Source organism: Manacus candei, unplaced genomic scaffold (assembly GCF_025592945.1).
Source record: "Manacus candei isolate 608988 ecotype Guabito, Panama unplaced genomic scaffold, ASM2559294v1 h1tg000087l, whole genome shotgun sequence".
NCBI lineage: Eukaryota > Metazoa > Chordata > Aves > Passeriformes > Pipridae > Manacus > Manacus candei.
The window spans coordinates 34,884-179,062 of NW_026138135.1; the positions used below are offsets into that span (position 1 = coordinate 34,884).

General features: G+C 37.3%; 1 protein-coding gene across 1 annotated transcript; it reads right to left on the bottom strand.

Annotated features, from left to right (window-relative positions):
* Positions 1-17,875: 17,875 nt before the first annotated feature.
* Positions 17,876-101,596, bottom strand: LOC127482391 (uncharacterized). The gene is made up of 2 exons (XM_051812614.1): positions 99,913-101,596; positions 17,876-18,064 (listed from the first exon to the last, which is right to left on the bottom strand). The coding sequence occupies exons 1-2, from the start codon at positions 101,594-101,596 to the stop codon at positions 17,994-17,996; spliced, it is 1,755 nt and encodes a 584-aa protein (XP_051668574.1). The 3' UTR covers positions 17,876-17,993.
* Positions 101,597-144,179: the final 42,583 nt, after the last annotated feature.

Genomic DNA, 144,179 nt, shown 5'->3' on the forward strand with positions numbered 1-144,179 from the left:
CCCTGCCCTTCTTGGCCCATAGGCTTTGGTCCCACGTGCCAGCTGACACCTTGCACATCCTGGCACCATAGGTTGCAGGCCAGCTTGGGAGCTCCACCTGAGATTGAGGTGAAGCCATAAAAATACTAATTTCTCCTTCTCTGTCCTTATTACTGCAGCTCTCAGGTCATTACGCAATGTAACTTCATCTCTGCCAGAAGGCTCATCTCCTTATGACTATAGACCATTTAAAAAAAAATGCTTCAAATTGTGTAATTGAGTGAAGCATCAGGCCAAGAGGAAAATTGTTTCGGAAAAAGAAAATCTTTGGTAATTTCTAAATCTAAGTCCCTTCAGTCCTCTTGTGGAGACTTTTCCCATTAACATCAGGATAAATCATCACAGCAATCAGTTCTGAATCCTGAAATCTTTTGAGAGATGGTTTCTGCACTCTTTGTGCTGATGAACAAGTGTTTGTTTCGTCATTTTCACAGGTCTTCAGAATGACTTCAGTGAATTAAACCACTGGAGATTTTTTTATGTGTCAAGAATTGTAGCATATTGATAAGCAACTGTGTTGTAAAAGTGAATGTCAGCTTGCAGTGCCTTTTTTACAGCTTCAATGGAAAGTCTTTCCAGGTGCAGCTTTGTATTACTCAAATATGTGTATTTCATGTGCCCAGCACAAAACTCTTTTCTGACTCTCATTCACCTTAATTAGTAGAATAGGATTAATTGTTTTTTCCTATTCTTTATTCATAGAATACTCTTGTTCATTGCTGATTTATGTTTTTTCTTTCTCAGCCCTCATTTTCGCCAATAGTCTGAAGATTTTGTATATTCTACTGTAGACACCTGCTTTTTAAAATCTGCACTTTTCAACTAACAATGCTTATCTAAAAATCAAGTACTTATGAATGGAGATCTATATCTTGAATTTTCTTAATTTTTTTGCAAAACTTTTTTTTGTTTTCAACAGAAATATTATTAAAAATCTGTATTTAGATTTTCTAGCTCAGTTTCTTTATTCCTTCCATTACTAGGACAAAAGAAGTGCTTATAACAGTGTGAAATCTTAACTTACTCACTTTTGAATAAAAGATTTTGAAAATAATTTAATTTTTAATCATTTAACAGTGTAAAATTATAATTTATTTCTAGTGAACAAGGCAGGCTTAAAAAGAAACTTAAAGTAAAACCTGAAAAAATGTGTATCTGAACCATCTATACCTTAGACTTTTCACGTATAAAGCTATTTAAAGGCCAAGAATACAAGACAATTCCATATTGGTGGAAAATTAAAATACTGTATTACCAAATCTCTGGTATTCTCCACGCTACAATAGGCTGTGCAAAGTTAAATTGACTGAAACACATTCAAAAAAAATTCAACAGGAGACAGCTTTGGAAAAGAAGTGTTTCTGTTCAGTCAGACACTTGGAAAAATTAAAGTTTTTTTCACAGAGTATAAAATCCGGTAGATTTTTTTTTTTTTAATCCGTTTGTACTCCTCTTCTTCTTTTCCTATCATTTACTACAGCTGTGGCTGGGGAAACAGGAAAAATTATTTAGCTCCTCTAGCTCAGGCAATTTTACTTCTGATCTACATTGTTTTACAGTTTTTTTGGATATTTTTGCATCAAAGAACAAGAAATAATTGAATAAAAATAAAAGTCTTATTTGTTTAATTTGACCTATTCTATTTTGCTATTAAAAGAGCAGCATATTTTAAGAACACTATGAAATTCTACAGGCCAAAAAAACTATGCAGGATGGCAAATATATCATAACAATACTTAAGCATTTGAGTGGATTAGAGCCAATTGTATCTAACATGCTAAAGAATAATTATATTTTTTTTCTGAAATTAAAAGTAGAGTTTCATAAAGTTTGGCTAAATTCAATCATAGCCTTTGTGAAGCCTATATTTTGGCAGTCTAAATTTTTGTTAAATCTTATTTACCTTATCAAATCAGTCAGGTATTAAACCCATGTAACAAAACATTGTTCTTTGGAATACTGATTTCCAATTAGGAGAATCCCTCACCCTTAACAAATTAATTTCTTATCTGTATTACTTTCACATTATCACAGCTAAGTGAAGAAACTGGACAATATTTAATGAAATGTCACATGAGACCAAGAAATAAAATAATAAATAGAGAATGTAGGAAGCAGAGCCAGTTTTTCACCTATTGTGTACAGAAGTGTAGTTCTCCTGAAACTCCGCTGAGCTGAAGTTTTTCCAAACTGGAATATTGTAATGAGAATTTACATCAATAAAACTTACAGGTGTGTTTTCTGATCATTTGTTTGGTTTTGTTTTGGAGTTTGGTTAGTTGGTTTTCTGTTGGTTTTTTTTCCTCATTTTGTAGTCTTTCATTCTGATTACAAAAATCTTTTCTGATCACAAAGGTCTTTTCTGATCCGTTCTAGACTATTTAAAATGTTGTTTATGGTATTCAAGCTGAGTTTTTTTATTAAAAGAAAGACCCACCCTGATTTGCTTTCTAAATTCCTCCTCTACTTGTTGATTGATATTTCTACAGTAATTTGAAAAAACTAAGAGTTTTATAAGCACCATTAGAACCTCTCTAGAGGATAAAACTTAGTACTGACCTACACAGAGCATTCTTTGATTTGTATCTTAGTTCTGTATAGTAATAGAACTTGGACAATTTCGTTTCTAAGTTTATAATGAGCTTTAAAAGGAAAGTAAAAATATACCATAGGAAAAACTGAGTTAACATTCTCAAAAAACATTGTGTAATGTCTTTGTACAGAAATTTAAAATATAGTCAGGAAGCGGTTCGGTTGCAGGATTATAGTAAATTAAATCCTTTTTTAACTGATGATATTTACATTAGGAACTTAAGGTCTGAAAAAACTGCAACTTCCTACGTTTTGCTGATAGAATTTCTTATCATTCCAGATACTAAAGCATTTCAGGGAACCAGACAGAGTAGTATTAACATAGAACATTGATTGTCTTGAAGAGAAAGGTCTTTGAGAGTTTCTTGTATATATGCCTGTATTCTGCACGTGTGATCATATTTTGTGTGTATGAAGGTAAAGGAGGTTTTTTCTCTTCTTCTAACTGGACAAATGGATGTGACCATCCAAACTTTACTAAAATATGAGGGCACTTCCCTCTCCTTTCATGAAACCGAGAAAGATACCTTGAAAGCAATGAAACCTTGAAAGCAATGGCAGTAATAGTTAATATACCTTAATATCTCTTGAAAGATGTGATATCAAGAACTTGGAAGTTAAAGATACAAAAACGTTTATTGGAAATAAAATACAATTTTATTAACAAGACAAGACTATTTAAATAGGAACTTTCTAAGGATTAAATGAGATTGCACAATCTTTAGAAAAGGGATAGATATTTTCCTCACTGAAAAAATCTGCACAACTCAAATTATTTGCCGGATTAAATGGCTTAACTCTTTGAACCATGGAAATGTTGAGGTTAGAAGGGGCATCTGCAGATATTTAGTTCGACTGTTAAAACAGAGTCAGCAACAACACATTGTCCATGACCCTGTTCAGTCAGGGTTTGACTCTCCAAGAATGGAGAGTCTCCAAACTCTATTAATGAAAACATTTAAATATGAGATAAACCAAGCTACCAAAAACCTCCACTTGGAGCTGCTGAAATTTTAGGCTACTGTTTCTTGGGAATTTTGAAAATAATTTGATTCCAAGTGAAATCAAGCAAGTAAATAACAAAATCCTCTTGGAAATTGAATTCTAGGTCTCTAACTAGGACTTTTTAACAGTGTCAAAAAAATGCAGTACCTGTAATTTGGTAAATCTAATATGAACATGGGGAACACCTAGAATTTTGGTCAATATGACTTGCAACTACATCTTGCTTTTCTGTCTAAAGTATACTTTCGTCAGTACATAGAAGCTTAATAATATTCTATATTTTGCATTTATTTAGTGTTAGAGTTCAGAGTATTCAGAGATAACAGGGAAATTTAGGAAGGTGTTCATCCATATGGATAACAAAAGAGGCAAATTGTCTTACTGAATTTTGATGGTATCATACAGAAAGGGTTGGTTTATTTTCTTTCCACTGAAAATAAACATATTGGTTTAGAAGGAGAATAGATTCAAAGCCAGACTAACCTGGAACAAATTCTGCAGCCTCTGCAAATGGGTGACAGATCAAAATAATTTGATTTCTCTTGTGTGCTGTCCTGATGGTCGAATGAGAGTTTCTAAAGCTCTTGGGTTTGGATCAATGAATTTGAAAACATTTTAAAATTATTTCTAGATGGTCAGTAAAAATAAACAAACCCCCAGCTTTCTTCTCCTACAAAGTTTCTTACAGTAACACCCATATTTATAAAGTCTATTGAGTAAAACCATATCTGTAATACTTATATCTCTCAATGTGTATCTTTTTTCATTTTTTCCAGTACAAGTTATATTGCTTCTTTGACACAAGTTAGACATAAGTTAGATATGCAGAGCGAAGTGTTTTCAAATATTCTGAAAAACAGAAGCAAACATTTGAATGACACAGCATAACATTATTTAAATTAAAGCATTTTATGATTATCTAAATGCATTTGAAACTATCGAAGTTCATGTCATTATTTATTCTTTCAAGACTACCCTTCTCAGATGCCCTAGAACTCTTAGTGGTAAACATTTATTTAAATTTTCGTTGAAACATCCGTCCATTTTCAAGTGTTTGGCTTAATAACTACATTTAAATTGACATGCCAGGAAACAAGAAGGGATCAATTTTCACTAGTTTATATTTAAAGTTGTTTAGAAGCCCAAAAAGATCAATTGTTCTGTATATGCACTTTAAACATCAACAAATGGGAAGTGAAACAAAATGAATTTTTGATGACATCAGGAAGGTCATTTTCTGTACATCTGTTATACTAGAAATTCATCCAATAGACCCATTATGCTTTATATTCTATTATCATTTCTGTTAGTAACAGTGATATTTCATATACTAAAAAAGATCTTTTTGATTCTTGTTATTTTTTTCTTAAACAAATTTTGAAATGCATTCTCAAATTGCAGGGATGCAAAAAGCTAAGCGCATAGGATTTTTCCATATTCTTCTAGCACATGCCGAATTGTTTTATTTTTCACAATGAGAATGTGTTGGCATATGCATAGTGTACTGATATTTAAAATTTAAAGAAAAATTTGCAAAATGGGACATTCTGAATGGCAATACGGAATGACATGTAGACATCCTGCAGCGAGGGCCTGCATTTCCAAACACAAACATCCACATCTTTGATCATTTTTGCAAGAAACTTTAAAGGTTATTTTTTGGGCCAATGAGGGTTGTCATCAGATTACCATGGGCTCATAAATCAGTGTTCCATGACCTGATTTAAGGTGCAGACTGAGAGACTTAAGACAAGTACCAGATACTCAAAACCAGGAAAAAAAATATTAGTGAAAATATGAATTAAATACCAGCAGAAAAAGTAAAAGGATGTTTTTATATTTCTTGCCATGATCTGAATCCTTTCAGGGCCACTGCTTTGTATGATATTGTTTCCCTTTATAAGAGCATGGACACATTCCTTTTATTTACAGGTCTTAAGTCACATGGATTCTAAAGTAATAATCTGAAATACCTTTCTCTATTGATTCTGCTTTTATTTGTCCAGACCGCCAGATTAGGTTTTAGCTGAGACACAGAGTTGTGGTGCAAATGGCCAGATGGAAGAATCGTGTGAACGAAAATGCCTATTTTGCTGTGAGGACAAAGCCTGAAGCAAAGCTGTGCTACTGCAGATGGTAATAAACGGGAAATAATTAGGCCTGGTTATATGGGAGATCTGGGGATTATTATCAAGTTATATTAAAGTCTACTTTAGTAATCACAGTTTGTCATGATATGGGTCTTTTATGGTTTTTTATCACCTGGAAGTGTATATGTAAAAGTTAGCTTTTTTTTTAAATGCAGAAAAACTTAATTCAGAGTCTGAGTTTAGTGTTCTGTGTTCCAGTGGCAATATACTGATGGAAAACTGAACATCTGTTGTAATTACCTACTGTTGAGAGACAAAATCCTGACTTTATATATCAGCAATGAAACAGGGAGGTGGCAAGAAATGGAACCATGGAGAAATAAAGGTATCGCAATTCAGTTTTAAAGTTCCAACTCTTCAAAAGCATCTGTAAGAAAAGCCTTCCTTATTCTAAGGTGAGAAATCAGTGTCCACACTGACACACCGTACAGACCTAACTCATTGCATACCATGGAAAAAAGTGTAGTCAGAGCTTCATTTTTTATGGTAAAACATAGTATTTTTGTTTTACTATTCTGAAAGATTACACAGTTAGTTTCTTTTTTACAAGGTGAGGGGAAAAGTCACCTCAAGAATATCACAACTTGTGATATTGAGTGAATCCATGGATAATCGGGTCCTCAGTAGAATAAGGGTTCAGAAGTTTTTCCTCCACAATATACAGGGGTGGGCATTTAAGGGCTTCAAAGTGGATATCATAAAAAACCAGACTGCAACACAGAACTGCCCTAGACAGCAAAAAATATAAAAATTGCAGAGGAGAGCAAATGTATCAGTTAAAACTCCTGTTGTCTCCAAGGTTTGAGTTATTTTTCTTATGTGAGATGGGCAAGCTTGAAGCTTTTCTTAAATACTCTTTTATATTAGAACAGAGAGGAAGATCCTTCCCTTCCCCTAAGGTTAGGAAAACAATCAATATCATCCTACACAGCAGCTGAGGGGTGAGAGAGCAGCCCACCATCACCTGGGTCAGACATATCCTGTCTCCTTTTCCATGTGAAATTTTCAAAACCCCACATCTCCTGCCTCCTTGGACCATACCCATTATATCAGATACTAATCCGTGTTAGAGTGATGGGAAGTATTAAAATAAAGCATGTGATTGTGTGTCCCTGAAATTCAAATTGCCAAGGGAAGTGTGGTGGAAGGCAGTCTGAACAGCCTCTTCTTGGCCTCATAAAGCTATTAAATACAAATGTTCAGGGGGTGTGACAAGAAAGTCGGAGAAGCCTGTGTCAAACTGACTGCTTTCTGAATTCAAATACCTCAATAATTGCTTATAGTGCAGTCTTTCTGAATTAATTTTTTTTGCTAAATCTCTTCTTTAATGATTAGTATACTTTCAGAAAGTTGGGTTTTTTTCACTCCATAATTCCTAATAACTGAAACCCATCTGAAGAGTTTGCAATCTCTTTCTGTAATTTAGAAGTTCTCTCCAGGAAGGGGAACGTTTCTGCAACTTACTTGATAACTTGAGATGAGCGAGGGTTGTACAGGTTCCTGCAGAGAACAAGGTCTGAACCCTTTATTTCATCTGATACTAATTAGGGTTCAATCAATAGACAATCATATTGATTGCAAAATCACATGGCTACCAATGTGTAACACAGAAAGTCTTTTTTTTCTATTTTCTGGAATTATTTTTCGGTAGGATACAGCTGCCAAAGTCACTCCCTTTTCAATGTCATTGAAATCATGCAAAATATTTAGCTTTTTTCAGCTTTAAAATGGTAATAGTTGTATTAAAAATAATATTTTTTAAGTGGAAATATTTTTATTTGAAAAAAAAAGGAAAAAAATACTATATTTACTTACTACTTATTTTGAAAAGAGAGTAATTTAAAAATTTTACCAAAACAGGAAAGGTATGACATATGGGGAGAAAAAGTACGAATTCCCAGTGAATATTCTAAAAATCTGTATAAGATGACTTACAGTAATTATAAGCATTTGTTGAAAACACCCCAATATCCTCGTCTGTTAGTTTCTGACTGGGATAACCATTTAAGAGTAACTCTGATGCTTATAAGGATTTCACTGGCTTCAGTGAATACTGTAGTAGCTTTTTATGTCCCATTGTACAGTGGAATGTCTGCCTAAATCAAAGCTCTTTGGTATTTTTATTATAGTCAATGAATAATCTCATGTGACATTGAAAATTGACATAAACCTTTGCTTCTTTTTGAATCAGAGTAAAAAAAAATACTGTAGGTTAGCTTGTAAATTGATATTTGTTTTAATTGTTGATTACAAAGGTCTGCTTGGCTTTACGGTGACTTATAAGATTAGCTCAAGTCATGGTATGTATTCAACCTGGTTATATATTCTGTCAAAATCTAGAAAATTGCTAGAGTAGTAAACCAGAAACCTTGCTGCTGAGGATGTTACCATTTTTTAATGTCTCAGTCTGTTGAGGAAATAAATATGCCGTAATCATAGCACAGTTTGAGTTTTAAACTGTTCAAAAAAACCTTGTGTATCTCCAAAATTAGAGAGGTACAATATGGATTGGTAAAAGGACGAGTCCCCTCTCAGATTTAAATCCAGTGGGTGAAATATTTAACATATGGTGCAAACTGTGTCAGTCTCCTCCTGGGGACAGACTACAGGCAGGTTTTAGTAATTAGCATTTTTAGTAATAATTGGAGGAACCTTTCTTGAAAACATTAATTTCAATGGTACAATTTTGGAAAGGATAAATTCCTTTTTTTTCCTTAAGTGAAAAATTTCCTCCTTGTGACATCTTTTAGACAGAGTTGAAATATTTGTTTTACAGAGAGAATATTCACCTGAATGTGTCATGTTCAATTCACATAACTGAAGGTTTATGACTTTGAGAGATTCTTGAGTTTTTGAGGGTCATAATATTATCCTGAAAATTTAATATTAGAAAGTAGTCACACTTTGGCCATTTGAGAGTCCAAAGGACTATGAAGATGCTTCAGAACATTCCCCTACCAGATATATGCAGCCAAACACACGGAGATGCACAACTGCAACCACAAAACCTGAATTTTCCTGTGTAGATTATTAACCCAAACATATGTTCCATGTTCTTTTCTTGTTGACCCACTAGTGTTGATGAAGTAGGAAAGACATGTTGTGTGTCTTTATCATTTTGCACTAGAAATTAGTAAAATTGCATTTTTAAAGCAAAACAGGGAAGTGTAACGTGAAAATAATTACCAACTTCCTTTCTACTTTTTAGTAGAACCTACAGAAAATCACTAGCTGCTGATATAAATTTTGGTATTGCCTGCTTTATTATACAATGTTAGTTTATTAGGTCCTGCCACATACCTTATTTAATTGAGATTTGTATATAATAGTTGCCCCTCACTTTCTTAGACATAGTTAAAAATGTAACAAGTTTCATTTTAATAATTAAATTGTAAAAAACCCCACATTATGACATACACCGGTGTTGCATCATATATCTTGCAGAATATGTGAATTTAATGGGACTACACTTTGATTTATGCAGTAGAACTATGATGGGTTTTTTTACATATAAGACAGTGCAATCTTTAGCAGTCTCACTTTGTATTAACTTAGAAGGGAAACTACCCTGTTTTACCATGTTTATTTTTTGAACTTTTTACTATTCTTTCTTTATTTAAGTCCTCTTCTCAGTTATGACATAGAATTGAGCACAGATTAATTGTAGGGATTTTTTTATAGTTACATTCCCTTGTATTTGGTCTTATTTTTACCTCTGCATTTCATACGACACAAACCATTTCTCCTGGTTTGAAAACGGGTGTCAAACTGAATTTGTATATCTTTTATTGGTCAATACTGATTTGTTTTATGTCCTGCTGTTTACATATCTTGTCTTTTTCTACTTTTTTACCCTTCTTACAATTTTTGCTACTTTTTTTCCCTAACCCTACAAGATCTGCAGCAGGAGGCAGAGGTTCAGTTTCTAACTCAGTTCTCAATGAAACGAAAGGTTTTGGAGGCTTAGAAATAATTTGAGATTGTTTTGTCTGTTTCCAGGACCTTATTAGGCTTCTAAAGTTGATCCCTTCTACCTGCAGTCTACAAGATCAGAGAATTTTGATCACCGTTGGTATGGCTGCCCTCACATTATTATCAGTATTTAATACAGTGACAAAAAAATTCTGATTTTTCTGCAAATGCTAATATTTCTCTACATTACTGTTGGTTTTGTTTAGGTTTTTTTTTGGTTTCTACAGAATGACCTGGACATATGTTGCAACTGAATTGCTGCAAGGTATTAGTGTGTTTGTTTTTTAAAGCTTCATTTAGACTGGAGCTTATTGATACGTATCACTAATTCACATCACCCATTCCAGGACGCATTTTTATGCAACTGCTGAGAAAAAATTCTGCAGTTAGTCTATCCAATACCATTGTAGATTAAAGCCCTTTTCTTATGGTCACTCAACACTAAACTAAACTATTGTCCTCTCATCTGTAAAATGTGAATTTCTTATTTACTCATTATCATCTTGCATTTATTGTTAACATTTCTTTTTACTTTTAGGAGCCGTGGAGCCCATTTAACTTGAATTACAAGTGAATATCATAAGCAATATCATCACAAGAATGAAGACTTTAATGTATTATGTCTCCCTTGGACTTATCAAAGGTTTCTTTCTGTCCTTAAAAATCAAATAGGCATGCAGAAATAGCCAATTGTAAGTCTATTTGCCGCATGGAATATTTCTACTTATTTTTGCTCTTCCCCATATAACAGCAGTGTGTCCTGACCTCTAGCTTAAATAGGGAAAGTTGCAAACATTAATTTTTTGTTGCTTGCCAATGGAATTTCTCCAGAAATTGGCTCATTTAGTTTCTATTATTTAACTTCCTTTAGAGTGTTAAGTCAGAAAATAAAATATTATAGTTAAAATAATCAAAAATATCAATCACTTATCAATCAATGAATAAATTAATAATAAACTAATCAATAATATAATTAGAATATGAAGTAAAGTGAGAGGGAAAATGTTAGCTAGTGCACCTGATTTTTTTGTTTGTTTTACCTTTTTTTTTGTTTCAATTTGTTGGGGTTTTTTTGGGGAAAAAAAATTGGAAAAGTTCTGTTAAAATTTGTGGTATATTTTAAATTCTTGAGTTTCTTCACAGAATCCTGGAGAAATGGTTCTCTTATTTAAGGCATAGATTCTAGAGAAATGGTCCATAAACTAAACTCTGTCCTCAGTTATAGCATAGACAAATAAAGTGCAATGGTTTATTTATTCATCTAAAACTAGAGAATTTATAAATCCAAACAATTCCAGTACAGAGTAACTAAGAAACAAAAAATTAAAAAGAAAAGAAACAAGACCACCCTGGGTTGCCTTATCAATTCCGAGAATACATGACCAACTTGTTTAATTTTCAAGAGTTCGAGAATTTCTAAAACCCTTCAAAAACAAAACACATGTTTTTAAAACACTTTAATTTAAATTTTAAAAATAAAGATTTGGAGTTAAATACTAAAGTATCCCTTTGTGCTTTTATAGACTGAAATTCCTTCTGTCAGTTCGACACGCTTGCAACACGAGATTTGTGTGAACGTATTCTTGAGAAGAAGAGACTGGAGAATATATACATTTTTTGGCTGATGGAAATGATGCAGCATTTAAAATTCTATGAGAAACACCCAGTCCTGTCAGTTGCAGATGCCTAAATTAAATCAGCAATGAAAAAAAAAAAACAAAGAAAAAAACCCTAAACAAACAGTAAAGAAATTTACTCAACATCAGTGTCATGGTTTGGATTTTGTTTTTCCCCCAGAGGCTAAGAAAAGTGGTAGACCCCAAGGGGTGGAAACCCCTGGAAGTTTTGAAATTCTGCCCAATGGGCGCTCCTGCAAAAATGTCAACATCCCACAAGCTCACCGGAAGAGATGAGTTGTAGTTTTTTGGTTGCAGGAGAGGTGGCCATGTTGTGAGCCATGAGGAAGGGGCTCTGAGCCCCTTGGGCCCTCTGGGCCCTCCCAGCCCCTGGCTGGGGGGCTGCAGGGACCTGGAACAGCATAAAGCTGGGCTAGGTGTCTGTAGTTATGCCAGGAGATGTTTTCTCCATGGGCGCAGAGCAGCAGCCGGCACTGACCAGAGAAACGGTGGCAGAGAGCCAGAGATAAGAACCTGAAGCAGGGGAGCAGCAGAAACAACATGCAGCACCGCAGAGAAGACTCCTGGAAAGAGAACCGAGGAGAAAGAGAACCAGCAGCCTGAGAGACAGAGTTCTGGGGGTAAGACTGTACCAGATCCCCTAAAACTCCCTTGAGACCCCTCTTGCAGAAGAGGGACATGGACTCCTATTTTGGAGAGCAGTTTTGGACATGCAGCACTGGAGAGAGAGAGGAGCTAAGAAGCTCAAAAGACGTCCCGGAGCTGGACCGGGACGGCCAGAGGAATGCAGAGGAGGTGACCTTGGCTCCCCCCCTTGCACTGCTGCCACGGTGGCAGCCTGAGAGACAGGGCACAGAGACCCTGCAAGGAGCTGAGTCTCCTGGAGATACCAGACTGTCACGAAGACCCCCCTGTGTCTTCGTGATATGACGTGGTGATACGACCTTGTCTGGGGTTACGAAGCCCACGGAAGACCCCTCGGTTGGAGGCGATGGGGCCGAGAGAGGTTGGATACCTCCCTCGTGAGTGCTGACAGAAAGCCAGCCACAGCTGCTGCATGCATGAGATGAGGAGAAACCTGCTGCATTAGAAGATCCTGCTGCTTAAGGACTGGAAGGGATCTGTCCTTCTTTCCCTCCTGGACTTTTATTTGGAGGGGAGAAGAGATCTGGTCCATTGTAAATACATATGTCATGGTAGAGATAGTTGTGATCATGTGTATAATGTGATATGGTATTTATTTGTACAGTCATTGTAATATATTCCCTTTCCCCCACTTTGAGTCTGGTGTGTCTTGTCTGGAAAAACCCATCTCACATTAGGTTGAGATGTGAGAGGGGGAATGGAGCTAGGGAATTGGATTTTGGGGCTATCTCAAACCATGACAATCAGTTAAAATGAAGCATGAATAATGATCACAGGAGATCTCAGGGAAAAAAAAAAGAACTTGATCAAAGCTCCATGTTTTTCCAGGTGACAAATACTTCAAGAACTGAAAAGATAATTAGATCTCAAAAGGAAATTAATCTGTTTTTGTGCTGTTATGGAATGGATTTTCTGTTTGCCAGTTTTAATATGGTTTCTGTGATGGGTGGACCCTGGATGGACACCAGGTGCCCATCAAAGATGCTCTATCCCATCTAAGGAGGTGAAAAATATAAAGAAAGACTCAAGAGTTGAGTAAGGGGCAGGGAGAGATCACTCATCAGTTGTTGTCTGACCAAACAGACTCTACTCAGGGAAAATAGTTTCATTTATTACTTTTGAGTTGATTAAAATCAAATGGTACATTTCTCTCACATAATTAAAACATTCTTTGGGTTAGTATCATTTTTTTTGACAATTATCATAACTTATAGTCCTTTAAAACAAGGATTAAAATGCCAGTAGTTCCCTCTAAAATGTAGCATTGCAATTATTCTCCATTACAGTTCTAAATAACTGTCAAAATTATAAATTTACATATATACTAAGACAGATGGAGGAAACAAGACTAAGGTGGGTGGGTACAGAATCAAATGCAGCCATAGCAAGCCAAAGATATCTGCTGTACTGATTCCAACAAGAACTATATGTCAGTAGGTCTTTCTCTGCTCAGCTTGCTCAAATTTTTGGTAGGTCTGAGTATCAGTATCCAAATCAGGACAAGGATGCACAGAAAATACAGTGAATATATAAAACTAGTATCTATAGAATTTTCCTGTCAGAAATAGAGTGTCGGGTCTATGAAGGAGAGACTATAAATCCAGACATGTTTCACATTTTAGACTGTTGTTTAGACTGTGAATGTCTTGTGACTTCTATATTTGTATAATGATTAGGAGAATGAGGACCAAACTCACCTGAGTGGGGCTACACAAAAACTTTCAGGCTTAGGAGCATCTAACTTTGGGTGTACTTCAAGTCCAGCACTTTCCACACTGAAATCAGCTCTAAACAAGCACTGGCACATCACACCTTTGTGAATATGAAAAAAACCCAACAACACAAACCCCAAAAATGTGTATGCTGTTGGGCAGGCCATGGAGAGCCATGACAAACTCTGGCACCAATGCTGGTGGAAATATCTTGGGAATCAAGAGTGTGAAATTAAGAGTTACCCTACAAAGTGCTCCCACACGTTTGCACAGAAGTAGGATTTAGGAATTCAGTTTATTAATCACAGTAATGAACACAGTACAGCCAATAGAATAACAAATGTATCTCCTTGATCAAGCAGTAGGAAAAAACAACACAGAGCAAATGCAAAGCGTTTATATATTCATATAATAGTTACACATACCAGTTAGCAATAAAATATATCGATTTCAATACATGTGTGTAGATGTCTGTTTCTGTAGATAGATAGATTGATAGATACGTGGATAGATAGATACACAGAGGCATACATAGAGCCCAGGTGGTGTTTATTGCTATAGTTTGAGCCCCTCATAAATATTAATGAATTTATCTTCAAAATACCCTTAGGAAGCAGAGAATTATTATTATAATATAAAAAGAAGAAATGTAATACATTGAAGCATGACATAAAGAGTAGAAAAGAATAAATAGTACAAAAAAATCAGAAGAGGTAACCAGGAAAAAAAGAATTTCCAGAGAGATTAAGATTAAAACCAGAAATTTTTAAAGTGAGGTAAATGCACTTTACAAAGCACTAGACCTCTGAAGAAAATGGGAAAGACATTTGTTGATTGTGAGGAGTCTTTGCGATGTTTAATATCCTATGCACAGCTCTTAGCATTTCAGCATTGTCCAGTGTATGCAGCTTCAGTATATTTTCTTGCAAGCATGTCATAAACTTTAAGTGCTGGTAAGAAACACGTGAGTAAATATTTGCTATAGTATCAAGCTTATATGTTCACTCTTTCACAGCACAAAGATGCTGTAAATCTGGGAACTGAGAGTCACCTATCCAGAAGTTCTCATCTTGCTTGAAACTTCATACCCCCCTACACCATTCCAAAACCTGCATGTTTTAATCAAAAGTCTAAGTAATTAGAAACTGAAGTTAGCTTAAGAAATAAATTAAAATCCCTGAATAATATTTATGATCTAGAGAAATTTTAGAGGTACCTCAAAATATCTGAATTGTTTCAGAAAAATTTTCTTGATATGAATATTACTTTGATTAGTTTGTATACAGGATTCTGTTGAATTTATTTCTGGTGTGAGGATTTTCTAGTCCCTGAACCCCTTTACTCTGATAACAAGATTCAAGACACTTCTAATTATATACTTTTCAGCATGGTTCTCTGTCTGAAAGAACTTGTACAAAAAAACCCAAACCCAAGCACTTTTCCATACTTGTAACAGTCCAGGTTAGTTCTTCAATTTTCACTTCCCATCTAGGTCATTTACATAAACCTGTAATTTTAAACCTATATCCAGACATTTTAAGAATTTATGGAGATACACTTGCAGAGATATTTTACTCATATTATTTATCACACATACTTCTAAAAACAGAGTAACTTCACTGAGACATTTTTTGGGGGACCTTATAGTTGTTTTACTTCTGTTCCCTCCCCAGTATAGAAGGTGGATTTTCAGATTCTTTGTTGTGATGTTGCCAAAATCAACAGTAAAAGGAGCTCTGAATTTATTTTCACAGAAGTTAATTATTTAAGTGTGAATTGGGTAATAGATATTTTCCTGTGTAGTTTTAGATGTGGTTTATATTAATTTGTAATACACTTTATGTTGTCCTACTTAAGTCTAAATCGGCTATTGCCATATATCTGGAACAAACTCTTTCTGAACTGAATTTCTGGTAGACTGGCATTCACCTTGTCACTCATATATAAAGAGAAATAGAAAGAAAACTTTACACCTTGTTAAAAAGAGATTAGAGCGAAAAACAGTACAGAGGTTCTCCAGGCAAGACAGAGGTGGTTGTTATTCCAGAGAGCTGAGTATCAAGACTATACTTCCTGTCATATAATTTAGTATAATTTGCAAGCCTTTTGTGTTTCTAACCCAGTCTTATTTACAGGTATGCTGAGCAGTAATTTAATTTCTTTCCACTTTTTTTTTTTAGCTTTTTCTTTTGTAGCAGTGAAATATGAATTCCTAAATCCGGTTCTAACAGTTTTGGGGTGAGGGAGCAGGTGAGGACTATTTAGCAAGGAAGGCAGCAAGGAAAGTTAAAGTTTGTATAAATTAGATTAATACATACTACAAATATACAAATAATGGAAAAATAATACAAAAAAAATAATGCAAAGTAATATAAAGAATATTAAAAAAACATAGCAATATAAATACTCACTCATGGTTAGGCTTTGTGAACAAAGATTTGAGAAGGACTCTACTCATGCTTGTTGCAAATGAACTGATGGCTAAAAAGGCCAATGCGACACAGGCATGTCCGGTTGCAAAAGGCACAGAGAAAATCTCCTTAGGTGGTATTGGCAAGACACAGTTCTTTCTGCGTTCTCTTTTCTCCTCAAGAATGATTTTGAGTGTGTTCGCAAAAGAAGCAGCGGCGTTATGAATAGTTTGTCTCCATGTCTCCCGACTGGAGGCCAGAGTAGACCAGTTATGTTGATCAACATGGCCAAGGCTGAGATGTTGCCTCAGGGAGTCCTTGTATCTCTTCTTCGTGTCTCCTCTCTTGTGGGAGCCAGTGGCAAGTTCACCATAGAGCAAGATCTTAGGGAGGCAGTGGTCCTTCATCCTGGAGACGTGCCCTGCCCAACACAGCTGTGTTCTCAGTAACATAGCCTCAATACTCGTAACTGCTGCCTGTTCAAGAACAGAGGTATTAGTCATGTAGTCAGTCCAGTGGATGTTTAGGATTGTACGGAGACAGTGTTGATGGAAGCGTTCTAAGAGTCACAGGTGTTGGTGGTAAATGACCCATGATTCAGACCCATATAAAAGAGTAGACAGTACAATGGCTCTGTAAACATTGATCTTTGTACTTTTCTTCAGGTGTTTATTACACCAAACTCTTTTATGGAGTTTTCCGAAAGCTCTCTATGCCTTTGCTAACCTGTTGTCTATCTCTTCGTCAGTCTTACCATCCGAGGAGATGATGCTTCCCAGATAATTAAACTGCTGGACTGATTTGAGCTCTAATTCGCCAATGGTGATATGGGGATGATGGAAGACTTCCTGAGGTGCAGGTTGGTAGAAAACTTCTGTCTTCTTTAAGCTGACTTCCAGACCAAAAAGCTCAGCAGCCTTTGCAAAGCAGGATGTTAAACACTGCAGAGCTGCTTCTGTGTGGGCAATGAGGGCAGCATCATCAGAAAAAGCAGCTCACAGGCAAGATGATTTAAGGTCTTAGTGTGGGCCTTCAGTCGCCTTAGGGTGAATAGGCTTCAATCAGTACGATATCAGATGTAGATACAGTGTCCTAGTTAGGACAGCTGAGACCAGTTCATCATGGTATGGGTGTAACCCAAAACTGTGTATTCTATAGCCTTCCATGCCATTTCCCAGAAATTGTTAGCAGTAGAGGCCTGTAGATGTTCCTGTCCTCATACCCTTTTATGGAATTCCCCGCTCTGAGGGAAGGACTGAGCATTCCTGCCTGAACTGGAGAATATATAAACTTGGAGTTTTGGAACCTTTTTACCACTCATGTGATCCAGAGGAAGACTGCAGCTCATCGCTCTCAACCAGACTGCAGCTCATCACCCTCAACTGGACTGCAGTCACCACTTTTGACCAGACTGCAACAGCTCTCGCACCAGCAGGTTTTTCTCCCCTCTCCCTTTACTTTGGACTGGGGGCAGGGGGGGGCAAGAAACACCCCTTTGTTCATGCCCCAGGGTGCTGGGTTATACATTTGGGTTTTGTGGGTTAAAACCAAATTGCTTGTCTGTATAATCGTACTTATTGTATTATTTTATTAAATTGTTATTCTGATTTACAATCTCTCTTTTGAGTTGAGTTCATTTCCCCGGCTGGTTAACTTTTAAACCAGCACGTACCGTTTTCTTCATCAAGGTCTGCCTTGGCCCTTTGGAGCATCATGATGAAGAAGATTGTGAATAGAGTTGATGCAAGAACGCAACCTTGTTTCACACCACTGGTTATTAGAAAAGGCTCAGAAAGTGCATTGCCATATCTGAGTTGGCCGTGCTGATTCTCATGAAGCAAAATGATCATTTTGAGGAACTTGGGGGGGACATCCTAAACGTTCCAAAATCTGCCACAGACCTTTTCTGCTCACAATATCAAAAGCTTTGGTGAAATCAACAAAAGTTACATAGAGTCCTTTGTTCTGTTCCCTACACTTCTGCTGCAGTTGTCTGAGAACAAATACCATGTCTGTGGTACTCCTATTGGCTCTGAAACCACATTGGCTTTCAGGTAGAAGTTCTTCCACAATAGCAGGTGTTAATCTGTTCAAAAGTATTCTTGCCAGGATTTTACCAGCAATGGAAAGCAGAGTAATACCACGGTAATTTGAACAGTCTGATTTATCTCCTTTCTTCTTATACAAAGTGATGATGACTGCATCTCGAAGGTCTGATGGTAGTTCACCTAGTTCCCAACAATGCACCACAAACTCATGAAATTTAGAATGGAGTACTTGGCTTCCATGCTTCTAGATTTCAAGTGGAATTCCATCAACCTCAGTTGCCTTGCCAGTTTTCACCTGCTGTATGGCCTTAAGAATTTCTCCCATAGTAGGGGCAATGTCCAATTCATTCTTCACCAGTTGTTTTGTAATGTACTGAATTGCTGAGCCTTGAACTACACAGTTAGTACTGAAGAGTCTGGAAATGTTCAGACCATTGATTCAGAATGGACATTTTATCTGTGAGAAGTATTTGACCATCTGCACTGAGTAAAGAGCTTTGAACCTGATGCGTAGGTCCATACACTGCTTTCAAAGCATCATAGAATCCTCTGTAATCACCCATATCTGTGCATAATTGAATCTTTTCTGCTAGATTGATTCAGCACTTGTTCTGGATGTCTCGAAGTTTCTGTTGGAGCTTACTGCATGCAAGACGAAAGGCTGGTTTTCTTACGTAACAAGATGGCTGAGCAAAGTGTGCTTGGTGAGCAGTTCTCTTCTTCCTCAACAGTTCCTGGATTTCTTGATTGTTTTCATCAAACCAGTCCTTGTTTTTCTTGAAGGAGAACCCTAAGGATTTTTTAGAGGACTGCAGGATGCTATTTTTACTATGTTGCCAAAGTGTTTCGGGAGAGGGATTTGTGGAATGATCTTCGAGTCTAGTTTGAAGGTTTGCCTGAAAGCTCTCTCACTGTAGCTGTTTGAAGATTGTTAACTTGGAGTCTCCTCTTTGGAATACCGCCCCTTTTAGGTTTGAACTTAAAGTGAAACTTAAGTTTACAACATACAAGGTGATGATCTGTTTGACATTCTGCACTAGGCATCACTCGAGTATGATGAACATCATGAACTTTTCTCTGTTGCACTGAAACATAGTCAATGAAGTGCCAACGCTTGGATCGAGGATGCATCCAGGTTGTCTTCAAACTATCTTTCTGTTAAAAGATAGTGTTGGTGATGGTGAGCTGCTTCTCCATACAAAACTCTAGCAAAAGATGTCCATTATCATTGCAGTTTCCAGTGCTTGCCTAATATTCCTTTCCAGGCTTCAGAGTTCTTTCCTACTCTGGTGTTGAAATCACCAAGGATTATGATCTTATCATCTGCAGAAACCTTTTGGGTAAGGCGGCGCAGATCAGTGTAGAATTTATCTTTTTGGCAGTGTCAACTTGGAGAGTTGGGGCATATATACTAAAGAGAACAACATGTTGCTTGTTGTGTAGTGGGAGGTGTAAGGAGATAATACGATCAGAATGACCTGTTGGCAAATTTTCAAGTTTAGAGACAATAAAGTTTTTAAACGTAAAGCCAGCTCCTGAAAGATGACTTTCAGTTCTAGGTTTACTTGACCAATAGAGTGTATAACCAGCACCATGTTCTCTAAGGCTCCTTCCTCATGGAGACAAACTTCACTGAGAGCAGCAATGTCAAGGTTAAGTCATGACAGTTTGTGAACAATTAGAGCAGAATGACACTCAGGACATCCACTATCCACAGTATCAAGCATGGTTCTGATGTTCCAGCATGTGAGTGTCAATTTGAGTACATCTTTGAAGACAGGTGTATGTCTTTGTCTCTTTATCTTTATTCGACTGCATCAGAAGAAGCCCGTTGGTCGCGGTTAACCAACTGGGTGAAGGGTGGAGATGAACTTCAGTTAGGCCACCTTTTCTAGACCCCTCTCCAAGTGGAGCAAGCAGTGCTCTCCTTGAAAAAGGCTGCTTGGTCATTCAAGATGCTGTCGAAACAGACTGTCATCTCCGGTGTCAGTCTCAAGTGACCAATGTCCTGAATCACCTGCACGCAGGGTTGGGTCTACGGCTTCCAGTGCACCTTTCACCTGCCATTTTGTCCCTCACCTGTTGCTACAGGGCTTTACAAATGTGGATTTATCCCTCGAACCTGCACAGTGGATTTTTTTAGGTGAGGCACAACATGTGCAGAACTGGTCCCACCCTTTACTCCTAAGGTTCATCTGCCAGGGCCTAGCAAGCTTGGATGGTGACAGTGAAGTCCTCAGGATGTAGGTTTAATTAGAATATCCTTCTCTTAGATGGATGGCCTTACAGGGCTAAGTAAGCTCCATCTGCCTGGGTTTGGAATTAGTGTTGTCCTTCTCCTAGGATGACTGCCAGAAGACTAGCGAGCTCATCCTGTCCATGGACATATTTTATCTGACCCTTCAGTTTTGACCTGTCTGGCATGGGAGACGCTACTGGAGACATATACCACTGCCAGCACAGCTCGCAACCTCATAAGGGCACACAAGCTTCTCCCCCACTAAAATGATGAGTGTAGAACATAAATAAATATGGTAGTCAAAGATTGTTTGTTGAAGAGGTAGAGTGACCACTCAAAGGAAAAAGCCTCCTCCTCATTGTTTCTCATCCAGCAAAATTCTGTACCAAAAAGGCAAAACAAAATTCTATATTACTGAAAGTTTTCCTTTGAAGTGATGTTGGTCTTACCCTCCTTCTCCAAGCAGCTTGCCCCCACTGCTCCCTGGCATTTTGCAGTTCCATCTTCCTCATATTTGGTAAAATCCATCTCCTAAATGGATTATACTCCGTTTGGTGGAAAAGAACTGTGACACACTTAAGCATTTTTAATTTACAGAAAGGAGAGGCTGGAACAGCTTAGGCCGTCTGGGCATTATTTGAAATGGCACTTTATTGTGTGAAATATCCTCACCTTTAATGAAATTTTCTCTGTAAAGGGCCTGCTTCTGAGGGAATTTAAAATTAGCAAATAATACCAGCTCTTGAGCTATAAAAGCAACAAAAGATTAGATTTAGATTAGATATTAGGAAAAAGTGAGAGTGGTGAGGCCCTGGCACAGGTTGCCCAGAGAAGCGGTGGCTGCCCCATCTCCAGAAGTGTCCAAGGCCAGGTTGGACAGGGCTTGGAGCAACCTGGGATAGTGGAAGGTGTCCCTGTCCACATCAGTGCCCATTCTATGATTCCACAATTTTATGATTATTTAATAAATATATCTACATAAACCTGAGCTCTTTTTGCCCAGTAACCAACCACAAATGAACTGGCTCAAGTTTTTCCAAATAAATTATATTTTGTTATGAAAATAATGTATTTTTGTAAGTCCCTTCTATATGAACTGATAAAGTACTTAATTGTAATAATAATTCTAATAGCTACTAATATTTAGGCTACTTTTTTTCACACCCAATGCTTACCACAATTAAAAACCTGTAAGTCACAGATATTTAAAGCTTGTGCTTACAATCCTGTGTTCCTTCCTTGTGAGAGATTTATGAGATTCATGAGAAACAAAAAGGAAAATATCTGTACATTTCATGTTCTGGGGGACTTATTTTGCATGATAACACAGTCCTGTTGCTTTAGACCAATGTAGACAGGAAATATAATTTCTTCCTTTTTATTATATCAGCATCCTAAATACCATATTTTCTCAAAACCCCAGTGAGGACATTTAACCTCATAAAAACTGCTTTCCTGTGATGTCCTAATGGTCCTGAACCAGCACTGTATTATCCCTGTCCAGGGCAAATTTTACTTGCTGTCTCTAACCTTTCCTTACCAAATGCCAGAAATGGCTCCATTAGATCAAATTCTGAACTAGGGGTGTGAACTGGGCACAGATAACTTCAAGTTATCTCTATTATCTTCAAGTTGTGATGAACTACACAACTTCAATAGATTGTTGTGGTGGGGGGAAAAAGTTTTCCCCCTGAAGTTATAAAATGGTAAAACCCCAGGGGGTGGTGACCCTCGAAGTTTTGAGGTTTTACCCAATGAGCGTTTCTGCAAAATATAAACATATTACAAGCAGAACAGAAGAGAAAGTTAGTTGTAGTTGTTGTTGAAGAAGTAGCCATGTTGTGAAAGCCACGAGGAAGGGGCTCGGAGGCCCTTGGGACCTCTGGGCCCCCCCCTAGCCTCAGCTGGGAGCTACAGAGACTTGAAACAGCGGAAGGCTAGGCTAAGTACCTGCGGCTGAAAGCTAAAGAAGTTTTCTCCACCGTGAGTGAGCAGAGACAGAGCAGCAGCAGAAGCAGCATCCAGAGATTGTGGCTGAGAGCCAAGAGATAACTGAAGAAGTAGCAACAAACATGCAGCCAAGGAAGACACAGAGTTGTCTGAGAGAGCCAAGAGAGAACCAGCAACAGAGAGAGCACAACTAAGCTCTACAGAGACAGAGCTGGGGTAAGAAAATGAACCAAAAACCCCAAACTCCTTTTGTGACCTTTCCGAAGTGGAAAGGATGGACTCCTACTGAACTGAAGTCCTAAAACTGCAGCATCACTGCAGAAAGGAGCTGAAAAGCTCAGGTGTCCTGGAAAGCAGGACCGGGACGATTAAAGAAATGCAGAGGGGGTGACCTTGGCCCCCCTCGCCGCTGCTACCAAGCTGGCAGCCTGAGATCAGAGCACAGGAGCTCTGGTAGAACTCTTGAGGCAAAGGCCTTCAACTGAAAGCTGCCTGAGATGTTCTGACTCAGGGGTGAATCCCCTGAGGAAGGGACCTTCATGGGGGTCTTACACCCCATGATATGACCGTGGTGAAGCGAGTTTTGTCCCTGCTACGCAGTCCACAGAAGAGAAGACCCTCGCTTGAAGACGACGGGTCGAGGGGCTTGGATACCCCTCGTGTGTACTGGCAGAGATTCAGCTACAGATGCTACATGAGAGGAAGAGAGCCTGCTGCCTTAGAGACTGCTGCTCTGAGAGTGGAAAAGATCATTTCCTTCTTCCCTCCTGGATTTTATTTGGAGGGGAGAAGAGATTTGATCCATTGTAAATACTTTTATGTCATGGTAGAGATAGCTAAGATTGTATATAATGTATTGTAGTATTTATTTGTGCAGTCACTGTAATATATTCCCTTTCCTCCATTCTGAGTCTCGTGTGGTGTCTGGTAAACCCATCTCACATTTGGGTTGAGATGTGGGAGGGGGTTTGGACTAGGGAATTGGATTTTTTTGAGGCTCTCAAACCATGACAATTGTGAATATTGTGTAAAGCATTAGGGGAGTAAATAATACACCAATAAGTTATAAATGCAAATTGCATTATCAAAGAGAAAAAAAAAAGAAGAAAAAAAAAGAGGAAATATTTTTGCAATTAGTTACAGACATTATTATGTCACTTTTGAAAACAACATGACTTAATCATTGTCATATTCTCATTAGCCCTAAAGACAGCCAAGGAAGAAGGTGGGGATTCATGCTCTGTGTCAAGGAGAACTTTGAATGTATAGAAGTCAACTGGGAAAGCCCCATCAAATGACTCTGGGCAAACATCAGAGGATTCATTTACTATAGAGATCTTACAGTAGGCTCTTGGCTCTGACCTCCAAACCAAGACAACAAAGCCAAGAATCATTTGCACCATTTAAGTAACAAGTTGGGTCACCAGAATGTGGTTCTTGCGGATGACTTCAGCTAGAGACATTTGTTGGAAGAACGGTTCAGCAGCTCACATGAATTTAAATGCAAGTATCTCTATTTATTAACAAAGTCTCAGAGTTTCCTTTTAAAGAGTGGTTATTTTTTGAACTTACAGCTCAAACAATTTAAAAGGAAACAATAAAGTGGAAAATAAATGGGATATAATAAAATTTGAAAGTATGAAGATTCTTTACTGTAGAATATATATTCCCTATACTTCCAAATTGAAAATAAAATTAAAAAAACCCCTGAAATAAATGAATATTTGAAATCTGTGTTTGTATGTTGTTTCCATGTCATAATATTAACAGAGGAGCCAGACATAATTACTGAATTCCTGACAGTCATTTCCATTTAGTAGGTACATCACATCAACTTCTCGGAAGAGGTAACATAAATAAATAAACCCTGAAATATGCAAACAATTCTACTTCATAAATTTAGGGACTCTGATTGACCTATTCAATAGCTGAATTATCTATTATAGTTTCAGTAGATATGCACAGGGTGGGGTCTTCCCTGTGATCAGTATGGAAAAGGTCTGCCCTGCTCAGGGCTCTTTCTATGTAATTTTGGTAACTGATGCATTTGTTGACATTGGAAGCAAACTCTCCATAAACCAGCATATCTACGTAGATAGATATCTTAAGATATTAGTATGAATTAGCCATAATAACATTCATAACCTTAAAATAAATTTTTGATGATGCCATTAAATATGAAGAGTAATGAATAAACTATTTTGGATTTAGTCTGCATCTGTAGCACTATGAAGTAGACATTCTATCTGGGTCTTATACATTGTCCTATAAGTTGTTGTTAAATTCCTCACTTCGAGTATATGCTACCTGGAATTGTTAACTAAAAATATTCCACCTTGTGTGACAGTGTTTGCACCCCAGGACTAGATAATTACAACATTTTAACCTAGAGGTGAATGACAAATAATGAATATTGTACTTTTAGTTCAAGCTGTTGGACAGATAATAATTTCTGACATGATTTGTAAGGCCTGAAGGATTTGTGACTATTTCCATAAACAGCCCAAGGCAAACTAAAATGTACACCTATAAAGCAAGCTGTGCTTCTCATATTTCCAGAGTATTAAAGATTATTTTGACAACTCTATCTCTCTTGTCATCCCTTAATGACAGTCCATTCTGTCTGGGAAGGGCATGTTCACTCCTCCCTACCTTGAGGTCCCTTTGGCATCTTGTTAGACAGGACAAAGCTACTGGAAAGGATTTTGAGGGGGATAAGGACACGAATTCAGCATATTGCTAAAAATCTATAGCCTGGAGTGGTCCCTTCTGATTCCATTCCAGTGGGAGCTGCAGGGAATGGAAAAGATCTGTGCATCCATGTGTGTAGTGCATCAGGTATGTTGATCTCTGCCATAACTCAGTATTATGTGGTGACTTTCCTACCTGTTCTCACTCTTTGGAGGGAGTTACAGTCTCAGCTCACAGAGGCTCAATCCTGAATAAAGGGCTATTTTTGTTATCTTACGTATAAAATAAAGTGGGTTTTTTGCATTCTATCACAATGAATGGGAAAAAAGTGTCTTATGTCTAGAAATATATAGATTTGTTGATTTTAATGCACATCACTAAAATAATTGATATTACATCCTCTTTATATAGGAGTAAAAGTAGTAAAATGTCTGCATTTTTAAAGATTTGACTGATGATATAATACATTTATTAGATATGCCACCTTTAGCACTAAGAAGAATTAAATAAAGAAGAATAAATTTAGTTATTATTAAAATAATAATACTTTATTATTTTAGTTTTCTGCCTGGGACCTTATAAGAGATGAAGATATTTAATTCCCACTGTCACATGTGAAGGCCTTAATTTATCCATAAAACTTTAAATTACTGAATTCTTTTAGATAATTTTTTCCAACTATTTACTGACATTATATTTTGATACAAGGAGAAGATATTATCATTCTCCATGAGGTCAACTAGCTTTACGTAAGAATGTTGCAAAAATAGGTGCATATGAGCAAATTTAGTTACTTAGTTTTGCAATGAGGAGGATAGAATTGTAACTGAATAGCCATTATTATAGTCAGTAGTAATCTCAAAAAAAGATATTCTGTCATTCAAACACAAGCTGTGGGGTTATTCTGGGATCATATGTTTGAGATACTTGGGTCAGAGTGGTAAATTAATACAGGGAATATTCTATGATTATATATTTGAAATATGTGGGTCAGAAGGGTAAATTGATACAGGGAAAGCACAGTTACTTTATAAAATGAAGAGAATGACATTAATATTTTTGAAATATGATTATCAGAGTGTCCAATATCCTCTAAAATCTTGTAAGAATTTGTATTCTGTTTGTGATTTAGAAAACCAGATATATCAAAGGGTGACATTCCAAGTTCTCCTTTTCTCCATTGGTTTAGAGATACACAGATGTGTAGAGAAAGATTATTAATATATTTTTAAATATTGTATTTTTTGGATATTATACTTTGCAACATTTTTGAACCAGCTGAGGCTTACAGCTGATGAGACATAATGATGCTGGTCAAGTTGGCAAATATCAGATAATATAAAAAGCTTTTTATTTTCAGTTTGATTCCTCTTAGTCACACATTCGTTACTGACAGATTTATGATGAACTGGACACACTGTTCAGATATCCTTGATGTTTAGCTTGTTAGCAAGTCTAATGGCAGTTTTCTGAGCAATGATGGAGAAACTATTTGACTTCTGTGGCTGGAGTGGACGAGACAAGGACAGGACGTTATTGGTCAGCAGTGCACATTTCAATTAAAACAGGGCCTGTCTGTATTTAACGAAGCTGCTGTGAACAACCCCACTCCAGATCCCTGAAATCCAGTCTTAGCAGCAGAGGGTGAAAAATGTGGGAATTCGGGAACCATTAAATCAGTGCTGCTGCAAAATAATTGGCCTTAAGTGGTGTTATACTGACACTTTGTTATATCAGTCAAGTGTAACAAATCTGTAATAAGAGAGTCAATGGGGACAGAGCTCCACCAAATATAGACATTTTCTTAGTTTATAACTGCTAAAGATCATCTTGCAAAGATATTTTAATCATAATTTTCTTTCTTTCTGCCTGGTTTTGAATGAGCTAGCTGCTGCTATATAATTTGTGAAGGATCACAGATATGCCAGAGAATGAAGGCGCTGTGTGGATTGTCTTCATATCAGCTATTCAACCTCCAGATTAACAATGCTCATTAGGTAAATAAATGTAATGAAGCAAGGGTAGTACAGATGGTTTGAGAGGATCCTCAGCTGGGATTCAGCAGAGATGCCTTATATTTTGAAGAGGGGCAAACTGAAGATTGAGCCTTGCTTTCATGATAGTTAATAACCTGCATTTCAATATCTAGTCCTTCTTGGTTAAAAAATAAGAACAAATCATTCAGTGTTGTAAATCCTACCATCACTGATTTCAGCAAGGGTATCCCAACACACAACCAAGACAACCTTTGCATCATGAAGGGAAGAAGTAAAGGGCTCTTTGGTGTTTCCTGAGCAAGCACATGCAAGGTATGAACCTTCCCATACATCTGATTAATGCCATTAACTCCGGATATCAGTTATGTCAGCTGATCTATTGAACACAGTCATCTTTTTGGTGACCAACCATATAGAGAAACAGAAGAATTACAGTAGCTCAGAGCATAGTATTTGGTGCCTTAAGGTAAGGAATGATAAGTCATAAAGATCTGTACACTCCAGTGTATATTTCATGGTGTTGGTAATAAATTATGCTGACTCTTGAATGACACAAGGCTTATGAGTGAGCCTGGTTGGTTAGAAATGCCAGAAAAACACCATTTCCTTTATTTTTCCCACTCTACATTTGTCATCTGCTGCCACAATCAAGCCTTACTGACTTGGCATATTTTTCATCTGACCATAAAATAATATTTTATGGTTAACTGTTTTTCTTTTTTTTTTAGTGCACCATGAGAGTGGGAGCAGGCCGCATATTCAAGCGGCCGCAATGTTTCAAGCATTGTTGTTTTCAACAAGACCCACCAATCTGATCTGATTGTTTTATTTATTTAACTTTGTTCCACAGTAAAGTGTGGCAACATGTGGGTGTATATCTAGGGTTTTTTCGACTCTCAATCATTTAATTTGCAATGAGGATTTCATCCCTAAGAAAATCTGATTGCTCGTGGGATGAACGTTTCTCAGAAATGAGGTTCACTAAGAAGAAAAAGCAGCAACTTGCAGGGACACAAGTCTCACTACAGACAAAGGAATAATTATTGGAGCTGGCTCTTGCAAATTAGTCAATTTATAAGATACATGATTTTCTTCATCACTCTTACCACAGAATGCGAAAACTAAACCTACACTTCTTCCTTTCTCAACACTGAGCCTTGTGTGTCCCACAGGGGAGCATTATAACTTATTTGTTTTATAATCCACAAAATTAGGGTAAGGAAGCTGAAGACCCTGGGACTGTGGAGGAATCGATTGCTTCTGTTGGTAAATTAATTTTGTGATAGCTTGTTGCTCTGGACAGATCTCTTTTTCATCCTCACTGAAGATTAGGCTCCAGAACTTTGTCACTGTCTCGTGAGATGTCACTGAACAGATGGTGCTTTCCACTGTTTTCTTGATCAGAACACAATCTGTCAAAGTGCTTACACACATGCTTAACTTAAGCACAGCAGAACTCTCATTTGTATCAGTTTCATCATCAATGCTTTAGAGATTTTTAAATAGTCCTACCAGCCATGGAAAGAGTTTCCTTAACATGTAGTATTCAGTTACCTCTAAGTTAACTAGAAAACTGATTTAAACCTTTGACAGCAAAGTAGCTGCCGTCAAAATCCCTCATTTGTGAATATACTTCAATATGGGTGACTGCAGACACTGGTAACAGGTGAACAGAATAAAGTAAGAACTGCATGAAATCATGTAGATCAAGGATAATAGCAGTCTCTCCATAAATAATGAAGTTTTTAATAAGTATGTACAAGATTTATGGTGGTTTTATGATCTTTTGCGTATGCAAAGATTGTAGAAGTGTTTGTAGTCTTTTTTAAAACTTGGGTTTCTGGCTAGAGCAAGTACCCCTTTCTTATTTCTAATTTTTTAAATTTTTTTTCTTCCCTCATACATTCAAAACTACACCCTTAAGACATCAGTTGAAACAAGCACTTTAGGGAGTGAAGCCACAGGTCTTATTACGGACCAGTAACTTCATGATACTACATACAAAGAAAATTCTCTGCTGAAACATGAAATCAGCTCCTAAAATAAAGAAGGACACATTTTATGTCATATATTTTCATAACAATCATGAAAATTAACTAACTTCATCTCAATCTAACTTTACTTTAAAGCTTTAAAATATCAACCTTTTCTTTGCCATAATCAGTTTCAGGTATATCATATTACCTTAGAATTTAAATTATCTTCTACAACACTATTTTCCTCTTCTTCAGAATATTCCTTTTGATTACACATCTTGGAAAGCAAACTTGTGTATGATGAAAAACATACATTTAGAGCAGTAAGAAACAGTCATAGATAATGAAAAAAGAGAAGTAATTCTGCCCCAAAATTATTTTACTTTAAGGTAGAACATTTATCAGAGCATTTCTCTGCATTGGATGCCAGTTTATCCATTATTATGTATGTATTATTTTCTGGATTGTATCATTACACAGTGAGATTAGTTGTCTACTGTCCAGTGTTAGTCAGAACACCATGAAACACTGAATGTATGTACGGACAAAATATCCTGTAATACTGATGTGTTGAAATGACACCTGTGATTTTATCAAAATAAACACAATTCATGTGTTCTGTTCCAGGTCCTTCCACAATAGTTATTTCATTGTAATCTCTTAATTGTCATTTTTATCCTTCATGTTATACTCCCCATTGTGTCTTCAATCCAGTCTGTTGCCACACAAGCTTGTTGAGGTAAGGAATATGCCATTTATGTGCTTTTTCTTTACAAGCATAAAGTGTCCAGTACGTTGTAGCTCAGTAAAGGATCTCTGCAAAAAGGTGCAAATAAAATATTGCAACTGTCAGATGAAATATCTGAAGGGATTACACGCAGAAAATATGCAAAAATGCTGTTTCAGTTGCACTCACAGCCACAAACTGAAAAAGCCTGAACTACTGTAGTTCAGTCCTCATTCTTGAATATGGCATGATGTAAAATTGCCTTTAATGCGCACCTAAAGAGGACTCAGGACAGGCTCTTAGAATGATGGCATAGGATTTCAAGAAAAAGCCAATATTTTGACAATTTCTACCAATCAAATCTGACAAACACTAGATACTGTTTTTCCTAGGAGAAATTTTATACATGCTCAAATTCCTTAACACAAACGAAATTTTATCTGCATTCTCATGCTTAATGATTTTTAACAGCCAAGTGCTCCAGAAGTTTCCTTCTGTTCTCATTTTCTCAAGGTTTTCTGTACTCTCACATTAAATCCTTAAAGAACCCCTGTTGTAGATTTTCTATTTGTTTACAATTTTTAGTGGGATTTGGTTTGCTTTGGTTTGCTTGGTTTGGTTTAGTTAGGATTTTTTTTAACTCAACTCTATCAGGTGACTGCTATGTTCATACAGGAACTACATGTGTGTGCAATACCCTAACTTATTTCCGCAACTCCATGAAAAGAAGAAAATATGTTAAAATGTTCATCTTAGACTGACTGACTCTAAATTGAGATTACATGAGAATTGTCTATCAAAGGAGTATGTCTTTACTAAATATTTACCATCTCTAATTATTGAAAGAATTATTTTTGTCCAAGTAGGAACAAGTTTTAGTGGTCAATTGCCAAGATCTACTTCAAATTTCTCTGTCTAGTTTCAGTGCACATGCTCCAGGCATGGAAATGTTGAAATTTTTCACTAAAATTATTGAAGTAAGTTTACAAATGGACAGAAAGGATTATTTTTCTCTTAAATTTATTATCAGCCAACAAAAAAGCAATTACAAGGAGCAACCCTTTAGAGGATTAGGCCTTAGATTCATCATTAGTCACCCGTCTGTTGTTTTTAAGTAGGATGAAACCCTCAGCTTTTGGCCTGAATAATCATCTCATCACTCATCAGAAGGGGCTTTTACCAAGTGCCTAAAATAACATAATATTGGTAATCTGTTTTTTTTCAATTTATTTTTGCCACATAAGAGAACCACTAATAAGTATTATATCTCATTTTTGTACCAATAATTTTCAGCAAATTCAGCAAACGAGTCTTAAATTGAACCTGATGTGAGGGTAGAATCTGCTGACATGAATCCCCACAGATGAAACTTAATCTTCAAAGAGATTAAGATATATAAAAACAAAGTTATGATTGTATGTGTTGAATTTGAAAGGTCTATAAACTAGTCTTTGAGCTGGTAAAATATGATTCCAATGGAAGTCACATAAGAGGAACTGTTGTATCCATCAGGTCAGCTGCCTGTAGAGAAAAAGCTGGGACAGACCACAGGTGTTAGAAGGAAAGACAAAGTGAGAAAGATTTACAAATTATGATTCATTCAGTAGAATCTGACCAGTTAATACCAGCAGAAAGAAAAGCACTTCTAACGGAAGCTGAACTGAAAGTTGTACTTTATCTCCAGAGGCAGAACAGACCTCTCTCAAGTATTACTTTCCACCTGTGTTTAATGATATGCTGATCTATTCATGCACATGCCTGAAGATTTGACAAGTGATGCACAGCCATGGCATCAAGATATGCATTAAGCCAAACAGAGAACCTAATGTTGCTTTTCTACTATAAAATCACAAGCTAGAGCACATATTTTCTGTTTAAACCTTCCAGGTGTTGTAAAACTAAAAAATCAATTTTGGGTCTGCACTCAGAGCAGCCAGTGAATCATAGAATCAACCAGGTTGGAAAAGACCTCCAAGATCATCAAGTCCAACACTTGATCCAACACTGCCGTGGTTACTAGACCATGGCACTAAGTGCCACATCCAGTCTCATCTTAAAAACCTCCAGGGACGGAAAACCCACCACCTCTCTGGGCAGCCCATTCCAATATCTGATTACCCTCTCTGTAAAGAAATTCTTCCTAATATCCAACCTAAACCTCCCCTGGCAGAGCTTAAGACCATGCCCTCTTGCCTTACTGATAGCTGCCTGGGAGAAGAGACCAACCCCCACCTGGCTACAACCTCCTTTCAGGGAGTTGTAGAGAGTGAGGAGGTCTCCCCTGAGCCTCCTCTTCTCCAGGCTGAACAGCCCCAGTTCCCTCAGCCTCTCCTCACAGGACTTGGGCTCAAGAGAAACTTTGAGTGCACTGAATAGTTGTTAATACAGGAGATTCTGGCGATTTTTAGAATCTACTTACAGCATCAAGAGCTGGTTGAGGGAGGGTATTGTCCCACTCTGCTCTGCACGGGTGAGGCCTCACCTGGTATATTCTGTGAAGTTTTGAGCATCACATAAAAAAGACATTAAGCCATTAGAGAGTGTCCAAAGTAGACCACAAGGATGAGGAGGGTCTGAAGGGGCCTTACGAGGAGCAGTTGAGGGCACTTGGTCTGTGAAGCGGAGACAGAGGAGAAACTTCTTTGCAATTATTACTTACTCATGAGGGGAAGAGGAGGGGCACGCACTGATTTCTGCTCTGGGACCGGGGACAGGACTCAAGGGAACGGCCTGAAGTTGTGTCAGGGCAGGTTTAGGCTGGATCTCAGGAAAGGTTCTTTCCCTAGAGGGTAGATGAGCACTGAACAGGTCCCCCAGGGCAATAGTCACAGCACCAACACCGGCAGAGCTCAAGAAGTGTTTGGATAATACTCTCAGGCACATGGTGTGACCCTGTGCAAGGAACTCAGGGTGTTCTGTAATTATATGACTTTAAGGTAACACATCAGTTACCATTCCACCTCAACAGCCAAAACAATATTTCTTCCCACTAAGACTCTCTGGGGAAAGGACAGAATTACCTAATAGAGTCTTACAACTTAACGATGGATTTATCTCCTTTTAAGGAACACTGTGTTGTCAGGTTCCTTCCCTGAAGAGGTTTGTGTATGCCAAGCACAAAGGAATCACCTCTGAGGAGCGGGATCCTGTAGCTGCCACCACCTGAAGGCTAACACTTTCTTCTTGCTAAGAGTTGACAGAACTACTACATCAGAAAATTGCCACAAGGACATTGTACCATCAATGAATAAAATCCCTATACCAAGCCACATTTTAAGCAGAGTAGCTTAACCCTCCCCACTCCCAGTTATTATTTTACTGTTATCCCTCAGTTTTGCCTCAAATATATGTTCTGTAGTCAATTATAAATAAAAAGTGCCTTATAAATAATGTTTTACAGCTTAGTGCAACCAATAAACTACCATACAGAATGTTTTGATGTCTTCCAAAAATGAGCTATGACACATTGAAATGAAATCTATTTTTTCATTTCCCATCCTAAAAGTTCTCTTCTCTCACCCTTCAGTTAAACCTAAAGCATCATTTCTGTTTCTGCTGGTGATTTAGCCAGGCATATAGCCCTGGTAACACAGCTTTCTAAGTGACAATAAAACACAAATCTGAGCAATACTGACATTTCCTTACACATTATCTCTGTTATTTTGATATTGAATGTACAAACATAACACTGTTCATAAAAATGCATCTTTGCTATTTAACAGTAGGCTATATTTCTACTTTTATATCATATAATTGATCTACTCATGACCCAAACATGCAGAAAAAATAATGGGCTCTAGAGTTACTTGTGTGTGTTACTAGAGAAAGTTAAATATGCAGGATGGTAACAGTTATGCTGCTAAGATTCTCAGTGATTCTAACTGGCTGCATTTTGCATTAATCCACAGATATGTTGTGATAATAGAAACATCATAGTGTATATAGTCACACACCTGCCAGAACAACTTTTTCCCTGAATATTTGCAAGAAAATACTCCAATACTCCTGAGTGTGCTTTCTTTTTTTTTTTTTTTAACAGAATGATTTTACTATCATCTTTTGAAAATAATACTTTTTTAGCAGAATATTCTAAGTGAAAGGATTAGAAAACTCACAGGAAACAAATTCTGAATTTAGAATGTCAAGAAAACAACTCAAAAGTCAGCATAGAACAGACTTTAATCCTCTTATGATTGAAGGAAAAAATACCCTTTTTTTCCATGATAACAACTAGTAGCATACAAATTATCTGCAAATGCAGAGTAATTTTCAGAGGAGATTCTGATAAAAATTTTAAATTACTAATGAAGTTAAAAATTGTCTTGGAAATTAAATTGCCTTTATGATATAAAATTTTCTTCCCTCCTGTAAAACTCTAATGCCTTCCCCCCTTCTTCAGTTTAGAAAAATAGAATTATATGATTTCGTTATCTGACTTTTTAAAAAATATTTTTTAAAATAAAATGAGTCATACAGACATATCAAGGTCACTTTAGGTCTGAAAGGTTTTTGCAATTTTGGGAGATTCACAGCTATAATTCTATGCTCATTCAGTGTCTCCTTTTCCCGTAGACATGAGAATTTGTTTTTCTCCACTTCTCTTCCAGACATGGACATTGTATTATGATATTGTGCTCCTGATAAAATACTTCAAAGCATTTAGATCTTGCGTGGCTTTGGTTAGTTCTTTGTTTGATATGAAAAGCCTCAGAACATGTTCAAAAGCTGGATGAACAGAAAAAAACAAAACCCAGAGATAGATCTGATTCAAAGGTCATTTTTCATTGTATATTGAACTCTGGAATTATTCATGTTCTATTTCTTATTTTTAAATAGTTATGTTTGGCTCAGCATAACTCTCACATTGCCAGTTCAGAGGTTTTCTTTTGACCTCTTTTTTTTTTGTTAATTATTATTCATGGACAGAAACATTTTCATGTATTTTGCATTTTAGGACCCTTTTTTTTCCCCTAAGTTGTAAATTATAGCCAAGTAGAAGACAAATGCCCTGTGGTCTCTTTCTGTGATCATCCTAGTGTTTTATTCCTTCGTGGGGTCAATTTGAAGGGTGGCTACAGCCTAATTTACATTCACAAATACATATATTGATCCCTTTAAACTATTATACTTTGTAAGCTACCAGCACTTTCTCTTGTTTCACTTTCTACCACCTCTCTCTGCTGTAACAGGCCTACTTATCTTCTTAATATCCAGGATGAAGTTAAAAAGCCGCTCTTGCCTTGGTTAGTCAGCAGAAACAAATTACAGGACCCTACAGGGTTCCCAGATATGCCAAGAGAAGTCCAGTCCAGACAGCCTGAAAATTCTGTTTATTAAACCCCACCATCCTCTGTTCTCCATTACTTTTCTCTTCTTGGAGACACCAACAGTGCCCAGGCAGGACTGAGCTTCTCTGTGCAGGATGCTCTGCAACCTCAGGGTGAAATAGAGCCTTTGCCCTCAGAATGCAAATGCAGGAATGATCACTATTAATTTTTGGAAATAATAGAGAACCAAAATGAGATGATGCAAGGCAAAATCCCAGGGCTATTCACTGGTTTTTGTTCTCCAACTAATTATCAGCTGTATGTTTAAAGTGGACCCAGTTTTCCACTGTACCCAATGAACAATCTATTTAACTTTGGAAGATCAAGCCAAAAGGTGACTGACAAATATTCTTTGCAGAGGAAAGGGTTGTTGTTGAGGAGCCAAAACCTCAGCTCCTACCTTGCCCATAAGCCCTCTAGCCTATGTTTTGGCTCTGACTATCCTGGCGCAATCTCCAGCTCCAGGGAAGTGTCAGTTTTTTATAGTACTGCACACAAAAAGTTAAAAACTCCTGCTGTTATTGGTGCTGGACCCGGGACACCCAAATGTCTCTCTCACATCCATGGTGTGTTTGTGTAGAGAAGATAAAGTTGTCTATAGAGAAGACAAAGTTTTCCATGTGTTTTAGTATGTTACCAGAGGTTAAAGTGTGGGTGAAAAAACTTGAAACCAACCTTTTTTATTATTGTTTTATGTAGTAAAAGATTTTTTTAATCTCTAACATGAGAAAAATTGCTCTGTTGGTTTTATTCAAATGTTTATAATATAGCTTATTTCTCAATAATTTAACTTGTGCTGAAAAATGCTACAGTTTAATGGCAAAGTAAGTGTATTTTCTAGACAAGTTTCTTCCTATTAGAGAGTTTGTATTTCTGGACTTTAAATTTCAATTGAAACAGTTGTTGCTTGCTTGGTATGAAAGGAAAGGCCTAGCCGACCTTTTGAATGCCGCCTGTTATTGATCAACCACAAAGGGTTTGTATCAGATTCAGAATCTCAAAAAAAAGATTTAAAAAATACCTAGTTTGAATTGTAAATACAAGCCAAGAGTGAAAAGGTCTTTTTTTACCTAATGACATTCCAACCTTTGTAGGGATATAATTTTTACAGAAATATTTGACCAGATAGATTCTAAGAGACAACATGTAAACTTTCCTGTGATAGTTTAGAAAAGAAATCCTAGCGGACCATGAAGCTGAGGAAAGCAGATGACAACTTTCTACAACTATAGATTACAGGCATTTGTTTATTTCTATTTAGCATTTCCACTGCCGGCTGCATGCTGATGATGTGAATTGGGTGGATAGATGTTGACTAACCTGTAAACACTCTAACTGGCTTCTGAAATGTAACAAAATTGTGTACCAGGGTTTTATCCACAAATAAGTCAAGTTTTATGAACTTAATTCCTCACTATCATCTGCTGCCAAAATAAAATTATCAAAGTCTTTGTTCGTTGACACATTGTGAACAATTACAAAGTTGTTTATGAGCTCCAGTCTGGAATTTTGGGGTGAAATAGCCTCTGCTTCAAGGGTTGGCTTGTAGCATCACATTGCAGTTTGACAGTATTTTCCTTGGGAAAGTGTCTTAGGTCTGAGTACTGCAAGTTTATAGGTTTTACCTAATTTCTGTCATTTTGAGAAGCAAGTGAAAAAATCCAAAGGCTGAGGAAATTAAATATTGAGGAAACTTTCCTCACACTTTCTACTATGCAGAGTCACAGTAGAGATTCAGACAATGTGTGTCTCATATTGCCTTGTATGCACCCGGCAGTGGCTTGTATTACGTCTGCTGAGGGATCAACAGCAATCAACATTTTTGTACACACCTTGAGCTTTTTAAGGAGTCTGGTTTTGTTAGTTACGTCCCAGTGAGTTAAGAAAAATTTACCCAGTGTCCAATGAGATTAGCTCTTAAAATTAAATGCAGAGAGGCAGACTGATGGTCAGGGTGATCACATGTTCATAGGTGCAGTTAATTAGGCATCATATTTAGTTAAAAATAGCAGGTATGCATTAATATGGCAACTTAAGACAACGACAGTGGAATAAGGAGGGGAAAAATTAGCATTACAAGATTAGGCAAATTTTTCTTTCAACGTCCATCCGTCCCTCCTCCAGACTGTCTTTTCTATTTTGCCATATGCTACCTTCTATTTTCTCTTTGCTTACAGCGATGGCAAGTTTACAGGAGAGGATGACAAGTTTACAGGAGAGAAAATCATCTACAAAGTTTGTTCTGAAGAAAATGATAAATAATCAAAGGAATTCTATGCTGATTTTGATTTCATTATGAGAAAGTTAAATTGAACATACATTTAGTTTTATAATAGTTTTTGTGTTATAAGCAGCACTTTTTCTCAAAGATATGAAGAAAGACAATATTACTAAAATTACCACAAAAAGTTTGCTATTGGTGCTCAATACCTAACTAAGGGGTCTGAGGAAATACACTGAGTCTGCTTCATATACATGTCTTACATATGGTAATTTAAATTCCCAATCTGTTAAGCACATTTTAATTCCGTGTTTTACAAGCTTACTTCAGAATGCTAATTTTTTTTTTTTTTTGGCAGGAAAAATATTAGAAATATTATTTAAGCGCATAAAAGCATATTAATATCATAGACATCCTTCTTTACATTGGCTGAAATGAAAAATTTCCTATGTTAATATGAGTTAAATGAAAAGGAGAAAGTGTATATTCAATATTCACTTTATCTGACTTATTTCTGTTTATCTATTAGGTACACAGGAAATTCTTTCTACCCAGTGTGGTACTTCTGCATCCTGATGAAATTCACTCACAGTGATTTAAATTTGTTGCATTCGAAAAGGTTAAATTCTATAAAAGATATTTTTCAAGCCTCTAATAATGATAATTTGGTGGGGTTTCCATATTTATGTATATTTTTCCATCCACTGGTTTTTTGTTTTGTTTTGTTTTGTTTTTGTTTGTTTGTTGGTTTTGATGTTTGTTTGTTTTGTTGGTTTTGTTTTGTCAGGATTTTTTATTTTGTTATTTGTTTTTTTCTCTTCAGCTCTGTTTTCACTTTATTCTATTCTCTGTCAGGACATTCAAGTAAGTTCCTATTAAACCTTGACTAACCCAGTTCCCTGTTAAGAGATAGTTGAGCGAAGAAACATTTTTAAGTACTAAGTGGCAGAAAGTTTCTAATCTTTTAGGTAAAATGCCCCACTACTTTTGAACTGACCAAAATTCTTACAGAAAAAATGTCTCTTACAGTTCCTCTAACTGATTGTAGAGTGTATTACAGCAGACAGAGCTGGCTCTGTGTCTATCATGGAGCTTTTCTTTGGAAAAGGAAAGAGATTAATATTTTTTTAATCCTTCTGATGTACCTTTTTGTACAGATTCAGTTATTTCTCTCTGTTGGGATATAGAGGATGATAGATATAAGGCTCCAAACCAAGAAGAAACTATCTTGAACTTCGAATTGCACAATGAATTGCTGCACTTTTCACATATCACCATCATTAATAAAATAACACCATCCCTAAAATTTGAGCATTAATGCATTTCAGGTTAGTGTAATGGCCGCTCTGTGAACAATTCCAGGCTTTCAGTCCTAAACATAGCAGAAGTGGCCACTGATTTTTCAATTTTATATTTTTTTTCCTAATGGCTAAAACATGATTCTTGCTAAAGCACATTCTAAACCCTTACAAAACTGCACTTCATTGAAATCTCCACTGTTATTAAGCTCTGTCACCCAGTTCACTGGCTGAAACTAGTATAGATTTATTTGTGAGGCTAATTATCCTTGTAAGGGGTTTATTTCAGTTGTGACACCTCTTCATCCCTAATCAACCTGGAAGAGAGTGTAAGACACTGGAGAGGGGTAGTGCTCAAATTCTGAGTTATATATATAGATGCTGCTCCCTCCCACAAAGTCTCTGGTTTTTGTTGATTTATGAAGGACCATTAAAAACTTGTATTTTTAAGCTCTGTCTGTATCCCACCAGATATCCAGTGCATGGGCATTGGTGGAAGTGCAGTGCCCCAAAGTCTCGACATTTTTTCCAACTCCTGCAGCAGCACTTCATATAACCTTGGACAGAATACAAGGACATGGAAGCACTCAAGGCAATATTTTTTTATGGTTAGTATTGCTCTAAGGAGTTAATAAAGATTAATTAAGATTTGCGATACAGTCTGTAGGGTTGCTGTTTTAATTTTATATTTTCTAGCAATCAACTTCATTAACCACAGAGAAAGTCCTGGTTTAGGTTCTCCAGAAGTTAATTTGGCTGTTTGTCCTACTTCATGTTTACATAGATACTTTTGCCTGTAAGTACGTATTGCATTTAATTTATTAATTCTTATTCATACTTATGGATGTGTTTTATGAAGAGGACCTCAAGTAGTGCATAATAGCACTGTTTCTCCTATTTTGTAGCAGTTCTCAGCTTTGTAATTAGCATTTGACAGTTTGAGTCATGAAAAATTTGATTTTAATTCTAAAAAAGATTCAGTATGCATGCCTACAAAACCAGTTATGAGCAGTGTAAATTTTCGTCCAGTGTACCAAAAAGTAAAGGCTAGGACATATTTAAGGCAAAGATAGCTGGTATTTGCACGGAAGATAAACTGATTATATTGCATAAATGATTTGGGGTCTTGAATTCAGTGGGAGGATAATGAAGGTGCCGTGGAGGAACTCATTCTTGATTATTGCAGGGTTGTTTAAATATGCGAACGTGAATAACTCTGTGAATTTTAAAGTTAATGAAATAAACAGAAACTAGAAGCAAATCAGAGGAGAACAAAAGAAGATCTTGAACATTTCAGTAGTTATTTTGATTCAGAGAATATAAGTAAAGTGGGACATTTAAGATAACCCCAAAATAACTCTAGCTCTCTTATTATTTCTTTGTTGCTTTTTCTTCCCTTGCTTAGAATTTTGAGGCTTTTCAGTCATAACAAAGAAGTTTTATCAGCCTATCCTCTAGCTCTTCCAGTAGAACCATTGAAATTATTTTCTTCATTTGAATAAACAAGACAACACATGCTTGGGACGTTTTAACATAGCTGTTTTCAAAAGTAATAGATAAACACTTTAAGTGTGAATTCTTGTGACCATAAAATGTTGTTTACATCATTAAAAATCAATTCTCTCTAGATTTTGAAATGTAAGCGAAAAAAAAGAAACCAGATGCACATTTTATTTATTGTGTAAGGGAACAAACGTATATAAATCACTTATATTCTAAGACAGATCACTAGGTTATATTATATCAATGGTTTTAATTAGAGGACACAGCAGATGGTGAAGGCTTAGTGTAAAGCAATATGTCTATTAAAGTAATGCCTGCTGCCAACTGATTGTTCCAAACCACAAAGTGTCCATCCACCCTGTTTTAAGAAGAAACCGGTAATCTGAGAGACAACTACTTTTTGAAGAGAGTTTAACAACAACAACAACAACAAGTCAATCAACAAGCAAAAAAAAACCAAAAAAATAAACAATAAAAACCACCAGAAAAAAATAAACAGGGTCTTTAAAAATAGGCTACTAATAAAACACAAAGTTAGGAATATTAACTATTTTTCATAAAATAAACAAAATATATCAAGATTTTGTTAGGTACTCATGGAGCTCTGACTTTAGTGGGGCAATGAGAAAATATAAAAGATGTATGATTTTTACACTAAATATTTTTGCACTTGTGCATGTGAGCAACGTTAGCAAGTTCTGATTTGCACTGATTTCTGCATCCAAGACTGATGGATGATTCCCTGCTTCGGGAGCAGTTCTCAGAATTTCACCTTATAGTCTGAAGTAGTCATCTCAAATACTCAAGAGAGCAGACACAGAGGTCTCAAAAGAGTGTAGAGGGTACACTTAATTTCGTCCCTATTATCAGATTACCGTTTGCAGACTACTCACTAAGTACTCAGTGATAAACCATTGTCAGGCACATAATCAATGAGATCTGTAACATATTCAAGTGTTTTCTTTTCTCCAGTGTTCAAGAATAACAAATAGGGGTTTTTCTTGAAATTTTGCTGGGGTTTTCTGGAAGGCTATGTCTATTTTTACCTTTTTTTTTTGTGTGTGTGTGTGTTAACAAATACATAGTCTCTTCCCAAACCTAGATTTTTGTTTGTTTGTTTGTTTTAATTTTTCCTGGAAAAATACAATATATAGATGTTTCTGAAAAAAATAAACCAAACAAAAGAAAACAAACAAAAAACAAGCAAAAAACAAAATACATACACACAACCCCCCCCCCCCAAAACAAACCAAAACCAAATCAAAACTGAAAAAAATGATTCAAACTAATTGACATTTAAAAACATTTTAGGATATGTTCACAAAAATTAAAAGAATGTCTTGAGTTTTTAAATTCAAATTAATAAAGGTTAGTTATGTCATAAACATTAACATTTTTATATTTTTTTCCCCTATCAATTCATAACGCAATTGCACTCTCTTATTTCTATATAGTCACATCTGCAATGAGCTCTGGAGATTATGTTTTGGTAGATGATCATGATTGTTATTCACGTAAAGTAAAGGCTGGTAAAAATGTGTACACCAAAAGAAAGTTTGCTCAGTCAGGGAAAAGGAATACATTACATATTGGTGTTAATTTGCCAGAGTTCATGACTCCTGTTTTTCAGTAAGACATCAGAGTCCAAAATGAAATTTGCTTGTCAGTTTTAATCCATCTTGGCAGACAGCCTTTTCTTACTTGATGGCATATTTTTATTTCCTAGGACTCCTACTTTATTCATGTGCAAGAGGGGCATGAATAAGACAAATGAGAGACAAAATAATATTTATGTTTAAAGTCTGGGTTGCAGTGTATGAAAAATGGGCTTTTTTGCCCGGTAAGACAGACTTCCAGCCAAGTTCAAAATTGTAAAACCACTGTACCTCAGGTATTTAAAGATGTTTGCCTCTGTTTCTCCAAATTCAACTTATGATGCCCTTAATTCTGGATATGGATAGTTTTCTTCCGAGTGTTTATAAATAATATATCTCATGTTAGTACTTCTTTTCATAAAACATAAATACAGAATGATATCCCATTGCTCTCTCACAAAACCCCTAAAATACCTTTGAGAAAATTGCAAAGCAGAACTGTAGCTGTAACACATCTTAAAGGGAAAATAAAGTAAGCTCTCTGTGTGAATGTTTCAAAAGGGAGAAGCACAGAGATTCTTGCTGATACATTTAAAAATAGCAAAATAAAGCCTTTCATGATTTTTAATATGCATTTTTCTTTCCTATTCTTCTATCCTGACATTTGGTAGAGTGATAAAAACACTAATTAGGAGTAAGTGTGCATTTGAAATTCTGTCTTTCATACATAATTTATTTTCATTTAAAATTTTTTATATTATTCAGAGACCTGAAAGAAGCAAATTTGTCAAAACCAGGGTGATTTTTAGGTTGCAGACTAAGACTGCTGTCACTAGAAATTTAGCTGTTATCATGGACTAGATCCTAAAATAGATGTCAAATCCCTAATAAAAGATTGGGCAGAATTCCAGATTCTGAACTCTAAATTTGCTATCAAAAACCTATTTGTTGATTTCAATTAATGCTGGAAATAAACCTTAAGATATCTTCAAGTATAACAAAGCCTTTTTGAATTCCAAGAACTAAGTTAGACTGAGTTTGGGTATTAGTAAAGATTAACAACCACCTGTTCACAAATATTTAGCAAACAAAACATTTACAAAAAAGTTTTGAATGTGTGTGCATTGCTACCTTGAGCTCTTATAACCATAGATTTTTTTGAGCTGGAAGGGACCCTAATGATCATCCAGTTGCATCCCTCTGCCATGGGCAGGGACACCTTCCACTAGAAAAGTCCCATTAACAGTCCCATTCCATAAAATTTTTAGTCAAGCCTTTGGCAAAAAGAGGAAACCTGATTAAAAAAAATATATTTAAGTACCCAAAAGTAGATTATATATCCATTATAAAGTACAGAAAATGCACAATTAGACTTCAATCTTGTAGGTTAGGCAAAAGGAGAAACACATATTTTAATATTTTATAAGAGTTTTTTGGCAGAAAATTAGTACAAGCTGCTTAAATTGTTCCCTGTGAGGGTGATGAGGCCCTGGCACAGGTTGCCCAGAGAAGCTGTGGTTACTCCATCCCTGGAAGTGTCCAAGGTCAGGTTGGACAGAGCTTGGAGCAACCTGGGATAGTGAAAGGTTTCCCTGCCCATGGCAGGGGGTGGAATGTATAAAGAATTAAATGTGCACAGCGCTGTCTGGGAGACAATTCAGATTCTGAGCTGTTCTTGGTCTCTTTGTTTGTAATTTCCTACTCCTCCAAATCTTGCCTATTTTCACAACTGAAAAGAAAATATCCTACAACAAAAGTGACTGAAAGCTAAAGGCCTGTTTACTTTTCAGTTCCCCTACTGGCGGGAAAGGACTTCATTTGGAACAGATGGGGTTTTGAGTGTTTTCACACCTAAGATTCCTTGTCATCAGCATAAATACGCAGGGAATTATGCACGTGATTTACTGTGCATCTCATTTCCCTAAGCTGTGTTCACCTGGACCCTGTTCTCCCTGCTCTTCACTTTCATAGACAATAAAATCTTCTTGAACATATGTTGGGGAGAAAAAAAATATAAAACACCATAACCCTTGATCTACCAATGCAAATAATTTATCCTAAGAATTTATAATACAAAGAACATCCCTGAAAACTGTGCCTGAGGTAATTGTATCTGTCTTAACCCTGTGCCAGGGATGCTTAGAGAAATAAATCACTTTATAATGAACGGTGTTGCTGCTTATATTTAAACAAATTCTTGGCCAAATCTCTCTTTCAATATCTCTTCTGTCACTGGGGTTGCATGCCATTAAATCCCTCAAGGGTAACAGGCATTTCTGTTTACATACACCAGTAAGCCAGAAACCTGAAATTGTCATGTTGTCTCTATGACATCTAGGGACGCGATTTCATTTTCAGAAATCCCTTGAAGTAACTGCCTTCCTTAGTATCAGTTTTACCAAGGAAAGGCAGCTCCTGCCTTACATAATGAAATCATATATGATCATTTCACTTCTCCCAGAGTTCATGCTCAGTGATAAGTGAACGGTCTTTGAAAGACCAGCACATTAAGCAATGGCAAGAGCAAGCTGGATCATTGCCCTGCTGTTCTGCTTCTATCACCCTGACTAGAGATTTCTAAAACTTTTTCAGTAGTGTATTTTTCCTCTAAAACTTTTAACTTTGTTTTGCTTCTATTTGTGTTTACAAGTTATCAAAGACTAAACCTGTGTCATTAAGTATATTGCACGTATAAAGGCTAGATTTCTTGTTGGACCAAAGAAAAGATTTTCAGGACATAAACTCTAATTTTTTTTGCCATTGCATCCATGTGATCTTCTAGTATTACTAATTTTTATGCAATTATTCACATTTTAATGCTCTCCCTATCTGTCAAAAAGTACACACAATTGCTCCAAAAAAAAACTCAGGTAATTTTGGCTTCCCAAATTATGTAAGCATGAATACCTGAGGTTAAAATTCAGCTCAAACTCGTTCTGTTTCCTGTAAATGTTTTTGCACTAACTCCAATTTCATTACTTGGTTGTTTTTTAAAAAAATTAATACCAACCTCCTCATTCACTTCGATACAATTCAATACACTTCAATACAAGTACACTTTTTTGTGGGACCACAAAATTATGCAGGTATTTTCTGATGTTTAAGATCTCAAAAGATTTTTTATTTGAATCCAAAGCCATAACCTTTGATTTCCTGCCCATGAAATCCCTTCAGCAAATTACATTTGAAAACGAGATGAAAAGGGCTTAAAACTCTGAAAATGTCTGCAAGACTCCAAAATGTTTTATTTATTTATACTTTTGTGTGTATTTGATTTTACTATGTATGGTTTTCATGGTTTGTTGCCTCAAGTTCTTTGCAGGAATGAAAAGCTCCTTTTCTGAAAGCTGGGTTCGTCAGATGTCAGAAGGAGTTTGAAGAAGTACTTCCCTCTTAAAAGAGACTCCTTCAGGAATACAGTGAAATAAACCTTGGTAAAATCTATATCTGCAGGAAAATATTTCCAAGGAACATAAAAAATAAATCAATGAATAAATATTTTGAGTTAGTCTGTGCTCAGACTTCAGCCTGACTCCAAACAATGGGGAAGGTAACACGTGCAAGGAAACAACTTGATGTGCATGGCTTTCGTCATCAATTACACTCATTTTCTTTACGATAAAGTACTTAAAAGATTTACCATTGTTACTGAGTCACTTGACTGAGAGGAAGCTGTAGTGGCTCAGACTCAAGGCTATACATTGGTAACGTGGCAGTACAGAACTATTACACTCAGTTTTGACCAGGTAGCACTTGAAGTGATGCAGGCAAGTCGTGAGGACAAATGTCACACTTCACAGTACAACCTTGTGCTTTCAGCTACAGGTTCAGCACTACCATCATTCATCACCGTCAGTCATCATGGTTTAGTTATCAGAGATACCTGATTTTTGTTTCTTTTTTTCTGGCAGCTGTGTCTAGATTTTTATCAGACATCTAAGTCCTGCCAAAAAAAACCTTTCAAGCCAAAGATCTTCAGGTGATGTTACTGTCACAGCACAAAGCTCTTTGTCCTCCAAACTGACAGTAAAAGTAAACATATTCACTTATTTGATACTCAAACACCTGTGAGATTTGTTTTCCTCAGCCTGGCATCTAATGGGGTCCTGGAGTGCACCAGGAAGAGTGTGGCCAGCAGGTCAGGGAGGGGATCCTGCCCCTAGTGAGGCCACATCTGGAGTGTTGTGTTCAGTTCTGGGCTCCACAGTTCAAGAAAAAGCAGGAGATACTGGAGAGGGTCCAGCAGAGGCCACAGAGATGATGAGCATCTCCCTGATGAGCAGAGACTGCAGGAGCTGGGTCTGGTTAGTCTGGAGAGGAGAAGACTAGAGGGGATCCCATCAATCCATGCAAATATCCCTAAAGGGTGTCAGAGGATGCTCCTAGACTGTTCAGTGGTGCCCAGGGACAGGATGAGGAGTAATGGCCATAAACCATAACTCAAGGAGTTCCCCCTCAACCTGAGGCAGAACTTCTTTCCATGGAGGTGGCAGAGCCCGGAACAGCTGCCCAGGGAGGGTATGAAGTGTCTTGTGACACGTTGTCGTGTCACCTGCTCCAGGTGACCCTGCCTTTGGTAGGTGGCTGGACTGGATGATCTCCAGAAGTCCCTTCTAACCCCAGCTACTCTGTGATCCTGTAAATGTAAATGCAGTAAATTTAAAGCATACATATACAAGATTTTTTTCATCTGTATTTTGCCATGATAATGAACTGTGGGTCCTTTCTTTCTCTTTCTTCCTCAGGAATTACCGAAGTATAGCAGCTTGAGGCCTGGCTGAAATAGATGTGAAAACAGATTAAAAAAGTAATTCCATTGTGTGTACACCCTGAAAGAACAAGATATTAATTAATTAGACTATCTACTCAATGAGAGATAAGTAATCAAGATCACAATTATTTTTTCATTCCATGTCTGGACAGTGCTGAGCTATAATGTAAATAAGTAACAATATTAACTAATAATTATTAATATTTTTCCAATTCTGCTCAGACAAGCATTTCTAGTATTGCCATGAATAATTTTATCAATAATTGGTGAGATTTTCTAAAAATCCGAGAAAATCCCATCTAGTACAAACCATGTAATTCACATTTTAAGATTTGCTTGTTGTTCTCAGAGGAGATAATGAAGCTTTCCAAGCAGAGATGATTTCCAAAAACATATTCATACTCTGAAGTTCTGGATCCGTTTTTTTCCTTTAGAAAGCCCCATTACACCAAACTGGTTGTGTAAAGCAAATGAAAGGTGGTGGTTCTTTGAAGTAAGACAATAATGTGTTAAAAATTTTCAATTTCAGATGTGATTTCTTGATTTTTACCTGATTCTTAGGTAAAAAATACGCTGAATAACTCTGGGTTTTTTAACTAAGGGCAGAGGAGAAGTTCTCGTACTACTTCCTTTTTCGATTTCCCCCATCCTTGAGACCTTCTGTGATAACAGGAAGAGATGCCCAAACCAGTATTTTCTAGCTTATTGTACTCTATCACAGCCCTGCTGAGGAACTCACACTCATGGGCTGTGAAACACAGACAATGTTGTTTTGTTCAGTGCACATGCTGATTAATACAGATGTACCTTTCCATCATTAGCTTTAATCTATTGTTCTGCTGCTCCCAGATGTTCTGTAAAGATCATAGAATCATAAAATCATAGAATCAGCCGAGTTGGAAGGGACTTCTAGATCATCAAGTCCAATGCTTGGTCCAACACTGCCATGGTTACTAGTTTATGGTACTAAGTGCCACATCCAGTCTCATCTTAAAAACCTCCAGGGACAGAGAATCCACCACTTCCCTAGACAGCCCATTCCAATGCCTGATTACCCTCTCTGTGAAGAATTTCTTCCTAATATCTAATCTAAACCTCCTCTGGCAGAGCTTAAGACCATGCCCTCTTGCCTTACTGATAGCTGCCTGGGAGAAGAGACCAACCCCCACCTGGCTACAATCTCCTTTCAGGGAGTTGTAGAGAGTGAGGAGGTCTCCTCTGAGCCTCCTCTTCTCCAGGCTGAACAGCCCCAGCTCCCTCAGCCTCTCCTAATAGGACTTGTGCTCAACTCCCTTCACCAGCCTTGTTGCTCTTCTCTGGACCTGCTCCAGCACCTCAATGTCCTTCCTGAACTGAGGGGCCCAGAACTGGACACAGCACTCCAGGTGTGGCCTCACCAGCGCTGAGTACAGGGGAAGAATCACTTCCCTGGTCCTGCTGGCCAGCACTGTTCCTGATCCAGGCCAGGATGCCATTGGCGTTCTTGGCCACCTGGGCACACTGCTGGCTCATGTTCAGCTTCCTGTCAATCTAAATTCCCAGCTCCATTTCTGCCTGGCTGCTCTCCAGCCACTCTGTCCCCAGCCTGTAGCGCTGCAGGGGGTTGTTGTGGCCAAAGTGCAGGACCCAGCACTTGGCCTTGTTGAACCTTATCCTGGTGGAATCAGCCCAACTCTCCAGCCTGTCCAGGTCCCTCTGCAGAGCCCTCCTGCCTTCCAGCTGATCAACACTCTCCTCCAGCTTGCTGTCATCTGCAAATTTGCTGATGGTGGACTGAATCCCCTCATCTAAATCATCAATAAAGATATTGAACAGAACTGGGCCCAACACTGATCCCTGGGGGACACCACTAGTGACCGGCTGCCAACTGGATGCAGCCCCGTTCACCACCACTCTCTGGGCCCGGCCCTCCAGCCAGTTCCTAACCCAGCACAGAGTGCCCCTGTCCAAGCCTTGGGCTGCAGCTTTTTCAGGAGAATGCTGTGGGAGACAGTGTCAAAGGCTTTGCTGAAGTGCAGGTACACACATCCACAGCCTTCCCCTCATCCACCAGGTGGGTCACCTGATCTTAAAAGGAGATCAGATTGGTCAGACAGGACCTACCCTTGGCTGGGTCTGATCCCTTGTCCATCCTGTAGGTGCTGTGTGATTGCACTTAGGATGATCTGCTCCATAAAGTTGCCCTATAATTTCTGTGCAGACACCACAAAAACATGTTCATTGGCAGTGCATTATCTGACAAAATCCAATCAACAAGTGACATAATTTTAAGCATGTCTGCCAATGTGTCATGGCTCAGATGAGTGTTTACGTCTGAGGGCTTAGCCGGAAAAGACTCTCTGTCTCTCTAAATGACCTCTTAAATATTACCCTCTGTGCAAAGCTAGGAATGCCAAAATGCCATTACCAGGCACTTATAAGTATTTAGGTTATATTATAAATACAACAATATTTATAATAATATGAATATTATAGATAATAAAATAATATACATATAACCCATATATGTATATTTATAATAATAATTATAAATGATAAACATAACAATTTAGGTTATAGATTTTTCAGGAATGTGCCTAAGATGAGGGTGATTTGAAGTCTGTAGCAACATATACAGATGATGAAAAGTGATCTGTGATTTTGATAATGAAAAGGAGCACTCAAAATCAGCCTTTTTTTTTTGGTGTGTTTTTCTTGTTTGGGTTTTTGGAGTTGGGATTGGAGTTTTTTGGTTTGGTTGTTTGGTTTGGTTTTGGTTTTTGGGTGGGGTTTTTTTGTACTTTTTCCCCTTAAATATTTTTTAAGTAACAACTTGTTTCTGAAATATTGTGTTATTAACTATGGGGCTGTCAATATTTATTTTGTCTGGAGGCATGAACCTAATTCATAGTGAAATTTTATCAAATGGAATCCACTATCCAAAACCAAGGTAGGTTAATGTTTTTTTCCTCTTCTGAGACTCATGGCTTAACACATCAAAAACTGGGAAGTTTTTGGGAGCAAGAAAATAAATTTTAGTGCCTTCATATGGATAAAAAGTGTTGTTTCTTTCCTGTACTTCTGAATAGTAACTAATATTTGTGATAGGGTCACGGATTTTAGTAAAGCCTTTATCAACATTTCCCACCTCATTCTTCTGCACATGGCTTGGATGGGTGTACTCTTCCATGGGTAAAGAACTGCCTGCATGTCCAAGTCCAGAGTGGTGGAGCAGGGAGTTAAATCCAGTTGGCATCTGGTCACACATGGCATGACTCAGTATTGGGGCCTGTTGTGCTCAGTGTCTTTATATAATACAATGATTGGGATGAGGGCATTGAGGGCACCCACAGAAAATTCACAAGTGACATCAGGTTGAATGGGAAAGTTGATCTGCTGAGGGCAGGAAGGCTCTGCAGAGGGATCTGGACAGGCTGGATCTGTGGGATGAGGCCAGTGGTGTGAGGGTCAACAAGGCTGAGTGTCATGTCCTGCCCTTGAGTCATAACAACACCACGGAACGCTCCAGACTGGGGCAGAGGGGCTGGAAAGCTGGAAAAGGCCCTGGGGGTGCTGGGGACAGTGGCTGGACATGAGCCCAGGTGTGTCCAGGTGGGCAAGAGGCCAATGGTCCCTGTGCTGTCCCAGCCATGGTGTGTCCCAGACCCAGGGCAGTGCCCGTCCCTGTGCTGGGCACTGCTGGGGCCACACCTCGAGTGCTGGGGGCAGTTCTGGGCCCCTCAGACCAGAGAGACATTGAGGGGCTGGAGCATGTCCAGGGAAGGGAACAGAGTTGGGGAATGGTCTGGAGCACCAGGAGTGGCTGAGGGAGGTGGGGTGGCTCAGCCTGGAGACAAGGAGGCTCAGGGGGGACCTTCTCACTCTCTATAACATTTAGGACCTGACAAAGCTGTAGATCTAGAGAAATCTGAGTTTTTCTGCACAAGCTGCAAAGATGAGTGTGAGAAATACCAATGGGAAGTGCCAGAGTTTGGGAAGTTCCTTCTGCTCACACAATGAGACACCTATAAGAAGTTTCTCACAGTTTATGGTAAACTTGGAACACTACAAAACTCCTCTGTTGTTGTACAGATAAGACTCAAAAAATGTCCATTTTATCCCAGACACTGCAGAGATGCAAAAGAGGAGAAATAAACAGTAAAATACTCCTGTGTACCAAATAGAGAAATACTGAATTGTTGTGCGCCAAAAAGATTGATTTGCTTATTTTGTTTCTTTTTTTTCCTTTCTAGCATCACAGGGATTGCACCAACTAATTAAGCCTCCTCCCCTTGAGCTTAATTTTTCCTTGAAAACTTTTTATTTTCTTTTTCAAGAAGTGAGAGCTCACCAGATAAGTCTTCTATAAATCTTACAGTTTTTGCAGTCATCCTAAATCTGTTTACTACTGATTAAAAAGAACAAACAACCCAATAAAAAAACCTGAGGGGGGGGGGACAAAAAAATTTAGCCCTTTCAGGACTAGTCTACAAATTCAAACAGTTTGACAATGAAGGTATTATTTTCTTATATATTTTTACGTTGCATAAATCCACTAGATGCGGTCAAATATCATGATTTATGGGGATCACAACTGTAGGAGAAAAAGTATATGGAGGACTTTCTATTCAAAGAGTACCGATATGATTTTTTTCTGTTCATACAAAATATGTGCAGTTTATGACTCAAATATTTTGAAGAACTACAGGTTAAATTATCCTATACATAGTCCTTCAGCAGTACTAGTAACTATAGGAACTTCAGAGATGTTTTGGAGTCTAAAAGTTGATTTCTATGGATGATACAAACAAAATTAAGTGGGGATTTTTGGTTTCCAAAACTGCAGCTCAGTACTTAAAGATTAATCAATAAACTGTACAACATACAGAGTAGGCAGGAGAAGGTTCATGTCTAAGTACAAGATATAGGACACAGTGATTGTGTGGATGATTATGATTAGATTTATTACCAATACAATATCTAAATATTGCCCATGCATTTTCTAAACAGCAACTCTATCATCTACTAAAATGGATTATAGACTCTAAAGGATTTTAGTATCAGCAGGTTCACTTGGAAACAAACAGGTTTACAGCGTTTGGCCTCGCAGAGTTCACAACTGCAAAACAGCAAACCACCTGTCAATCTACTTTAGGATTTACAGGATCTTTGTGTTTGATGGGTTCTTAGCTCAAAATTGACACAAAGAAACTTTACAATTACATCATGGCTTCTAAAAATGGTTAGGCAAATCTTTTAATAGTAGAAATTATGGACATTCTTTGCCTTGAAAAGCATAATTTTTGTTGGTTTTTTTATGTTCTTTGAAATATTATCGACTTAATTTTTTTGCTATGGAATGTGCCCTGTCTGTGAAATCTTTCACATTCCAACTATTATTCTTCCAAAAGTGAATGCTCCTTGTGTCAGAGAGTTCTAAGAATTCTTTTGTCAGAAAATAGTCTCTGGATCTAATGTGTTTGCAGAACATTTGTTTTCCCTCTAGAGAAAACCCACACAAATTTTATCTTTACAGATAAAATCCTCCTACAAAAGATGAAAAACATACATTAAAGATGTATAAATACTATATGATTTCAAATTTTTGAAAAAAACTACGTAGGTTTTGTCATAAAAGTAAGAAAGATAGATATACTGGTTTACATATATATTGTCACATCTCTGAAGAGTCTATTAATTTTTTTTCCCTATTCTTTGATTATTTCTTTATTTTTCTGGGGCAAGCACTTTTGTCTAGGTTGCCTTTTTCTGGTTCCTTTTTTATCTTTAGCTCAACTTTGCATTTCTAAAATGAATCTCACTGTGATGTGTCAAAATCTGGGTCATTACAGTAACTGTAGGAGTCTATGCAAATTTCCTGCCTCTCTACTTGAGGTAGACTGGGAATCTTGATGTAGATAAGCATAGAATGTAAATCAAACTCAGACAAGACTTCAATTGAGAAGCCAGAAAGTGCCAAACATAGTAATAAATAAGAACAGCTGTTCTTACTCCTACTGTGGTACAACCTAGGCATTTGGTAAGCTCTTGGTGGAGTATAAAAGTCACCTTAAAAAGCCTTCAGTTTACTTCTAGGAATCAGTCCTGCATCCTACTTTGTCAAAGACAAGGATACACAGGTGTGTCTTTTAGCCTTTGTGGTCACCCTCAAGTTGGGGTGAGCCAAACCTGTCTCTGTCTAAACCTGTAGTTCTGTCTAAGCTGATTTGGACCTAACAACTGATGTGAGAGCATCTATAAGGGCAGTGACAACTGAGTCCCAGTTCTTCCCCAGTCTCAGTGAATTCACCAACAACTCAAAACCATGATATAATACAGTGACAAATAAAGAACACCATTAAGTACAACAAAGTGTTTGCCATATCCTGTAAAAGGACTGCACTGGTTGCATGAAAATCAAAAATCAAACTTCTCAGTACCCTTCAGGTGCCTACCAGACCTTCCATCCCCAGCTCTATATTTTACACAGTATTCCTATGTATAAACTGTTTGATCCCATTAGTGCAACTGCTGCTTATCCTGCTTCATCCTTCCATTGCCAGGTGTCTGGGTGGATGGAATACTAACTGCATCATCCACTCAGCTGGGAAAGGATGTTATCTGCAAGGTTTGATGCTTTCTCTCAAATTCAGCCTCCTGCTCCTGGCTGCATTGGCAGAGCACATCACCCACCTGGCATTTGGCATGGTTTAATTTCAGATTTCTGTTAGCTTGCATATCAAGAAACAGACAGACACAATGAAACCCTGAAACTCAGTAGAAATTTCCTGTTAATACCTGTACGGGAGAGAAACGGCCATTTGTCTCGTAGGATGCAAAGCAGGTAACGTGGAAGTTGGATCTTGAATATAAGTTCCATACTTATTATCCAAGTTTTGATAGATATATTGAAATAAAATCTTGCAAAGAAATGAAATTTGAACACAGAAATACATATTTCAAAACAATGCCAGAAGTAGCCATTTAAAATAGATAAAAGTGGTTTATGTCTCTTTCTAAAATGACTTTTTTTAGTGTCTTTTTTGTCACAATAGTAGCATTATTCATTTGCTAAAGCAGACATGATGTACACAGTTAGAGCCAGAATTTATTTCTGTAGATTACACTCAAAATTTGGCAGCTTTTTTCTCCCTGCATCTGATATAAAGCCATTCTTAGTCTCCAAAAATGAGAAAAATTGGTTCAGTTTTGTAGCCTTCTTAATCCCAGTGTGTCTGAATGTGTATTGTAGGGTGGATAACAGGTAACATTTAGTGATGCTTTGGTTCTTTATGGAAAGCAGAGCTGAATTCTAAGACACCCACAGACATAAGAGGATGTTCACACAGACAGCACTGCAGAAACATGATGAAAGTGTGTTACCAGCAGCACAAGAATGTGAGATCACCTGCTGCAACTCAAAAATTCTGATTGAATGAGCTTTTTCCGGAGAACATGTAATACAGAAAAAAATCAGATATATCAAGTAGTGGCAATTTGAATATTCAGTATATTAACACTGCAATTTGTAAAGGGAATAATGCCACGAGGTAGGATTAAGATCTGAACACTAGAGTGATGTGGAAAAAGGAGATGGATAAGGTGGAGAAGTGTTTATCCATGCGTGAAGGGGTTATATTAATTCAGCCTTCTGACATGTTCTACTTTCACAACCAGTTTCTAATCCCAGAGGAACTGCACAACTGCACCCTGAAAAAAGACCTGCTGCTGAATTTGTGTGTATAAGGAGATTTGTTTGTTTGTTTGTTTGTTTTTTCTGAGTTACAGGAATAACAGATAGGTCTAAAATAAAGAAACAGTCCCTTGGACTCTTCGAAAACACACCTGTAACTACTAGTGAATATGTAGGGATTCTGCTGATTCCTCGAGATTGTTTTCCTGATTTTAAAATTACTGTTAGCAGCTAACTTCACTGAAAAAAATGCTCGTTTACTAATTTTGCCTACTATCCCCCCAGTCTGTTTAACGTATTAGCAGGATTAGGGTCACCTGTGTATAGAAACTGGAATCAGTGTGGCTATTGTCTTAACAGAGTCTTTTTTGAAAGGCATGGTGCAATGATAAATACTTAATAGAGAAAGTATTAAAGTGTATTTATAGTAGTCACTGTAAACTAACTAGCAACCAAGTGAGGATCTCATTGAGCAAAATGCCATGCAAACACATCAGAAAGGAGAAGTCCTGTCTGAAACACCTGAACTATTGCATTAAGAACCCAAAGTTAAAATGCAACTGAAGCAGAAAGGCATAATCCAAACAGGGTGATTTACAGCAGTCCCATGCTGAGCAGTTGCCACTGGTGAAAAAAACTAATTTGGGCTCTGAACAAAAACTAATTTGGGCTCCATGTCCTCCCAGCCACCAGCCAGGGACCTTCAAGGAGGAATTAAAATATGAAATTTCTAGCTATGTCCATTTAATTTTCTCTATCAGCTATATGCAGGAAATTAACTATTTTTTCTCCATTTTGCCTGTGTTGTGACTGACTTTGTGGGGTGTCTTTTACAGTAGATTTAATATGGAAGTGATGATGTGCACAGGTGTAGGTCAAATGTGTAACCTGAGAACTGAAAAAGGGGGTAAAATATATTCTGTTGATATATAAAACAGAGAAGACACAGATCTTTTCAGAATTTGGAAACTGTTAGGTTTGGGATGAGCAATGAACTTTTTTGGATGATCTTGCATAAGCAAATAGTTCTATCTCTTCTACTGATGTGGGATATCGTTGCAGCAGTGATTTATACAGCAGTGATTTATATGAGTGCATAAAGTATATCAAGTCTTTATATATATAAAGTATATAATGTATATAAAGTGGGAAGGAGAAAAAATCCACATAGGCTATCTGTTAAAAGTATTTTAAGAAACAATGCAAAATCCACAACCCCAAACACCTATTTACAATCATTTTCATCCTTTTTTGTATTGTTGCTGTTTTCCACTAGAGTTTCATTGAATTAATACCATTTTATCAGCCTGATTTGCATGTGGAACTAATTTCTGAGCCTGGAATTAGTTGCCTGCCTCAGTCATTTATTTAGAAGTGATGAGGAAAGAAGGCTGTTGCTGCTCTGGTGTCCAGGAGTAACAGCTGGTATTCCCTCCTCTTGAAAGGATTGCCAAGGACAGAAATATACAGACAAGGAGTGGCACAAAAGGCTCAGAAATCTGTCTGAGCAGCTATCACTGTGATGAACACGGTGCAAACATGCTAAATGTTACTTTGGTTTGCCAAAACCCTCAGTAGTTTTGGCACTTTTTCCTCTGTAAAACCTGGATGTTCTCTGGATAGTGAAAGTAACAGCAAATGCCAGGCACCTCTGCAGCAAGGAGTCTTTTATTCTGTGTGTCCTGAGATGCTGACAGTGGGGTGGCAGAGGCAAGACAGTCATCAGTGTGCTTCAGGGACTTCATATACAGGTTGCCTTTAATTTCATTTTGCAGTCAAAAAAATATGAAAAAAACAGTTTTTCATGTGAGGGTGGCAAAAAAGAGACATGTTAAGAAGCAAGTTATCAGCTCCAGGAATAGACACTCAGAAGAGAGATTTAGGAAAAGGGAGGAGGGGAAAGTCAAAAAAATCCAGGGTTTGCACAGCTGCTGTTTCTGTACAAAATAAGTTACTATATGGAAATGTACCACTCTAGAAACAAGGATTTTTTCTTTTTCTTTATTTTTTTCTTCTTCCAAATCCATATGAGCACAGCTTTCATAAAGGAAATTCCTTGCAAAACCATTACACCTAAGTTTTGCCATTATTCTTAATGGGGTACTATTTCCTTAAGTGAGTTCCAGGCAACTCACTCCATTTGAAGAATCCATTTTAGAGGGAGAAGGAATTGCATCTGCCTTGTGCTCTTACTTTGCATGCTGAAAGAGGGGGGACAATCTCATCTGATTGTTCCATAACAGAACATTCATCTCATTTTCTTGGTAATACAGTACTTCATGCCTGGCTCAGATGGACTTCTCTGCTACAGGACATGAGTTAAAGATTAATTATTTTTTATTTTTGGAGTCCATGTCATTAGTCACCAATTAATATTGAAACTCCATTGGCAAGTGGTCGGAAAGTTCTGCGTCCTTTCCTTTTTTATTGTTCTGTAGTAATGTTACTGCTAGGCATACAAATGGAAGATAAACTTCTAGAATACATTATTTTGAAAATACAATTGTTGGATAAGTACATTTTGTAATTATTAGGCCCCTTAGCACAATGAGAAACAAACAAAAATATAAAACATATCCATTAAAATAAACATACAGAAGAAAATAATAAAAATGAAGGGGTTGTTTTGTTATTGTTTGTATATAACTAATTAAAAGTAAGTATGTAAAGATGCACTGGTTGCAGCAAATAATTGTATAACATTATATTATTTACTCCATATTGTTCTGGACACAGAGAACAAACCCACTGCAATCACCACAGAAAAATTGAAATATACTCTGCAGGAGTATCAAAAAGGAATAAGGTGAATGTGGTGTTGTGAGAGAAACTATGTAATGTTCCTGAATTGGCACTTCTCTGGGCAGTGTACAGCAAGAATAAAAGCAAATAAATGAAACGTAATGACTTGTAAGGAACAAGATGGAGAAAAGAGCACAAAATATGATGTCACAATATAAATCAATGACTTTCCATCATCTGGAATATCGTTCTCTATATTCCAGGTCTGAAAAGATACAACAGAATAGTGTAGGTCATCAAGGACAAGATGATCAGAATGACTTAATAAACAAAACTCTTCTCTGCAGAGAGATTGAGAAGATAAGGCTGGTGTATTTTAAAGAGATCACAAGGAGAGAAACAATAAAAACATATTCCAGTAATTTGTGTAAGAACTATGGGACAGAAGATCAAGCAGACTCACATCAGTTGTCACCCCTTTTTCAATTTCCCATTTCAGGGAAAAAGCATCACCAAAAATAGACACAATACACGTGGCATATTCCTTATATTTCAAAAGAAAGCTCATCTTAAAGGCAAACAATTTTGTGGTGCTTTAGCAGGAAGACACTTTTTCATGGGTATATGGGACAAAGCCTTGGAGGAGGAAAGAGGTACAAACTGCTCTAAAATAATGGTCATAATGGCAAAACCACAAAGCTGTACCACCAGATGCAAACAGAAATGTCAGTATGTGTTACCGAAGATTAAATAAAAACTGATGAATAAAAAACAAGTCATTGGTTTTAATTTTGTAATTAATGTCTCTGTAATCATGTGCAAGTGAGCTACTACAGTGTTTTAAAATCTATTCTGACTTTGTTCTTAAGGTGCAAAAATCCAGAGGCTGTTTTAGGTAAGCTATTTGTGCTCCAGTTCATTTATAATTTAAATGGAAGTGAAAAAAAATCTTTCCAAAGGGGCAGTTCTGAGGCTTACATAATTTGCAAAATGTTCTATGAAACTTGAACAGAATTGGTGTGCAAAATTGAAAAGTGCTATTATAATAATAAGATTTTTCCAAACATGTGGGGAAAAGGCGCAGTTTCATCTGATTTCAAAAGCTTTAGTATGTGTGGCTTGTTCTTAAAAGAAACCTGCCTGAAATATTCAATATTCACAGCCTTTCAATAAAATGGGCAATGTATACCCCAACAAAGATCTTTCATTTCTCTCAATAATGCTTTTCTCACAGCCAGACTCTGTTTCTTGCTCTCTACTTTCCTTTTTTTTTTGAGAGACATTTGCAATTTCCAAATCATTACAAATGTTAAAATAAATTGCTGTGCTGAAAACCAAGAAACACTAAAACAAATTTGACCTCAAAAGAGAATGGTCTATACTAGCGATTCTGAGAACACAATTAGTTTTAATGTGTACTTTGAAGCATGAGAGTAGTTTTATTTTTCTATGTATATGACCTTTTTTCTTTTCACATTGGTAATGATGTTACCAGATTTCACTTAAAACTTAATTTTCAAGTGCTTGGTATGATGAGTCTTGCATAAACTCTGATTATGTAAACGAGACTACCATAAAGACATAAAGTGTTTGTCTTTAGTCTCTCATAAAGGCTAACTTCCAGGCCACTGGTCCACCTGAAATCGTCCTTGACTCTCCCAAGTACTGCCTAATGTACTATATACTCTTCTTTCTACTTTTCTCATCATATTAAAATTTTTCAGGCAATTAGTTTTCCACTGGACAAATCTATGCCTCCTTTTCCAATTCTAGCACAGAAAAAACTTGTTTGACTGTTGCTGAATGGCTGTTGCTCTACTCCAATGGCTGTTGTTTTACACCAGAAGTCTCCTATACCTATAAATTGAGAAAATTATTCAGAAGAACTAAGAATACAGATTTTTTTCCCCATCTCCAGAAATAAGAACAGAAAAAAACTGTGGAGCACGGCAAAGGTTACTTCAGTGGGGGAAAATTGCAAGTTGTGAATAAGGACAGAGATGCATCTTAAGGGGAAAATGAATGACAAAGGCAGTGAAGACATTGCTTGGGAAAAAAAAAAAAAGTGTTCCTATTTTGAATTTTAATGTCTCTTTTAAAAAAAAAAAGCCACATATTTGATGAGTAGGTATGGTCAAAACACCTGATTAATGAAAAATGGCCATTTGTCTTTCTGATAAGGCACAGTCACAGTGTCATTTTAAAAATATGCTCAAAAATTCACTTGACCTCAAAAACATGAGAATTCACTGAAAAGGGGAATTATTTCTCTACAATTTCTCTGGCCTTAAAATAAGTCCCATTCTCTCACTCTTTACAGATTGGTTTATTTTGGTTGTGAAATCAAGTAAATTATACTGTAGACAACCCAAATTTTACAGTGTATTAAAACTGAATACCATATGTAATTCTAAGAAAGAAAAAACAATAAAGACAGGTAATTAGTAAACACAGGGGAAGCATGCAAAGAAATACAAGATAGGAGAGTCTGACAAGCAATTTAAATGAGAACAAAGAATTTAACGTGGAAATACTGCTTCAGAACATAAGACAAATAAAAATGAATGTTCTGCAGAGTTCATGATAGAAACTACAAAATTTCTATCCAATGCCAAAACAAATTAAGAATTCTTTAAGCAGCAGTAAGCTGAAAAACTATTCTTTAAAGAAAAATAAAAAATTAGATAAGAAATTTTCTCCTTTTCTTAAAAAAGAACAAAAAATGATAAGAAATGGGAGTATTTTTTGTTAATTTTTGGTTTTGATTTTATATTTTTGGATTTCTTTTGTTACACAGCTGTATAAGAACAGCTTTGACTATGTATCAGGAAAAAGGAGATGGGGGAAATCCTCAGAAAACCTACTAGCATTAATTATTCAACATATGGTCATATTTATTGCAATCATTATCTCCTGTGACTATAAGGCCATGCAGTGTATCAGGCCTTGATTCTTTTTATGCAATCAAAAATCAGAAATACCTTGTCTGGCTTTTTGTCATGACTCTGCAATTTCCCACAAATACTGTGACTGAAGATGAATGTACTCTTTTCCTAAATATGCTGAAGAGATGGAATTATTATAAAGACATTAATTTTTCCTTTTGGAAATATAAAAATTGTAGGAAAAGTCATACTTTAATGAGCTACTTGTTATTCAGTCTTCTAGTGTAGTCAGTTTAAGATACTTTGTTGGCAAAAAAATTAGAATATTACCACCTTAGCATTCTTCCTGTCTTCCATGAGATGATTATGGGTCACAGCTTTATTTGTACTGATTGTGGTTTGAATTTTAATATTTTTATATTTGGCAGAAAAAAAGGTGATTATGGAACAGTCTACAGATACAGAAACTAGAACTCAATTTCTCTTTTGTCTCTCCCAGTAAATTGTTTGGCTACTCATTGAATGAGTGATTTATTTTTTATCCCACACACACATTTTAGTTTTATTATCTTCCTGGCAAAAAAGTGGTATTTTGTACTGTCTGAAGAGCTGCGACATCCCTCTCATATTGTTTACCAAGCAGAGATGGGAAATAAGTCCATCAAGTCATGAGTAGTTGTTGCTGAACATTTGGAGGGATAAAACACCCTTTCTCTAACATTGTGGGATCACTTTAATCCAAAATAATCTCATCAGTATGCAGATTACATGCAGGTTATCCACAGTGTGTTCACTGTGGATAGCAAGACTGCTTCTTGCTACTGCTGATAACAATGATTTTCAGAAACAGAAGATGAAACAAGCTTTTTCTTCTACTTTTTTTTTAATTATTATTTTTTTCCCCTTAATATGTTTTGTGCATCATACAGTATTGGACGTCTAACCATAGGTTTGTAAGGTGCACACACATTATCCTATGCCCATAAAAGAGGGTGAGAGTCTCTGACCATTACCTTAGTTGTGACATTATTCAAGCCAGCAAGTCTGGAGCTGGCTTCCCGCCAAGTCTCCAAAACTCAGCAAAAGCCTTTTCTCTCCCTTCCCCTTTAGTCAAAGGAAAAAAAAAAAAATAGAAACTGAGAGAAACCAAAACCAACCAAATTATATCAGCCTATATATGTATTTTTACATATATTACAGTTATATACAGTAAGAATACTATGTACAACTCCCAAAAAGGGGAAGAGGAGAAGGGAAAAGGGAAAAAAGGCACAAGAAGGGACAAAAAGGGACAAAACAAAACAGACATGCACAATCGAAAAACCCAGGAGCCAGCAAAACAAAGAACTAGCGAAATAAAATCTCACCACTTCCCTTGAGAAAAGCAGGACAGCCAGACCTGGCCCGGCACTCTCCCCTCCCGCTGTGGCAGGCAACAGCAGTCGCTACAGGGCTCAACTCTAGATAAGTGAGACCACGAGGAGACCTACTGTTCCCAAACCTCACCAGAAAAGAATAGAGTGAAGGCTTCTCTTTCTTCCTTCTTTATACCCTGGTTTACATAAAAATTGTAGGGAATACTGGGTATATAGCCAGTTCCTTGGTTACTAACTGGTCACCAAGAAAGGCCTAGGCTAAAACTACCACATGGATCATGGCAAAAAGCCTTTCTGGAACACTTTCTGACCCACTAAGTGAGGGTTTGATGGTTAAGATTGCATAGTTTCTCTGGAACCAGTTGCTTTCCCATCTTTATCCCCATAATATTTTCAGGAACATTTTGGAAGGAAGCTTTAAGTGCTTGCTATTCCAAGGAAAGTTTAAAGGAAATGGATTAGCTGCTCTGAGATGTGTCTTTATTAAAAAAATTAATGCTTTTTAAAATTATTATAAACATGTGCTAACCCTGAGGAGTCCCATTTTTAGATGGATGAAAGCAAGCTGAAACTTGTCACGAAATGCCAGTCCTTTCCCACTTGGCTAGCATCACAAAGATATTGGTCTGCGAGCCTATCATCATTTATAGAGCCCATCATAATTTTTGCCATAGATAAGGAGTAGCTTTTGTTGGGAGCTGCTTATTTAAGAATAAACAACAGAAAAAAATGTAGGTAACTTTTAAACTAATAGTTGACAGAGTCAGGCTGTGTACTTTGTGCAATTTTAACTCCTCAGTGAGACACACAAAGGCCATACGAGATCAGCAGCTGAAAAACCTCAAGGTATTACCTCCTGCCCTCAACTCCTTCCTGCTCTTTTCCGTGGCGTAGAAAAATAATTTATTTAGATAATTTCCTGGTCAAGTGAACATGGTTAAAGCATAGGTACTTGAATTTTAAGAAGAAAAATGTTTTTAGAATGTATTTAAATGCTTAATTCTGATCCCAGACCCAGAGCAACACAGAGGGTCAGTTCTGTATAAGCAGTGTTTGTATGAAAGCAGAATTAATCCTTCAGGTTTATGTTGTTTGGCTTCATTGGCTTTAGTGAGTTTGGGAAGAGGGTTATGACATTTTTCTCTAGACAAATCTCCCTATAAAGGTACTACTTAAACTGTATGTCTTTATTTTAACAGTGCTTATTTTTGAGATAAAAACAATTAAACTGAAAAGGGATCAATAAACCCACCATTTTTTCTTTTTAATAAGCTTTTTCCTAGAGCAAAAATAGATTCTCAAATACACAGATATGTAGGTCTGTGTTATTTTGAAGAACAACAAATAGTTAAAGTGGATGAAACATGCTCAAAATTAAAAACTTTGCAAAGATGTTGCAGCAGGTGTGCCACTGATAAGCTGCAGCTTAAAGTCTTAAAAGGTCATTTGCAATTCATACATAAACCTATATCTGTGTTGCATGTACTTTAAAAGGTTGTGTGCAACAAAGCAGAAAAAGAAATTATTTCAGTCTTCTAAATATTGTTCTGATACAACTTTCTGAGACAAAAATGTTAATTTAGCACCCATGGCTTTCAGAATGTTCTGTTCCTACACTTATTTTTTATATTTTACATGGTCATGTGATATTCTATTTAAAAAGACAAGGGATCATCAACAATAGTGTTTTATGGCACAGGAAAATCCTATAGAAAAAAGGAGGTAATTTGAATTTCTAATGAAAATATCTGCAGAGATATGTTCTTTTATTCTGTTGAAAATGGGTGTCTTTTAAGCACACTAATACACTCCTTTTTCTTTCAGAGAATCAGTGTATGTAAGACTCATAAATATCTAGCTAATGTAGGCAAATTATTTGGACATCCTAAACTGGAGGCATTGCAGATTTAGGAAGAGAGACAGGCAGAAACAGTCCTGTAAGAGTTTGTCCTATTCCCACTGTGAAACCACCCAGCTTCCAAACAGTGGTTGCTGATGCCCTGACACCTGAGCTGATGCCATCCAGGCAGCTTGTGAAAGCAGAATAGAAAACAGGCTACTCTCCACCATAAATGCTGCCTGTTAGAAGATGTAAATTACTAAAATGTTGCCTAAATTAAAAAAAAAAAAAATCCTAGTCATACGCTAGCAAGTTTTAAAGAATGAAAAATTGCAACCTTGGCCAAAATGTATGTCATATTTCATTTAATGTGATAAAGTGGTTTCATTACTTTTTAATTGAATTATACCTTGCTAAATGCTTGACAACTAAGACTCCTAATTTTATAGGAAGCAGTTTCACAATGTAAGAAGTCTTAAGTGGTTAACTAATTGAAGTAGCTTTCCAAATGTCAAGCATTATGCAAATGAAACTCCTCGCCTATTTAACCTGTTATTCTAGTGTAATTTTGCGAACTGTGTCCAAAGAGTTTAGTAGAGTATGCAAAGTTACTGCAGTAACACAGAAAGTTAGATTTCTCCAATGAAAATTCTTTTACCTTTAGTATTTGTTAGACTAGCCTTGAAAATCACTAAAACTCCACTGTTCTACACAGTTTGAAAAGTGCATCAATTTTACAATTCTATTCAGTGAAATTCTTTTTATACAAAGGAAGTTATCATTTAAAACCTGTAAACATGTGAATCTGATAAATTTGCTATTTCAGTGGCATTAAAATTCCTGCTTGGATTTCTTCATCTGCCCCCTCAACCTGGACCAGTAAGGATTGTGTTACATCTTTCTGTCACTTTTCAAAAGTCTGCCTTTAAGAGTTCTCTTTCCTTTTCTCATAAAAATATAAATATATATCGGATATATTAAAAAACTATATATATATAAATAAATTATATAAATATAAAATATAAGATATATAATATATCATCATCATCATGGCTGGGCTTTGTGAACGAAGATTTGGAAAAGGTCTCTACCCATGTTTGTCACAAGTGTGCTGGTGACTAAAAAGGCCAATATGAGATAGACAGGTCCGATTGCAAAAGGCACAGCAGAAAGACTCCTTAGGTGGTAAATTCTGCAGGGCACGATTCTTTCTGCGTTGCCTTTTCTCCTCAAGGGTGATCCTGCGTGCTTTCTCAAAAGCATCAGCAGCGTTATAGATGGTGTGTCTCCAGACCTCCCGATTGGAGGCCAGAGTAGACCAGTTATGGTGATCAATATGGCCAAGGCTGAGATGTTGTTTCAGGGAGTCCTTGTATCTTTTCTTTGGGGCTCCTCTCATGCGGCAGCCAGTGGCAAGTTCACCATAAAGTAAGATCTTAGGGAGGCGGTGGTCCTTCATCCTTGAGACGTGTCCTGTCCAACACAGCTGTGTTCTCAGCAACATGGCCTCAATACTTGTGACTGCTGCTTGTTCAAGAACAGATGTATTGGTCACATAATCTGACCAGTGGATGTTTAGGATTGTACAGAGACAGCGTTGTGATGGAAGTGTTCTAGGAGTTGTAGGTGGTGGCGGTAGATGACCCATGATTCAGATCCATATAAGAGAGTAGACAGCACTGTAAACACTGATCTTTGTACTTTTCTGCAAGTGTTTATTTTGCCAAACTCTTTTATGAAGCTTTCCGAAGGCACTGTATGCCTTTGCTAACCTGTTGTTTATCTCTCCTTCAATCTTACCATCCGAGGAGATGAGGCTGCCTAGGTAATTAAACTGCTGGACTGATTTGAGCTCTGATTCACCAATGGTGATATGGGGATGATGGAAGACTTCCTGAGGTGCCGATTGATAGAGAACTTCTGTCTTCTTTAAGCTGACTTCAAGCCCAAAGAGCTCAGCAGCGTCAGCAAAGCAGGATGTTAAATGCTACAGAGCTGCTTCTGTGTGGGTGACAAGGGCAGTGTCATCAGCATAAAGCAGCTCCTGGACAAGATGGTTTAAGGTCTTAGTGTGGGCCTTCTTGCCTCAGGTTGAATAGGCATCCATCAGTATGGTATCAAATGTAGATACCGTCCTGATCAACGAGGTCTGCCGTGGCCCTTTGGAGCATCATGCTGAAAAAGATTGTGAATAGGGTTGGTGCAAGAACTCAGCCTTGCTTCACACCATTGGTTATTAGAAAGGGCTCAGAAAGTGCATCACCCCAACTGACTCGGCTGTGTTGATCCTCATGGAGTGAGATGATCATTTTAAGGAACTTGGGGGGACAACCTAAACATTCCAAAATCTGCCACAGACCTTTCCTGCTCACAGTATCAAAAGCCTTGGTGAGGTCAACAAAGGTTGCATAGAGACCTTTGTTCTGTTCCCTACACTTCTCTTGCAGTTGTCTGAGAACAAATACCATGTCTGTGGTGCTCCTGTTGGCTCTGAAACCACATTGGCTTTCAGGTAGAATTCCTTCTGCTATAGCAGGCATTAGTCTAAGAGTATTCTTGCCAGGATTTTGCCAGCAGTGGAGAGCAGAGTAATACCACGGTAATTTGAACAATCTAATTTAGTACCTTTCTTCTTATATAGGGTGATGATGACTGCATCACAAAGGTCTGATGGTAGTTCGCCTAGTTCCCAACGGATATAATATATATAAGATATAATAGATATAATATAAGATATATAATACATAATAAATACATATTGGTACTAAAAGGACTGCTGAGGCCAGATGAGTGTCCAAGGTAGAGTCAGGTACTCCAGAACATTTCCTGACAGGAAACCTGGTTTTAACTTGGTTTTAAGAGTTTCCATTGCAGAGTGTTTTATGGCACTTTCAGTGACAACATTCTTCTCTCTCCCAATGTCTTTAGTTGTAGTTTATTTCCATTTATCCTTGCCTTATCCAGGCTTTTGTGAAAAGAAAAACTGAAATATTTCAGATTGTCCATGATTTAACAATAAAGTTACAAACTCATTCTTTGAAGTGTGAGGCTTGGTTTGCTTTAGCTGCACTTTTAATCCAATTATTCATGTTCATGACTATACATTAGGCAAGTGTGCTCGAGTGGTCTAGCTTTTTTCTAAAATTTAAGTATTTTGTTGTTTCTAGCAGTCCAGGAAAGATTTTAAGTGTTCATTTATTAAATTAAAACAAAAAAAATTGACCGCCGTGGCTATTAAAGCAGTAAACACCTGACTGATCTACAAAAGGCAGCAACAGCTCCCACTGTCTTCAATTAAAGTGGAATATTTTCTGGACCTTAAAAAGTCAGACTCTAATGTACACCAGGACATTTTACTTCATGAAACCAGCAGGCAACCACAGGACAACATCTGAAGTCCTAGTCTAAGCCTTTTCTGTCCATCCTGGGTTTCTATACTTAAATGTGACAAAATTTATAATTTTATTGCTCTTTTTACCTTGTAGCCTACAAAGCTCAACATCTTTTCCCATCTCCTCCATCCCCTGGATTTTGGCTACATTTCTTATTCATTCTATTCTCTAAATGTCTCTGTTCACCTCTGAATATGTTTGCAAGGAAAAATCCAAAGATTTGTACTCCTGGGACTCCAATATGGTCACCAGTTTAGTCTCAGCAAGGACAACATGGGGAAGGTGAATCAAAAATGAGCTGAAGACCTAAATTTTACACATATAGAAAATTCATGAAAACACAATATGGTCATCACCTACCCATAATCAGCAGTTACAAAAGGGTTTGGTTTTTTTTTTGTCACAAGTGTCATGTAGGTCTAAAGTTTGTCCTTCTCCTTGCTCCTGCATCAGTGCAGTACAAGAGACTAATGAGATTACTTGTCCCGCTGTAAAAATTTATGGGAATAGATTTGCTTTTATAAATGTTCTAAATTTCTTTGGCTCCAGAATATTCAGCTTCAAAGGCTGAAGATAACTTTTTTAAATTGAATTTTCACTTTACAATGAAATATAAAAAGATTTGTGCACTTGGAACAGAATCAATTCAGTTCTGAATTGTGAAGGAATAAGCTATCCAGTAAGGCAACATTTTCTGGTGGCTTTCTTTCACATGAATTTTGGTAGAAAAAAGTCCTGAAACCAACACAAAATTCTGCTCCAGAGCAGAATTTCCTTACTCACATTCTTGCAGGTGTGTGTGTATTGTCAAATATTTTGGAATAGAAGAACCTGTTACTTCTACCAAGTAAAATTTATGGTGTCCCCCTGAATTGCAAAATAAATATCTTTTAAATTATGATAATTCCTTAAAGAACAAACCCAATGGTATTTTTATCAAATAATCTTCCTATCTTTACACTACCATGAAGCCATTTTGAATGTTGAAAACATGTTAATACTAGACCCCAAAAGAAAACATACTGACTATATGTATATTTACAAAAGCTGAAAGTTTTCCTGTCTAAATGAAAAGTGTTGAAAATTAAAATCATGTAGTTTGTGGGGAAAAACATTTAATCATACCAAACACTAAAAAGCTACTGATATAATATCATGAACTTTTGGTCATTTATTTATTATGCAGTATGAACTGAAATAATCTAGTTAATATTCAATAATCTGGTTAATATTCAAACTTGGTGAAGAATTATTTAATTTGTAAAAGTTACCTCTCCTAAAACCTGTTTCTCCTTCCAGTGTTTGTAATCCTCCTCCAGTAGATGCCTGAGTTATTAAAAAGCAGACTTTATTAAGAAAAAATACTTGTTTTTAATAAGAAAAAATAACCACCTAATATGCTAATTCCCAGAATTTCAGGAGACAGTTTTTGTGTTAAGATTTTGGAATTGTCGTATTTTCAACTGCACAAAGAAGAATAAACTGCAATCTTACACTGGATTTCAGAGTATCCATTACACTCATTAAGTATGACGACATTCTTTTTAGCAGCAGTCTGGTGTGTGACTATCCAGCTCCTCAAATACTAAAGACAAATAGTAAACCAAGAAATTTTTAATTTTACCTTTTTTTTGGTATGTGAGACTGGCCTATGAATAGCAATCAATCATTTCACTAAATGGGTGTAAAAACATGGTATGCATCAAGGTGCATTGACTTAAACTAGTAACTCAAAGCATTCTGGTGTACTGCTGTATGAAGCGAACTGGGTGAAGGGAACTGGATGTATAAGTGAGATTTATTGATTAGGGTGGTTTTTTTCTCATCTATATTTTATTTTTAACTTAAATTGTTGTTTGTCTGCTTGTTTGTTTTTAGTAGTTTGTTATTGAATGACAGTTGAAAATAATTTTCTTCTAAACATGTTGATGTTTTCTGTTTGACAAGGACATACTTCAAGAAGATATCAACTTAGCCATATAACTTAGGTTTCAATAGTAATTTCTGTGAGTGATTAGTGGATTAGTATATAATCCAAAAAGCAATGTGTGCAATTGTTGTTATTTATAAAAAAATATGTCTTTTAAATAGACACAAACTTTTTTTGTAAAAAAAAAAAGTAAAATATTACGCTTAAACTTTAATTTGTTTTAGAGTTTTTATTTTAGTTTTAGAGTGTAAATAATATGTGGCCCATATATTATTTAAACTATATGCAGGTATTTATAGCAGCTGAATATGCAGCTGATTCTTTCAAAAAAATGTGTCAAAAAGAATTATGAGCAGTCATGTGCTAATATTTTATCTTCTTTCCAAAGTTTCCTAAGGATGACTGTTAATTTTGTGGCTCTCTTCCTTTTATTTCTAATCCTGACTTGTTTAACATCAGTAATGTAGGAAAGGAATAACAGCCTATGATACAAAACCCACCGATTTCACCGTGAATCTGCAGTTAAATCAGCATCTGAGATACACATAGTATGTTTGAGTAAGCTTATGTTTTGGTGAATTTTTCTGGTCCTCAGTCTTGCTGGAAGACAGTGGATCTTTCTCAGCTATTTTAGTATTTTAACTCTATGGAGAAATTAATATGATTTTATATTGTCTTTCACAGGAGCTTGAAAGCTACGGAAAGTTTGCTTTCGAAGCTGTGCCAGTTCCTCCACCATGTGCATTAAACAACTCTCACTAAACAATTTCTTTGCACAATGCCTTTAGCTGTTCAATATTTACCTGTGGTACCTGCCAGGCTAAGGTGGTGTTAAGACCTCCAGTTCTACTGCTGTTAATTATTGAAACAGATGGATTAAACGAAGCTGGTAACAATGATGGACACATGTGATTGCATGAGAATTCAGAATATGCAGTCACTATAACTTAATTAAATGTTCAATGAATAGCACATTGATTACACCACAAAAGTCTTCGGTGTTGTAAAACTTGAGCGCTCGCATGGATTCAAAGACAAGTCTCAATGTCGTCACATTCTTTTATTTTCTACTACTTTCATTCCCTCTCTTGGCAAAATGAGGTTCTTCAAGCCTTGATGGTACTTACAGGTTCTGGACATTGCTTCTCATTTTATTTTTGAGTGTTTGGTGTAATTTTGGGGGGAAGATGCAAAATGAAAAGTGATTGGGCGCACCTGACAAAAAAAACATTCTGGCCTGCAATGTCAGCTGACTGAGATACATTACAAAACTTTGCTTTTCAAAGAAAAAGTAGTACTCTGAAAAGCAAATTGTGTGTCCTTTATGCCTAAATAGTTTAAGCATTCCCCACTGCCTCTACTCAGACTTCCTTGTTGTGCACTTCAAGACAGCCTGACTTTCTTGGTAAACAGGAAGAAATAACAAACTACATTAGGAAAGATTTGTGTGGCAGGAAGCAGATACTTTAACAAGAGTATTATTCAACCTTGTGCCCTCCCTCTTCCTCTGTGAAATTCAATTTTGGCTCCAGGAAAGCAATGAAGAAAGATTCAAGAGGATCTATTCTTGACCTATTCAAGAGGTTCAAGTAACTCACTTGATGCAACACAAAATGTAATCAACTTTAATACATAATTTGAAAGGTTAACTTGAAAGATTACAGCAGTTTGATTGTGAAGTGTACCCAGGAATCTGGATGAATTTCTTCAACTTATTACTAGAGCAATAAAAAGCACAGGGCTGAAATGTTTGAAAATTAGGTGTGCTCACATAATTTCCAACTCATTGGTTTCTCATCTAGACAGGGATAAAATGGCCTGGGAACTCTTTGAGGATGTGAATCATGAAAAATCTTCATCTAAAGGTGCTGTAGGCTCAGCTTTCTGTAGAAATGGCTATTAAAGTGCCTTGAGGAGATTCAAAGGCAGTTGTGATGCTGCAATGTATACCTTCAGATGGCATGAAAAGTTCATTCAAGTAGATGAATTCCCACACAAACGGAACCTTTCTCTCCCCCTGGATGCTTGTGGAGGCTTTGGAGCTGTGATGCAGGACAAGGGAGGACTCTTGAGAGGAAGCCAACAGTAGAGCATCCCTTCTACACAGCTGGGGAGAGCTCACCCTGCAACTCTCTATTTGGCTCTCTGCAAAACATCACTCTCTAAAGCCAGAGGAAGGAAGACAAATGTCCCATTAGCCAAATCATTTTTTTTAACATTTTAGTACTATTTGGTCGTACCCAGAACCAGCACTGCCTGGGTCTAAATATAAAGAGGACGCTGATGAATAATGGCTAAAACCTGTCCTGTTTGCAATCTAATTTAATCCTCTCTGAAAATCCTTGGGTTCCAAATAACTAGTTGCATTTTCTTAAAACCTCAAAAGTGAAAGGTAAATTCGAATGAGAATATATTCTCTTTAATGAGAATATTTATCTATATTTTTTTTGCACCTACTCTGATAGTGATATATTTTTCCTGCTTATACCATCAGGTTGTGCAGGACAAGTCATGCTATTTGTTCAAAAACTGCAACAAAAGTCTCATGTTGAGAGTCTAACTTCAACTTATTTTGTCACAAAGAGATGTTAAGCCACATGATTTTTCTTTCTTTTTTTCATTTGATTTATGAAGTAGTTGCACACCAAGCCAAAACTGTGGTTGGCAGAGTCCTTCTCTTCTACACACCTGCAACATGTCTGAAAAATTAAATAGGTGTAGCAAGGCAAAGAGTTAATTTTCCTTTCAGATTGAGTGAATATTTTGTGCTCTTCAGAGCTTCCTATACAATGTTCAGCACTACAGTTCAACCTCAACATTGCTGACAGATGAAAGGAGGGTGAGGAGTTTTGTTCCTGCTTCCCTGAACATGATATTTTACCGTGCTGATAGACATAACTCCTGAATAAGATAGAGGAATGTTACCACCATCCATTCAGTCAATAATCTGATAAGGAGGGTGAAAAAGCGATATATGTGTCCTATGCATAACTTTCTTTACAGCTAAGGGAATAGACTCTCTTTCCCATACAGTGAAGGGCAGTAATGTTTCCTATCATCCTCCAAAGTACCCCGAGTCACAGTTAAAGTTAATAACCATCCTTATTTCTTGAATAAGAGTGTCCCTAGATGGTTGACAGGGTACGCTCAATATACAGAGTGAGTAATTTTAAGTTTAATATTTACAAGTTGTAAACAGGAAGAAGAATTTGTCTACTTATAGTGATACTTATCAAAGGTTGAGATATTTTTAGATACTATTTCTGAGGAAATAGTTAAATGTAATGGGTAATGATATGATTCTGATGAACAGGGAAGACTTTGAAAGTGCTTTGGGTTTCCAAAAGCAAATGCATGAAATCAGCAGATTCTATTGCCATAGACTAAAGGATTACATAAGTAATAAAATAAATAAAATAAAATAATGCAAAGAGCTAATCTGCTAGGAAGTAAGACAAAATTAGTAACTTCCTGCTATGTCCTCATCCATAATACAGTGGAGTTTGAAATGAATTTATATTTACAGGCACAAGGCTCAGCAGAGAGAGATCAGAGTTAAAAATTCTTGGACCTGTTACTCACAGTAAAAAAAAAAATGAATCTGAACAAGATTTAGCTATCAAAATAGCTAAATTCTTCCTTTGTTTTTACAGAATAACAATGTGGAGCCTCCTTAGCACCATTCAATCTGTCGAACATCACAAGGTCATATGCAACGTGGAACAGAGGTTGCCTTCTTAAAGGTAACAGAATTTTGAGTATGATACAATCACAACCTCTGGAAATAAGATCAATCATGTCAAAGCTGCAAGGCTGAAGAATCTTGTGCTGTTATAGGTCTCTGTCAGCTGGAGAAAAGGAAAACTCAATAATAGTCACACATTCATCAAATGGATCCATGCTTTTAATTTTGAAGAAGAACCAAGGGTACAGAATATAAGAACTTAGAGGGAAAGATTAGTCTATGAGCTGGTTATACTGGTAAACTGTGAGAACTGCATAGAAATTTCCAGATGACTTTGATTTACATAGCCATGTTTTGTATCAGAATAGCTGTTTCAACTTTTGGATTGTCAGAGCATTGCAATTGAGAGTGGAAATAAAAGTAAATCATAGCACCACAAACCAGTTGGGCTTAGAAGGGACCTGTGAAGATCATCCAGGCAGGGTCACCTGGAGCAGGTGACACAAGAACATGTCCAGGTGGGTTTGGAATTTTGGAATGTCTGCAGAATGGGAGACTCCATGATAGGCCCAGCTCCCATAATCTCTGCTCATCAGGGAGATGCTCCAGACCCCTCATTATCTCTGTGGCCTCTGCTGGACCCTCTCCGGTATCTCCTGCTCTTTCTTGAACTGTGGAGCCCAGAACTGAACACAACACTCCAGATGTGGCCCCAGTAGGGCCAAGCAGAGGGGCAGGATCCCCTCCCTGACCTACTGGCCACACTCTTCCTGATGCATCCCAGGATCCCATTGTCCCTTCTGGCCCCCAGGGCACTGCCTGCTCATGGTCAACTTGTCACCCACCAGGACCCCCCGGTCCTTCTCCACAGAACTGCTCTGTAGTGGGTGAACTCCAACCTGTGCTGGTCTTTGGGGTCATCCCTCCTCAGGTGGGATCAACACTTACCCTTGTTGAACCTCATTAGGTTCCTCTCCACCCAACTCTCCAGCCTGTCCAGATCCCTCTAAATGACAGCACAGCCTTCAGGTGTATCAGCCACTGCCCTCAGTTTTTTACCATCAGCAAATAATGTACCTTTTTTCCTGGTATTTTATTTTCACTTTTCTAACATTTTGTATTTCCATCCTTTGACACTGGCTAAGAGCCTAACAGGAGCTTGACTTTCATTTTTTAACACAATTCAAAGTTTAAATTAGATGAGATCTATTTGATAATACTAATTTAGAGGTTTATTTGAGGTTTTTATACGGCCTTTCACCATACCTTTCAGCTATTTTAGGATCCAGTAACTACTATAAGAGATAAGAGAGTACAAATAGCAAATAAAAAGAAATATCCTGATAAAAAAAGGGTAAGAGACAGACATCAAGATTTTGCAATCTTGGAATAAGCCATGGTACATTTATATCGTAGAACATGTGTGTAGGACTCCATGCCACTTTCTTGGTAAAGACCAGATATAATATTAGTGAAAATAACTTTTTTGTCTTCAGTAAAGGGATATAAAGTGAATATATTTTGACAAAGTTTATTCACCGTATGGAACACAAACACCTGCAAATCTAAATAACTGAAATTCAAACACAAAGACCATGCAGTTAAATAGCACCATATTTTCCAAAGCTACATATACCACATAATTAACTACTGCAGAATCATTTTCTTGGGTATAAACATGATATATCCGTGGAGGAAAAGAGGATATGCTTGAGAATTCAAGTATTTCTTTTAAATTAAGCTAAAAAGAAGTAATTCACTAAATTAGGAGTAATCCAGACCTTTTGTTTCTTGAAACAAACAGGTAGATATTTCAGATGGTAGGCTATGAATAAAAACTCTTTTAGACAATCTTTTAAAAAGAAGTACCCCGCCTTATACAGAACGCAGTGGTATATGTGTTCAAGGTTTCTGTAGACCATTGTCTCAGTTTAATGAGACTGAAGTGTTTTGCTGAGGATGAGTTATGAGGAAGACCAAGCTTCTCCCTCTAAGCCGTTGTAAATCCGAAATTAAGAGGCTCCAGCTGAGGAAGTATGGAGAAAGGCAAAAATAACAACCCTTTATTAAAGGATATATGTGTATTGGCAGAACAACAAAAGAACACAAAAACAACTAAACAATAATCCTGTACTCAAAAGTCCTCTTCAGAAAGGAAACAGTTCAGTACTTTCCACCTTTTGGCACAATTCCAACCACAGTCAGCAAGGGGCACTGTTGGATCACTGGAGGAGCAGAGCCTGCAGTTGCTCAGTGGTGGTGAGCAGGGTGCGCTGTTGGGCTCTAGCGGTCACTGCATGGCACCATGGTGTGTGGGACAAGCCAAAAAATAGAGGTCTCTCCCCACCCTGAGAAGGGGATGGGTAAAAGGGGAGAAAGGGTGTTTTTCCCAGAAAACTCATGCTGTCTGCGGCTGGCTGTGGCCAGGATTTCCCCCCGTTGATGGGCACAAGCCGTTGCCAACATGGGAGTGGAGGAGGGAAAGGGAGACTTCCTTCTCAAAAGGTTCCTCTGCAGGTGGGTCAGGCAGAGGAAATCCAAGCAGGTCTGGGCTGGGGGCAGAACAGGGCGCAGGAAAAAAGAAGGTAAACTGAGGCCAGAAGTAGCCAGATGATCAGACCAAAATCAAAGTGAACCTTGGACCCCTCCAAAACACACCCTCCCTCAGTCAGGGCAAAAGTGAAGTACCGCTTCCCCAGGAGAGAAAAAAAAAAGAACTCGTCACCCCCCCACCCCCCCAGTCTTCTGAGGGCTATCAGTCTGTAATGCTAGCTAGTTCCTTTGTGTGTGTGTGTCAGATCACCCCAGGCAAACACCTTCCCCCTCCCTGGTTCAACATCTTTCTTTTTCAGCGATATGGGGGAAAGAAAAAAAATTCTCACTTTTTTTTTTCCGAACAAGTAAACCTATGACAACCATCTTGTAAATTCCAAGTGTGAGTAAGGAGAATCTCCTGCAAACTAGAAGAAGGGAGGATTAGATAGGATACTGGGTTATTGAGTTGCTGACTCATATTTTTTTCTGAATCCATATTTGAAGCAAATTTCTATATCACAGAACCTGACTGCTGAGCCATTTCTTCCCCATGTAGTTGTCTGCCCAATCTGCTAATTAAATGTTATATTCAATCTTCTACATAATTTTCAAATAATTTATTACCCTACAGCGTATCTTCTCTCTCAGAAAGCCTTATGTCACAGGAAAAAAACCCCAAAGATCTGCTTCTTAGTTTTAGACTTAATTCTCTGCAGTGTCTGAGGTTGTATTTACTCCTGTTTGAAGACTACCCAATCTGAGGTTGGTTTGACAAGATTAAAGCAGCATTAATTGAGTATTCAGGAGCAAGTGATCTCATATAGTCACATGTAGTGGTTTGAATTTTGTTTTCCCCAGAGGCTAAGAAAAGTGGTAGACCCCAAGGGGTGGAAACCCCTGGAAGTTTTGGAGTTCTGCCCAATGGGCGCTCCTGCAAAAATGTAAACATATCACAAGCTCACTGGAAGAGAGGAGTTGTAGTTTGGTTGTTGTGGAGAGGTGGCCATGTTGTAGAGCCACGAGGAAGGGGCTCTGAGCCCCTTGGGCCCTCTGGGCCCCCCCCAGCCCTGGCTGAGGGGGACTGCAAAGACTTGAAACAGTGCTAGACTGGACTAAGTGCCTGTAGTTATGCCGGGAGATGTTTTCTCCATGGGCGCAGAGCAGCAGCCAGCACTGGCCGGAGAAACGGTGGCAGAGAGCAGAGCCAGAGATAAGACCTGAACTGCAGGAGCAGCAGAAGCAACAGGCAGCACCAGAGAAAGGACTCCTGGAAGGAGAGCCAAGGAAAAAGAAAGCCAGCAGCCTGAGAGACAGAGTTCTGGGGGTAAGACTGTACCAGATCCCCTAAAACTCCCTTGAGACCCCTCTTGGAGAAGAGGGACATGGACTCCTATTTTGGAGAGCAGTTTTGGACATGCAGCACCAGAGAGAGAGAGGAGCTAAGAAGCTCAAAAGACGTCCCGGAGCTGGACCGGGATGGCCAGAGGAATGCAGAGGGGGTGACCTTGGCTCCCCCCTTGCACTGCTGCCACGGTGGCAGCCTGAGAGACAGGGCACAGAGGCCCTGCAAGGAGCTGAGTCTCCTGGAGATACCAGACCGTCACAAAGACCCCCCTGTGTCTTCGTGATATGACGTGGTGATACGACCTTGTCTGGGGTTACGAAGCCCACGGAAGACCCCTCGGTTGGAGGCGATAGGGACGAGAGAGAGAGGCTTGAATACCTCCCTCGTGGATGCTGGCAGAAAGCCAGCCAAAGCTGCTGCATCAATGTGAAGAAGACAGACTGCTGCCTCAGAAGATGCTGCTGTTCAGAGACTGGAAGGGATCTGTCCTTCTTTCCCTCCTGGACTTTTATTTGGAGGGGAGAAGAGATCTGATCATTGTAAATATATATGTCATGGTAGAGATAGTTTGTGATCGTGTGTATAATGTGATATGGTATTTATTTGTACAGTCATTGTAATATATTCCCTTTCCCCCACTTTGAGTCTGGTGTGTTTTGTCTGGAAAAACCCATCTCACATTAGGTTGAGATGTGGGAGGGGGAATAGACCTGGGAATTGGATTTTGGGGCTATCTCAAACCATGACATCACATTATTTCCGATTGCAAGTATAGTAATTTTCATGAAAGATACAGAACTAAAATATTTTGTGTTACCACTAAGAATCTTTGTTTTGTTTTCAAGAATTTTGATTCAGTCTGTGACAGCTGTATAAACTTTAAAAAGAGAAAACAAGTTTTATTAAGAATATACCGTTATTTTTTGGCTTCCTTTCCTCACAGTAGAAGGAACCATCCAAACACAGAGGAAAGGTAATAAAATTCCAGAGAGATAATGTGGTGCAGGATAATAATACCTGACAATGTTCTAGCAATGAACAGGGAATAAAACCAACACCCTTCAGAGGACGTACAGAAGGACATTTTCTATTTATGCAAATTAGGATCATGTAAGGAATGATCAAACTAGCCTTCCTACAGAGTGCCAATTTGTTAAATGGAACAGATTGAAAATAACAGGGCATTTCACACAGGCACAGGCCATGCAGACTTATTCCAAGCTAAATGAGATCAAGCAGTAATTTGAAAATGGCATGTCATACATTTTGTCACCCTGGCACATACACCTATAACCAAGGTACTGAGAGTTTTAATCCAGTGTAGAAGTTCTCAATTTTCCTGCTTAATACAGATGATTTTACATTCCTGGAGAAAAGATGTCTTTGTTTCCAAGCACCAGGAAAGTTGTCACATAATTTGGAAAGCTGGCAGCATTTTGTAATGGTGCCAATTTTGTAGAAAAATGAATAAATTGCGCCATGTTTTATTTACAAAAATAATTCCAACTATGCCTGGGTTCTTTTCTGAACCAGGTTTAGCACCTCAGGAAAATGAATGAAGTAACTTCAAATTGCATATGTAAAAATTTGTCAGAGAGAAATGTTCTTTATAAAATAAAAAGTTCTGACTCTTCCTCTTCCAGAGACAAAACTAATGCTGACTCCTAATGTCCTTTGAATTGTTTCATATGATGTGATTTGATTATCAGGGCAAAAATTTGACACATCAACTAATGATGATAACATTGATCTTTAGTCAGCTGCTTTTTTCTCTCTTGCTTTCTGTTTGTAGAAAAGCACTTTTTTTTTTTTAATTGCATGCACATCACTGAGCATAGCAACAAATCTCTCTGTGTCCATTTCCCAAATCATTGATCAGCTTTTGTATAACTCTCCTCTTTTCCACTCCCAAGATAAGCCCATTTTCCTCATTCAGGGATCAAGCTACATATTTGGTACCTGGGAGTGTTCCTACCACCTCACAGACTGCCTCTGCTCTCCCACTGAAAATATTCAAACAATAGAAATTTGTGGTACTTTACAGCATCTGTGGGGCCTGTATTCTATAAGGTGCTCAGAGAAAGGTAAGGAGTATGAATATTTCTCCTCTGGACCCAAAATGAGTTTGTGAAACTGAGAGAGACACCTTTAATTGGAGCACAGGCCTTTAGGAAACATGGAGGGCATATGATGAAACTGTTCTCACCAAATCAAAGAACCACAGAATATTCTCAGCTGGAAGGGACCCACAAGATTTGTTCCAGTTCCTGGCCCCGCACAGGACACCTCAACAATCCCACCCTGTCCCTGTCAGCCTTGACCACTGCCCTGGGGAGCCTGTTCAGTGCCCAGCCACGCTCTGGGGGAACAATCTTTTCCTGAGCTCCAATCTGTCGCCTTAAGGTTTTTGATTTTTTTGGTTTTTCTAATTTTTATAAGTTTTAGGAGTAGTTATTTAGCAAATGTAGATTTTTAGAAACAGATGCATTCATTTCCCTCACCCTTTAGCACAGTAGCTACACAAATTCCCCAACCCTCTTACCCCATTCCATGTTCCCCATGTCAATTACCCCCCTAAATTCCATTGGAATATTTAGACTTCTCTTCAAGATAGGTCTTCTTCTGTTTAAGGACATCTAATCCCTAGCCTGAATCGCAAGATACAACCAAGAACTGTGTGACCGTGTGCCCTCTGTACTCAAGGAAGACCAAGGTGATGAAGAAAAGGGTCTCAGGACAACCCCAGACCCAATCCCCAAGGGGCGGGGCGGGGGTGGACCGAGGTAAAGGCTGGGGGGTGGATAAAATCAAGGTTTGGATAGACAGTATTATAAAATTGTAACACTGGATCGGAGAGCTGTGCGTGTCTTGTAACCCCATTGCCTTAGAGGCATCATTAAACCTTCCCTCACCTTATCTCCAAAAATTAAGTTGCCTTGGAGTTTTTTTCTCCCTAAGTTTTCTCTTAAGCATCAAACCTAAAACTCCCCTGACACAGCTCCAGCCTAGGGATAGGTAATGCCAGTGCTCAAGGGTAAGCTTAGAAGGAGGAAAAGAAAAAAATAAAGGATCAATAATCCATTTATCTTTCACTAAGAGACATAAGGACTTCTGAAAAGCCAGGTAGTAATAGAGGCAGTATAAGAAGACCAAAAGCCTAAATGGAAGATGAAGGAGCAGAAGAAAGCTCAAGAGCAACTTAAGTGGTCATAGTAATTAGGAACTAGAGAGATGTACACAAAATATGATCCTTCACATTGCACAAGAACCACCTCAGGATGTCACAGGAGCTCTGGATGAGACCCTTCCGTGGATACTTGATGTTGGGTATGGACTGGAGGGTAGAGCTGCCTTTTGACCAGCATGTCAAGCTGGAAGCAACATCTCCACTAAGCACTTGATGAGATTCTGGAGCAAAACTGTTGACTGAATGCCTTCCAAAAATGAACACTGCTCATGTGCACTGAACACTGAAGTCTAAAACACCATTAATAAATGGAAGTATGAAGATTATTTGTCTGACGCTGCACTACTGCTCTGAAACAAAACTCATTAGTAGAAAGAGACAAAGACTAACGTTATTTCAACCTACAATTTTTTTGTTGAGATATACTAAACCTACTTTCTCACTTTATTCATCTGTTATTGACTACACTCCACCCTTGGGAAGAGTCTATTCTTTAAGTTATGGGAATGCATCTTGATCTTCTGTCTGTCTTGCATGACACCTCCTACAGAAATGTCCAGCCTTGTGTGAAGTGAGTGTATAAGAAGGTAAAAAAAATTAGGAGATGAAATTCCAGACCTTCTAAACTGAGGAGATTGGAGAGGTGGGGGAGAAAAGCCCTGTTAACCTCTGCACATCACAAGCATTTGTGAGCTTTGATTGAAGCAATTTCCCTCATTCAAGTTAGGCTTTTGTGGGCATCTGATGTACAGAGGATTCCTGATGTGTTTGAGTCTGTTTAGCTTTCTGCCTGCAAATGAAGTGGGTGATGAACTGTCTTGGATTACTGTGAAAAGAGATAAAACTTACTTATTACCTTACATCTAAAGTTAGCTAAGAAAGGCTGTCATATCAAACAGAGAGGAAGACTGAAGTTAATGAGCTGCTTCAGCATGACGGGTCTCTTAGAAAGAAGCTATGTTTTCACACAGTGAAGAAAAACTATCACAGGATCAGTGAGAGGCCCCATAATTAATAAGACACAAGAGCACAGGGCTGCTTAATGTAACATAACAATTCTGAACTGTAGACAGTGTCAGCATGGGCCTTCATTTGCAAAGATTTGTTCACTGTCCATGGAAAATTGGGAATAATGAGTCTCATCAGGATCTGAAATGGCACACATATGGAATTATTTCATTACTGTGCAGTTAGGGAAGCAACACTCTGTTACTGTTTGTGGCTATACCCTGCCCTTTCAAGTACTTTAATGCATTGATGCATCTGTTTGGCACACCAAGTTGGAACAAGGCTCATGTAGCACTTGGCCAAGTATTCAGCACAAAAGTGAGGCTTCAAGGCATCCAAAATGTTGGAATTGTTTGGAATTATAGTCAGTGTACTCCAGGAAAGCAGGATTGCAGGCAAGTTGGGTTGAGGAACTGCCTTTAAACAGCAAGAACTTTATTTGCTCTTTTATTTCATCCTATATGCTGATGTCTGCACCAAATGGCTTTAGCAGGCTGAGCAGTTATTCAGAGAATAACAGATTTCCTGAAGGAAAGAAGCAGCATATTAAAAACATTAATTAAAGAGATGTTCTGCTCATGTCTAGCAATAATGGCCTTTTCGTTATACATATACAAAATAAAGTCATAAAAACAGATCTGAAGCTTGAATGCCTAAAGATGCAAATCCTTTTTGTCGCACCATTAGTGTTTCTCTCCATTACACACCTGGTACTGCACAATGCAACACCAACTTGAAGTCTGAAGAGCTAAGTATATAAAGAGGTAACTCTTTAGTATCTAAAGAGGTAGCTCTAAAGAGGGAATTCTGAAGAAATAACTCAGGCTTTTTTATTGAATTAACTTTTTTTGGACTCATTCAAAAAGGATTTTAACTCCAAATGAGTCTGAGAAGGCAGAAATTCTGGAGTGTTTCAGAAAATGGATTGAATAAAAAGTTAAAACAATATGTAAAATATTGGGATGCATTTTGAAACATGAGCAAGGACACTTAGAAATATTCTGTGTACACATTAAATAATGTATTTGAGATCTAAAGATGTTAGCAAGGTCCATCCATACAGGCATTACTTGAATAAAAGGATGAGAAAAAGCAATTTGAAAACCAGCCAAGCAAAAGATACGTTTTAATCCTTTCATAAGGTATAGAAGCAGGTACAATAATAAGATGGTTCCCTTCCTAATGCTGATCTTAAATTTCCCAAACGCTCTTCCCAGTTCTGTAAGTAAACAGCAAATAAGGAAATGTATTACAGAGAGGCAAAAAGCCTCTCATGCAGAGAAGGCATTAGGAAAAGTAGCATGCTGAAATAATTATAAAACCAAATTGGCAGATTATCTATTTTATTCATAGTTTGTGATCTAACATCAGAATATGTGAATTTAAGCCCAAAAAGCTTAAACATTTTACTATGAAATGACATATTTAAATCCTTATCTCCGGCGTTTTCTCCTCAGTTTAGAACTCGGTGCAAAAACCAGAACTTGCAAAAACCTATGGGTTTGACACAACATTTCTCTTCTCCTGAAACATCTGCTACTAGAATTATAAATACTCATATTATGATATTGTAGAAGTCAGAAACTGTATTGTGTGTCTCACAGGGAATTGTAAACTGATTACCTGAATTTTTGAAATTGTTGCCGGGAATTTTATTATCTTGTTCTTATCTTGACCTGACTGAGATGTGAAAAAAAAAAAACCAAACCAAAACAAATTACCTGAATCCATTCCTTTCTGGATGTCTTTACATACCACAAATGCTTGGTTTTATAAAAGAGTTTGCCCTACTAACATAAATTAATCTAAAGGCTCAAATCCTGAGAAGGATACCTGAATAGGACACTTGTAATCAAAGGTAAAATCAGACCTTATATTCAAATAAACACCAAATTAATTAAAATTAAATTAAAATTTCACCACTGAATTCTGAAGACTTTTTACTAATGCAATGAATTACCTGTGGATAAATATAGAAATCTTACCAGTTTGACATTTACTGAGGTGAAAATTTTAAATAGGTATTAAATATTTCTTTCCCAGAATTGTTTGCTGAGGTTCTAAGTTTTTTCTATAGGTCACACATGTTAAACATTAATAAAAGATAAGATTTATTCAAAATCCCTAAACTATTTTAGTGAAAAGCAAGTTAAGAGTGAAGCAAAGCTTTATGTACTTTGATGGTCTGCTGGAGGAGTTTAATGTTGACAAACCTTAAAGCCCATACAGAAGGAATTCAGAAAAGATTTGGAAAGTATTTTATACATTGTGAATTTTCAAATAACCCAAAATTTATTTCATCAAGTACTTGGGAATAGTAACATTTAATAAAGACAACGTTACATTACCCGTTTTGCAGGGGTAGCAGCATAATGAAATAATTAATAAAATTCATGTGTAAAAATCTTAGTCCATACTCCTCAAGCCTCTTTTTCCTCTTCATCACACACTACAACATCTTTTGTTCTGGAATCTCAATAAAGAAACATGAAACTCATGCATTATATATTCTATGGTACTGCTTTAACATTTAACCATTTAAAAATAATTTTCAGGAAAAAAAACCCAACACTTGCAGAAATTTCAAAAATGGTGTAAATCACCTTTGGAATAAAAAAATACGACAGTTAGAAAAACCCCTCCTTCTGGGAAAAAAATATCAAAGGTGCATCCTGAAAGAATTTAATTAGTTTCTGTTCAAATATTTCTCATGATCATGAGCTATGATTTCAAAACAATTCCTACGTATAATAGTTGCATCTGATATGACTGCATTTTCTTATGTAACTCTAAGTGAAGTTAAAAATTCAGAATAAATGCTTTTAATTCAGTCACTTTTGCTATTCAGCATTGCAGCAATATACAAATATTTTATGGTTATTGACAAAGTAAATATTAAACAGGAAATGTCAATTTTTTATTAGCAAACTAAAGATTTCGAGGTATGCAGAGTGGTTTTTGTAAAAACAGTTTCATATTAATTTTACATAAATCTTTTAAATTGTGGATAGAAATTCATGACATCAGTCTGACAATCTGTATAAGTGATTCTGCTGTGCATATGTGACACTGTGTTAAACTGCTACCATCTAATTCCTTGAAGTTTATAATGTTTGCACAGGATGCAGTGAACTTTCCACTATGCAAGTCTGTGATATTTCTATTAATTTTTCCAGCTACAGTTATGAGAAACATTACAAGAGTTATCTTGTTGTTGTTGTTGTATTATGTCTTCTGTCTTTATTGAAAACTTGATGGGGTGCAGCCAGAAGAGTGGAAGCAGAGGAAAAATACTGTCTGAACCTCTTCATAAACAAAGTGGAAATGAATTTTTCAAATAAATTATTTGCTAGCTTTGATTTAAACATCAGTCATGAAGATAGATAAGATAGTTGAAAATGATGAATAAAATAGAAAAATAAAAGAAAGATAAGTAAGCCAAATAAATGGTATTTCTTAAACCTACTTCCTTTCTTGGTCCAGCATTCTAGTGAAAGGAACAACAACATACTTTAGTATAAGGAACATTTTATCCAAATCCCGTGGCATACACAATTTATACAAGGTTCAGGCATATCCATTTATTGTCTCAATTGATCAGAAATGCAAATTGCTCTGATAAAAATTCAGTGCTTACTTTGTTTCCTACTGACTTACTCATAAAATAAGTTGCTATTGTTTTCCATTACATACATGTACAGATGTATTGAGTATGACAGACTTGTATCACACAGTTAGGAAGATTTTTGCTCAGGAAATGAAGACACGATAGAGTCACAGAATGATATGATGGCATTCTGGGAGAAAAGAATATTTTGAAACAGATTAGTTTGTAAAAATTTTGGAAAAAAAAGAAAAAGAAAAGAGAAAAAAAACCTACTTGGGACCCTTTAGTTCTATTTTTTAACAGAAATAAATTAAAAAAACAGAAGTTTTTTATGGGATTAACTGATTCAGGACTCTTTTAGTTAAGAATGAGAAAGTGCAAAAAGAATTACCTTCCAGAAAGAGAGGAAATTTCATTATTGGTAATAGTGAAGAGAGTGGTTGATTTTTATATTCACTTTGGTAGTGAGAGTCTGAATTCAAATTTGGCCAAACAGCATCCTAATGTTTAGATTTCCTTAAAAAAATTCTGCACTGATTAAAATTCTAGCGAAATCCAAAGCAATTCATTCACCAAATTAAGTATGTTGTCATCTCTCATCTTTGGTTGTTTGCAATATGATGAAAACAGAACTTAGTTTCTTCTAACTGCAATTATTGAAGACTGTAGCTCATAGATGCTTGAAAGTTTGAAGTGAGTACACAGAATGGAAAAGTTAAAATGCTCAAATCATAGCATTTTCTCATTACCTCAGGAAATCATTATAAGCCCTAGACACATTTCCATGCACTTACAAAAAAGTAGGAACTTTGAGTTTGTCACTATCAGTCACACATGCCCTCACATGTGTGTAAATTTTAGTCATCATTCTATTCCATTCCCTTTGCTCAGATTTTGAGGACCCAATTTCCTTTCTTAGTGTGATGATATGGATTAAGACCAGGATGGGAAAAAACAGAACTGCAAAGTTAGTGTGAGCTGGCACTTCTTTGAAGTTCTTAATCTTTATTTTAATTTTAAAATACATTGACTAAATTGTCACACCTTTCTGAGAGGGATTGAACAATGAGGAACGCCTCCTTTCTTTCTTTTCACTATCACCACCATGGTATAAGTGGAGTTACAAAATGATGTGTATTCACAGGTAAGAATGAATTGTAAAATCCATTTTGTTTGAATTACACTGACACACAGAGATAGTACAGAACTACTTTTTCTTTTTTCCTGGACAAATCCTCATTATTTTCAGAAGTTTCTCTGAGTAGAATCTGAAATCTTCAGATAAATACCCAAGATTTTTTCTGTTTTACAAAGTTTAGCAGGTAAAGTTCCTGCAGGTAAATCTGAGATATGGGATCACCACTACAATAAGAAATATTATCATATGTGCTGTGTTGATAATCACAAGCTACATTGGGATATTGTGTTCAGCTTGCCTCTGATTTAGTGCAAATTCTGTGTACTGACTCCCTGTTAAAGTTCTTGAGTGCAGTACAACGGAACGATTGTAAATGTGGAGATCATCTGAGCTGTGCATATGTTTCTTTCTGAAAAACACTGAGATGCTTAACACAAGCAATTGAATTCATGAGATTATACAAAGCCTAAGTGAAGTTTAAGGGATATAAAACTGGATCAAGGTGCATTGCATTCCACTTTCTAAATTGCACACAAATAAAATACTGTGTTTTCTTTATCTGTAACAAAAAAGACTCAAATCTCGAAGACAAAAGAACTCTGTTTGATCGAGAATGGACACAGAATATAATATACCCAGCTGCAGTCTCAGGTAAGGCAATAGAGCCAGTTTTCTGGAAAAAAGGGGAAAGTATTTAAAACATTTGGGAGGCAAATCATCTTTCTTGGACCTTATCTTGTTGTTTGTGTCTAGTTCTAAATATGACTTTGATACTATTAAAAAATCTTTAATTAAAAAGGTCTTATTGAAACACTATAAAATAAAATGCTTAGTCCCAAGCTTGTCTTTGCCAATTGAAATCACAGACAGTGGAAAAGACAATTTTTTTTTCCAGAGCTTCATTTCTAGATGACTACACCAGATGTTATTGTGTACCTTTGATAAAGATTGCTTGTGAGCTCAAGAAGTTCTGCTTATATGAAAGGGTAGAATCAGAATAGCTTTGCAAAGTGTTAAAAGCTATGAAAAATTTTACAATGCAATTCATCACTGCAGTTATCATCACATCTGGGTATACAGCAGAAAAATACTAGAGCTGCAAGTAAAACAGAAAGGTTGCTAACCAGCCATGTCACAAGGGATATACTTGAAAACATACAAATATAAATATTCAGCTATCTGAAATTGCAAGGCATTCAGATTTGAGGAGGGAAATCTCAAGGTAAAGCCACCACATCCTGTAATGCTCATCAGATTATTCCCATAAAAACCCCCTCACATTTGAAGTTCCTCAAAGCAAGAATGTGTTGTGAATTCCTTCCTTTTTGCAGAGCTGTGACTTCAGCAGAAACCAGGAAGGCTTTTGTTCACCATCCCTCTTCTGCACTCAGGGTTTCAAGTACTACAATGATTCATACCCAGTACTGTTCTAAATTTCTTTCTTATCAACTGTGCAGGGAAGAAGTAAAGGTTTTTCTCTAATAAAGAACTTTTTATAAAGCATTTTTTACAAACGTTCCACTTAAAAAAGAAACCTCAACTTTATAACATTGAATTGCCACAAGCACCAATTTAAAAATAAGCTGACTGGTGAAGAAGCTGTACAGAAATCAAAGTTGAGCGTCATTAAGATGTGCACAGAAATTGAAGTTGAAAGAGAAATTAGGTCCTTTTTTTTAATTTCCTACTCGATATTAACTCTTAAGATGCAGATGCTTCTTTGAAGCTCTCTCTTTGCACTCGTTTCAGGAAAATGCACAATGGACTCCTAAAGCTGAAAAAGCAGAAGAGAAGAAGGAAGGGAAAGTTTGGGAAGGGAAGCTTTGGGAAGGGAATGTTTTTAGAATGCATTAGTTATTGCATTGTCATAATTTCAGTTTCTGAGCTTACAACTAAGAACCTTAATTTGAAGAATGCCAGCATTTCAATAAAGATCTCATCCTCCTTCAGTTCAGCCTCAGAGGGTCTTTACTAGATAAATATAACAGAATAAGCTCACCTAAAAGATCAATATAGTTTTCCATTTTCCCAGTTCTTCTTCTGAACAAGGACAAAAGCTTTCTTATTATAGATATGGCTGCAGAGTTGTTCATCTACAATTACACCACAGGAGTTAGAACAGTGGGTGTTTCCTTCCCAAACTTTCCCTTGCTTCTTGGAAGTCAAGGTTGAAGAGAAATTGCAGTTTAATACCTGAAAAGGAATGGCAGCCTGAAGATTGTTGTAACCATCTTTGTGGATACATACATCTCTTATCTAATAAAAAATAATTACTATTGAATACATTATCTTTAAAATTACAGCAGACAAAGGATGAATTTGACAATACATTAGACAACATCATTTTCACAAAGTGTCATTCAAGTCAAACATGACCATTGTACAGTGGCATTGAGAAACATATGGAACAGCACTTCTCTAAATTTTCCATTTTAGAATCTCTGAAGTGCTGTAGCAACATCTCCATTTGGATGTACAGACAATTGAGTGAGAATAATGTTTGCCTATATTTTCAATAGTCGTATTTTAAATATCTTACTAATAAAATGATTTAAAAACTTTTATATTTGAGAGGCAAGATTAAAGTTTAAGGTTAAATGTAAGCATACAAAAATCAATATTAAATTTTAGTTATTGTGTAGATGTTTACAGAAAATGTGTGGTTTAGGTGTAAAAGACATGATTCAGTCTCCCTGACCCAGACAATTTTAGAAAGACCTTTGCATTGAATTATTATCCTAAAATAATATTTTTTTACTCTAAGTAAATTCTTGTGATTTTTTTTATTCAACTCACAAATCCAAATTTTGTTTTTTCCTGACAGTTTACGCAGAACACACAATTTCCTGTGCAGCAGCATCAGTTCTACAAAACAGCCCTGCTACATATATCTGGAGGAAGAATTTAAGTACAATTTCCACCCTATCCCTGTCTTAGAAACAAGATAGAAATCAGCTTGTATTGCCACTTCGTTTTGAATTGACTGAAAATTATTTCTTAGGCTGTGGCAATGTTTGGCAATCCCACTATTCTGCCTTCTCCTGTTTTGGGGGAATGAAGCAGTTGAGTTTTACATGTGATAATAGACCTTTCTGTCCCTTTCTCACACTCCCCCAAAACAGCACACAGAGAAAAAAACAGCAATCAGGTGCTGCTAGAACAGTCCATCGCTTCACAAGAAAGCAGGAGGCTCCAGTGAGTATTTTTCCTCCATGGTGATTTTCCATGGGAAGGGTTAAGAGTAAAACAAGAAAACAGTAAAAAGGTTTTGAAACTACACAAACAGATTTTACTTCATGAGACACAACAAGGCTGAAAGCTTGTCTTTCAAGGATTTCAGAAATTGTGTAAAAACTTTCATATTTTTCAGAAACATACCAAAAAATCATTAATTCTCACAACTACTCACTTATACTACAAGCCCTCAAGTGCTCACTTCCTAAAACACTTCCTAAAAACACTATCCAGACACCTCCATATCCTTTCTCCATAGGCTTTTCCTCAAATTTTCTTTAGAAACTTCCATCCTCTCTGGGAGACAAAGTAATTTGGGTGTGGGATGATTTTTCATATTCAACAAAGTCTGTCAGCAAGACAATTTTCCCCATTTCCACAACATTCTCCTTAAACAGGAGGCATCTAGGCAACTAAAAATGACTCTAAAATGTCTCCCTAAAAACCACTAAGCAGAAAAAACTGTCCTCTTTCAAAACATTGAGAAATTATGAGAGTGTAGAAGTTTGGTATTAAGCAGGTAGAGAGGTGAGTGTGTTTTCTGAATGACCTCCTTTCTGATACGCACAGGACATTTATTTTGGGGGATGGGGCAAGCAATTTAAACAGAAGCAAAATGTGTTATCATATTATTGGATTTGCTTTCTCTCTTTCCAGAAGGCATCAAAATTCAGTGTAAGAACAACTTTTTAGACCACCTTTATCTTGAAGTGAACAGGAGGTAAAAGTGAAGCCAGGAGAGAGCACTGAAACTGCACTGAGAAATCAGTGGAGTCATAAATAACAAAAGTGATATCAGAATTTTCAACACACTGTGATCCTGTTTCCCATTTGATGCAAGGATTTTAATTTAAATCTTATTTGGAAACTTTATACCTTTACTGTTCTTTAGTTTTGTAATAAAATTATGGTTATTGCACTGTGAAATGTTGCACTGCAGATATGTGAACTATTAATCTAATTTTATTGTTAGAAACCTACTATTTGTCTTTTCCATAACCCTGTATTTTGTGGATTTCCATAGTTACGTAAACCTTTCACACAGTGCAGAATCTTCTATTGATTTTGCAATAGCTTCTCTTTGGAGGAGAATCCATCAAGCAAACAAATAAGTGATGCAGTTCAGTTGTGAAAGTACAAAAACACTGAAGCAAAGTAGGAAAAGACTTTTGCTGTGAAGTATAAAATTAGCAGGAATTAAGACAGCATTTTTCTTTGCATAGAGATTTACACTTTTCATTTCAGTGGAAAGAAGTGTCAGTTAAATTCCTGGATGATAAAGTAATATAGGTTCAAACAAGTTGATTTTGAGGTCAGTTTCAGATTCTAAAGACATGAATGTCAAGTAGTCTCAGTACTTTTCTTGTTAATAAGCATAATTTACTCTATATTTATTTCTCTTTAAAAAATTCTAGTTTACAGATAAAATATAATTAAACTAAACTATTTAATTATCTTGATGATCTAGGGTCCATTACAAAGCATACTCATTGCAAATGTACTTTCATGTCAAAATACTAATAATTAGCTAGTAAAAATTATCAGAATTATTATTTAAAATTTGTATCAATAAATTTGTCATCTTATTGAACCTTTAGCTAAGCTTCACCTACTCCAAGCTGCTGAACACCAAAACTATGTAAGTCTGGAAATGAAAAACTACTTACAGGCTCAAATTTTTATCTACCTGTCAAATTTAGTGAAATCTATAACCAACTATAATGTCAAAATTATCTGATATTTGAAGAGAACCAAAATCAAACTACAACCCATCCACATTTTCCTAAAATTCAGAAGTAATACCCAGAGCCCTATCCCAGTCAGTAATTCCCAGGAAAATTGCAGTTAATGCAGAGTTTTTCTCAGACCAAAGATTTGGCATAGCTTTTCCAGTTATGATGCATTCAGAGTGTGTTGGGATTTTTTGCACTTTTTCCTTGGTTCTAAGACTTTTTCTATGTTTCATTGTGGGAGTTGTTGCTGAATTTCCATTACAAAAGCATTTAGAGAAGACCTGGATATGCAGTTCAAGTTTTCTGAAGTTTCAAAGTGGAACTGATATTTTTTCTCTTTCATATTTTCTCTTTCATATTTTCATAGATTTCAACTCCTTCAATCTGTTTGAAAGGCACTTAAAAATATAAGTGATTTAAGACAGCTTAAGTTCCACACTAAACCAGATGTTCTTTTTCCTTGATCAACCATCCTTTATCAGAATTCTTGCTGTTGCTGATGGTGAATACACAAAATATCATTCTCCACAGCAATTGTAATGGCAGCCTTGTGGATTCTCTGCCTGAGTTAGCAAATTATGGGATTTTTAGTAAAACTTTCTATTTTGTTAGAAGTTTAATATTACAGGTCACAATTGAAGAGAAACCAAAGACATATTTCTATTCACCTCAGCTTGGTGGAGCAACCCGAGAAACACAAAAGACACCCAATATTGTCAAAAACCTATCAAAAAAACCCAAAGAAACAAAAAAATAGGGCATCTTGAGCATTTTCATGCACTGACTTTCAGTGTGTCCAAATTCACTGATGATTATCATTTGTTAAAAAGTGAACCTAAAAGGTTATGCTCATTCACCTTCTTCCCTCTAAGGTCTGGGTGAGAAATGTCAGATTCTGGCACTGAAAATAACTGTGATTTGCCCAACTTCTGCTAAAAAGCCCTCAGTATAGTTTCAGGTGAAATGGTGTACGGGCAGAGATAAATGTGACGAGGGAAAATAACTCAGAAATTAACTGCTGGGTGTCTTGTTTGCTGACATGGACACACTGATGCCTTGAACATGAAGCCTGATTAGTTATACCAAAATATTTATCTTGCAAACAATGGTGAGCATATTCAGTGTTATACCTTCAGATGAGCTGGAAGAGCTTGTCAAACATCAAGCTTTGAGTAGCCTATGAGGAAAGGTTTCTGAAATATCAACAATTAGCTTAGTTTGTCCATCTCATTTGAAATCCTGATCTTGGCTTGGAGTGGCTGATCTGAGTCAATACTTTGACAGCGAAATGGCATTTGTTCAATTCAAATGACACCCGTCACGCTGACTTTTGTACTAAGGCTCTGAGAGGTTAATTGAATGGATATGAAGGATAAGCCAAACTAAAGTTGCCTCTGCTCTACCTCAGAAGTACTAAGCCTCTGGACTTAATTTAAGACTCTTCTCTTTTGTGCATTAGACTGAATCATGTTGGAATTTTAAAGGAGGAAATGTCAATAAAGGACAACTTAATTTTAAAATTTGCATGTGGTAGGGAATTTCAGTACAGAAATGTTTACTGGTATTTGTATCTATCAGGTTTTTACCACTTAATACATTAATATCAATTCTTGATAGGCTGGACAGTTGGGTGGAGAGAAACCTAATAAAGTTCAAGAAGGGCAAATGCAGGTCCTGCACCTGGGGAGGAGCAATTGCCAGTACCAGCACAGGTTGGGGATGACCTACTACAGAGTGGTTCTGTGGAGAAAGACCTGGGGGTCCTGGTGGGTGACAAGTTGGCCATGAGCTGGGAGTGCCCTGGGGGCCAGGAGGGACAATGGGATCATGGGGTCCATCAGGAAGGGTGTGGCCAGCAGGTCAGGGAGGGGATCCTGCCTCTCTGCTCAGCCCTAGTGAGGCCACATCTGGAGTGTTGTGTCCAATTCTGGGCTCCACAGTTCAAGAAAGACCAGGAGATACTGGAGAGGGTCCAACAGAGGCCACGGAGATGATGAGAGGTCTGGAGCATCTCCCTGGTGAGCAGAGACTGCAGGAGCTGGGCCTGGTTAGTCTGGAGAGGAGAAGACTGAGAGGAGATCCCATCAATCCACACCAATATCCCCAAGGGGTGTCAGAGGATGGTGCCAGACTCTGCTCAGTGGTGTCCAGGTACAGGATGAAGAGCAATGGCCATAAACTACAACACAAGAAGTTCCTCCTCAACATGAGGCAGAACTTCTTTCAGTGGAGGTGGCAGAGTCTGGAACAGCTGCCCAGGGAGGGTGTGGAGTGTCCCTGTCTGGAGACATCCCAGACCCACCTGCACACATCCCTGTGTCACCTGCTCCAGGGGACCCTGCCTTTGGTAGGGGGTGATCTCCAGAGGTTCCATCCAACCAGAACTATTCTGTCATTCTGTAAAATGTAAGGGAAAGTGTTAAATGACCTAATTCCTTCTTTTTTTTTAAGGGATGGAAGGGGTGTTTTGGGGGGGGGCTTGTTTTTTTTTAAGGGATGGAAGGGGTGTTTTGGGGGGAGTTTTGTTGTTGTGTTTTTTTTTTCCTTTGGTTTTGGTTTTTGTTTCTATTTGGTTTTGGTTTCGGTTTTTTTTTCCAGCTTGCAGGTTTGCTGTTGACCGTTGAAATGGAAACAATAGACAACTTAATATCAATTTGAGGGGATCTATAATGATCAGCATCTTAGTTCCAATAACAACATATTGCAGACTTTTTCTTCAGGTGCAAATTAATTAAAGGTGTAGGTCATTGTATGCTGCATTCAGTGATTTTGAGATACTTTGGAACATGTTTATAAAGTATTATGCTCAATTCTGTAAAACATCAGACCGTGGTGGAAAAAAATGTGTAAAGCTAAATCTATTAAGATGTTTTCCCTTCTACGTGACTAAATAAAGTTAGTTTTATCTCTAAATTGTAGCAAACGTGTTAAAGAAGACAGTGTAAAGTGCCTTTTCAAAGAAAAATATTGTCTAGTTGGAAAATATGCTCAGATGATTTTGCAGGGAGTATGGCTGTAATGTTACCCAAGATTGCTTCATGTTTACTGTAAGAACCTTTTTGATTTATTAAATTTCAGCAGCTTTCAGTTTTAAGAAATTTATATTACCCTTGTTTCTAAGATGACAGGGAGTATACCTTTCTGCAGTAGTTATTATAAGATGTAGAAATATGTATCTTTTTTTTTTCCTTCCATTGACATCAAATAGATTGTGTATTTTGTTTCTTTCTTGCCATATTATTTTTCTGCGAGTAACAGCACCATCCACCTGCTTTTCTTGGCCTAAGTACACAGTCAAGGTTGATCTGGGAGACAGATCAACCAAACAAGTGAAAATTATTACTATTCCTAGTATTCACTGAGATATTCCACCAATTTTGTCCCATTTCTAATCAACAGACATTTACACCCTGAAATCTCAACAAAACATCGACAACAAATGAAAGTCCTCTTGGGATGCTCAGTAGTTACTAGGAAATATGTTTCATACATTTTCAAATATACTACAGTTTTAACTCTAAATGCCATACTCTTAATGAAGAACTAGTATTCATTAAATCTCAGGAATATCAACATATAAAATACATAGGATTTACAAGTCAACATTTCTAAACCGTGTATTCATCTATTTTTGTCATGCAGTACCTTCGATTTATATCCATCTCCACTGCAATGAAATCAAAGTTTCTTGTCTCTTAGCGACCTTTGGAAGACTGCTCCAGAACTTCAGATTCTGGATATAATTTCATTTAAAATTGATTCTGACCCTACTCTATACCGTGTTTGTAGAATATTTGCAAAAAAATGGACACATTATGAACAATCCATCTTTTTAAGAAGCACTAGGCCTCATTTGACATAACTTTGGAGGTTACAAGCTGTGTGAAAACTATTTGTTTATGCTTGCAAACTGTGTGAAACTATGCATATTTATAATTGTTAGCTGTGTGAATACTGTACGTTTATAGTTGTAAGGTATGAGAAAATCATATGTTTATAGTTGAAAGTTGTGAGAAAACTGGAGATAAAGGGACACCTGGAAAATCTCGGAAAGCCCCTAAAGGCAGATCGATAGGAGGGACTTTGGGTGGCATGAATGATGTCAAACCACGTGGACAGAGCACCAGAACCAATGAACCGAAGGCATGAGACGCGTGCACAGCCTGAGCTATCCAATCACCTTGTTGTGATCACGTACCTGGAAAAAACTAAACTGTATAAAAGTTAACTCATTTAAATAATAAATTGAACATCGCCTGATCATATTGATCGTCTGCGTGTGTTTCTGAACTCCTGCCATCCGTAGGTGTTTTAAAATGTTTCTGAAGGATATTTTTTTAAACAGTGTCATCATAACTTTTTTCAGTTGCTTGGATTTCTCCTTTATTGGTAACAACATAAACGGTGAAGACCTGTAAAATAAAAGCAATGAAGTTTTTAAATTTTTTTACAGCATTAAAATTTTGGCATCTGGTATTTCTATAGAGGTAAATTACAATTTAGAACTTGAAGACACTACATGTAATTTGGATCTTCAGGTTCAAGTTTTGCCCTTGGAGAATCTTGCTTATAAATGCCAACGTTTGTCTTAAAACCAATAGCATTTCATTTCTATCTACTCTTGCTCTACTAAGCCATTGAAATATTTTCTCTATCATTAGAAACATCCTTTAAAATAAATTAATTGTTAGTTTACATTTGATACTTCTTTAGTATTAATGTTGAAAGACAGGAGATTACTTTTTTGGTATAATAATTGAGCTATACTAATTATACTGGTATACTAGTTTGTGGAATAATGCTTCAAAATCTCTATATTGTAAGCATTCATACATAGAGCAAGATGAGGTGAATTAGACCATTTCTAAGTACCTGAGTACTGAGGATAAAGTATTGCTAGATAGCTTAAAAAATAGGAAAGATTTGAAACCTTTTACATTATAGTTAGTTTACATACATATTCAGGCAATTTATATACTAATCACAGATAAAACAATGTGATCTGCTTTTAGGATTTGTATTATGGTATAAATAACTATATAGTTTACTGAGGGACTGCTGATGACAAGATGCATCAACTCACAGCACAGTCGCAATGTTGTAAATCCAGTAATATAACAAATAATTAAAAGAATTAATATTCCAATATATTGATTCCCTAAGACTACCTCACATACTTACAGTAGATGCCTAACTAATTAGCTGAGGTAAACGTTTACAGAATTACTCTCAGTTCAAATGTGCATAATCAAACTTCATTATTAGACATGCCAATGTGTTTGTTGAGGCTTATAAAACTAAATACAAGATAAAATAGAACCATGGAAAAAATATTTTTATAAAAGTTCAAGAAGTAGCCTTTTCAAAATTTTAAATTTTCAGTTCTAACTTCTACCTGTAATTTATAATTGCAGCTTTATATGCCAAGACAAACACCTGAAGGTCCCACGTGCAGTGCACGCGGTGGGTTATGTAGGAACTGAAATGTGGCAAAAGATTTTAAACCAGAAATATTACCAAAGTTGATTCTCTCATACAAATTAAGTTTTCTGTTTTTCATATTATAGGAAACCGTGAATCTTCAACCACAATAAATACTGTCCTGAATTATTTTCATTTAAGTCTTTCACCATTTTTCACTTGAATACAGGTATAAAGCTTTATTTTTTGAGCTTATTATAATAATTACTGAAAAGAGAATCCATCAGATTTGTAAAAACAAAACAACAACAAAAAATTTTTTCTTGCAGAATTATGACACAAATTTCTGCAAAAGATGATGATAATAAACATGTCATATTTTTTATTTGTTAATAATATTAGTTCTTAAAGTAATAATTACAGGGAGAGTAATTGTTAAATCTAATTCTATTTTTACATAAATGTGAAATGAGAAATTTCATTATGTTATTTGTAAACAGAAAAAAAAAGGTTGTATCTTATGACATTAGAATAGTGCATTGCTGAAAGCAAAACAAAGAGAGCTAAAAACTTTGATGCCTAACATGAAGAACGAATGCTTTAGCTAGATAAAATCATTGTCTTTATTAAAACTGGTGAAAGCATCTTAATAAAATAGATATTTCTAAATAATTTATTATTATTCTAAAATAATAGCTTGGATGCAAAAAAAAAAAAAAAACCAAACAAACACCAAAACATTTTAGGAAAGAAAGTCACCAAGCGATGTCCTTGTTTTATTCTTTTTCTGCAATGGCAGAAATTATAAAATTTACTTTTCTTCTTAGGTAACATGCTTATGTCTCACACTGTTTTATAGGCAGAAAGAAAGACACTTTGGATTAATGGTGTCTCTGATATTTCTTGATGTTCCAAGTTGTTGAATTTGAATTATGGAAAAAGCTGCTCAAGGTAGTGAAAGAAGTAAATATTCTGCCCTAATCCCAAAAGACACTGAACAAATTTTGGAAAAGAAATATACATGAAATAGCAATTTCTATCTGGTTCTGATAAGACAGTGGTAGTGGGCAAGGCTGAACAGTTATTTATAATATAAGGGTTGTTCAATTGGCTGTTTGCTTTTTCCCAAAAGACAAATCCCACTTACCACTGTTCATAATATTATTTTTCTATCTCACATAAGACTTCTGTTTAATGTAAATATGGCAGGTTCTGTTTCTCAGTTTTGATTAAAAAGTATTTCCATTGGGTAGATTAAAGAGTTCTCCTCTCATGTTTGAATATTGCTTTCAGAGTTGAGGGACTGTGTTGGCCCTGTAAGCTGTTCTTTTTTTAAAGAGGAATTCTGGCTGTCTGAAATCATGTTTTAAATCACTGTAGCACTGTAGCAACATTGATTTGCACTTCTGGGTGAGAAATGAAAGACAACATTATACAGCATAATTATGCTTATGCCTCAACTGGGTTTGAACATGTGTCCTGTGGGGTTTTGAGCATCAGATGTCTGAACAGAGCTCGGTTGAAAAATAGCATGGTTGGTCCCTTTCATTATGAGCTCAATTCCTGGTCCTTGTCTTCTCAAGACACTGACTCTAATTCAGTCTTTAGTTGACATCAGTAGTAATTGCTTACAGACGCGGGGGATTGTGGAACCATGAGAGGAGAGAAAATGCTAATCCTTAAAGTATTTCCTGAACATTTCTGTCAGCTGATGGAGAGGTCTGTGACACAGAAAAGTTCACTGCAACCTGTTGAAGACACAGGGATCTCTCGGGTCCTTCACTCAGGAATGTTAAAAAAAAAAAATCAAAATTGTTCCAGAAAAAATATGAAAAGAGATTTTCTATTATGTGATTTCTCTTCAAATTTATAAATGTGACCAAAAGTTAAGCAAAGTTTGTTTCTTTTTTTTTTTTTTTCTTCCACTGCAGGAATCAAACAGATTCTGCCCCCTAGAACTTTAAAAAAATCAATGTTAGTGAATTTATTTGAAAATGTGGTTGAAAATCATGTTCCAGGTCAGGAATCTGTCAACAGAAGTGTTGAACATGAAGAGACAGAGTAGAAAATGGTTTGAGGTTGTTCTTAATAAGTATGTCTATTTCAAGAAAGCTCCAAACTTTAAACAAGAAAAAACCCTTGTTGCAGTCCTGTGTTCACACAAATCTTAGTCCCTGTCTGAATAAGCTGACAAAACAGATTTGACAGAACAATATATACATTATGACATTTCTTGTTATCCGTTGGAGTTTCCACTTTTCTATTTCCTTCCAGTCATGAATCATCATTAATACATCATAGGTCTTAAGGATATGGGATCCTCTGCCCAAAACTATTGCACTTTCGCAAAGATCACTGTATAAATCCCTCCCTGCCCTTGCTGGGGAGCAATCTGCTTTTTGAAAGTCTAATTTTCACTCTGAATTGAGGACCTGTTGTATTAGAGGAAAGCAAAACTTGTGAGGGGAGGGAAGATGTGACACAGGGTGAATTCCTAAGTCTCCTGCAACTATCAGGAGAGCTTTCTTTACCTCCATTATGTCCATTATGCTTTAAAATAAAGCTATTTTCAGAAGGGAATATCAATGACAGAGGACACGTATAAATGAAAGGAGAAGAATGTAACTTCCTGTTACATCTGTGCTGCTCGTTATACTGGCTGTGGTGTTGAAGGGGTGAATGGTATGTTCACAGCTCTAAAGCACCTTAAATATGAGATAACAAGCTCTATGTCTTTCATTTTACCCTTGAAGTTGTCTTACACTGATAATTATTTAAACATTTCTGAATACAAGTAGTTTTGAACTCAAATTAACACTAAGAGCCATGGCAAAACCCTAGTTACTTCGTTTAATTATTTGCACACACACATACGCATTTTATTATTAGAATAAATAACTCCTTTGTTGTAATTTAGTGCCTTTTTTATTTCCATGTAATACTTTCAGTGATTTAATCATTCATTATACCTCTAAAACAGGATGGTCACATCTCATGGCAAGGAAATCTAAGTTTATGACATGCCAAAGGTCACTGAACAGTTATTGGGGTTACTGATTGACTTTAATGTTTTATAGTTCCGTCAAAAAGTTGTATTGCATATGTGGCATTCATGCTTTATAAAATTGATTTAGCTATTGGATCACTTTTAAAGGCCTTAAAAGAAAAGACTGTCTAGACAAAGAGAGGACTATAAAATGTTCCTGCAAGATTACAATCAACTTTAAGGTTTAATGACACACTTTCTACACAGTATTGCAATCAAAAGGAAAGCAAATTAATACTATAGATAGCTGTCACCTGGAGTGGGAGAAGAGCTTATTATATTTTACATGTAAATGACTCTTTTATTTCTGTCATCATCATCATCATCATGGCTGGGCTTCGTGAACGAAGATTTGCGAAGGCTCTATCCACATTTGTTGCATGCACGTTGTTGACTTATGAGGCCAATACGAGACAGACATATCCGATTGCACAAGGTACAGCAGAAAGACTCCTTAGATGGTGTATTCTGCAGAACACAGTTCTTTCTGTGTTGCCTTTTCTCCTTGAGAGTGATCCTGCGTGTGTTCTCAAAGGAAGCAGTAGCGTTATAGATGGTGTTTCTCCAGACCTCCCGATTGGAGGCCAGAGTAGACCAGTTATGTTGATCAATATGGCCAAGGCTGAGATGTTGTTTCAGGGAGTCCTTGTATCTTTTCTTCGGGGTTCCTCTCTTGCAGCAGCCAGTGGCAAGTTCACCATAAAGCAAGATCTTAGGGAGGCGGTGGTGCTTCATCCTTGAGACGTGCCCTGCCCATTGCAGCTGTGTTCTCATCAACATGGCTTCTATACTTGTGACTGCTGCTTGCTCTAGAACAGAAGTATTGGTCACATAATCTGACCAGTGGATGTTTAGGATTGTTCGGAGGCAGCGTTGATGGAAGTGTTCTAGGAGACGCAGGTGGTGGCGGTAGATGACCCATGATTCGGAACCACATAAGAGAGTAGACAGCACTATGGCTCTGTAAACACTGATCTTGGTGCTTTTCTTCAAGTGTTTATTATGCCATACTCTTTTGTGGAGTTTTCCAAAAGCACTGTATGCCTTTGCTAACCTGTTGTCTGTCTCTCCGTCAATCTTACCATGTGAGGAGATGAGGTTGCCTAGGTAATTAAACTACTGGACTGATTTGAGCTCTGATTCGCCAAGGGTGATGTGGGGATGATGGAAGACTTTCTGAGGTGCCGATTGATAGAGAACTTCTGTCTTCTTTAAGCTGACTTCAAGCCCAAAAAGCTCAGCAGCATCTGCAAAGCAGGATGTTAAACGCTGCAGAGCTGCTTCTGTGTGGGCGACAAGGGCGGCGTCATCAGCATAAAGCAGCTCCCGGACAAGATCATTTAAGGTCTTGGTGTGGGCCTTCAGACGCCTTAGGTTGAAAAGGCTTCCATCAGTACAGTATCGAATGTAGATACCGTCCTGATCATGGCCTTTTGGAGCATCATGCTAAAGAAGACCGTGAATAGGGTTGGTGCAAGAACACAGCCTTGTTTTACACCATTCTTAATTAAAAAGGGCTCAGAAAGTGCATTGCCATATCTGACTTGACCTTGTTGATCCTCGTGGAGTGAGATGATCATTTTAAGGAACTTGGGGGGACATCCTAAACGTTGCAAAATCTGCCACAGACCTTTTCTGCTCACAGTATCAAAAGCCTTGGTGAGGTCGACAAAGGTTACATAGAGACCTTTGTTCTGTTCCCTACACTTCTCTTGCAGTTGTCTGAGAATGAACACCATGTCTGTGGTGCTCCTGTTGGCTCTGAAACCACACTGACTTTCAGGAAGGATTCCTTCTGCTATAGCGGGTATTAGTCTGTTCAAGAGTATTCTAGCCAGGATTTTGCCAGCAAAGGAGAGCTGAGTAATACCACGGTAGTTTGAGCAGTCAGATTTAATTCCTTTCTTCTTATACAAAGTGATGATGACTGCATCACAAAGGTCTGATGGTAGTTCGCCAAGTTCCCAACAGCGCACCACAAACTCGTGAAACTTGGTGTGGAGTGCAAGGCCCCCACGTTTCCAGACTTCAGGTGGAATTCCATCAATCCCAGCTGCCTTGCCGATTTTCACCTGCTGTATGGCCTTGAGGGTTTCTCCTAAAGTGGGGGCAGTATCCAATTCATACTTTACTGGTTGTTGTGTGATGGACTGAATTGCTGAGTCTTGGACTACACAGTTGGTACTGAAAAGAGTCTGAAAGTGTTCAGACCATCGATTCAGAATGGAGGTTTTATCTGTCAGAAGCGTTTGACCATCAGCGCTGAGTAGAGGGCTTTGTACCTGGTATGTAGGCCCGTATGCTGTTTTCAAGGCCTCATAGAAACCTTTGTGATCGCCTGTATCTGTGCATAATTGAGTTTTTTCAGCTAGATCGGTCCACCACTTGTTTTGGATGTCACGGAGTTTCTGTTGGACCTTGCTGCATGCGAGACGAAAGACTGTTTTTCTTGCATGACAGGATGGTAGTGCAAGGTGTGCTTGGTGGGCGGTTCTCTTCTTCCTCAACAAGTCCTGGATTTCTTGATTGTTTTCGTCAAACCAGTCCTTGTTCTTCTTGAGGGAGAATCCTAAGGATTCTTCGGAGGATTGCAGGATGCTGTTTTTAATACGGTGCCAAATTGTTTCAGGAGAGGAATCTGCAGAATCTGTGGAATGGTTTTCAAGCCTAGTTTGAAGGTTTGCCTGGAATCTGTCTCTAACTGTGGCTGATTGGAGATTGTTAACTTGGAGTCTCCTCCTTGGGATACTACCCCTTTTAGGTTTGAATTTGAGATTGAAGTTGAGTTTACAGCGCACAAGCCGATGGTCTGTTTGGCATTCTGCGCTGGGCATCACGTGGGTATGGAGGACATTGCGAACATCTCTCCGTCGCACCAGGACATAATCGATGAGGTGCCAATGCTTAGATCTGGGGTGCATCCAGGTTGTCTTCAGACTATCTTTCTGCTGAAAGATAGTGTTAGTGATGGTGAGCTGTTGCTCTGCACAGAATTCTAGCAGGAGTCGACCATTATCGTTGCAGTTTCCAACCCCATGCTTGCCTAATATTCCTTTCCAGGCACCAAAATTCTTACCTACTCTGGCGTTGAAATCACCAAGGATAATGATCTTATCATCTGCAGGCACCTTTTGGGTAAGGTGGAGCAGGTCAGCGTAAAATTTATCTTTTTCGGCAGGGTCAGCTTGGAGAGTTGGGGCATATATACTAAAGAGGACAACGTGTCGGTTGTTGTGGAGTGGAAGGGAGATAATGCGGTCAGAGTGACCTGTGGGTAGATTTTCAAGTTTGGGAAGAATAGAATTTTTGATCATGAAGCCAACACCTGAGAGATGCTTTTCGTTTCTGGGTTTCCCTGACCAAAAGAGTGTGTAACTGGCACCATGTTCTCTGAGGCTGCCTTCCTCGTGAAGGCGAACTTCACTGAGGGCAGCAATGTCGATGTTGAGATGAGCCAGTTCATGGGCAATTAGGGCGGAAGGTCACTCAGGACGTCCACTATCCGCAGAATCGAGCATGGTTCTGATATTTCAACATGCTAGAGTTAATTTGGGTACACCTTTGGAGGCAGGTGCATGCCTTTGTCTTTTGATCTTTGCGCGACCACATTGGAAGAAGATGCCCGTTGGCCTGCGGTTAACCAACCGGGTGAAGGTGGAGATGAGCTTTGTTTAGGCCACCTTTTCCAGGCCTCTCTCCGAGTGGAGCAAGCAGTGCTATCCTTGAAAAGGTTGCTTGGTTGTTCAGGGTGCTGCCCCAAGAGACTGTCATCTCCGGTCAGTCTCAAATGACCAATATCCTGAACCGCCTGCATGCAGGGTTGGGTCTGCGGCTCCCAGTGCACCTTTCACCTGCCGTTTCGACCCTCGCCCATCGCTACAGGACTTTTTGCATGTGGGTAAAGCCTTCAAGCCTGTGCAATGGATTTTTAGGTGAGATACAGTCTGTGCGGAACTGAACCCACCCTTTAATCCGGAGGTTCATCTGCCAGGGCCAAGCGAGCTTGGACAGTGGTAGTGAGATCCTCGGGATGTAGGTTTGATTAGAGTGACCTTCTCTTAGATGGATGGCCTTACAGGGCTAAGCGAGTTCCATCTGCCCGGGTTTGAGATTAGAGTTGTCCTTCTCCTAGGATGACTGCCAGAAGGCTAACAAGCTCATCCTGCCCAAGAATGTATTAAATCTGGCCCTATGTTTTTGACCTGTCTGGCATGGGTGACCCTACCGAAGGCATGACCATCGCCAGCATAGCTCGCAACCACACAGGGGCACACAGGTTACGTTCCTGTTAGAACGGTTTGGGCAAGTCTTTCATTTCCTGCTTTACTATCACCTATTTTTAAACAAACATAAGGAGATACCCAGGAACAGCCCTTTGTCCTGCCCACCCTTTCAGGACGTAATGGAGCAAAGCAAACATATCCAGAACATGCCAAGCCTGAGCAATAGCAGCAGGTGAGCCAAAGACAAACAGACAAACAAACAAACTGACCCACCGTTCTGGCCCTTGTACACATCCAAGGCTGTGGTGTTTATCAAGGCTCCAGCTTGGTTGGGACCCCAATCACTCTAGAGGAACCCCACCATTCTCCCTGACCAAAACCTTCCTCCACTATGTTACCATGTGCAGGTGCACTGCACACCTGTGATACTTCATACAGGAGTGCCCTGCTCTCCTTCCCGTCAATCAGAAGACCCCCGTGGCCTGCTCGATACTCCTCCCCTCTCTTTCTCACCCCCTTCCGTTGTACCCCCCTCCACCTTCCCCCCCAAACCTGAAACAGCAAACCTCTGTGTACTCCGAAGCTGCTCTCTCCTCCTCCTTGGGTGTGCAGTAACTTTTATTTCTGTAGTATCTCTTAAAATACATAGGAACTGAGCCAAGCACATTTGACATTGTAACAATAGTGCGTCACTAATAATAGTAAATAGATAAAATACAAAATAAAAAAAGAAAAAAATTATTCTTTTAATCTCAGGACTGCTTTTATAATTGCTTATTTGTTTTCCATTCATGGTTTCATTTTGGTTTCTATTACAGCAGATAATAGGATGAAATAAAAATGGTCCAGATTACAATGCTGTTACTCAAATAGAATAATACTTTTATTCAAAAATTTACTTAGCCTCCTTCAGGGGATTATTCATACAGTACTATGCTTGTAGCGAATGTGGGTAGAGTCCTTCCCAAATCTTCACAAAGCCGAGTGGAGCCATGATGATGACTGTGCTTGTTAACTGGAATTGCTGATAGTTAGCTCTGCTTTGTTTCTGTTCTGTTTAGATTCACATCCTCTGTTATACACACACATATAACTCCTGATTTTGGTGGGATTTGTGGGATTTAGATACCATTACAGTGGTGCCAAAATACCCATAAGAATCTATCTCTTTTTTACAGGAGTCTTACACTCTCAGAACCCACAAATTCATATTAGGCTCACACAAATTCCTCTCAACTCACCTGAAGGTTCTGGAATGGTGTATGGTAGAATAATGTTGTCTAAAGCCAAAGTCACCAGCCATTATGCTCAGACTAATGTTATTCGATTAACGCAGCAATACTTTCTGTGGCTTGCAAACCTAACAGTGCCCAGAAATGTGTATCTGATCTTTAACATGTACAGTTGTCATACCTCATAAAATTTGTATCATTTTAAGTCAAGTAAAATTACCCAATTTTAGCTTCAGAGCTTCAGTTTTCAAAATGTTTAATGTTCACTGATCCAAAATGTTACGACCCGCCCCAGGAAAAGGGGGGGGAGGGGGTAACCCAGGTTTTATCAAAAATTCCTTTGGGGTGGATTAAAGGGAAACGACACTAAATAATCGGTGTATGAGAACATATATTGATAAGATTTATTTTAACAATTTTGAATCAACAGGTAAGTTAACATTTTTGGGTGCTGTCACAACCTTTCTGGGGAGGAGAAAAATGCACAGGGGAGAGAAAGGCAGGATAAGAGCAAGGGAGAGTAAGGGAAAGAAAAGCTGAGAGTGGACAGATGTCCATAGTCACCACCCACGGGGTCCAGCGATGATACTTGATAGTTGCAGCTTCCATGTCTGTCGGTTGAAGTGGTGGCCTTGATCTGCTGGGGGTGAAGGAGGGAAGCCCCCCCACTCCAAGAAGTTATGAATTATCATATCCGTGGTCAGTGTCACGGGCCATGCCTCCTGCCTCCAACCTCTCCCTGAGCCCTGCGCAAGAGCTGCTGTGTCTGCCCTGGTTCCCGCCCTTTTCCCCACTGGCGGGGGGATGGGCTTCTATGGGCCAACAGAGGTACAGTGCAACAGTCAAAAGCCTGCAAGCTCGGCTCTTCCCGCCTTTTTGGGCTTGACATCTGTGCTGGAGGAGGGGGGATGGGCCCAGTTGCCCATCAAAAAGTCAAAAGCCTGCAAAAGTCTCCTAGAATGTATAAATCATCAAACACTTCAGTCTCTGACACAAACGGAGAGTGTATGCTCTGCATACCACACAAGGTCTGTTAAAACTATTCTGAAAAGTTCGCGTGGGTTTTTTTTTGTTTTTTCTTTAACTTTGGACAGAACCTAATCTGAGTAATGAACTGGTAAATGCTGTTCAATTCAAATACAGTGAAGGATATAACTTTGCAACCTATAAACCTTCTTCATGTATGCATGCACTTGGGTATATCAATATGTATGAAATGTGGCTTTTACATTAATCATGCACTTTCTGTTTTTCAGATGTGAAAAGACAACAATTCAACAGCAGCTACAAATACCTGAAATTCAAACTCACTGCACTCACTGCTGGATCTTTTTGGTTTTTTGGTTTTTTTAGGGGTTTGTATGTTTGGGGTTTTTTTGGCATAGAACTTCAAACCATTAATGAGTTCAACTTTAAAGTGTTACATCTTGACAAAGTCATTTCCTTCTGCCTGTTCTTGTGCTTAGCTTTGTATACGAGCATATTTGATGTTTCATCAATACTCTCACGAAGCATGAAGTTATATTATAAAATGCTATACTTTGAAGAGAAAAGGGTGAAAAATGAAACTTGAAAGCACCTACAGATTACAGAATTTTGGATTTTCTGTATTTTCTTTCTAAAAAAAAAAAAAGAAGAAAAAAAACAAGGTAAAAATGGAGAGAAATGAAAAATTTTACATTTTTTTGGAAATGCATTCTTACTCTATGTTAATGTCTCCTTCCACTTTCTATGTTTCAAAAGCTGGAAATTATGCAAGTGGGGATCTGAGTGTTGAAAAACCTATTAAAAAGAGTAATTCCTGAACGATTACAAGTCTTTCTTAGTAAATAGACAGATACTTCCCTTATCACAAGATTGCTGTCTATTTTAATACTTACCTCTGCCTTCAAAATATTCTAAAATTAACATGGGCAGTCCATGCCACTTTGTTCAGATCATAAACCAAAGTTTATGTTTATGGTGTCTGTGGGAATAATGAAACTTTTGGAAGGTATAAATTTGCGTTTGAGGACTAGTGAGTCCAATTTCTTTACACCCTGTCAACCATCTTCTAACATGGGTACAGGAGGAAATATTTAATTCTTCTCTCGTTCTATTGTTTACCCAACACCATCTGACATCAGCCAAATTTGAAACTGATCAATCCATTTCACACTCTGGCTTTGCCTAAGCAACTCAGGTTTTATAAAAAAATTTAAATGTCTTTTTCTCTACTCTGAGGTTGTAGGAAATATTAAGAACTTGACTTTTTGCCACTATGGAATTGTTGTTTTGTGTGACGTTCTACGGGTTCTGTAGTTAATAACTTGAGAACAGGCTCATCCACATTACATGACTCAGCATTCCAGAAAAAACAGAGCCAAGAACAAATTGAAAGTCGGAGGAACTGAAAGCTGAAAAGTTAAACTTTCAAGTAGTTTTAGCTTGATCTGCCAAAAAAAAACCCCAAACCAAACCAAAAATCCCTCCAAAAAGGGCACACCACTAATTTCATATATGTATGTATAAGCAATGCCATACCCCTAAAAAAAAAAGTTTCACAGTGTAAGAAACATGAAACAAAACTTTTCCCCATTGTGAATTTCAGTTTTGCAGAGACGGAGAAGCAGTCATGCTTTGAATGCGCAGGCTGGGCCAGGAGCAGCCAGCCATGGAGTGGAGCCCCCCTGAAGCCGGTGACCGAAGAGGATCCTGAAAGATCGGGAAGACCTCCTGGGTTGCATTTTCTCTCCCCTCGAAGTGGTGGGGGACAAAAACGGTAACGAGATGCCTGGTCATCTAGCCAAAGGGCTGCAACCAGCAAGCAGACACAGAGCTGGAACTAAGCCAGCGTGAGTCAAGAGGTGGCCGGAGCAGGCTGGGCTGTTCAACCGTGACCTTTGGGAGGCGGCTGCAGCACACAGTCATGGAGTGGCCCAGGATGAGTCGAAGAGGCAGCACCAGTGAATCAGTTGGAATCAGTTCTAGGGTAAGAACTAAACTAAAAGCTCTTCGAACTCTTTGACTCTGGGGAGGAGGGGCGGAAATCCCCAAAGAAGTCTCCCAAGAGCTCGGGTTCAGGGGACGGGACATTCACAGAGCAAAAGCAGGGGATAAATACTTTAAACTTTAATCCCTAGCACTTTGTGCTGCAGACATGGTAACACAGGTGTTCCCCAAAAACCACAGTAATACCCTCAGAGAGAGGTGGCCGAGGAGCAAAAAGTGGGGGTTGACCTCCCACCACCCCCACCCCTTAGAAGAAAGAAGAATTCTAGCTGCAACAAATTAAAACTGCTGCCTTAAAAATAAGAGACACTTAGCCAGGGCACAGAAAATTAATTTGGAAGAGCTGTGGCCTGAAAGTGAAAAAGGACTTCTCCTTTCTTCCTGGACTCTTTTTGAAAGAAAGGAGGGACTTGATCTAATGTAAATATATTGCTTTACCGTAAAATTTTTACATATATATATATATGTGTGTGTGTGTGTATATAAGTTAATAATAAATTGTAATATATATTCTCCTCCCCCTATACTCTATGTGTGTGTGTGTCTGAAAACTTATTTTCTCATATATTAGAACAAATTGTAACAAACATTTTAAATTAGCTTTTTGAAATTCCTGTGTTTTTCAAACCACCACATTGGAGGACTCGAAAGAGAATTAAAAACCAAAGTGAGTTCTGAAAACAGTAGAGTCAAACCAATCTGTGCATTGAAGAAATTAAACATTCTGTGCTTTAAATTATGCTTGATGATAAATTTAGTTCTTCTGATAAGACACCATCACTTCTGGATTGTGGTTGTTACTGGAAGTTTTTGTCATGTTTGGAGCACTGTGACGACTAAGTGGCAGCACTCAGTGAGTGATGCTGCCTCTGAGGAAGCAGTTCATGAAATGGAAAGGGAAAAACCCATGGATCTTTATAGAGTGACAAATCATGCCACTTGGCAGGCAGAACACACAATCTTCAGGAAAGAAGATAAAAATATACAGGCATAAATAACTTTTGATGGATATAGAGTAATCAGCAACAAGAACTGGCATCCCTAACATGGTATGAATGGCTTCCTATTAAGCCCAATCCATTAGCTGTAGTATGACAATTTCAAAAATCAAATTCTTATTAATCATAGAGCATATCACATTTTGATGTAATGTGTTTGATATGCTCTTCAATTTTTATCTTTAACTTAGATCTTCAATCCATTTTTCAAGGAAGATCTCATTTAGAAGTGAGCACAGAATTGTTCTGAAGTAGAAGTCCACACTTCTGAAATAAAAAAGTTTTTTTGGACCCTTGTTTCAAAATGTCCTCTAGACTTTTTTGCAGTTGTAAAGACAGAGTTATTGAAAATGATCAAAATCAGAATGAAATTCTAAAACATGAATGAATCAAAAATACATGTACCAATGCAATACATGAATAATGAATATTTAATGGTAGCTCTTTGAGTATTGGTTTCTTGATATGGGTCTTCTTCTAAAGCTGTGTTGCTCTTTATAGCCCTCAAAACCTGCTGATTAATATTTCTTGCATGACTGAGCCAATATTCAAAAATATAAGCTAATGGGATCACTTGCTTTTAGATTTATTTTAAATCATGATTAATAGAAGCTATGTATGTGCACAGTAAAATCAATTTGTGAACTCTTAATGCAGTGTATCCATTTAATCCTAACTATGTTTTTCTCCTTCAAGAGAAAATATATTACAGCTACTTCTGGTCAGTTCTGAAGGTGCAAGTATATTTTCAAAGCAGAGAAAATGTCATTTTTCTTCAGCAGAATTTGAGGTTACTTGTTGTGGGGCCAGATCAAGCACATAGGTAAGCACAGGTGCTGAGGCCCCTCGGGTGCTCTGTCTGGTTCTGGGCCCCTCAGACGAGAGAGACATTGAGGAAGTGGAGTGTGTCCAGGGAAGGCAACAGAGCTGAGAAAGAGTCTGGAGCACCAGGAGTGGCTGAGGGAGCTGGGGAGGCTCAGCCTGGAGAAAAGGAGGCTCGGGGGGAAGGGGGGGGGGGGGAGGACGACACCTTCTCACTCTCTGCAACTCCCTGACAGGAGGGTGAAACCAGGGGGGCATTGGGCTCTGCTCTCAGGGAACAAAGGACAGGATGAGAGGAAATGGCCTCAAGCTGTGCAAGGAGAGAGTCAGGTTGAACATCAGGAGGAATTTCTTGCTGGAAAGGGTGGTCAGGCATTGGAAGGGGCTGCCCAGGAACAGAGTCCCCATTCCTGGAGGTGTCCAAGGAACTACTGGATATGGCACTCAGTGATCTGGGCTGGGTGACAAGGTGGGTATTGGGTACAGGGTAGACTCAATGGGTTGGGAGGTCTTTTCCAACCTCAGTAAATCTGGGATTCTAGGATTCTATTTTTCCTTTGTTCACAGAATCACAGAATCATTTAGACTGGAAAACTGTTGTTCTTATCCTTTCTTTCTCTGTAAGCATCCTTCACTCACCTCTCCCAAGGACACTGTGAAAGACATGCCTTTACTTTGACTCCCTATAGATAATTTTCCAGCTGTAGTGTAGGTCTTTTCCTTATATTTTTTCCATTAATTTAGAGTTAAAATGTAATAAATCTCCAAATATCTAATTCGGTTATACTGGTAGCAAGAAGGAAAAAAACCTATGAAGAACAATATCACAGTCTCCTTAAGTTTGTTAACTTTTGTTTGCATTCACAGTTTGTTCTTGCAGTCTGACATCAGACATTGAAAAAGTCTAGAACTGGGTCTGATAAAAGAAAAAATCGATAAGAGGTTTCCTGCTTTTTGCTCATACGAGACATATAATTCAGCTGTTCAATCTATAACGAGACAATTTCTGGATGACTGGAGGAAAAGAGAATGATTTGTGATACCACTGAACCTTTTTGATTTTTAGCTTTCTGTAGATTTTAGAAGCAACTGTAGTTAGCTCATCCTTTTAACACAGCAGTTTGCACATATACCCAACCCTATTACCTCATTTCATATCTAACTTTCTAAATTCCTTTAGCTTGTTTAGACTTTCTTGAAGGTAGACTTTCTTTCTGTTTAAGAACATCACATCCCAGGCCTCTACAAGAAAATACTATGACAGAAAAAGCATCATTCAAAATCCAGAACTTTGGAGGAGCTCCAAGGACTGGACATGCTGTGACAAAGAGGAAGATGAGGAAGAGGGGATATTAGAGACCCCTAATTCAATTTCCAGAAGGATGTGTCAGGGGTAGAACTGGGGGTAGAACTGGGAGGAAGTGGGGGGCGGATAGATCTGAGACTGGGTGGACTAATACCTTAAATTGTGGAAACCCCTGGATGCGCACGCACATCCGTATCCCCATGACGGTTTAAGCTTCTGTTAAAGCTGCTCTCTACCTTATCTCTACTAATAACTACCTGGTGAGTCTCTTTTTGGCTCCCTAGCCATTCTGTAAGGCAATATTTGCATTTTTATTTATCATTTTCAAATACATTTCCCACTTGAGAATATCAACGCTTAATTAAACATCTAGCTAATAACGAAGATAAAATCACAGGTAGTAGACTAACATGTTATTAAAATGTGGGGATTTTACCACCACTACCATTAGATAGTAGTTGTTTGACAGTCTGTTTCTTAAAACTTATTAAATCACCCTATAAAACTTCTTTCAAAAAAACAGAGGTCAGTTAAAGATGTTACTTGGGCAGCTCAAAAGAATTTTGTTGTTCCTTGATCCTCTCAGCCAACTTTAATAGCTATAAGCAAATTAGTCACTGTTAGTGATGATACAAGAACTGGGAAGATCTAGATATCTTAAAGGCACACCTCAGTTTTAAAAGTAGTTTCATATTTCTTAATTGCTCTTATACTTTCTACTAATTGCTGCAAAATATGTAACATTTTTCCTTGTTAATTGAAAAGGAAATATTCTTCTCTGACTAGATTTTAAATCAGAAATTAATTTTCTAAAAAAAATTTAATAGAGAACCCATTATATAAATATATGTATACTAGGGTAAACTATGAAGTGTGGATACTATTTTAAAGATAATTAGTTACTTAAATTAAATTTTTTTAATGTGAAAGAGGAAAAATGAAAATGGCAAAAATTATCTTTTTGAGTACACTGCAGTTTCTTACATTAATTCTTTAGACAAAATATTTTGGTACTTCCAATGAAATTATATCCATTACTAGTCTTACAAGTTCAAAGAGACTTTTTTTTTTGGCTCTTAGATTGGTCTGATCTTTTATTTGAAGTGCAAACTAACTACATATTTGCTTAAGAAACATTTACAAACAGAGGGTGCTGCAGCATGTGCTATTTGGAGATTGGTTTCATTAGGTGTATCACACCTGTAATATTATATTTTCCTTGTGCCATTTTTTCCTTCATATTAATAGAAAAATTTTCTTCAGATCCTGGAACATAGGGTTAAACTTTACCTTCAGTCACCAAGGAAGCAATAATATAAGTAGAGATAATTATCTTACAAAAAATGGTCATCAAATGTAAATTAACACATTTTACTAATAACTGGATTTACAAATCTAACTTCCTGTCAATGGAATATCACAGTGTTTAAGTTCAACATAAGGAATATTATAAAAAGGATATTTTTTCTGAATTTTAAACCAGTCCATTAATTTTGTATTTGAGCAAAGACAAAACCTACATCATTATATTTCAGACTTTGGAGGTTCACTGATATCAGAAATGATTTCCTGGACATTTGCCCTTGGATTTGGCCTATCCCAGAATAGTCAGACTTCATTTTTAATGAGTGACTAGTGGATATATGTACTCCTAGTGTATTTTTGTCTGTATGATATCTAAATGTATTTAATTGCAATGTTGATGAATTTGCAGCCAGACTATAACCAATCTGGTGTCTGATTTATGAATTCCTTAGTTAATCTATATCCCTTGGAAAATCAGCAGAGATAGATCAGTCAGATATCTCTGTGGCTAACACAGTAACTTGTTTTTAAATCATTAGGATGATTTAAACTCATGATTCTGGAGGCAGTCAAGAACAATCCTGTTTTGTATGATTTGGCTTCTAAACTCGAAGTTTCACCTACTACTACCTGGTTGTTCATCACCAGTCCACTAGAGGCTGGCAAACACTGTCCCAAGTTCAAAGAAGGGCAAAAGGAATGACCCTGGCAACTACAGGGCTGTCAGTCTCATTTCAGGGCCTGGTAGAAATAGGGGGTAGATTATTTTAGGAGTTATTGAAAAATTCCTGAAGGACAATGCCATCATTGGTCACAGCCAGCAAGGAGTCATGAGGGGAAAGTCACCATGACAAGGTGACACATCTGGCTGATCAAGGGAAACCAGTTGATGTGATCTTTTTGGATTTTAGTAAAGCTTTTGATACTGTCTCTCCCAGGATCCTTCTGGACAAAATGTCCAGCACACAGCTGGATAAACACATCATGTGCTGGGTGAGTAATTAATTGGCTCACAGGTTGAACACAGAGGGTGACAGTGACTGGGGTAACATCAGACTGGTAAATTGTCACTAGTGGGGTTCTACAGGGCTCCATCTTGGGCCCTGTGCTCTTCAACATCTTCATGAATAACTTGGACGCAGGACTGGCAGAGACAATGAGCAAGTTTGCAGATGACCCAAAACTGGGAGCTGTTGAGTCCCTGGAAGGCAGGGAGGCCCTGCAGAGAGATCTTGACAGATCAGAGGGCTGGGCAATCGTCCAAGATTTATGATCACTTTCTGGGGTTTCACTGTTCTTTTCTTGTGTATATGAAGACTAATGGAGGTTAGTCAAAATAGACATTTTCACTAACAGAAAACTTATCTGAAATGTGGGTATGAATTTTGAGTATCTTCTGAAGAACAAGGATTTGGATTATGATCTCATACTCAAAATATAATATCTTGCCATTTGGATAAGAAAAACGGTTCCTCTGGTTTTCATAAAAAAAAAAAAAAGAGAGAGAGAGAGAGAGAGAAAGATTCAAAGATTCTAGATGTAGAGTCATAGGAAACGTCATATTATTCCTCCTGACAGATATAAAACCATTTCATTCTTGTCTCTAGAAGACAAGTTCTAATTAGAATTTGCCTAATTGACACTAAAATCTTCATTGTTTCCAAGAGTCATTTATTGCTGCAGGGAATACTAGTGTGTCTTCACTTTGTCTACCTTCCTTAATAGATTTTATAGCTATATTTTTTTTAAGTATCACCAACAAAGAATGGAAGGCCAGGACTGACCATCAGTTTGCTATTGAGTCCCAAATACACCTTGTTTTGAAGAAGAAAATGTTGGATGTCATGGCTGTGAATGCACCTGCATGGCCTTTTGGTTCTGAACAAGTCTTTCTCATAGGAGTGCTTTTTATTTCTTTTTTTCTCTCTGAATTATTCAGCTGCTGAGTGTCATTTTGAAGACCAGGACTTTCTAGCTTTGCTGAATGTGGTAAATAAATAATTCTGATTCATGAAACAAATGGATAATTACATCAAAATGAAACAAACGGATTGTAAAACTCAATTATGCCCTCATAAAGAAATAAAACAGACCCTTACAAGGTCAAGGGGCCCTAAACCTCCTTACCATCCTAAGAATAAAATATGGTAGAACTTTAAATCTTCTAGGTGCCTGTTCGTCCAAGAATGCATGAATTATGACTGGTTGTAGAGATAAACATTTAGCTTAGTAAGAAAACCCATATATTAAACACTTAGCAAAAACCTGTAGAATGTATATGTATATGATATAATTAATATGCATGAAGTAGCTAAGATAAATACTAAATGTACACTGTAGTAGACGTGCAGATTTGGGAAACTGGTCCCCATTTCTGTCATCCAGCTGGTTGCTTGCTTTTGCCATATAATAAACTCTTTTTCAAAAACTTATAGAAACTCAAGACTTTGTTTATCACACTGAAAAATGCTTTTTGGATGATGTTTAAAAGACCAACTCTCTAAGGCCACAGCTGGCATCTCAAGAATATTGAGAAAGCAAAGACGTATTTAAAATTGCTTTCTAGATGAGGTATGAGATCTGACATGAGGCAGATCCACCAGTTCCTTCTATTGTAACATTCAGAACAGGTAGTGAATCTATGTTGCATATATTTACCAAATTATATCCAGCAGCATTATGGACTCAGTCAAATTGTACTGGAAAGACATAAACTAAAGGGAGTAGAACAGCAGCAGAGCAGCTATGCAAAACAAATATTAGTATGTTTCAAGGCAGAAACAGCATACTGTTATGCCATCTAACATTGAATTTTTAAATGTGAATGTGACAATTGCACATAGTGACATAATTAGATATCGTCTGTGAAACTGCTCACTCTTCCATCACAAAAGATTGTTTCAGGCCACAACAACACAGTAACTTTCCTGGGGGGAAAAAAAAACACCAAAAAACGAAGCAAATTTCAGCCTTCTTTGAAGGTAATTCCAATCATCCTTCTCCAGACTGAACAATCCCAACTCTCCCAGCCTTTCCTCACAGCAGAGCTACTCCATCCCTCTCATCATCTTGGTGCCTCCTCTGGACTCACTCCAGCAGCTCCATGTCCTCCTTCATGTGCTGGGCCCCCAGAGCTGGACCCCTTACACCTTTCGGCCACACTGAGTTAGGGAGGGGAAATTGCCTCTTCTGCAACCTTGGGTGAGTGTCAGAACAGGTATTTGCCACAGCACTTTCTTCTAAATGACTAATTTTGCATGAAAAAAATCCTCAATCCATTAACAGCAGGTAAAAGGGACAAAAGAGAAGTCTAAGGAGGCCAGGGCTCTCAATCACCTAAACATATGCAAAAGTCAGACTTTTGTTTGCTGAAGGGGACAATTCAGCCCGGTTTCCAAGCCACAGAAAGCTGTCAGTTGTGCTGCCTGAGGTGAGAGCAATAAAGAATAAGTGCTAAAGCCAAAGTTTTCAGCATAATTTCTTCAGTAAAAGTCTTTATTTTTCCTTTTTCCTTTTTTTTTTTTTTCTTTTGGTCTTTTCCCTGGAAAGGAAAGTTTAACCAGAGAATATTATCCGGAGAGTGCCAAGTGTTTTCTTGCTGTTGAAATATTCAAGTATTTTTCAAATTCAGCATAGAAGTTTCTGTGGTTTTCTGCGCTTATTGTGAAATAATAAACATACGTTTTCTGTGCTGAATCTCTTTAAGTAAATTACTTTAAACATTTAAATTATGTTGTTTTACATTTGCACACCTACATCTTTCACCCTTACTGCCAGGTTAAAATCTGAATTCAAACGCTGAGATTTAATCGAATAAAATTGATAAAGAAATTCATTTCAGGATAATATGTTAACTAATTGAGAATAGTAAATGTAATAAATTAACCATTTCTTCAAGGTTAATTAGAATAAGTTAATTGATTGTAAGGCCATTTACTGTGACTTCAGGGTCTCTGCTATGATTCACTTAAAAAATTCAACAAGCAACTTGTCTTTCAATAGTAGGAAATGTACTTTCTATCTTTGGTTCTGCTATTTGTAAACAACAACTTTTCTAATTTTACTTAATGCCTCACCTTCAATCCCAACAGATTCTGTTGTATGATTAATTTCAAACTTCAGACATTTTGCTTCTTCCTCTGCTTCTGTCTCTAAGGAACTTATTACAGATTTCTCTAAAAAGAAAAGATGACAGAATGTAATATTGAGGGGTTTTTTTTTCCCATCAATATCCTCAGCCACCTCCTTGTGTCTTGCTTTTTTGAGCTGTTATTGTACTTCTCTTATCTTTCAATACCAATGAAGTGGTTGTCATTTGTGCTTTTTTAAGTCTTTTTACTTACACTAACACTATTCTGAGTCATTTTATTGGTGACTTGGATGAAGTGTTATAAAGTTACATCCTTTCTGCTTCTAGGTACAAAGGGAAACTGTCATCCTCTTGACACTTTCTACACGCCTGCACACCTACAAAGTCTGAACCATAAACAGGACAGAAATAGAACACCTTTATGGTTCTTGTCTCCAAAGTAGTCTGTTTTGATAAAACACACTTTCATTGTAGCTCCATAACGTTATTTGTTATTGTTAGACAATTATAAACATCATTTAATGGCTAATGGCTTTAAACTGAAAGAGGGCAGGTTTAGATTAAATGTTAGGAACTTTCAGTTTAAAAGTTCAGTACTTTATGAAGCCATAAACTCCCTATGGAATTCTGCCATAGCTCCAATTGGGCACTGAAACATTTTGTGAGCTTTTCACAAATCAGTGAGTATGCTATTTTTTGTATGGTAAAGCCATTTCATTTTAACTTTGACAAACCTTTTGTGTTTTCCACTGTCAACGACAATCACAAAATTACACACTGCTATGACATAATGACCATTTTTTGAGCTTTTTAAGACCTGAAATGACATTTTCTCAATGGTCAAGGCAGAAATGCTTATGCTGTTCTCGTTGTGCCTCACTCATAGCTTCATACCTCACAGATACAAAAATATATGCAAGGAACAACACATACAGATAGTGCAACCCAGGAGCATCCTGTAGGCAGGATATCTCTGGTCCTCTCTTAAATCCAGCCCTATAAACACAGGGATAATATGTGTTGTGAAGGGAGGTCCCTCGTGGTCTTGCATTTTTTGTGATAATTTATCCCAGTGAAAACTTAAATTAGTTAAATTTAACTGTTTTTTTTTTTCTCATGTAGTATAATAATTTTAAAAAGAAGACAAGTCTTAAACAAAAATGTTTCCTTGATGAGACAGTTTCAAATCAGAGGACTTAAAAATAGCTTCTCTTCTGTACCTTGATTCCTCTGTAAGCAAGACACATGAAACATCTTTTTACAAATAAGAAAAACTTATTTGTGCTTATTTGATATGCCTTGATGGGGTTGGTGAGCGGTACCTTGATGCAACTGGGAAACAATCTCTGTCTTAGGACAGATTGTTCATATCAGAACCATTGTCTCTGAGTAGCATAGATACCAAAGGGTAAGATCATACTGGTTTTACCTCGCTTTCCTTTGTCTTACTCTTAGTCAGAATACTCAAAGGCTCTGCTGAAGAGTATGAAGGTTGTGTGTTTTATAATTTTAGGACTTCAGTTCCCAAAAAATTAATTTATCTCTGACTTCCAAGCCTCTGAGTGTTCTTGTACTGCTTATGAAATAACATAGGTACCACTTTACCCTGGTGAATTTTTTTTCTTGCAGCCTTTATCATATTTCTCATTTATTTCATATTCACATAAGCAGGGCTCTTATGAATCTATCTCAAATGATTTTCAAGAAGATTTATACTGCTCATTTGTATTTCCATATCACTGCTGGTAAAAGGTAATTTGTGAGAGGTAAACAAAAAGTGTATGTAATAGATTGTTCCTAATTATTACAGACAAAGAGAGTGTACAAAAAGAACACAGGATAAATGAAAATGATGAAAGAGAACCAGCAGAATTCATTTAAACCTACTTATACTTTTTCCCACACTGATAACACGAATCTTCCATTATGAAAAGTGTAGGTGTGGATAGATGCATATACAATAATTTTCCTAATTTATTTTTCATTATTTCAGCAGAAAATTGTCCCACTGCAATATGATGAACATTTTTAGCTTTGCCTCCTCCTCACCTTTTAAAGATAACATGTAGGCAAAAAAGTAGACAATTTAGCAGCATTTTAATATTCTACAGCTTCCTAATATTCTACAGCTTCCTAAACCTTTTAGGATTACTCTCAAATCAAATACTACTGCAAAATTAGATATTCTAGGCTCATGTCCAATTTTCTGATTGTGTGTGACATGCTCTGGGACTTTGGATCTGGTTTCCACAATCACAGAGGTACAAAATACATTTATTTTAATGTATTTTAAGATTACAGTTGTATAGAGAACCAGGCATACGCTACTGATGAAGCAAAGGCGGCAAGGAAAAAGTACTCCCAGAGCTCCGACAGTGTCTACAAAAAAGGTGCTATTTCAGAAACTATCCACAGTGATCTACAGTGAAATAAAAAGTCTAATGAAGAGAACAAAAATGTCATGCCATCAATCAAATCAATGAGGTCGTTCTCAGGACCTCTTTCAGATCTCTATGTTGTACAGATCCAGAAAACAGAGATAAAAGAAGAAGCTTCAGCTAGTGCAACTAGGATCACTTCAAATGCATATTAATTATTAACATTTTAAAAAATAAAGCCCCCCCAAAAGTGTTTGCATACAGAATCTTCCAGTGATTCAAGCAATGGCACTAGTGGAGAGGAGGTAGAGAACTTGGGAGTGAAGTTGAACCCAGGAAGACAGGAGGGGTGGAGGGAAGGTGTTTTCAAATTTTTTTCTCTTACTTCTCATTGTCCAACATGGTTTTGATTGATAATTAATTTCCCCAAGCTGAGTCTTTTTTACCTGTGATGATAACTGCATAGGGAGTGATCTCTGCTTGCCCTTATCTCAACCCACAAGGTTTCTGATGTATTTTCTCTTGCTTGTCTAGTTGAAGAAGGGAGGGATAGGGCCAGGTTCAATGCACTACAGTGTGGAATACTCTTGGAACAAACTTAGGCTATGCCTATTCCTAATTATGAAGTTTATTAATGTTATTAAAATAAATACATGATGATTCATTAATGTCTAGCACAAAAATAACTCTTTTAAGTCAGTTACATTTGTGAAACAGAACAATAAACAGGAAGAGTAGAGAAGTTGGATATTTCTACATTACTTTTAAGTAGAGCTTGATTTTTTTTTTTGTATTGACATGCCAGTCTTGCTACATATGTTATGTAATGTCTTATTTGATATATACTGGCATTTTCTCCTTTCAGATGAAGAATGCTGCTAGGTCCCTGGAGAACTAGATGTTATCAACCTAAAATAGCAGTGAGAGTTGTATTCAAGTCTGAAAGTGAAGAGGTTGTTATCTCTGATGACACAAAGTTTTACCTTGCTTACTTGTAAGGTTTCTAGTTTATTACACCAGAGGTGGAGAACTCCAATAGCTTGTTACACCTTTCATGCCTTAAAAAGTGTCTGTGCCAGGTCAGAAAATGTCAGATTTTTATACTGCAAGTCTTAATAACTTTTTTAAGGTTATGAAAAGAGTAGCCAGAAAATAAGTGTTTACTTTTAGACCATACAGAGCAAACTTGATGTGCCCTGTCTTGTACACGTGCCTCTCTCTATATATACATGTACAGCAGCAACATGTCAAGTGTTCTACTTTGTTGGAGAACCTTTGACAGAGAATGAGTCTGTGCAAGCACTTGAAGAGTAGAAATTCTAATCCTGAATAAGAATAACATAGCTCAAAATGACTGGTCTGGGAGAATCTCATTGGGGGTTAAAATGCACTAATTTTCTAAGGGACTTTATGGGAACTTCAAATATTCAAAATCCAATCAAAGTGAATCCAATTTATCTAATTATTACATGAAAGTGTAATTAATAATATAGTTAAATGTATTGTAGGCAGATTTCTCAGCATCTGTCTCAGTTTTCCTTGTGTGGTGCTTTCCTCTAGCATTCCTTGGGGTCAATACTTTTGGCCTTCCTCAAGAAGACTGAGGGTGGAGAAGTCATGGTGACTTAGCAGAGTCTTTCACCAGCAAGAGCAGGCAGAAAGCCCAAGCCAAACGAAGTTAGGTGTTGAAGCAAGTCCTTGTAACTGAGCGACATCCCAGGCTAAAGCAGCTCAGGCCAAGACAGGTTCTGAGACCCTGCATTATGTCTTCTGTAATGTAAAATCTAAATGCAGTCTAAATAACTTATTAACTGACAATCTCCAATGCTCCCATTGATTAAATGGTGGAAATTTATTGTTTCTTTAAAAGATACCAGTTCATCAGGTGCCCTGCAGTTTCAAACCTGTGTATTTATAACACTGTGATGTTCCATGTGAATAATGTTCCATTATTCAAAGGTCTTCAGAATGACAATGGGATGGAGCTGAGTGTTTTGCTGGGATGTTCCCTTTCCTTCTGCTCATCTTTGGAAACAGAATACAGCCGTGCCTGAGTTTTTATTACGTGTTAACTTCATGCACTTCTCCTTCTTGTTCAGTAATAAAAATGATTGAATAATCAAGGTTAGTTCCAGTTTGCAGGTTTGTAGTTTTGCTCACCTTAACTGAGTTTCTTATTACACATTTTGCACCTCACTCTGAACACTCTTGTCTTAATCAAAATCAGTGTCATTATTTGGAAGAAATATGCATTTAGTAACAAATGTGTTGATTACTGCCTTTTTTTTTTCTTCCCCATTCTCACACTTTGGAAGATTCTTTTCTCTGAGTGAATGAAATCCATGGTGCTGCATATGTGAAACTATTTCTGTGCCACAGAAAAATGCTGAAGAAAAGTACCAGAAGAAATCTGCCTTAAAGATGGACAATATGCCTATAACACCCTTTCATGTCAAAAGTTTCAGTGAATCTGATATCAATCAGTACTATTTGGATATTGACCAACACTGTGGAAGTCTCCAGCATCTGATACAGTGAACAATTTGTTCTTCAAAAGGCAAATGCCAACATTATATTTATATTTATTAATACTCATATGATAACTTTACAAGTGATGACTCACTTAAGATTTAATTTTTTGTGATCGAGTTCCTGTCCTTTGGAGCTGCAAATGGTGGAACTGGTACCTTGAAGCTATGAGCACTCTTGTCTTCATGCCCCAGCTGTGGCCAGAGTCAGCATTCTGCTGCTTTGTAAGAGTTTGGGCAAGGTTCTTGCACCTCAAACAAGTGACACATGGTAAGATTGGCTTCAATTCTGAACCTCTGTGGAGAGAGGACTCTATGGGACCCTCTGACTTCCTGATGATAAACATGCATTTTCTCTGCACTGTTGCCTTGAACAAGGGCTAAATAATGTCAGACTTGGGTGCCTTAACATTAATTTCTCCTCCTTCTGTCATTAAAAAGAGGAGTTTCAGGAGTAGATATTCACCTTGTAATCAGTCCAGGCTTTCAGTATGAGAATGTTTGCTGGGTTTTTTTATGTATTTCAGAAGGTAGAGAATACATTTTTGGAGGATCTGAGTGTTAATACCTGCAGGTTACTTAGGTTGCTGGTGCCAAACAGCTCTAGAAAAGTAAAGCATAGTTAATAGCTTTTTTTTTCCCATTCTATTTCCTATCTCCAAATACTGAAGGCCTATATATCTCCTGAATATTCCAGTTTTCACTGTTTTAGTGGCATAGTTATATAAAGAAAATGAATTTCTACGTTAGAGAAGGACACTGCAGTGTATTTTACTCAAACTGACCTAGCAGACCACTTTAAAAGGATGCCAAACTGCCTATTACAGTGTTCATGAAATGAGCAGGACAACTGCTGAAATGATATAATTATAAAAGTTTTCATCATGATGTTTCTCAAACATTTGTAACATTGTTTCTGACAAAAATACTTGGAGGATGAATAAAATTCAAACTGATGTGTGCTTGAAACAGTCTTATGTAACTTGGGCTCGAACCAAAGGAATGCAGTTTTCCTAATAACCACTTGCAATGTTTAAACTAAAATTTACCTGGTCACAGTAGTACACATCCTGGCAGGAGACATCCCACTGTTGTGTTAAGCCTTATAGCAGTAGCCTTGACACATTTAATAATACCCTTCCATAAATTGGGAACAAAGCTGTTGTTCTGGAGATAGCTCCAAAGCTGCGCTGCCAGGATTGTAATGCTGCAAGATTAAGGACACTGATACTTGGCACAAAGTAAACTGAATAAAAGAAATGTTCAACTAGAGAAAGTTTATTATATTGATGCAGTGAGAGAACCACAAAGGTAAATCTAATTCCTTCTTTATTGATCTTTTCAGAAACTTACAGAATGCATCGTTTCTCTATATTTATTTACCTCACTAGTCATAAGTTTCTGAGGGGGTATGTTGATTTTCTGTGGAGGTCTGTGGTAACTTGTCATTTTTTTCTGCACTTAATGAGGCAAAAATGTACAGAAGAATTCTGACCATCTGTAAAAGTAGTTGATATTCATCAAACTCAGATCAGTGTGAAAGTTCAGACTTTAATACAGCAATAAAAATAATAATAATTAAAAAAACAAACAAAACAAACCCCCACAGAATTCCATGATGAATCTGCTCTTTCCTGAAACATCAGTTTTCACCCAATTCCAAAGGAAATATGCAACCCTTGCAAGTTTTCTGCTTGAAAGAAGAAGTGCAGGCTCCAAAGAAGGGCAGAACATGTAGCAGTGGGTAATATATGAGTCCACTGTATAGGAAGAGCCATTTTCACAGTGAGACATAAAATCTGCAGAATCCTGGCAATTAGTTTTGGCTTTGCACTTTATGGGAACCAATTTAAGTAGCTCATCTTTCTCCTTAAGGTCTCACTTTAATTTGCTTTTTCTAAGTGTCCTTGTACAGTAAGATGGGTAGGAGTTGCTTTTCTAGCCTTTCAGGAAAGAAAAGTTCCATCAAGTGTGTTGTGCCCCTGCCCCAGGCACCAAAAAGTTTTTGAAGGGTGTCCTAAATGCAGGATATCCCTTCTGAACTGATATTTCTCTGAGACATATGTAGCACCACTTATTCGAAAGGGTGTTTTCCACCCTATTGGTTACTGAATCTGAAAGTTATTTTTGTGAAGATCTCATTAATACATGAGGTAGGCACATCTGCAGAGTCACTGGTCTTTATTCTATATCTGGTGACTTCATAAATAATGCAAGAATTGAATTCTGTGCTCTGATATCATGATGGCCATAGAAATTGCTTCAAAACACTAACTTTTCCTTTAACTATATATGTACTAAAGGCACATCTTGAACATGGAAACAGAAGTAAGGTTTCTTAAACAATATTTGTTTAGGCTATTAAACAAGGATGAATCCTATAAATACTGGAATGTCCTTAAGATAATTAATTGAAGAAAGCTAATTAAATAATGCTTCTAGTCACTGTGTCTGGAGATTCACTTATGTGTCGAACAAAATAAAAATATTGATTCTCCAAAGCCATAGTACTATGATAAAGATCAGATTCTGACCATTCTGACCCCTTTTAGTTTGGTGCAGCCCATTTCTTTGTAACTGTTATGTTCTGTCAGCAACTGCTTATAAAAATAGACTACTTCTTTAAAATACTCAATAGAAGGATGCTATTAACACCTGTCAGTTTTCACTTCAGTATCCCAGACTTTCAATACTGTAAGCTCTTCTTAATGCATTTTTTTCTCTTTCCAGGGAAGTCCAGCATCTGTTGCCTCGGAATTCATATTCTGGCTGTAAAAATTGTTAGAATAGTCTATACTGTGTTATTAATTGTGCTTAGAGTTGATTCTGAGGCCAAAGAAGAGTGAAAATATTCATTTATGGAGATACACATGTACCTGAAGCTGAAATACTGCTTTGAAATTTGGACAAGTGTGTCTCTAATCCTCCAATCTTGCATTTTTGCATGTGGTCCTGACTCTAAAATGGTGGCATGAGAAGAGACTGTTCCTCCTGATGGTGTGTGTGCCTCAATGCACAGTACCTTCTTTCTGCTTGGTTATAACTTGCAGCTGGTGTGCTCCCTTTGCCAAGAGGGATCTCTAACAGCTATAGTGAGTTGAGAGAGTTAAGGTCTAACACTGAATCTACAAATTATTATCTAAACATCATTCTTAAATAGAATCAAACTCTTTAACCTGCCTTTTTCACCAGTATTTTCCATCAGAGATTTTTAAGTTGTTGGGGTTTTTTTGCTTTCTTGTTTTTGTTTGTTTTGTTTTGTTTTCTGGAAAATCTTATAAAAAACAATTCCATTGCCGTGTTTCACTGCTGCCACTGGTTAGAAAATCTGGCATCCAAGACTGGAGACAGACCTTTTGGTTCCTTGGCTGTTCCTGCTGTGTTTATTTCTTGGGGAAACTGAACTCATTTTGAGCATTGCCTTGAGTTTGGCTTCAGCATTGAAGGCCAGTTTATCACTGAGCATTAGTGTTAGGCCAAGATGTATGCAAGCTATAGTTATGCATACTCTTTCAGAGCTTTGTCTCTGACAAATTAAAATGTTTTTCATCCACTTATTATTCCATGAAGTTGTATAAATTCTGTTTTTCAAAATCTGTTCACTCCTGTACTGGCTGTGTATATACATTGACACAGAAGCTGACAGTGATGCTGATGGAAAAAGCAACAACTAATACTGGTGATGCAATTAACTTGAAACTAATCAATTTCAGCCTTAGACTCAACTCTTTGAGTGCAAAGTTACCTGGGCTTAATTGTCCAAACAGCTTCTTCTCCAGTTCCAGCTCATACTGTCTTGTGCCGGAAGGGAAATTCATCTGGGATGTGGGATAAAGGTTTTCTGTTCCTATATGATTTCAGTGTTTTAAGGGTTTCATTAAGTGTTCAACTCTATTCTATAGTAGTTTAGGGAATCAGCTCCCACCAATACCAAAAATTATCAGTTATTGTTTCTGAAAGTAAGTTTACATACAGAAAAACTGAGTGTCAAAGGTTAACTCTGAGTTTGAGAAATATTAGCACACTGGCTCTAATACACTATGAAATATGTGTTTCATGATTTTTAGGTTATTTTTGTGCTTGCCCTATTTATTTTAAGTTTCCTTTAGTAACAGCAATTTTCTGGGGGAAAAGAAATGGGCCAATAGGATTAAAAAGTGACAAATGTGACTGGATATAATCTTATGAGTATCATGTTCACATTGACTGATGGGAGATCAATACTTTCAGATTTTTCTTCAGTGATTAACCAAGAAACCCAGCAGATTAGAAACTTTTCCTAATCCTTCTTTTCAATGGTATTTGTATAACTGCTAACTTTAACATTCGATATTTCTCCAAATTTTTTTCTTTCTTGCACTTCTGGCCTTTGCATTCATTTGGAGCACTATTCAAATACCAAATTTATTTTATTTACCTGAATTGTGATATTTATAAGATGCAGATAAAGTCTTGCAAAATTGTGCTCTTTGTAAAAACACTTCTATCGAAGAATGACAACCTTCCAAACAGGTATGAAAGTTAGTCAGTTATGAAGAGAGTAAAGTAGGTGCATGTGTTCTTTCCCCTAAGTCTCTGGCTGGCATATGGGAACTCAGTTCTGTCCCATTTATCTAATTTTTTATGCTAATCATGTCAACTCTGTCACCCAGTTTCTGTGACTGGCAAACCTTTTTTGACACCTAGAATTAGAGTTCCATTCCGTTTTTTAACTCTGGGATTTTTTTTTTTTTTTTGCATTTCACACTCCTTCTTCAGGGATTAGTTTCCTTAAGTTATTAGGAAAATATAGGAAAAAGGGATTAGGTCCAGCAGAGGTTTTAAGTTTATAATGTAAGACACAGATAAATTTTACATACTTCACTTGACAATCAAAATATCTTCCGTTTATCTGCCAACTCTTTTTTAGTTTTCTAACTAGACCATCAGCAATGAGTGGTTTCTAACCAGCAAGTCTTGACCCAGCTCCTCAGTCTTTGGAGTGCAAGGTAAGTAAGGAAAAAGGAGTTTTTAATTACCTCTCTCCTGACTCTAGGTAAAAACTGGGCTGATGAAATAAATATTTTCTCCTCTGACAAAACTGGGCCACTATGTATAAAGATGTAACTCTTTTTTTTGTTCGATATACTATGAACATTTCATGTGGCTCCAGCCAGGTATTTAAGGCCTGGTAGGTAAGAAAAGACTCAGAGTTTTTTATTCCTGTGACTGCGCGTGCTTTCTCTGGTGGCTTGTGAATGAAAAAGAAAACTGATAATGTGGACAGCAGGGAGCCTAACCCAAGCCCACATGTCCCAGCTTGAGTATTTTTAACCAATTAGTTATTTTCCTCTGGGCTGCATAGCAGTGCAAGTCCATGAGGAGCTTAGTGACTGCAGTTCAGTGAGAACATTCCTCTGAAAGAGCAGCAGGTATATCTGGATGCCCACAGATTCACACAGGAGCTCTGCTGGGTCCCTAGCTTCCTGCAAGACAGCTCTGACAAGAAAGGTTTTAACAAAAGCAACAATAAAATCACCATTTTTTTTTCCTATTTATAAAATTACCTGAATGCTGCTGTGCAACATCAAGCATCTCAGTGCCCGACCCGGGAGTTCCACTTGCTTCCAGACTGGTAGAACTGGAGCTTAAAGGAAACTGAGTGCTGCTTTTTTTAGGCTCAAACAAGAAGGTGCATGCCTTGGACCTTAGTCTAGAACTGGATAAGCAAGACTTGTGGAGAAATCCACCTTCTCCCTAAGTTCTGTTATAGATACTGTTTCAATGCTTTTGTCTTTGTGCAGCCTGGACTGTTTTTCTGTATGTATTATTCTTTTTAATACATTGATTTCTATCTATTTAAATCTAAAAAGATATATTATCTTTCATAATATATTGATATGTATTTATATAAATATATGGGTATCTATATTTTTAATATATTGATATAATATTTATTGGTAGCATACATAAAAACATAGAAATATATTTCAATTTTTTTTACATGTAAGTTATATTTCTTTTTACAGTTTGGATGGTGTTGCATCTGTTACAGAGCATGAAATACACTTATTTTTCTTTCCTCTTCAGTAGTAGTTAAATTCATTCAAACACTGGGTTCCTAAGCTCATATTATTAATAAACATTTGCAGATTTCCACACCTGTTTTCCAGAAGATCCAGCTTTCCCATGGAAGCCTTACAAGATTAATTTGGACTTCAGATATAGACAAACTCCTCCACCTATTAAAAGTTCAGCAATCTGAACAATTTCCCCATCTGCAGGTATAAGGCCTGGTTTCTGTGAAGTCTAGACATAAAACTCTCTGTAGAACCAAACTGGGTTGAACACAGCATAGCATTCACAATCCTGTTTTAATACTCCTATAGACACACGTTACAATCAGTATAGATGATACATCTCATCATTAATCCCATTATGAAACTCCATTAAAGTCCATATGAGATAGTTTCGTGCTGGCTCCACCAATTCCAAAAGAGACAAATCATTAACCATTTTATTACTTCTAGGCAGATTAAGGATGGTGTTGTGATTAAGATTTCTTTAGTGATGAAATTCCCTGTAAGGGCTAGAATTAAAATCCTTCTCTCACATTAAAAATAGAAAGCTATAGTGCAAGGTTCCAAGAACCAGTTAAGCATGGAAAGTTACAAATGGAGATTAGCATTATCTGAATATCTCTATCTTTTCTTTGATAAGGCACTGGCTTAACTGAGGTCTTAAAATCTGTATCTGAACTGGAGCTATCTACATAATGCTGTTGGGTTTACATGTGTTTGCAAATACATTTTTGCATTTTACAGTAACTCTGGGAGTGCTATAAGACACTGTCCACGCTTTTGCAGCATCAATGGCTTTCCACTTGCATAATGCAGGCTATAAAAAGAATAAGAATTCAGAGTGTGTGGCTGATATTTTAACACACTCCAACATCTGTAGTCTTAAATAACTTATGTATATATATGAAAATTCAAATTCAGATTATACACAGCACTGATGTTAGCTACTTTTGTTACCTTAATCACAGAACTATTTAGGTTGGAAAATACCTCCAAGACCATTAAGTCAAACCTGTGACCAATCCCCAAGGTCACATTTATAGTTTATAAGGAAAGAAAGCTGCAAATTTCATTGCAATTTAAAATGTAGCTTACAGAAAGGATTTTGAGAGCTTTGGGATCAAAAGGTTTGAGGGTTGCAATGGTAGAGTTTTATGACAGCAAGGATCTTATGTCAAAGACAGAGTAGTACTGCTGCATTTTGAAAAGGAAATGTAAAATATTACTACACTGGTAATAGAGAAACATTTTAGTATATCAGCTTTAATGGTGTCAGCTTTGCTGCACTAGACTATTAAGAGAAACTAAAATCTCATGACTTATCTATCAACTTTCATTAGTTAATGGCTGATACTTCCAGTCTGTACTCCTGAGAAAAAGGGAATAGCTTGATGTTTTTAAAAGAGTTCATGAGCTTCTGAAATCACTTTTGTGATATGTTCTCCATAGCTGATCAAATTAATTACCAAGGCCAGAGTATTCTACCATTAATTATACCACTAACACTCATGAATGACACCTGTGGGTAATTCCATCATGGTTTCAAGTAGTAGCAGACTCCATGAAGATCAATATTCTGTTTATATGTCTGATTTTTCTGCTTCTGGGTATGCATGATTAATTAACTTTTGTATCATATAATTTAATTTAATGGATTCAAAACAGGACAACTTCTGGTCATGGGTAGTAGCAGTTTCACAGTTCAGAGAGTGTCATTAATGGAATTCAATTAATATATTTAAATTGGTAAGTAATAGCGAGGAGTACGCCTTGGATGAACAAGTAGGTGTTCATACTCTGAACCCTTGACAGATCAAACTTCTAAAAATGCAAATCAATAAGCTCAGAAAGCCCCTAAAACTACATCTGAGCACAACAAAGGCTGCAGCATATCAGACATACCAGAAAGATCCTACCTCTCAAAAGGTGGAAACATCTACAGGTTAAGTATGCCAGCTTTTATTTAAATTAACTTCTTTGTATTAAAACATTTCTAAATCATTCAAACACTGGGCTTCCTAGGCTTATATTATTAATAAAAATCTTCTGCTAAGTGAGCAAGTGCTAGTATGTGTTGTGATGTTCTTGGTCTTTTCTTTCTATGCATTAATCTTGAAGAAACTAATTTGCTTCCACAGTAAAGGTGTTGAAGCACGTTTAGGTGCTATGAATACAACTGGGTATGACTTACAGTAAGAGTAGTGTTGTGAGTGTTTAGCTGCATAACACTTACTGTGGGGTTAATTAACACCTGGGGCTGCAGTAAAATTTCATGTGGCTGTGCTTCAAGAAACTTCTGTCAGCCAGGAGTGGTAAACTGAATCAAAGTACATTTGAACTGCTTAAAATTCTCCTTGGAAAAGAGAGAAGGTGGGAGATTCCTGTTTTACAGAGGAAGGACCTTTCACTAGTAGTAGTTTTATATCCAGGAAGACTTTGCATGTTGTGAAGACAGAAATTTCCATAAGGATGAAGGTATAACAATATAAACATTTTTCTCCTTGGAAAGTTAATTCACTTCTGCTTTTTTACATCTTTGAAACTCTCCCAGGTCCAGCTACACTGGATATTTACATATACTATATTACACAGGCTTTTTGAGTCATTTTTACAAAGCCTTTCCAAATAATTCAGTGTTGACTTCAAAGTAACCATGTAAGTATGGAACACTAAAATTATGTAGCTCTATTTCTTCAAAAGCTGCTAATCAGTCAGAAGGTTCATTTCACTTGCTGTCCTGTGAAAAACAGTCATCAAAAAACAAGATGGAGATAATTTTCTTTTTTTTTCCTCATTAAGTTTTGTTGTGCACAACAAATGGTATTTTATCAGAAATCTAAAACAAAGAACAAGATTTTGGTGTGTTCAAACCTGGTGACAACATTTAAGTATTCTCAGATTTACTCTGAATGTACTCTATCAGTATAGTCCGGTGTAAACATATTCAAATCTGACAAGAATAATATTGGGGACTACATATATTAGAACATTTTAAAATTTATTTCTCAGTTTGAAATTGGTTGAGTTCTCTCCCCCCTTATGCTCTTACCATTCTCCTTTTTTAGGGTAAAAGAAGAAAATAATTCTTGAAGTTGCAGATTAATTCTTCTGACTTGGAACTCTTTAGAAGCCAATTGTGAACAGTTGCCTTATTTTACTTGTCACATATGAAAATTGTAGTGGCTGAATAGTGTACAAAGGCATTAAACCAAGTGAAAATCTTTCTATATTCTGGTGTTATTTCTGATTTTTTTTTTTAAAGATCCTGAGCTTTTGTATAGCTTTTTAAATAATCTTTCCATTCTGAACTGATTCTTAGTGAATTAACTTTCAGGATAGCTGCAAGAAACTCTCCTCTGCCTCTTTCTGTGGGAGAAATTCTCCTCACTTAAGACATGCAAAAAACACCATTCATACTATTAGAATAGTAGCAAAGCAATCTAGGATGTGGCCAATTAATACTTGTGTCAGTGAACTCTTCCTACAGCCCAACGTGAATTCAGTGCTTGGTTGTGTAGCCCAGAGTGAGGTCCACAAATGACTGTGGATCAAGAATGGATTTTTCTCTGTTAAACACCACTTATAAAACTGCAATATTGCCATGAACTTATCCTTGACTTACAAGGGTACTGGTGGTGGTAATTGTGGGCTGCTGTTACACTCTGGACTAAAAGCCATAAACTACCCACAGTGGTTACATTTTTATTTAAGGCTTTTTAAAAGCTTTTTGATTTGTTATAACCTCGAATTAGCATCCAAACAAAGAGTCACATGCTCTTCTCTAATAGAAATTCTTTCAATTTAATGAGAAAAATAAGATATTTTGGAAAAGGGTTTTACAACAATTTCACTAAAATATTCATCACAAAACCCATTCCACAGAAAACACCCACTACAAATAATCAATATACCAGCCTTAGTAAAACAATTCATTAGTTTTAAGTTACCCACAAGAGAAGGAAAAAGAGTAAAGAAGAAAGATTAAAGGAGTAAAGAAAGACAGAAGAAAGAAGTAGAGAGGGGAAAGAAAAAAATTAGTTACCATACAAGATCTTATGTTTCACATGGTTCAGGTTGCAGTAGAGATGAGAGACAAGAAAAGAGGAAGAGAGAGATGACAGGGAGCCTTGTGTATTTATAGTTTTCCCTCCCAGGCAGGATATCCTACCAGGGCCCGAGTGAGTTGTGCTGTAGCCACTCACAAGCTGCAGCGGTGTGGGGTTGGATCCCAGGTAGCTCTGCCTTGACTGACACCGGCTGCACAGTCTTCAGCTCTGCCATGTGCTTTCCATGGGCACAGCCATGTTTGGCTACAGGCCTTCTGGCTCTGCCATGTGCTCTCAGGGACCTGGCCCTGTTGGCTGCAGGCCCTGTGCCCGCAGCACAGGCCTGATGTGTAGGTCTTACCATGTTCCTGCAGCCAGGCCCAGCCATTCCTCACATGCACACGCACATGCACACACACACAGAGTGAGTTGGCTCTGACCCACATAAATAATTCAGTGAGATTTGAATACAGTATTTCACAGTTGTTTTTTTTTTAACAAAAGAGGTGTCTTTTTAGGACCTTCCAAAATTTAAAAATATTCTGGTTTGTTTTGCTTTATAATTTTACAGTGAAATTTAATTTAAATGTGATGTTTCGCAAAGAGAAACTAATAAGGGGAGAAATTAAAAAATTAAAAATCGCTGCTCCCAGAATTTCTAAATAGAAAGAAAAAAATAGAAGACTTATTCAGTGTCAATTAAAAGTATGTAATCCCTGGTTAGAAGGATGGGCGTTTGGTTGTACTTGTACTGGAAACAAGTTTATATTCCTCTAATTTCATAAAAAAAAATAGAAAAAAAAGAAATTTATATATCTCACAGCTTAGTAGAGCATCTTCAAAAACCGTTTGGAATATGGGACTGACTGACAAGCTGAAAAACTTGAGACTGTCGACAAAAAATTGAAAATTCAAAAAAAAAAAGCTGGTGAAATTATTGAAAACTCCAAAAAAGAGTTTTGGAGTCACTTAGGTCATCATGACGATCTCTTGAGAACTCTGAATCAATGCAGTGAGGGCTGTTACAAAACAACAAAATGAAAATGTTTAAAAAGAATAGTTTTCTGATTCAGCTAAATTCAACCTGTGCAACCAACATCATTTTAAAAACAGGAAGGGAAGGAGATGGGAAGGAAACAGCAAAACTGTTACTTCAAAGTTCTGTTCTGACTTAATAAAAGTGGTGTAAGGACAAGCCCAGTATTAGCTTTTCTGAGAGGCTTTCGCATGAGGAAATTCCACACTCCAAGAAATTCTAGAGACTGCAGTGTAGCAGATGGCATGGCTCTGTCCCCCATCCATTGGAATCTCTTCAGCTATGCCATGTGGGGGGTTCTGACTACTCGGAGCTGCTGCTAAAGAAAGTCTGTGATAACAAACAGCCTAATCTTGGCTCAGCTGAGAGAACATCAGTCCAAAGAAACCACTTTAACTTCTTTTTGAAACAACTTGCAGTGTTGCTGCTGAAGGGGTGTATTCGTAGCCAAATATGACAGTGATTAAAAAAATGAAACCCACTGCCAACACCAGTGGAAAATTCCCTGTCCATAGTAGTTGACCCAAAGCCTCCCACTCAAGCTCAGCTGTCATCAGAAAGAGACATTAAAAAAGCATGGAAAAGGAAATAAATCAGCAACTCATCTCCTCTTATAGATGTGTGGAGTGATGATGGCTGCAGCCTGTTGTCAAATCTTGGTCTGTCCTGTCATCTACGGAAGCTACTCTCTGTCTCAATAAATGACTATTTACTGAAATCAATAATGAAATAAAAAAAAATACGTGGGGAAGAAATATGGCTGTGTAGTTACAGCCAACAGTAGCAGGAAGAGGTCTGTGATCTACTGATGCCACTTCTACACTTTTCTGGTCCTCCATGGCATTTTAAGGAAGCCAAGGTATGTAGGCTAAAAAGAAAAAGATTAAATATTACTTGGCTCAGGTTGACCACAAAGTGAATTTAATCTGGGGAGGGCAGTGGTATATTTATCTCTATATAAATTTTAAAATATGAATTTAATAAAGTTACTAAAGAGGCATCTTCCATTGCCTTCCTGTGCTTGCTTTTCAGCTTTGCAGGAGAATTTAAGCTAAATGCTTATATTATAAAAGTTAAAAGGTTAAAAGCTATTTTACCTCATGTTGTTCTTCTTAAATTGTAATGCTCAAGCTTAAAATGCTGCTGATGACACAAACCTCTCCTGTAACTGAAACTCAAGACTGTGGCTCTAAAACAAATATTGTTCCTAATTTACATGTAGAAGGTTGGAAAATGAGGCGTGGGAGAGAGTTGAATTTAATCAGGTGATGGTGATATTAAACTAATTTCAAATTTATCTGCGGAATTTTGCCACCACTCTGTGACTAGTTTTAAATAAATCATATCAATTACTTCAGCTATTACTAGCTATTCAGCTAATTAGAGAACAATGTAGTACATCGCATGTAAAATAGTTCAACATGGTTGCAGAATGGATTTAAAATTATTTAGTTTGATCCTCATGTTAGGTCTATGGAACATTATAATTATACAGCTCTATTTAACCCTGAAGATAAGGGATTTACCATCCTCCCAACAGTTTAATTGAAGAGAGTGGAAATTTAAATTCAACATCACCCTTTGTTTGATCCTCTGTAGTGGAGGCTAAAAAGGCACAATGGACAATAGCAGTGTTTCGTTTCGGGAATTTTACTCAGAGCTCTCTGCAAAGAATGCTTACAACTTGAGAACTTACTGCTTTTCCTAAAACATGACCCTGAAAAGGTTGCATTCCAAAAATTGTGTTCAAAACCTAATGGCACCTACTTGATTGGTCGGTGGTGTCTATCCTGGTTAAACACAGCACGTGCAACTGCCCTGGTTGCATGACTCACTAAACTGTTTACATGTAAGATTTTGTAGTCTTTGTGACTATCAGGCACTTGGAAAAGTACTGTGGATCTCCAGACCAAATTTTGGCACTTTTTTATCCTGTTATATAGATCTTGTTGGTATCTACGTTCGATATCATACTCATGGAAGCCTATTCAACCTAAGGCAACTGAAGGCCCACACTAAGACCTGAAATCATCTTGTCTGTGAACTGCTTTATGCTGATGATTGCCCACACAGAAGTAGCTCTGTAGTGTTTAACATCCTGCTTTGCAGAGGCTACTGAGCTTTTTGGGCTTGAAGTCAGCTTAAAGAAGACAGAAGTTCTCTATCAACCTGCACCTCAGGTTGCACCTGCACCTCTTCAATCATCCCCATATCACCATTGGCCAATCAGAGCTCAAATCAGTCCAGCAGTTTAATTACCTAGGTAGCCTCATCTCCTCAGATGGTAAGATTGATGGAGAGATAGACAACAGGTTAGCAGAGGCATACAATGCCTTCGGAAACATAAAAGAGTTTGGGAAAATAAACACCTGAAGAAAAGTACAAAGATCAGTGTTTACAGAGCCATTGTGCTCTCTACTCTTCTATATGGGTCCGAATCATGGGTCGTTGTAGTGGTTTGGACTTTGTTTTCCCCCAGAGGCTAAGGAAAGTGGTAGACCCCAAGGGGTGGAAACCCCTGGAAGTTTTGGAGTTCTGCCCAATGGGCGCTCCTGCAAAAATGTCAACATTCCACAAGCTCACCGGAAGAGATGAGTTGTAGTTTTTTTGGTTGTAGGAGAGGTGGCCATGTTGTAGAGCCACGAGGAAGGGGCTCTGAGCCCCTTGGGCCCTCTGGGGCCTCCCAGCCCCTGGCTGGGGGGCTGCGGGGACCTGGAACAGCATAAAGCTGGGTTAGGTGTCTGTAGTTATGCCGGGAGATGTTTTCTCCATGGGCGCAGAGCAGCAGCCGGCACTGGCCGGAGAAATGGTGGCAGAGAGCCAGAAATAAGAACCTGAACTGAAGGAGTAGCAGAAACAACATGCAGCACCACAGAGAGAAGACTCCTGGAAAGAGAGCCGAGGAGAAAGAGAGCCAGCAGCCTGAGAGACAGAGTTCTGGGGGTAAGACTGTACGAGACCCCCAAAACTCCTTTGAGGTCCCTCCGAGAAAGGAGGAGTAGATGGACTCCTATTTTAGAGGAACCTTGGAGTATGCAGCACCAGAGAGAGAGAGGAGCTGAGAAGCTCAGAGTGTCCTGGAGCTGGACCGGGGCGGCCAGAGGAATGCGGGGGGAGTTGACCTTGGTTCTCCCCCCCCCTTGCACTGCTGCCACGGTGGCAGCCTGAGAGACAGGGCACAGAGGCCCTGCAAGGAGCTGAGTCTCCTGGAGATACCAGACCGTCACAGAGACCCCCCTGTGTCTTCGTGATCTGACGTGGTGATACGACCTTGTCTGGGGTTACGAAGCCCACGGAAGACCCCTCGGTTGGAGGCGATGGGGACGAGAGAGAGGCTTGAATACCTCCCTCGTGGATACTGGCAGAAAGCCAGCCAAAGCTGCTGCATCAATGTGAAGAAGACAGACTGCTGCCTCAGAAGATGCTGCTGTTCAAAGACTGAAAGGGATCTGTCCTTCTTTCCCTCCTGGACTTTTATTTGGAGGGGAGATCTGATCATTGTAAATACATTACGTCATGGTAGAGATAGTTGTGTTCACGTGTATAATATGATATGGTATTTATTTGTACAGTCATTGTAATATATTCCCTTTCCCCCACTTGAGTCTGGTGTGTTTTGTCTGGAAAAACCCATCTCACATTAGGTTGAGATGTGGGAGGGGGAATGGAGCTAGGGAATTGGATTTTGGGGCTATCTCAAACCATGACAGTCATCTACCGCCACCACCTGTGACTCTTAGAACACTTCCATCAACGCTGTCTCCGTACAATCCTAAACATCCACTGGTCAGATTATGTGACCAATACATCTGTTCTTGAACAAGCAGCAGTCACAAGTATTGAGGCCATGTTGCTGAGAACACAGCTGCATTGGGCAGGGCACGTCTCCAGGATGAAGGACCACCGCCTCCCTAAGATCTTGCTTTATGGTGAACTTGCCATTGGCTGCTGCATGAGAGGAACCCCAAAGAGGAGATACAAGGACTCCCTGAAACAACATCTCAGCCTTGGCCATATTGATCAACATAACTGGTCTACTCTGGCCTCCAATGGAGAGGTCTGGAGACACACTATCCATAACGCTGCTGCTTCCTTTGAGAACGCACGCAGGATCACTCTCGAGGAGAAAAGACAACACAGAAAGAACAATATCCTGTCGATACCACCCAAGGAGTCCTTCTGCTGTGCCTTTTGCAACCAGACTTGTCTATCTCGCATTGGCCTTTATAGCCACCAGCGCACTTGTAGCAAATGTTCCCAAAGAGCCCTTCCCAAATCTTCATTCACGAAGTCTAGCTATGATGCTAGACTTGTCAGTGTGAAGTGTGGGCAGCAGGGCAGGGAGGGATTCTGCCCTTCTGCCCCCCTCAAGTGAGACCCCACCTGAAGAGAGTTCAGAGGAGGCACCAAGATGATGAGAGGGATGGAGCAGCTCTGCTGTGAAGAAGGGCTGAGAGAGTTTGGATTGTTCAGCCTGGAGAAGAGACGCTTTGGGGTGAGCTAATTGTGGCCTTCCAGTACCGAAGGGACTACAAGGAAAGATGGAGAGAGACTATTTACAAGGGCCTGGAGTGACAGGACAAGGGGGAATGGCTTCCCACTGCCAGAGGGCAGAGACAGATGGGATATTGGGAAGAAATTCTTGTTTGTGAGGATGGTGAGGCCCTGGCACAGGTTTCCCAGAGAAGCTGTGTCTGCCTGATCCCTGGAAGTGTTCAAGACCAGGTTGGATGGGGCCTGGAGCAACTTGGTCTAATGTAAGGTGTCCCTGCCCATGGCAGGGGCTGGGACTGGATGATCTTTAGTGTCCCTTCCAACCCAAACCATTCCACGATTCTGTGATAATTTAAAGATGCTGTTGTAACATGCCATGTATGTTTCTCACTGTCCTTTGGTAATATTTATCCAACACTTTACAGACTGAGCCACCACCAGCAGAACATTCTGCTCCAGCAGAGAATGGCATCACTTACAGCTGTCCAGAATTATTAATGACCACCAATCTAATAATTATTTTTTAAGCCTGAAGGACACCTCATATTTTTTCCTTCAACACTTGTACAAGTTTCCTTAAAGAAAAGTCTTAGGACTAGAAGGTGGATAAAAGTTTTTAGGAAAGAACACTAAACTGTTGTGGGAAACAACTGGATGGTAGGCCTTGAATTTGAGCAGCTGCAGCTGTGAAGTTGTAAAGAATGTAAACAACTTTCCTGGACCTTTTTCAAGTCACCATGACTTTGCTATTTTGCAGCAAATCCTGATATATTTATACATGAAAAGACCAATAGTGGATTGACATACGTATGACCTGATGGCCTGATGTATGTTTTCCTGTAGTAGGTTGACATGCATATGGTGTGATGTATGTTTACATGAAAGTACCAATAAGACGTTGACATGTGTATTGTGTGAAGAGTATAAATATCTGTAACCTGTTGCAATAAATTTGCCTTGTGCCTTGCCTTGTACCTTATGCCGAGTGCCTTTCCCTGCTTAATTGCTGTCTGAGCGTGTTCCTTAATGCAGCATCTGGTGAACCCCGACGCGATTTACTGCAAAGAAGATTTACCACGAGGAGGATTTCTTGCATTAGACTACAGACCTCAGAGCAGTAATAAAGAAGATTTATTGCAGAGAACTGTGGACCTGAGAACAGTGGCAACATAGCATTTGTCAGTGGACCTGAGAGCTGACCGGCGGACCTTATAGCCAAAAAGGAAGTCCAGACTTCATTTACAGACACCTAGAAAGAAGGTGAGCCATTGGGGACTAAATAATGGAAGCACAGATATCCATGGAGGAGGAATCTGTTGGCATAGTGCTAACAGAGATACTAGAGAAGCGTGATGTGCAATATCAGAAATGTGCGCTCTGCACCTTACGTTTCACACTCTTCTCAGAGTGTGATGAAACTATCTCATTTTTGCAGCAGGCCAGAGGCATGGATGGGAGCAGAAGTCGTCATTCAAATGCATGCATTAGAAAGTACAAACTGTGTTAAAGGCCATCATTGAATCAAAGTTCATGTGGATCATTTAAGTTAATAAAGTGAAGTGAATCAGTAATGCAATGTTGTGGCAATTAACAAAAATTATATAGAACCTTAAAAGGAAGAAGATGGAGAATTAACTAATTACTTGGGCTGATGTTGCATTAATTTTGATTCCCATGCATTTTTGTGCTGGGCATAGACTAACATCTGGCAGAATAATAACATAGAGTAGCTCTTCTTAGTTCATATTCTATAATTTTCATTTTTCTCTGAAGCACTGAAAATTTCTTTCAGATCTATGGTTATAGATTGATGTTAAGGAGTTGGGAGATGTAGCCTTTGGTAGGACACTGCTGCTGCTGCTCTGAATGATAAACTCATATATTTTATGAGTCCTGCCAAGAAGTTCAGGGTCAAAATTGTGTCTTTCATCTAAATTGTCTATTAATGGAATCACTGGGAGATCCTGGTGAAAGGGAGAGATACGTGAAGAGATCTCCAAGCTTCTTCTGAAAGGAATGACTGTTACAGTTTACTGAAATGGAGGGACCAGGTTAGTACCGCATTTCCAGGAAAAGAACAAAGGCTTCTCTCTGAACCTGGATTAACCTTTTCATTTTTACTCTCCCAAGAAAATTTATATTTTATATTTGAAATGTTTATTAGGTCCAAGGTGAATTTAAAGGGAAAATCAGTATATGAATAATTAGGAAAGTGATCATCCTACGACCATCCTTAAATACTTTCATGATAATAACTGAGTTATCTTTAGGGTATAATTAAATCAGTAATGTTACGAATCAAATGTAGGAAGCAAACAGCCCTGAGAGGATCCTTTCCAACTCAACAGAACCATTTTTATGACTGCAAGCCTGTAAAGTTTTTCTAGCTTTGCTGCTTTCCTGAAAATTACAACTTTAATAATTTTTACTTCAGTTTATTAGCACTGTTCTCCTCCAAGGTAGAATAAAGTAATGAAGAACGCAGGTGAACTGAAATAAATACTTAGATCTCTGACTTCAGTTTAACAGAAATACATGAACATATAGCATTTGGCAACCTGGGAAAAATAAAAACTCAACAAAAACTTGGTCTTCAACTTAACATGGGACATTTTTATCTATAGTTATTTTCCATCCTTTCCAAACATGTGCTATAAATTTTATTTTATTGGTACAGATGAGGACTACGTATAAAATAAACGTGATATTACTTGAACCAACCTGTGGCTGGGAGGAAATATTCTTAATAATATATTTTAATGAAAATTTCTTAATAGCTTTAGTCTTTTTCAAAGACCACTCAGATATTAAATGCATTTTCTTTATCCTATAGAAATAGTTAACTTTAATTTCATTAACCCCCCCTCCCCCCAAAACTATCAAGCACTTTCCATGAGAAAGTCTTATGAAATATACACTAGTTAATGAAGTTACTCCAATTAAGCTTGAAGTTACTTCATATTTAAAGGGATGGGGTTTGGATCATGAGTGGATATTGCCTGGTATGACTTGGCAAAGTCACAGACATATTTCATAAGGACTTACAATTGCGTCTGACTGAATGCATCTCTGTCACATGATGCCAGGGGAGGTTCACGAGGCTCCATTCATCCTTTGATTGCCTCTAAGAGTGAAGTCATCATCAAAGGACTATTCAGGAAGTGTTTTTGTGCTCATAACAGAGTGTCTTCCTCTCCCTTCAGCAAAGCAGTCAATAGCATCTCCACGATAGAGAACATTTCATGTATCTGAGGTAGAACTCTCATGAAAAGTTCAGTAGGGCATGTCAGGGGAACTGGAAGGACACTGAAACTTCCTGTGAGCACTTTCTTCTCACTGCTGTCCACAGATAAACATCTGCAAAGCAGTTCCCTAAAATTAAAAGGAGGGGCTGCCTTGGATAAAGATCCCGGCTTTGGAAATAATGCCAAATATATGTGCTTAGAAGACTGGGCTAAGGTTCACTTTCATGACCTTTGAATGCATTTGGGACATTACCCAGCCTTTAAATTAAAACACTAAATGTATTTAGGAACTTGGTTACATTTCATTCAATAAGCTTTGGCATAAATGCTTTTATTTTCTTGAGAAGTACAATTCTTTTTCTATAAAATTGTCCTTAGAATAATTTTTTCTCAGTTTACTTTGGGAGAAATCTAGTCTAGTCTTCTTTTTTCAGTTCTGAAAGTATCTTTTCTTCTCAGACATGTATTCTCTTGATTACATCACTTGCTCACCACCAGCAGCAGATTCATGGAAAATAACTTCTGACCTGTGCTATCATTTTGGTTATTATTATGATACTAGAGTTTGCTAATGAAAAGGAGATAAAATGATGCAAATGACATGGGTGAAGTATTATGGTAATTTTTCCATGGCAGTGTGCATTGGACAAATTGCAAAAAAAAAACCCCAAACCCAAATGTTTTTTACAACTTTCACTATCATCAGGGTGCAGATGATTGACACTAATGATTGACTAGGTATGTTTTTATGGGATTCTGTGTGTTCAATAGCTACTGAAATCACATTACCTAGTTCATGTGCATTTTAGGATCTTAAAAGGTGCTTTTATAGACTTTCTTAAAGTTTCGTTTGATATGGTTTCTCTTTTGTACATCATTTTTTAGTCAAGAAATTTACTTGTAGAACAGCAATTAATGTTTAGCCATGTTCTTTATACAGTGTATAGTTTTATGTAGAAGTAAGACCAAAATTCTTGATCAACTGGTCTCAAAAAACTCTAAGTTAAATAAGCTTTTATTTATGAAAAATACATTTGTTTTTCTAAAGTCACCGTGATTGGAACTGGGAGCTTTTGAGCACAGCATGAGAAAAAATTAGTCGGACAAAGTTCTCCATGGACTCTTACAAAAAAGTTATTCATAAAATTGTAAAGAACCTGAAATTCCAATCCATTTGAAAGGGAAATGTCATGTATATGTTGATGTGAAGGTGTCAGAGGATTACCATAATTCTGTAAATAGTTTTGTTTTTTGTTACACTCAAACATTTTCTCTTTAAGTGTTCAGGATTAAATGATGCTAAAATGAATGCTGCATGCCCACATTTGGCTGTTAGTTATTTAATAAGTTTATGGTTATTAGGGGAAAAAAGAGATAATAGTTAATTACTTTTTCCCCATCCTATTAGCAGTCTTCATGAAAATAAATTAGGTCTTTAAAGACCCTGTTATCAACAAGCTCTGTGGCTCTCTGATTACAAGTAGGCATATAAAGTTCTAATTAAAAAGTCAAATGGTAAAAGCTGTAACAGGTTAAAAATCTTAAAGCTTTTTCTTAGTTTAAACTTTTTATCAAGTTTCTTTAGGGTTGGACTTCTCCATTGTTCTCTCTTCAAGTGCCCTAATTTCTTTAATTGATGTTTCTACATAGAGGTAGCAATGCTCACAACTGCCTGGTACTGTGCTATTTTAACTATTTTTATTTAACTGGGTTATTTTGCTGGCAGGTTTTACATGTTTATGTTGATCAGCTGTTGTAATGAAAATGTCTTTTCACCATGAGGACAGTGAAGAACTGGAACACGTTGTGCAGAGGTTGCAACACCTCCATGCCTGGAGGTTTCCAAGACCCAATTGGACAACACCTGAGCAACCTAGTCTGACCTCAGATTGGCTCCTGGCCAGTGGAAAAACTCTGTCAGTTGTAAATTCTGACAATATCTATGTATTGTAATTAATATTTAAAAGATACTGGAAGAATTGTTTCTTCTCTATTGAGACAAATGACTGTTACCCTCATTGGAAGTCCCTACCTGAATAGGATAAAAAAGTTAATAAAATCTATTTTAAAGGTAATTACTGCAACTAGTTTGTTTTCTTTCTATTAATACTATGGTAAGAAGCCTTTGACTCCTTTCAAGATTTGCCAAAGCAGTACATCACTCTTTTCTGCAGAAGAATTATTACATTAAAAGTAAAATATGCAGCACACAGGGAGAGAAATTATGAAAAAGAAGGAAGAAATAATTTTATGGTAAATTAGTATTTAACAATACAACTACTACCTAAAAAATTGCTGTACTTCAATTTTGTAAAGGTATTAGCCATCATTATTTTAAAATCTTGCATTAGAAATTAGTACAGGGATATAGCACGCCATAAATTAAACAAAGTTTGGAGCCTAAGTAAAGGTTTGTTAACAAAGCAGAGGGTACTGCTGTGTGTTGGTACAGCTCAGTTTAGAATCAAAGAGGGTTTTAGATTAGATTAAGACACTATTTATATTTGTTAAATATTAATAAATTACTGAATAAGCAGTGATGAGCTTAATAAAGAGCAACACTGAACCTAACACAATTAACTCCAAATATAAACAAAACCATTCATAATAAATTCTCATTCAGAGAATATATCTTTGTGAAAGTATTTTAAAGACTAACACTTGAAATAATTTGTATAATAAACCTAAGTTTTTTAAAATATGCTTACTTATACACATATTGGGATGTTAGTAGAAATTTTATAAAATCATAAAACTTTGATTTTTACGGCTGAATGAAGTAAGAAGTAAAGTGTGATGTCAACTGTCAGCTGAGATACATTCACAATCTTATTTCACTAGCTTTTTAAGTGTGTCAATTTTAAATTAAATCTGAATGATGCTATTTCAGGGCTGAATTGAATCCTTTTCAGCAAAAATTAGTCCCAAGTGCATTTAGTGAGGGGTTTGATCCTGCCAGTTGGATTCAAGGTGTTTCTAGCCTACCGAGTTTAATTCCCTATGATGCAAGGGAAGAGTAATGTTCAAATTGTGGATCCTTGGTTTTCTAGATGAGATAACAGAATGTCCTTTGGCAGAGTTTTAGATACTTGGGGATCTTCAATAGACACAAAAACACTTTCTGTGCTTAAACCAAGTGAAACTCCATGGATTCCACCTATGGACTTCAGGGAAAGTGAGGTGACCTAAGTTTGTCGATTCTTTTTAAAATTTAATAATTCAAATTGTGTGGTGTGGATGAGAAAGCATGTAAAATATTAAGCAAGAGAACTAACATAATTGGTAAAAAGAAAGGAATCCTTGAAAGTCAACCTCCATTTGCTTGACTTCACATTTCTATTTAAAATATTTTTTGTCCTTTCGTCTTCATTATTCGACATATGTCAGAATTTGTACTTTCTGAATCTTGCACATACAGTTTTAAAAGCCATATTTATTCAGTGAGAGTCGTCTTAATCTTATATTGAGTACTGAAATTTTTTTTTTGTTGTTCATCTGGTATTAATTGAAAGAAGATATTAAATAGGGCTACAGGATAATAGTTGAAGAGGTGTAGTTCTATTAAATGTTTTAAAAACAGCTGGAGAAATAAATTTGTTTAGAACATACAAGTCATTAATCTTCCTCTTTCCTCTTGATTGCAGAGCAGAGATTACCAAAGTAGCAGGTAGAGGGAGATACTTCTACTAGTTAAATACCCAGTATTTTGCTGAAATCTTTATTGTGAGATCTGCAGCATAGTAGCATAAAATAACTCTTTACTTTGTATTTTGAGTAAGAGCCACATTTAATGTCCTTTTCACAAAGCCTAAACATTGTGAAGGCAATGAAATTCACTTATTCCTTAAGGGTATTTGCCTTGGTTCTGCTTTTTGTTTTTTATTTTGTTTGGGATTTTTTTGTTTGTTTTTTTATTGTTGTTTTTGTTTTTGTTTTTTTTTGTTTGTTTTTTGTTGTTGTTGGTTTTGGTTGGTTTTGGTTTTAGTTTTGGTTTTGTTTCTTTTTGTTTTTTGTTGGTTTTTTCTGTTGTTGTTGTTGTTTTTGTTTTGGTTTTTTGTTGTTTTGTGGGGGGTTTTTGTGTGCGTGGTTTTTTGGGGGGATTTTTTGTTTTTTGTTTTTTTTTTTGTAAGGTTTTTTTTTAAATCGGCCTCTGAAGTATAAAGGTTCTCTTTTTTTAAAAAAATAATTGTTTGTCATCATTATTGTCCTCTGATTGAAGTGAACGTGATCTAAATATTCATGACACTCATTTGATAAAGTGTACCTACAAAACATGTAGCTCTGAGCTGTGATTAATCTTTATTAATTGCTCAGAGGTAATTAGAATTCATTCAGACTTAATCACTCTGATATTCAATCCAGCTCTTCCTGTTTCATATCTCGAAAATCTTAAGAATCTCAAAATTAATTTATTGGGCATTCAACAGAAGTCTTTCTGAGAGCAAGAAATCTTCCTCAACATGTGGAGTTAGACTGCTTTGATTACAGTGATTGGCAGTTGAATAAAACTAGATTGCCCATAATGTTGATAATTTCATGTGCTAATAAAGCAACTTTTGCAGCCCCCAGCTTCTGCATCTGGGTATTCTGATACCTGTTGAGGTTAAACTGACCTTAGTAAAAGTTAATTTATTTATCACAAACTGAAAATGAAAATTTGGTGCTAGAAAGAAAACTCCTGCGATCGTATGTGAAATTAAGTTGTAGGATGCCATAGTATGCTAACAGATGTGTTCTACAGTGGATGGTGCTTGTTAGGTTAGCAAAAAACCTATGTGCTTGTAGATTTTTTTCCTATATTTTTATTGTATAATGATTATAATCTTATACAACCTTGATATTTTTTGAGTTAATTATGAAACAGATTCAAGTGTGTATGCATGGCAAATATTGTGTTCCACTTCTTTTCTGGCATTTGAAAAGCTTTTGGTCATGATGACAGGACCAGGGCTTTGGGAAAAAATGCTACTTATTAATCTATCACACAGAGCTAGTTTAATAAAACAAACTTAGCCAAACAAAAACCCCAAGGAAAGCAAACAAACAAATAGAAAACTTGTTTAAATAGAAGGGTGCACTTGAAGAAATAGAGAAGTGGTGAAGATATTTTTTAGAAAACCAGAAAAATACTGTGACTGGGGGTC

Coding starts and splice junctions, on each gene's coding strand:
- LOC127482391 (XM_051812614.1), bottom strand. CDS start 101,596: ATGATCAAAAATTCTATTCTTCCCAAACTTGAAAATCTACCCACAGGT. Junction 18,065..99,912: donor TGATACTGTGAGCAGAAAAG/GTCTGTGGCAGA, acceptor TGAGCAGAAAAG/GTCTGTGGCAGATTTTGGAA.